A 119,036-nucleotide genomic window follows, 5' to 3' on the forward strand; every position below is an offset into this window, starting at 1 on the left:
TCATGCAAAAGCACAAGATCCATGCGTAGGAATAATCTAACAATAAGTAGAGGCTGGTAATGACTTTGTAGGCAGCTTTTCTGCAGAATAGCATCTAGGAGATACACTAGATGGAAAACTGAATAGAAGCCAACAATGTCAAACTGCTGTGAAAAAAAGCAAAATTCACAAAAGCACAGAAGAGTCATATGTGAAACACATGGAATAGTGTTTTCTCTGTGTAGCACTGTTAAGTCCTCAGCTGGAGTGCTGTGTTTAATTTTGGTTATTTCAAGAAAGATGTGGATGATAGGAATTGTGGAAGAAAGCGAAATTGAAGGGGTATAAAAGACACGACCTCTGAGGAAAGGCAGATGGAATTGGGTTTGGTGCAGTGGAAAACATGCAATTCATTTTAGAAAAATATGAGAGACTGTTGCAAAATGTAATCCAGTGTCTGCCATATCTACTGTGGCACTGAATTACAGTAAGAAAGATGAAAAATAGATATTAGGAAAATGGCATTAACTCTATGGAAAGTTAAGCACTGGGACAGATTACTGATGGAGTTGTTGGCATCTAGATTGTTGATTTTTTTCATCTTTTTTTTTCTTTTCTTTTTTTTTTTTTTTTTTTTTTTTCAGGTTAAATCAAGCAATTGCCTACAAGGCAAATTTGGTATAGATGATCTTGCCTCGAGGATTGCAGAAAGATGAAATTGTCTTCTGAGATCCTCATTGGCTCTATTTTTTCTGTTGTGCTGGTAAACATAACGTAAGGCAAAATGGAACAAAAGTGGTACATCTTGTATTTTGATTAAAGACTTGAGGTTAGGTATAAACTGAGTCTGTGGAACAGCTGGCAACAGTTTTGACAAAGGTTTCTGCTGGTGAGAGAGAGGAAATTGGACAAATGGCAGAGTGACTTCACTACCTATTCCATATCCTGGGGTGGGTCATTGACATGACCCATGTATTAACTTTCATATTTCTTTTTGGAGTGAATCAATTAGTTCACTTTCAGATGAAAGTGGAGTATGGTTTTGAGAATAGTTTATTCCTGAGTTTGCTCCCAAGAACTAATTTCTATAGGGTAGTTTTGGGTCTTCCCATCTTCTGCAGACCTGGAACATGATCCTTGTGCTCCCATTTCTGTATACTGTCATATATCCTGGAGCGTGCAATGCATATCCTTTGGACTATAAAAATCTCTCTGTGTTTTTGCTTTCTGTGTAACATCACTGTGACACAGCTCAGCACTCATACACAGCACTATGGACTGTTAAAAGACAAGAAGTAATCAGTATGTCTTAGTGGTTTGGGTGCACCACATGAAATGCAAAGGAAACTTAGATTAAGTGGTAGGCCATAGAAATGTGTCCAGTCCACTCCAGAGGGGCTATTTCTGAGCAAGATGGATAAAAGCTGTTGAAACCTTGAAGGCAATGGACCTCATGGACCTTAACTACTGGTACAGTGTGTTCACTGTTAGGATTTCACAGCATTTTACTAACATAACCCTGAGATGAAAGAAGTTGTGTGGGTAGAAACTGCATACTCTGTTTCTGAAAGATCTTATTCAAGGACTTAGTCCCATCTCACATCAAAACGTTAGGTGGTAGTGAATTATCAACAGTTCACATATGAAAATGTGAAGAATATCATATGTCTCTATTACAAGGGTAGCACCAGCCAAGCCCCTTTCTTTGACCTGAACAACATTTTGGCTGTGCTGTGCAGTGCTGGACAGGGTGTGGGCAGCACAGAGAATTTGAGTTCATTTATTCTTTAGTCCTAGACTCTCGGAGGGAATTACCAAATTACTTTCCTTTAAATATTTGTATTTTTCAACACAGTGCCAAATCTTGAGGGCAAGGACCTCTCTTCCTCTAGCATCTCTCCCTCTGATAATCTAGCATTTTGTACATGTATGTAATTTAAATAACATGACTGAATCAAACAGGTGTTATTCATACAAGTAGCACATGTTTACTACTGAATGATATTCTGATTAAATGTTTATATGCTCCCAAGGGTCAGTGAATATGGTCCTTTTCATCTAAAGGAATCAGTGTAAACATCCCTGCTCACCAAGCATGCACTTCATGACTCTTAGGAGCACATCACTGAGTGTTTTCCTTGGCAGGACAGACCATGGTTAAAATGGAGTTGTTTTTTTTTTTTTTTTTGTGAAGATGTGTGTGGACAGTGACCTTCCACTGATACTATTTAATCTAGGAAAAGGAAAGTTTAAAAAGCAGGGGCAGAAGATAAATGTTTGAAGATACATGTAAAGCATTTAACCCTAACTAAAATAAAACTCTAAAAATAAAATGGTCTTCCTATTTAAATAAGATGGCAAGGGTGGCTGTATCAGGACTGAGCTGGAGCTGATGCCATGTGGTTCAGGAGCAGAGTTTTTCCTAAATCACCTGCTCCCCCCACCAGCTCCACACCATGGTTGTCCCCTCTTCTGAGAGTTGCAGCACCTACCTGTGCAGCTGGTATCACCACTTCCCTCACTCCAAACCCACATTTTTCCTTTGCTTAAAAGCTCCTAGTCCTTCTTCCATGCCTTGGGTGCCAAAAATTCTAGCTATCCCCTAACATTACACCTTACAGTCGCTTCCAAGTTATATAGTCCCTGAGGGCACAAATGGAAAAAGACATCCTAGGTTTAAAGAGGAATTATCTTGGAACAGAGGAAATAGGGCCAATTTCTGAAGGCAGTTGCCTTGTACTACTTGTGCACAAACTACAATTGACCACCAGAATAAATTACCCTAATTATAAACCTGTCTTAAATCTCTTGGGTTGGAGAAAATGTTACTCCTGTTTATGAAGTTCCATTATGGTCACAATATTGTTTTCCCTTGGAGTGGCTGGGTTTTTCCATGACAGCCCATTCACGTGTAATTTGCCATATTCTCTTCTGAAGAAAAATATTTTGGCACTTCTGACAAATGCAGTAGGATTTCTGCCAACCAGTGGCTCCTGTATTTCAGACTACTTGTCTGTGGTGGCTAGTCCTGATGCTGGCTACCATGGCACTGAGTTCTGGTTCAGAGGGAGCAAGACTGACTGACAGGGATGAAGGGAGAAACAAAGTATTACACCTGTCTGCTGCACAGATAGCTTGTGGTGACAGGCAGAGCAAGAATTCCATTTCCTAAGGCTGACTTAGTCAAACCCTGGTGCTTAAAAGGAAGATGCTGGCATCTTAAAAAGCCTCCCCTTTTGAGTACCATGTGGTAGACTCTGTTAGCACCTCAATCTCCTTTTTCTACTTCTTCTTCCTTCCACCTGAGAAGTAACAGTATTCACTGACCTTAGTTATCTACATACTCTGGCAGATTGGGATCTAAAACTACCTCCTTTTCCCATAAATTCATGATCCAGTCCTTCAGGTGACAGGAACAGAGTTTAGGAGCATGTTTTGTCTAGTGTAATCTTTAACAATTTACACTCACAAGAGTGAAGGATACCCTTCACATAGACCAGGGAGTGCTCAGGCAACTAAGGGGGCTAGTGAGATACAAATCCTGGTTTTTGTCCTGTTGATGTAAACTCTAGATCAGGACTGTCTGTACTGTTTTCATGCAGTGCTGAACTTTTAGCTCTAACTGTGTTTGCAGTATTAAACTAGTTATGTAAGTTTACATTTCTCTATGCATCACTGCACAGTCATGCTTAGGCTTTCATCAAACTCTCCTTCTGTTGTACTGTTGTCCCTCAAGTGGGGTTGTTCACCCGGTGTGCATTACGCCAATATATACACAGAGCACATTTATTTATTCCATGTTTGTGCAAAGAGGGGTGCTAGGTGGTAATTCCACAAAGCTAGCACACTGCACAAAAGAACTTCAATGTATTTATACACTTCAAACTACATGAATACACATTTACTGTAATAACTATTGGTTAGTTTCTTATTGCTTTTTCCCTCATTGGTTAGTTATATTTAAATTAGCCTCGCTTGCTATGTAAATTAGCACTCATGCACCTTACAGGCGTGGAGGGGCAAGTCTTTTTGGTCTTGAATTGAGTCGGTGGTCATGATCTCCCTCTGCCACCTTTACCTTTTCCCCAGTGACCACAGATTTTAGCTGACTTCATGCTTCTCAATCTTCCAGCCATTGGTGCCTTCTGGGGCAGGATGTTCCCCTCTTACTAGTCTTTTAGCTACTCTTCAAAGGTATAGTCGTTAGCAAGACATCCATTGTTCATGCAAAGTTGGAGTAACACTCCCTTATCTCCTGGTTCCTTCTTTTGACTGAAACAGTCTTAAATCAGTAACAGACCCTGCCATTATTCTATTCACAAGTTAAGAATGAGGAGAGTAGAAAATTTCCTAGAGACATCAGTACTACTTTCTAAACAGATTTCAAGAATTCTAATGAACTTCTGGTTGGACCTAAATTAACATGGGCATCAAAAAGGTCTGATGAAGGATATTTCCTTTTAAGGAGCAGTTGGTGCTTCCAAAGTCTGCACAAAAGCATACCTGAATAGCTCTTAAAGATTCAGAAAACGATTAGGCTTTTCTAGTAAGCAACAACCTGCCAGAAAAGATGAGACTATCAGAGACTAGCTTTTGAAGTATATTGATCTTCCTTTATGTGCCTGTGATTATGAGAGAAAGGGTAGGAACACTGAAAAATAACTATAACTGTTACCATGTATTTTTTAATTCTTCTTTATTCTTTTCAAAAGGATGTCAAATTATCTCTGCTATATTACCAAAATCTATTTGAGGCTCCTGAATGGTCTCATAATTGTCTAATGAATGACTTAGTACAGGAATAAATTCAGGTAGCACATCAGTGATTTAACTGGCCATTAGGTTCAGAGAAGCAGTACTTCATTTTAAGGGATCTTTAGCTGATAGTAAAATAGATATTCTAAGTAACTATTTGGGATCAGTTTCACCAAACATAAACTAAAAGAAAAAGAAGAAATTCAGTTTTAAAATGGTTGCTATTAAAATATTATTTTGATTTATTAATGGATACAAATTCATTTAGGTCAGTGAAAAAGAAAAAAACCCACGATTTTTTCTTCCTGTTCCTGCTTATAATAGTCTATGTCATTCACTAGGACCCAGTTGTACTATTCTGATGAACTGATACTTATGGAAATAATTAGAAGATCCCAGCTGCACTACTCATTACTAAATACCCTTGAAGTCAATATGCACTGTGTGTTTCCCTTTTTGATGTAATTCAAAAAGCTTTTAATGAATTACCAGTAAATTCATACCATATGTTCAAGACAGCAATCAGGAGTAGCTTGCAGACAGTATCACTGTGAATGCATTGGATTCTTTTTTTACTCTGTTTATATTGGATGATATCCTATAACCAATAAGAAGACACAATTGGAACATTTATCATTCACTTTTACAACTCCAAGCCATTCATATTGTAATGCAGTTGAATACAACATTCTGCAACATTCCCCTACCTATAAACCTGGTAAAAATTAATCTAGGCTCAGAATCCAACTATTTCTCCTGAGAGCTTGGAGATTTATTTGTTTTTTAATCAAGAAAGATATTACTGTCTCTTTTTCAGCCCCAGACCCCAGTGTGAGCTTATGATAGCTTTAACCGGAGTCTAACAGGGAACACTCCCTCCCTCGCCAAAAGCACATAAAAGTCCAGTCATGGAACAAGACAAAGCCAAGATTTACTGCAGTGCTAAAAATGAACAAGGGGGAGGGTGAGAAGCCCTTCTCCACCAGCAGCTCAGAACACTGTGAGACACACAACATTTAAATTCCTGCTCTGAGTCGCAGGTCGGGGGTCTGGCTCTGAGTCTCCCAGAGGAAAATGGTGTCCCAGTGTCAGGACACAAGCCCTGCTGCAGCAAGAGAGAGGAGATGCAGTTGTGCTGGTGAGAAGTCCCGTAGCTGTCAGGGCACTTTGAGCCCTGCTTTTGGTCCAATTAATGCTGAGTTATATACACAGCGTGAAGTGGTTTTACAGGCCAGATTAGACACCTGGTGATTAGCAAATTCTCCTTGCTAGTAAGGGAGGATTAAAGTTCTCTTTGGAAAATTACGGGTCTGCACTTGGCTCTTCTACAGCCTACACTGGAAATGGGATTCAGCTCACAGATTCAGGTATCTACATTTATGTGACTACATGTCAATGCCTGCATATTAACTGTATGTCCCAGTTCCCATTATTGCCAACTGGTGTCTGGTCAATAATGTAGATATCTACTTTAAGGTGAACTGACCAGTTTTCTGCACTCTGGATACAGAATCACAGAATCATCTAGGTTGGAAAGGACCTTGAAGATCACCTAGTCCAACCATTAACCTGACACTGCCAGTTCCCATCTACACCATATCTCTCAGCGCTATGTCAACCCTACCCTTAAACACCTCCAGGGATGGGGACTCCACCACCTCCCTGGGCAATCCATTCCACTGCCTAATAACCCATTCTGTAAAGAAATACTTCCTGAAAATACCTCACTCTATAGACTAGATCTTCACTGACAGTAATGGGAGCTGGACACCTTCTTCACAAGCAGACATCTAAAATGATGTGTCTGAATGTGGGAACTGCATCCCACCTTGAATATTAGGGGGTACATCATGGCATTTTTGCAAATGTCAACCCATTTTTTCCCAGGTGAAATCCTGTACAGAAGATGGTTCAGGATGGTCAAAACTTTCAGTAAACATGCTATTTGTTTAAATAAACCAAATCCAGAATCCATGCAGCTCTAGCATCCTCTTGAAATGTTGCACTGGAGGAATCACAGTAGTCTTAGTTGACATTCTCATGGAGACCAAAAAATTGGGTTGAGTTTAGGATAACTGTGCTTCTTGCTGTCTAAGAGTCAGTACATAAGGCTCTTTCAAAAAACAGCATCTAACTTGGTTAAACCTTGCATTACAGAAAGCTGTGCTTGTGGTTGTTTCCTTCTGATGATTTTAATTTCAAATGCCAACATGTGTTTTGAAAATATTATGAGTTTAAAGTAACCAACAACACTGAAGAAAAGTGGTGACTTTGGTAAATATTATGGACTTGCATTTAGTGATTTGAGTATTTAAATGCAGAAGAATCATGTGGCTTGTTGTGCCAGTGGTCACAGACATGAAAAGAGACTAGCTAAAATCCACAGTTTTTAAACCATATGTATTAATTTCTCCTGCTTTGATGGTCTATTTTATATAAAGCCAGGAATGTTACAGTGTTGGATAAAATTTGCTGTTACTGATGTCTTCATTAAAATGTCTTCACTGAAGAAGAAAGACTGCAGTGTCTTGGGCAAGACTTATCCCACCCATTAAGGTACATTTAATACAAGATAATAAAATAATGAAATTTATCTACACAAAGGTAGCGTAATATTACCACTGTAACTGGCAAAAAAGAGTTACAAGTTGAGTAGAGAGTCAAGGAGAGAGGTATATCTTGTTTTCCTTTGCTTTATTTTCTAAGTATCACAGTGACAGTGTAAAGCATATCTTATAACTTTAAAATTTCATATAGATGAATAGTAGGAGTGAAAACCATGCAGTATTCTAAAACCCTGCTGTCATGACAGCCTAAATACTTCTATGGCATTGAATAGAGTTCAGGTTATTTCCTGATGGTTGTCGCCTTGTGAAGAAGGAATCTCTTTCCATTGATTTCAGTAGGAAGAGCACCTTGCACTAAACGCACAATTCAGGGAAGTTTTCAAAATGTATTTAAAATTATTTTGTGGGCAAATTAATTTTTATATAGCTACAAAAAGGCAATGGCTTTTCATATGTAGTTTTATTAAATAATACTCTCAAAATAACTAGATTATTTTTTATACTCTTCAAAATACTACACTGCAAAAGCTTTCCTAAAAATATTGCAAAATGAAGGTTCAAAGTAACTTTCTTAAGATAGTATTTTAAACTTTGAGTACAGAGGGCATATGAACACGGAAATTAGGGAGTGTTACTGTATTACCAGCAGGTGCTTTTATGTGCATATCCTGAATTAAACTAAGTAGAAGTTCTTTCACCAGAAGCTAGAGGGTTCACAGGAGAGGCAAATCAGACACTGAAGTGGCTGATTCAACCCTGGTTCAAGGAAGTGAATATGGGGAATTAAACTGATACTCCATGCAAAACTTTCCTTACGTTATATCCCCTATGTTGAACGATTTATTTAAAAGAGAGGAAAAAGATCTCAGTAGCTGAAGCAAGCACTGTTTCTTAGCTCAGTAACAACCCTGCCATGACAATAAACCAGTAAGGATACACCAGTGGAAATACTGTAAGAAAAAGCTGAACAAGTTGGTGAATTACCAGTATGCGGGGACACGCACATGTACGAACACGCTCAGCCTGACTTTGCAGCAGCCAGCATTTGCAGTCTGGGCTCTAGCTGAAACATGTGATAAAAATGTGAAGGGCAATCTAATTAAAAAACTTGAAACACTGTGCTGGGGTCATTCCTGTTTACCTCCCACTATAAAAGACGTGCCCTCTGTTGAGTGCTATATAGTAATAAACAACCCTATAGAAAGGCACTGTGGCAACCAGAATACCTTCTGCTCTAATTCCCAGGGCTATTCTTTCTCCTCTCTGTCCTCAACCTCAGATAACTTCTCCTTTCTGCCACCACTGGCTGCACCAGCCTTCTTGGGCAGCTACTGGCAAGCCTCAGCTGTGCTTGTCCCTGCCTCGTGCCTCTCAAAGGTCACAGAAGACAGGAGCTCTTGATGCTGCTCTGTGTGCCACCAGCAAGAAAAGGCAGTCGGAGGCCCAGTCTTGGCTCTTTAAGAACTTGCAGAATAAACAGAAAAACCCCTGGGCATCAAAAGAAAATCCAGATGGTTCCCTTCCCTCTCTGATCATGCTTGGCCATTACACCCTCACAGCGGGAACAATTTTGTTCTTGGAGCTGTTATTACTTAACACCCCTAAATTAGTAATATCTTGAGTTTTGATAATAACTGACATCTGAGACTAAAGATGTTTTGCAAGCATTACATTATTGACTGGGTTTCAGCTTCCTAGTAAAGCAGCAAAACCTTTTACCTCCCTTATTTTATATCAAGAAACCGGGGGACGGTATCTGAGTAGACAATCAGTTAAGTCAATCATAATAAAGCAAACCTAGCCAAGATATGCCAAGCGCTAGCATTGAGCTCCAGCTACAAAACCAGGCATTAAAATCTGGAAAGTTGTGGTAAAAATGTGATTTGAAATAGGCAAGTGAAATTTTGGGATATGGTGTCCCTCTCACCGCAAGGCCTTTGAGGGTTATGGGCTGGTGTGGGATATACAGATGAGATATATTTGGTGACTGGTTTGACCAATGTTTAGATTGAACTTTGCTACTAAATCTCATCTCCATTTAATGTGACAGTTAACAGAATCAAATTACACTTAAAACTTTTGATAACGAGTTACTAGCAGATAGATCGGAAGTTTATACAGTGCCAGGCAGGTAATGATATAATCACTAACAGAGAGAGAGATAAAGTGCCTTTGTCCACCAGAGGGACCACAAATAGGTAAGGGAACCACTACTGATTTGTTGGAGGAGTCAGAAAATGCTAAAAAACAAACAAAAAAATAATTCCTGTTTCTTCTTATCACTTCGAATTTGCAATTATTATGCAAGAGGCCTAGTACCCTCACACCTTCATTCGATTACTGTTGTTCTCTCCCCTGTAGACTGATTTTGTGTGCATGGAGCAGGAATGTCCCTTGAGCTAGAGCGAAAACTTTAAGCCAGGTTTCTTAACTGCCTTATTTGTTTTACAACGCCCTTACGAAATGCACTATCACTGCTTATGACAGGGTGATTTATGTTTAATATTTTCAAGAGGTTATGAACCAGGAACCTGCCCTTGACATTCATACAAGGTGATAGAAACAGGGAGTGGGGTTTATTTCAGCTTACTTTTCAGTATAGAAAAATCTGCCTTTTGCCATGCACAGACATTGTGATGCATAGGACATATCCATTTCTAATGTTAACTAGTTAATCCAAACAAATATCACTGGCAGAGGGGCTGGGCAAGCAGCACACCTGCTTAGCTGTGAAGTAGATAAGAGTTGCCCTGCTGCACAAGACCAATATTTAGAAGCAAATCATTACTGGGTACAGCTCAGCAGATCTTGCATTTTACCCAATTGATGTATACCACCAGTCAGAAAAGTCAAAGAACTGTCTTCACATTGCATTGGGTTTTGCTGTATTGTAAGTCAGCCTAGGGGAAGTACGATTACAGCCTTGTAAGCAGAACAGTCTATAACATTACAAGGTGATGTAAAGATATAAAAGGTGACAAAAGGATGTAAAAAAATTAGAGATATAAGTTTGTCTATTGCCTCAGTTATTTTCTTTCTAAAAAGAAATTTTAGAAACTGTTAAAAATTTGTGTCCATCATAGACCATAGTTTTGCCTGACACAAGCATGCTGTTGTCCTGGAACAAGCACAGGTACATGCTTTGGGAGGTGGGGAGATCAACATTTCAGTTTTAAATTTTGGAAATTTGCATAATTTCTCAAAAACAAAAACCAGTGAAAAAATGATGTTTTTCTTCTTACCAAAATCATATTGCTTTCAGGGGGGTCATATGTAATATTGGTAAGTTGCCACCTATTTCATACCAAAAAATTAATTTTCCATGCAATATGGAGCATTTCCAGCCTTAGTGACAGTGTGTGAATGTTTGTTGGGTAGAAATGTAATGAAAAATATAAATTACTTTCTGATAAAATGACCTGCCGCTAAAGTTAAGTCTTCGTCATATGATTTAATAACTATAAGGATAAGGATTATTATTTACTTCTTCATTATCAAATCTTCTACATATTCTGACATGTCTGTGCTTGAGAAATTGGAGTCTGAAATACACAGTAAAAATGATTTTTCTATAATTTCCTCCAGCACCTGGGAGAACCATGCCCAGGAAAGTTGGAGTTGTCTCATGTTTCCCTGGAAAGGATCCACAAAGTTGTGTCTTCCCCTCCTTAACAAAAGTATCAGTTCCCAGTTGTCCTTCTGAACTGTCTTCACTGAACCAGATTCCAGTCAAATTTGACATCTACTGTATAACACTTGAAACATTTTTCTTATCAGTGTGGCATTTCAGCTGGAGTTTTCCAAAAGACATTAACATTTTTTTCATTCCTTTCTCAAATTATCCCAGTGGCTAATTTCCTTGTTATTTCCCATATCTGGGTTGGCAGGATCTTACCTGTAAGACAGTAAGGTAGACCTTAGTGTCAAAACAACTTCAAAATGACAGGGTTTCTAGACAAAGGATTTCTGAAATGTATGACACTTCCTGAAAAATCAAATATCAACAGAGGTAAATTTATTATTTTTACCTGACAGACTTTAGATGTTTTCAAAAAACTTCTATGAGCGACCAAGATCTCCTTTATTCCATTTTATATATATTTCAATTATTCCATTATTTATATTTCAGTTCTCTCTTCAGAGGCATGCAAGACTCAGTCCTTTAATATTTGCTTTTTATAGAATGTGTAATGATGAAAGGCCTAAAGAAGAGGAGACAACTGAAGGCTGTGACAGGTTTTACACAGGTCTTGCAGCCAAACATTTGTTAGAACCAATCTTTACTCTGGGGTTACATGAACTTTGAATACAGCAAATCCTTTGGCAAAGGGAAAGCAGAATAAAATACAATGAGATCTTTCTAAAATTAATGACTTTTCTTGATAAGTCCACTGATTTCTTATGTGAGGAAGATGTGTTAATTCTAGAGTACCTGCCATTCCTTAATATATTTGCACACTGCATGGACAAATGCAAGTCAAACAGGAGCAGGTGCAGATTTGCACAAATATTGTGAAGCAGTAACTGTCCAAGCAAAGGGGATCAGTATGAAACTTTTTTTTGAAGAAAAAAAGTTTAATGTGAAGTGAAAATTTTTTCTAGGATCTGTTTTGTTCTGTGGAGGAAGCTGTTCCCCAAAACTATTATCCTGCCCTATACATGGCTGGATTGCAAGTTGACTTTATGTAAAGTTGACTGTACATCATGCAAAGTTTGGGTGAATATTTTCCTGCTGGTCAGAAACTTTTTCATGCTTCAAGATTCTTTTCCAGGTGGATCTTTAGGCTCCAAAGCCAAATCCTTATGGATGACTATGGCTTTAGCTATAACTTGTATAACTGTAGTTATTGGAGGCACTGTGACAGATCTAAACACAAGTGCTACTTAGAAATTCAATCACCTGCTGATTCATGTTACTGGATTAATGGAGGTGGCCTGGTATGTAAATGAAACAGAATAGTCTGTCTTTTTAGCTAAGCTTGAAACTCATGTATTTCATAGAATCATAGAATGGTTTGGGTTGGAAGGGACCTTAAAGATCGCCTAGTTCCAACCTCCCTGCCATGGGCAAGGGACACCTTCCACTAGACCAGGTTGCTCAAAGCCACGTCCAACCTGGCCTTGAACACTGCCAGGGAGGGGGCAGCCACAGCTTCCCTGGGCAACCTGTTCCAGTGTCTCACCACCCTCACAGGAAAGAATTTCTTCCTTATATCTAATCTAAATCTGCCCTCTTTCAGTTTAAAAACATTACCCTTTGTCCTATCACTACACTTCCTGATATCACTACACTCCCCATCTTTCCTGTAGGCCTCCTTTTAGTACTGGAAGACTACTAAAATGTATCCCCGGAACCTCCTCTTCTTCAGGCTGAACAACGCCAACTCTCTCAGCCTGTCCTCATAAGGGAGGTGCTCCAGCCCCCTGATCATCTTTGTGGCCCTCCTCTGGACCTGCTTCAACAGGTCCATGTGCTTCTTATGTTGGGGGCCCCAGAGCTGAACACAGGACTCCAGGTGCGGTCTCACAAGAGCAGAGTAGAGGGGGAGAATCATCTTCCTTGACCTGCTGGTCACGTGTCTTTTGATGCAGCCCAGGATACAGTTGGATTTCTGAGCTGCGAGTGCACATTGCTGGCTCATAGTCAGTTTTCCATCCACTAATACTCCCAAGTCCTTCTCTGCGGGTCTGCTCTCAATCCACTCATTGCCCAGCCTGTATTTGTGCATGGGATTGCCTTGACCCATGTGCAGGACCTTGCACTTGGCCTTGTTGAACTTCATGAGGTTCACACAGGCCCACCTCTCCAGCCTGTCCAGGTCCCTCTGGATGGCACATCCCTTCCCTCCAGCGTGTCGACCGCACCACACAGCTTGGTGTTGTCAGCAAACTTGCTGAGGGTGCACTCAATCCCACTGCCCATGTCACCAACAAAGATGTTAAACAGCACTGGTCCCAACACCAGTCCCTGAGGAATGCCACTCATTCCTCATATAGTTCCATATAGTCCTTGTATGCTCCCAATAGTCACTCTGACTTCAAGCAGGACTGTATGCCTTTTTCTCTCCCACACATGTAGTTTGCTTAATTTTTGTCCATAAGCTGTTATCAGTAATTGGCATTAGTGTATTTGTCAGTTTCAGTATATCAACCAAAACCAATAAAATATTCATTTACCCTTTGGAAAACAAAGCTGAACCATATAAAGCATTAAAACATGGTTTGCTCCATTTACTGTGTGCAGTTCCTGTCTCATGGAACATTTGCTTCTTAGCATTTCATGGCCTACTCAGCAGGTTAATCACATGAGACCTCACTGGCACTGCAAAAATCACAGGGCTTTCTAACTTTGTATTTATTATATGTTCAATACCTGAAAGAAGATAAAATCTGTGGAAAACAGAGTCCACTGTGTAAGTCATGTGAAGGGGAGATGGCCAATTCAGAGAACTTGCAGATACACTGCATACTTTCAGAAGACTAATGAAAAAACCTTCATAGCCAAGGGAGGAAAAAAAAAAACCAACCCCAAACAAATCAAAACCAATGGCCCAGAAATGTTAAAGTAGATAGTGTTTTTCCTGAAAGTTAACTATTTACTGCTGTTACCTTCACTGAAATGCTGATTTGTTTCTGATGCACCATTCAAATGTTAGATAATGGAACTGGATGACATAAAAGAATTTATTTGGGCTTATCCCAAACTCAGTATCCGGCAGTTTTGGAGGTTTGCTCAAGTCGGCTCTCTTCTTAGCAAAGTTTATTTTTCATATCTGCTAATCTCAAAATTGAAGGACCCAGCTGGGACTGCAAGTAGAAAAGCCAAAATGCTGACGGAAAAAATTATGCTTATAGTATTTCTAAATCACACTGCACAGTTAAATCTCTCTCTAAAGGAAGATTGCTTCAGAAAAGTATAGCCTCCATTTGCAACCTGAAGATGTCCAGTTAAAAGTGCTTTCCAGCTTGCACCACAGTTCATGGTACAATTCCGTAATTATATTATTTGGGAAAGATTTTTCTTTATGCTGACAGTAGTTGAAGGGGAAAAGAAAAATATAGAATATTCTTAAAAAAAAAAAGAGTCTTCCTTCATAATTCAAGTGATCCAAGCTCGTATAGTCACAGTTGGCCTCCTACTTATGTATTTCTGAGAGGAAGAGAAAGCCAACCCTGAAAAGGCTGATCTGGGAATCACTTCACTAAAAGCACCAGGGTAGCTCAGTCTAGCAATCCTGCCACTGAAGTTACAGCTGAAGAAACACCTGCATCCAAATCACCATACAAGCAATTTTTAAACTGCTTCATAGTAACAAATTTCATGGCATAGTACATTTCAGCCAAATACCAATGTTTCCTACCTTACTGGAGAAAAAATTGTTGAACCTACTTGCACCTGCAGCTGGGTCCAGCTGACAGCAGTAGGGTATTAAATGATAGTGTGGTCTATGTTATTAATGAAAAAGGCTGAGTTATTAATACTGTGGAAAATATTCTGTTAGGTGATGAGCATATACGAAAATTTCTTAAGTACTTTTTCATATCTGAATTGATGTTTCTGTAAATGATTTTTTTTGCTTTTTTTTTTTCTGAAGGGAGACCACATAATGCAACAAGCATGTAGGGAGCTAATACCAGGAAGCAGTGGGCATTACAGCTGAAGGGAGGAGGAGAGGAGGGCTGCTGGTGTGCAGAGAGGAGAGCTGTGTAGCTTCAAGAGGGGTGGCAGCTGGCTGATGCAGCAGCTGTGTTGGGGCTGCCTTTTGATACAAGTAGTCTTGTCAGGTGATGCATTTCTCATTGCCAGCAGAGGATGCTTGGGATGCTTTACCTTGATTTGAGTAGCCTGAGCTGTTCCAAATATGCACTTCATAGATTTTTCATTACATTTCTGAAATCTCATTAAATTGACAAAAAAATTAGAAAATACTATGATCTGATGGCTTTTATACCTTGCTCAACTTGAGATAATATTTATGCCATGCTATCTGATCTGATACAGTACTTAATGAGGAAACAAAAGTACAGGCTGCTTTGAACTAGTCATTAAAGTATGGACAAATTTAAAGAAAGAAGATATCATTTGGTCAAATCATTTTGTCTCGTACCAACTGGAAGGCTTCTGAGGGATCCCCAGAAATAAAGAGGGAAAGAGGTTTGCCATAATAGAAGGCTTATCTTTTCATGTTGAGTTAAGAACTCCAGATATGCAGATTAAGTATTACGTGAAAACCAGAATTAACTAGTTTTTCATTGATTTGATGAACTAATTAACCAAAAAAGCATACAGCGTATATGCAGAAATAGCCAGGCTGCCTCGCTTTTGTTTGAAGAGTAAAATGGAGGGAAAAAAAAAAAAAAAAAAAAAAAAAGGAAGCTCTAAGAGGGGAAAATTGCCCAGCCCACATATTGGGGTAAATTTAGAAAACAAACACATCTTCAGCCAGAATTTCTAGTGCTATATGAATAAGCCTACTGCACTAACTAGAAACTGTGACTTGGAAATATGAATGGGACTACATTTGAAAAGGAACAACACAAAATCAAATTAAACTTGTCACCCATTCTGGTCATTTGTTTTTTTGTACTGAACAATATCCATGGCATTTGAAGCCTAGAGTTTTCCCAAAGTCTTCCAGTGCCTCCAAACCACGACAGGACTCGTTCCCTTTGATGAAATTGGTTAGAAAGCAAATTGCGCAGCCAAGCAGTGAGAGGACTAAGCCTTGAGCTGTCTCTCTCAGGTTTGGATGCTTGCTGGGTGGCTCTGTGGTCCTGGAGGCCCATCACTGCTTCGGGCTCTTCATCTGCTGATTGAACTTAAAATACAAATGCAGAAGCTGAAAGCAAAGGATAGTCTCTAGGACTCTGCCTGCCTGTACTGATAGCCTGAGGGTACAGCTGGAGATACCAGTACTGGAGAGGAGTGTAGCTCATGTGTTCCTCAGCTCCTGCAACTGAGAGTGGATCCATATTGAAAACAACCCTTCTTTTACATAGAAAAATGCAGCTTCCTGCTGGTCAAAACAGTTTGTAAGCTTTTACCAAATCCTACATGTACTTCTGGGAAAAAAAAAGGAAAAAATAAAAATTGGCACTTCAAAAGTAGGATATTTTGATTTTCTTCAGTTTTGAATTATGACTTACATTTTTTCCTCTGACTTTTTAGAAACAGATTTGTCCTTTCCTTTTTGTCCTCAAATATAGCACTCTAACACTTTTTTCTGGGGAAAAAAGTCCAAACATTTCTTCTCGCCCAGAAAAATATTTTTTCATCTTCTGGGTTGTTTTGATAAGAGAACATAAATTTCTTTTGGCCCCAAACCCCAATTATTTCCCCAAACCTGTTATTGTACTTTATCCAAATAGAAAGAAGGAAAATAATTCCATCATTGGGGTTCTTTCCAAAATAACTTATTAACAACTTATTTACTAATTGTGGAGATCAAGTCTGGGAGTCAATTCATTCTTGAATAAGGCACTGGGTGAGGAAAAAGAAATCTTCATGAAAACAGTTTTATTTTTCAAGTGCTCATTGACTCACATCTTCTGGGTGGTGAATATATGAAAACGTCACCTTATACTTGGGAGCAGACATATTTGTCAACATTATCACTAGTACCTACAAGCACATTTTGTACAGGAACTGCAGACTACTGTCCAGTACAAATTACGTTCAACTCTGGAAATATCTGCAATAAGAAGCAGCAATGCTGTGGGAATAAGCTCCGCATCTGCCTGCACTCAGCATTTAATCCACCCTGAGGCAGGCAGGCGCATATCTACTCACTGCCAGCAAAGCCACATCCCTGCAACTGACCTTAGACGAGTGCTTGTTCTTGAGTATCCCCTGTCACAACTTCATTGCTGCGTTGCCCTAATTTCCTTATTTTCTCTCCCTAAAATTAAGCACTTCCTTTCCCTACCCTGTGTTAACAGATTTATTTAAGACATACAGCTCCATGTATTGCATCTGACATGAAAAGGCTGGAGGCGTTTTTGTGCCACTTTAACAGAAATAAAGAAAATACAGTAACACAATTCCATTGTCCCCAGCAAAAGGCAACTGGACAGCAGCATTTGATCTGGTGCCGCCACTTCCCAGATCCTGCCAGCAAACACTCAGCAAAAGCCTTTGTTCTAGTTTTTAGAAAGAAATTAAGGCAGCCTGTTAAATAATAAAAAAGTAAATGAATAACCAATTAAATCACCACAAGATCCTAAGTCTGTGATTTTATCTTAGAAAAAGCTGGCAATGGTTCTGTACCCACTGTATTTTACAAAAGGAATTTGGAATTAAAAACTCCCTTAGAACTTGCACAGTCAGTTTTTGCAGGGAGCAAACTTTCAGCCAAATTTTGTTCAACCTCTTTTTGCACATGCATTTTGTGCCAGTGACATGACAACAGCTCCAAGAGATCACAGGCAAACTAAGCCCATAATGCTACTCTGCCCTTCAGCTTTGCTCTCCCATCCCAATGCTGGCCTGATGGTCAGGTCTAGCAAATTGCCTGTGAACAACTTTAATTTACAGGATCAGGGTGAAATGTCTATCTGGGCAGAGGAGTTCCCAATGATTTGGAAGGGAATTACAAGAGAAAGGACTGCATAACTGTGTAATTGCAGGAGATGTTTACTCTTATTCTATATTTAATTACTTTTATCTTAATTTACTTTTGATTCACCTAGGAAAAATGAATTCACCTAAGAATTCCTACAGTAAGGTGAGCTAAAATTTGTATTAACCTTGATCTTTTGTGTCTTGTTTCTCTTTTTACTCTGCTGACTTCATCTCAGAAAAACTTAATCTTTTTGCCCTTCATCTTTACATTGTATCATTCATGGTGATGAATTTTCTCCATGCTGGTACTCCAGTATTTTGGACTAACCCAAATTAAAGCACTTTGGTGACTTAAAGTGTACCTACAGAAAAAGGCCTGGTTTCCACATCGCTGTGCCCCTGACCTGACACAGCCTTAGCCCTGTGACGTTTCTGTACGTGGTGTGACAGTCTCCGTGGGATGTGGGGCCTCCCTTTCCCACTGGTGATCCAGCTTGCACAGCTGCCACCTGACTCCACATTTGGTGGTGTGTGCCAGTGCACATCTGCCCTGAAACTGGGCTCTTCCTGGATGACCCCAGAAGCCCTGCTTGCACTTTGCTCATCGCAGCATGGGGACCTTATGGAGTGTCATCCACAAATGGAACAAAGGTATTTCCATAAAGCTCTCCCATAAAAGCTGTACGAAGTTGTAGCAAACTTCCTAAGAACAAAAGAAAAATCAAATCCACCAAAATCAATAGTTATTTATCAAATCAACCACAATCTGTCAGAAATGAAATCTGGGAGCTTTCAACAGGAGAAGTTTTTCTAGAAGCCATGAAAGCTACAGCAGTGCTGGAGCTACTTTGATCTGTAAATTACACCATCTGCTGTTGTTATTAACACTGACTGAGGATAATCTCTTCCAATTAGAATTTATGCCTCTTGTAACCATTTATAATCAGTTACCTTATTAGTAACTCCACCTGTAACCAGACAATGTGCGTTTATGACCATCACAGTTACATACATGCAAAAGACAGACCCTGAGCCAACACTTACGCACCAGAGGTTGCCAGGGGCCGAGGAATAGTTTTGAGGAAACCACTTTAAAATCTCCTTCCCATGTCATAAGAAGGGCAATGACAGATGTGGTGGGCAGAAGCCTGTACCTTTCAACACTATCAATGTCTTAATAGTCCACAGCTTGTCTACTTAATTGTTCTGCTTCTCCCTCAAAGGTTAGTGATGCTGCAGCTGTGGAAGAAGACAATGGGTAAATGTGAATTTCTGGAAGAAGCTTCATGAAAGATTAAGTTCAGGTGGCCTCTTACAAATGGACTATCCTGCAGGTAGTCTGCTTCTCTTCACCATTATATTGCATGATAAACCAGCAATCACAGCAACAGAAATAATTCTAGGAGAACTGGAATGTTAGAAAGAAGTTGGAGATCTGTTGCATCTGTGAGACTGCATACCAGTACTGAAAGCAGGCAGTAACTGTTGACTGGGTCCTGAGTCTTTGATGCAACATATTACTGAAGACTTTTAAAGTAAAACCATAATTTCTCTAAAAATGCACATGAATTCCTAAGACAAAAGAATATTAGACATGAAAATTTTCCACTGGAAAACAACAGCAGGAAAGTGATATGTGGGACAACAGTACTAAAAAGGAGGAAAAAGTGTGTTTACCGTAACCTTGGATGGTGAGAAAAGATGAATGAACATAGGTTACCAGGTAGCCGTAGATCTGGATGTGAACACCAAACAGTGCAGCCAAAAGTAAACTTGTTGCTGAGTTCTGGTAGTTTATTCCTGATGCTGCCTCCTTGTCTGAAGTTTTAGGAATCAGAGTTGCAATTTGTACACATGCTCAGTATTTGTGACTAATGAGTCAGCATAAAAAGGGGTTTGTCATCCTCCCTTGGGTGGTGACCACTCAGGCTGTGAGAGAAATTAATTATTTAGAGCAATTTGTGTCAGGGTAGCTCACAAATACTACTGCTGCAGAAGAATTTGTAGCTGGAAGAAGACAGACACTCTTCTCTGATGATTGCTTTTGACAAAGTTCTTCTTACAAACTTGGTATCATGGCAATTGCTTTTTACAATAAATGAAAACTACCATGTAACACTGTGCTAGTAAATGTGTCCTAAGAAGAGGTGAGACCTGGCTGTTATCTTCTGCTATAGATAAACCGTAGATGGGACAAATACACAGTCCTAAAAAACATGAGCCTGAGTCATTATTGTGTTTCTGCTCTTATGAAGACAACCCTGGAAGATGGCCAGGATATATCAAAACTATCAGAGATTAGCTTTAACTTCAACAGGAGTCTGTGGTGCAGAGCCAAGAGCTTCCTGAGGAGAAGGGACATGGGCAAGCAGGCTTAGGAAGGCAAAAATGAGCAGGAAAGGAGTGGAGCAACTTAATTAGGGAACCATGAAAACCCAGCACACGGGAATCTGAATGCATTGGGATAACTGAAGTCACACACTCCAGTGGGCTGAAAGCAATGCCTAGTGACTGCCGTATCGTTTGCATGTCCAGCCTAGCTCTAACTTTGCACCAACAGGGCAGGTTTACCAGGTGGAGGGCATTTAGCATGCCTTTTTCCTCTCCCACCTCCTTGTCACCAGGCACATGATCCATCTGCTAATGACACAGAGCCACGAGTGACCATGCCAGCTCAGGGCCCCAGTCCCAGCTCAGAGCCCACATCCTTAATGCCAGCAACCCCTTAACACTCACGCTGGTGCCAGCCTTCAGTGGAGGGGTCTCTCAGCTTAGGAAGCTGAGGCACTGTCAGGAGCAGAGGGCATGCATGTTTTTCATCTGAACTGACAGCTACTGTGGATGCAGGTGGCTCAAGCCTCCTCAAAGGCTGCAGTGTGGCAGGACATATTGGGGTCATGTGGTGAAAAGCACGGGGTTTCTGGAGTGCAGGTGGCATGTTCCTGTGAAATATAGCAAAAGTCTCACTATAGCTGCTTTGAAATCCCTGGGGCTTCACCACAGTTAACTTAGATGAATGAGCTGCTCCAGGATGGAGGAGTAAGGTTTTGAAAACCACCAAGTATCACTGTGGGCCCAGCTTTGAGTTTCTTCTGGTTAACAGAGACCCTGGGGAAGTTTTGAAAACTCCAAACCCCCTTATATGCCTTTGAAATATCTCCCCCACCAAGTCTAATGCTCAGGAGTTCATGCAAATTGGAAAGCTACTGTAACAGCCTCTCTGAGGGAGACTTACTCTTGCTAATGATCATAGCCTTATCTCCTTCCTACCCAGATTTGACTCAAAAAGCTGTGCCAACACTTCTAGCAATATGGTGGAAAAATATTCCTACCAGCAATTCTCTTCCTCTGGTTCACTATTAACTACATAGTCAGGGTATTAGCCATGTTAAAGCACTAAGACTGTTTTCTTCTCTTGGTGCTAAATGTGAGGACTGCAGTTTACTATAAACTCATAAAATAGTCATTTAGGCTGTAAGAAAGCGTTAAGCTTTCCCAGACCACATTAGGTCATCCATCCAGTAAAAATTCTTCAGTAAAAATTCAATAATGTCTCTTCAAGAGGGCTCAGACTGAATTTTTTTCTCCTTTGATATGAACAATGATCATCGCAGCAACGCTGATCTCAGCCACAAATCTGTATCCACACCTGGCCCCAACTTCAGCTGGATTTGATCAATGGGATCCACGCAGGAGGGGCAGCAGAGGTCTGCCTGGCAGACACACGCTCAGTGGGAGTGAAATAGTGACAAATGTCAGCACTTTCTTTCTTCAAAGGGCTCCAGAACAGTGAATTCTTCATCTGCTTTGGGAGGCTGGGTCTTGATCTTGGGGAGGATTTTTTCACAATTTTTTTCACAAATATTCGAAATTGTCGTTTGGTCTCTTTAGAGTTTCACAACTGAGGAGGTGAGAAAAATTTGGCTTGGGAAGCTCTTGCTTTTTCATCCTTCCTGACCTCTTAATGCTGGACTTTGTGTTTTGTTTTGGTTTTTTTGAAATGCATTTGTTTTTTTTAACAATTTAGAAAAGAAAAAGAACAACTAGCAGAGAACTTCTGCGTTTAGCTGGTATTAATCTCTTTTCTGAGAACAGATTTGTATATCATAAATAATACAATATAATATATATTATATAATATAACATAGCATAACATAATACAAATAATCTATATATAATAAAATAGATTATATATAATCGCTCTCTTATTTATGAAGAACTGGTGAGATCTAAAATAAAACCAATAGTATGAATGTTCTTTCCAGGTGTGGAGGCATGTGTGAACAAACACTGTTTTGTAAATGTGATCTGTGTGCATCAGGAACAAAGTATCTGAAACAACATTCTCAAAAGTGACCAGTGATTTTGCTGCCTTATTTTTAAGAAGCCTTGAAAATGCTGGATTCTTGCCAGGTGAAAAGTCCCTCTTAGATTGGCCCTCTAGAAATCAAGACACTCTCTAAATCTGTAGCCACCTTCTAAACTTCAGGCAGAGATACAATTTTGTTTAGATCAAAGAGTTTCCTTGTGGGAGAGCCTTCCTGTGTCTCTGTAGCAGAAGGATTATCAGCGTGTTAACCAGTCTCTCATATCACAGCTTGGCGGAGCACATAAGGCACCGATGTGCAGTGATTCATGTCCCCAAAAGGCAAGACAGCATTACGCAGAGATTTCCCTGGAAGTCCTTCTTGGCTTTGGGGTAGTTGCTGCTTGTGTTCAACAAAATACGTAATCCTTGAGGAATCACATTGAGATAAAGTGAGTCACACCTATGTTGGAAATGTAGTGGAGAAAGGAGACAGGGAGGACATGCCAGAATGGGGACTGGATCGGCTGCCATACCAGGAGTAGGGTACTTTGTGGGGGGTCACAATGAGTGTTTATGCCACTCCTGGAAGGATTCCACAGCTGGACTGCATGCAGAGCCCAAGAAGCTGAAAAGCTGCAATTAAACCCAAGTGAAAATAAATGGCCGTCTATCTGTTAAGAGAGAGGCAGCTGGACATTCCCCTCTCCTTTGCTGCCAGGGTCACGAGAGCACAGGGCTCTTGTATGAGAACCAGGATGTAACTGTATTCCGGGACTGTGAGATTTCCCTTCATGAGCTGTACCCACAGCATGAGGCCCCCACTCTATTTTAACGATGCTCTTTTTCTCCAGGTGACAGTCCCTGGGATGTGCAACTTTGTCTGCACAAGGTTATTGTTTCAGGGCAATGGATGATCTCAAAACACGGGAGTAGGAAAAGGAGCCAGAATAGTTCATCAGAACCCATTTCCCTGCTTCAGCGCTGTAGCCACTGTGTAGCATTATACATGTTTGAGCCTCTTCCCTTGCACTTCCCCTCCACTGAGCACCTTCTGCTTTTTTCTTTCCCATGTGTTGCTTTTGTCCAAATTGGAGACTTCACATGGATGCCAGAAAGTTAATCTGTGCAATGAGGCTTTCCCCCAAAAGAGGCATGTAGTTCACCAACAAAACGTTGCAATCAGGAAGGTCCTTCTTCCTCAGAAACGATCATAGTAGACTTTGGTTTGGAAATGAGGAGACTTTTCGAGTTGTGACTCATGGCCACATTTTCCATTCTACTCAGCACAGACTCAGGCAATAAAGACCAGATCTCACCTTGTGCTTCAGAGAATTGCTTTAGAAATTATGGTGGTGAAATGAGTGAGAATGATCATATAAAAATGTAATTATAGTGTAGGAATTTTTTGTCATATCTTCTGCCTCCTCTGACACTTTAAACAGTCACAGAGTTGTTTCACAAACCAATTTATAAACTCAATTACGGTTGTTATTACTTATCAAAGGTTCTGCTGTGGTACATGGACACAGTAGACAAGCTGAGTCAAGAGCTATGTTTTTATTGGCTCACTGTTGTCCATGATCAATGGCATTTGATGATATGATGTGTAGCAACCTGTAACTTATCTCTAACTGATCTAGAAGGATATATGACACATCTTTCTTCTGTTTTGGGCCTTCGAGTTTGAGTAGGATATTAGGAAAAAAGTGTGAATAGAGTTGAAGTTTTTATTACATATATTAATGGGATGAAACAATGGAATGAACATTGTACATGACAATAATTACATATTTTTTGAATAAGAAACAAATACCAAACAATCATGTGGAAGGAGAAGAAATGAGTTAACCTAGCTAGCCACTGGATGGCACAATTGCTCTATTTAACTATTGCAAAACTGGGTTGTTTTTTCTTCAGATGCAAGTGAATAAACAAATCAACCCAGATGCAAGGTAGTTATTTACAAACTAGAAAACCAAAGTCATACACCAAGTAGGAAGTACAGTTTGTCATTGCGCAATTTATGATGTCCTGCAGAAATTACTATTTAATAGATCAACCAAAACAACTGTTTGAGCAACTGTCACGACACTGAACTTTGCTTTCCCTCCTGTTTATGGAGCTCCGCTGTCTTCAAATCAATGAAAAAAAGGAAAAAAGTAAAATGGCTGAAAATGTAGAATTATAAGGGTCTAACAAAATGAAATTAGGCTTCCTGATCAAATACTTATTGTTTTAAAAATAAATTACAATTAATGGGCCTAAACATTGAAATTATGGAAGTGTCCCTAATTTCCTAGTTGAGTTTTTGGAACCTCATTGCCTATTTTGTTTCCAGGCTTCTGTTTCACACTGTCGAGTGTAGTATAACTACTTGATTTTTTTCTTGCTAATATTCTTTGTATCCACACCTTTTTTCCTCCCTTGAGGAAATGTGGGGAAGATTTGTATAAGTCAGCACAGAATGCTATGTATTGTGTTTGCCTCCAGTGAGATAGCTTACTAGTTACCCAAGTGGTATTTCAAGAAAAAAGAAGTCATATAAGGCTGATATTCAACCTTGGTAGTACAATAATAATACACAGCAACAGCAGCAGTGTCCTGCTTTACTGGCAGCCTGTGCACATATGGGACTTTTCCTCCCCAACTCCATTTTCAGCTGTGATTTTGACTGTTTTTTCATGACAAGATATAAACCCAGTGACAACTGCAAAGTGGGTGGGCACCATTGTTTGCCCAAACCAACCACAGAAAAAAGCTTAAGAACTGCTGATTTAATTTTATTGTGGTTTTCTGAAAAATAATAAAAAAAGCACAAGAAAGAGAGCTTTGCATGGTCACATAGTTTTTCAGTTGGCCACTTGCCTTTAATAACTTTTGAAAGATGACAGCAGCCTACAGTTCTTAAATATAGAAATTTTTCGCAGTTTGTGGTGGAATAAAATGGTACCTGGGGACACAAAACATGGAAACGGCAGTGCCCCTTTACCCTTTCTGAAAGCTGGCTGTTGCTGGCTTGTCAGCACACCAGCCTGCCGATTGGCGAATGCATTGCTTCAACCTCTGGTCCGCCATCCAAATAAACAGGGACATGAGAGAGGGTTCTGGGGTTATCAGGGAAAGATGGGGAGGCTTCTGGTGGATGGAGAGCAACCAGACTTAATCAATCCACAACTCACGCTTTTTTTATTTGTTTTAAAGTCTGAAAGGCACAATCAGATGCCTAGTTTCAGATGCATATCAAAAAAAGAGGAAATAAATAAGTAGCGATACCCATGAAGGCTGTAAAAGCACAAAGCCACAATGGAAAAGCTGAGAGTAGCTCCAAGGGTTTGCATGTGGAAATGGTGGCATGTTGCCAGTTCCAAATCCCAGGGACACCGCTCTCACAGCTAAGCAAATTCTTTAGCAGGCACAATTCAAAAACAGAAGAATAAACAGTATCTATGTTAATAGCTGACCAGTTCATGTGTGGAGGAGGGATCCCCTTGATGGGGAAAAGGAGTAGTACTCCTGAGACCTAAAACCACTGGATGAAACTGAAGAAAAGCCTGTACTTAATATTACCAAAGACTCCTACACAAACCTGGGGCATGAGCGTGAAGGAAGAGCTCACTTCCCTGTAAGGAGAAGTCCTTATGTACCACCAGTCTCTAGTGAACAAGCCAGTTCTCCTATAGAAGGCATATGAGTTAGGGATCCTAGTTCTTTCTCATCAGCGCATTTAAAATGCAGGAAGAGAGGTGAAGAGGAGTATGATAGAGAGGGCAGCAGCTGACTTGTGTGGTCACTGCTGCTGCTGAGCAGAGGGGCCACGATGATGTGGCACTGGTTGCAGTGCCCAAATCCTGAGCTGGGGCTCGGATTCCCCCATGGGGCTCCTCCTGAACTGGCTCTCTCTGGTCCCGGCCCCCCAGCACTGCTATGCTGCTCACATACCCCTCCTCATTTATAAACCATCTGCTATAGAAAGTGGGGAGGAAAGCATGATAGGTCAGAGAGGTTCAACTGGGGGATTTTTTGGGTGTGTGGGTCCTACACAGCTCTCTACCCTCCTGCTCCCCCGCTGCTCAATGCACATCTGTGCCCATCTGTGTGGCGCTACCCAAATGATGGAGAGGAGGTTCCCTCTCTGTCACTCTGGGGTGCCCACCAAATGCACCCAAACCAATGCTTCTCCTGTCCACAGCATCCCAAATGGATCATCCTGACTTTGATGGACATCCAGGGCAGGGACTGTCTTTCTGTTTACGGCTGGTGTTCCCCACGGCACAACAGGTGAGTAACCAGGATCTTGGCTGCTCCTGCAGTATAACTAATAACCTCACTTTGAACAGGGTTAAAGGTACACATGGAGTTATTTGGACCTACTGAATCCACAGGCAAAATCAGCAGTATTTTGGTGTCTCTGAAATTAAAGCTTTGTGAATAAAAGCCTTCCATTCTCTACTTTCAGTGCTTATTTCTCACAAAGATTTTAAAGCAATTGTCAGAAGAATAGACCCCATAGAATATGTATACTGTAGGCCACTAATTTATTCTCAGAGCAACCCACATACAGCAACAGATCCCTTCATTTGAATTAAAGCTTATATTTGGTTACAACCATCTGTTTACAGTGCACAGCTTTGAGGCCTGATTCATTATGGCATAACTCCAGTTTTGTAAATGGCATTTAGAGTAACATTAGAACGATGCTTGAATGAATTTGACTTTTTAATGTTTTAATAGTTTGTTTTTCCTTAACTGTCAGAGTTATTACCTGTTGAAAAAGTAATAGTTGAATATAGCTTTCATGGCCATGAGTCTACTAGAAGAAATCCACCACAGGTCTCCTACAGCTGCCTAAGAAAAGGACTGTGACTGAATAAGAATTGGAATATGTTATAAAACAGAAGTGTTGGGCAATATATTTGTGATAGTTAATAGTTTTTGTGGTGTGCTAATCTGTCATGTGAAGACTTAAATGTGTGATAGCTTTGTGGGATGTAAATAGGGCATCCACAGGAATTTTACTGGTGCATCTGTACGGGCAAGCTGGTGTCTTTCATATTTTGCTCTGAACCTATGTTCTCCTGGTCACCCAAATGGCACATGTCTGCCTGAAACAAGCCAAGCGGCTCTCCAGGAGGGGAGACAGGCTTACTCATGGCACTCTGCTGTTGCCTTTCCTGCAATGCTAAAATGACAGATCTGTGCTACACAGGTTACGTGAACAGCCCATACGTCCTGGCTGGAGGCACAAAGGGCTCCTCTGACACTGGTGACAAAATAGTGTAAAGGAGACCAGTATGAGCTGTCCTTAAGAGGTTATCTTCCTGAGTTGCAACATTGAGTTTCTCGTAAACCTGATGAAAGCACAGTGTTTTTGACATGAGAGATCTGCTATTGATTTAAGTCCTGCCAGATTTCGACCTTCCCTTTTACTATCCTAATGCAAAGTGAACAACTCAAACATCAGAACCTGCACCTTGCCAATATGGAGAATATTGGTTTCAGGAGTGGTTTCTGTCCGTTGTTCTCAGGTTAGTACATAACCTATTGCAGGTTAAGTTGTAAGGAAAAAAAGTTAAAAGTGTTTGGTTTTTTTAAGAAATACCATCTCACCTTCAGGTATCTTCTGGGATCTTAGACTTCCTCAGATTCATTAAAGAAAGGAAATATGGACTGCAACCATGTGGTTTACCATCATCATGACCTGCTCATAAAGATCTGGCCATTGGTCTCCGCTCTAAGTGTCACCCTTGTAGACCCTGCCCAAGGAAGTATGTATTGACCCATTAGCTGGGAGTGCTTGCAAAGAGACCAACTTTTGTCAGATGTAGCCGTTGCATTCATGCTTGAAAATGGGGGAAAATATAAGACAATAAGCTGATGACATGTGTTTCTATAAATATATATAGCCCATAAAGTAACTGAAAGTAGGTCCGGTTTATTCTAACTTTAAACATTGCAAAGTTAATTGCAACTCTATTTTTTGTTAATTCCAATTTCTACAGGTAAATACTGTATTATATCTTGAATTTTAATGAAGATTAAATGAAAGTGCATTGGTTTTGAATTTATTTTAAAGAATATTTTATTATAGCTATAGAAATACAGCCTTTACAAATCAAGCTAAAAATGCATATTTTTGGAAAATGTTCAGTTGGTATCTTAATCTAGGATTTCTACCTTTCTTCTTGTTTGTTAAACAAGCTAAAAAGCAATCTCAAAACATCGGAAAATGCACAGATGCAAAAGTTAAATTCAGTACCACTTTTCTTTAGCCTCATTCTTGACATTTTTATTATATAAAATGGGAAATTAACACCAGATTGAGGAATCTAATTTATTTTTTCTTTGAAATATCAACATTACTGCAGTTTCACTTTAGACTGTCAATCAGGTTTTTTTTGACAAGAAAACCATTAATAAAAATGTACATATATCTAACGTCCTTTCCTTTTTCTTCCCTATGAAATCAATCTACCTTCACTGCTGTAGTATCCGAGTGCCTTCCTAAAGTTATCATGAGTGGCATTACATTCTGCCCTGTTTATAGAATCTCTCTGTTATATTCTTCTGTTTAATATTTAAAATAGCCTGGAGCCTGCAATTTGATTCTGAAATGCAATAAAATATTTGACAGTGGCTTAAGCTTTCTCATCATCATACTTTTCCCTGCCAAACTTTATTTTTTTATAAACTATCAGTCAGCAGTTAAGGGCTTAAGTCTCTCCCTCAGTTATAGCTATCCCTGCAGTTGTTTTCACCTCAAAAATTTATGAGAAGAGTTTTCCCCTTAGGATCCAAATTTAATAAGAAAAATGTTACTGCTGCATCCCAATAGTTTAGGCAATATTATAGATGTCCAGAGGGGGAAAAACAAACATACAAAGAAGAAACACTTCTGTATGACCTTGAGCAACATGCATACCCATTTTATGGTTTCTGTTGTATCGGTTCAAGGTGGAAAACTCAACTGTTTTTTTCTAGTCTGTTCAGTGTGTGTTAGTAATGACTTGTGGCCATACAACCCTGGGCTACAATCTCCTCATCTCTTAATAAGGTCGTGCCTGCTTGACTAGTGAGAAACCTCAAGAAAAGTGAGGATTTGGGAGTAGGTGGCCCTGGGGTCCCCATCCCTGGCAGAGTAGTGGGGACAGTGCTGAGGAGACATGAACCAGGCACATGCCGCTATCACCAAGGTGCCTTGCTCTTTGCTCAGCTGTCGGATTGTTAAAGCTGGTGTGTTACTGATATTTCATCTTGTGGCATTACAACCTCTCTAGTTAAATTCTTGCAGCAATTCAGTCAGCAGAGCCTTTCTTTATACCCTCCCCTCCTCATGCACAGCAGTGTCAAGCTGCGTTAGGTGGCTGTGGTGTTTCAAGATGAACATGGCTGAGCTCAGCCCATGGAGACAGTCACATCTTGGGACAAGCCTGACACAAGCTTTGCTGTCATTATTCTTCTGAAGACAGAATATGGCTTAACAGTAAGTTAGGGTAAATTTTAACTTAGAGTTTGTAAATACATTTCAGGATCTTCTGGGCTGAAAATGTTGCAATTGCAAACAAGAAGTTGCTGTAGTGTAAAAGCAGTCCGAGCTGCGTTGCCTTCTGCACTGCAAAGCAGTAGCACTTGCTTGTTGGGCGTGAGGAAAGTGATGAGCTGCTAGAAGATGGGATACAATTTCTCCCCCCACTCCCCAGCACACTTTGTGAGGGCCCACCTGAGTAAGGCATGGGCATGTGCGTGTGTAATCTTAACCCCTCCTCTCTCTTCCCTCTGGCCCTGCCTTCAAAGGCAAATCGACATGATTTCACACCCACTGTAAACCCCATGGCACATGGACAAGGCCAGGACTGGTTCAGAATGGCTGTAAGGTTCAATTTTCAAGTTTTTATAGTCATATGTAAATAATTCTGCATAATCTCTTATGCATGTCTAGAAAAAGGGCAGAGATGCCAGCTGTGTTTATTTTATAATATTGTATCTTGCTAGCTCTACAGATGCAGTCTGTACCTGGTGTTGGATGCTGCAGTTGGAAAAAATCTTGTGTAGACATGAGGCTTTCCTTGGGAAAGTCACAGGAGCTATCCTGTCTGTGGAGCTGGCCCCGGTGAGGTAAGGCCTAAGTGCATTTTGTCCTGTGTTGTCCTTTTCTTATACTTTGTGGCAGTCTCCACTTCTGGCCGCTGTTGACACTGTGCAGAAAATTTTCTATGTTGGTAGTCCATGCTTTGCTGACATATGGTGGATGTCAGTCTGTTGTGAAGTTTCTCATACACATGCAATATATCCCCTTTAAATTCCCTATAAATTAACAATACCCTTCACAGTATTTCTAAATTCAGTGAACCAAGTTATATTTTGCAACTTCATGGACATGGATGATGTTACCCTTGTGTAATGGACAAACTTCAGCCTAATGTGGGAAGGGGAAGATTGTGAGAAGGGACATTTTCCATAGGAAATGTGAGAATGGACTATATGAGGAACATTTGGCACTTCTCTGATATGTCATATATATTCCACAAGCTTTTCAAACACAACTCATAAGTGGGAAGAGAATTACAGAACAATTGCATAATATTTGGTCTAATATTGCTGTGTGACACTTCTGGCCTGAAGCAATCTTGCGAATTTGTATTTCAGATTACCCATGGTCTTTCTCAAGAAATCTAATTAGACTTCAAAGATGTTCCCACTAAATTGAACTCCATAACTGTGGCAACAGGAATGACATCAGAACCTTTGGAAAGGAAAAAGATGAATACTGCAAGAAAGAAAAATGTAGGAAAAAAAGCTTTTAGGAGACTACTGACCATAGGCCAAACCATGCCCTCAGCTATGTATATGCTCTTCCCATTGAAGCTAAGGGGATTTATATATTCCTCAGAGCAGAATATGGTCCCTTGCTTTAGATGGCAAAATTCTTCCATAGCCAGATAAGAAATACACATTCAAAAATCAACACACACTATAAATTTCACTGTATTGAGTTTCCTTATATAGCTATTTCTTCAGTGAGGAAGATCTGTCTGCTTTGTAAAGGACTTTGAAAATTGCAGTTTTTGTTTACCAGCAGATCCTTAGTAAACTGTTGCTAGCAGTACCACTTACTACTTGCATATAGCAAGCCTCCTGAAGTAAGTGCAGGTAACACAGAAGGGAACAACAATGTCTTCTTCGGAGTTAACCAGGCTCCATATTTATCACAGACTCACAGCCCTATTCAGGTTGGAAGGGACCTTATGAGGTCTCTAGTCCAACGTCCTCAAAGGAGAGTGAACACTGCATCAGACTGGTTTGCTCAGGATTTTGTCCAGCTGGGTTTTGAAAACACTGAAGGACAGAGACCCCATGGCATCTCTGAGCAACATCTTCCAATGTTTAATTACCCTCAGAATTAACAGTTTTCCTTATATGCCGTCTCAATCTCCTGTTTCAATGTATGTCCATTATCTCATGATGGACCTTGGTAAAGAGGCTGGCTCCATCTTCTTGATAACATCCCCATAGGCTCTGATAGGCTGCTTTTCGGTCCCCTGAAGCCATCTCTTTCGAGGCTGAACAAGCCTTCTTCCCTTGGCCTCTTCTCACTGGGCAAGTGCTGCAACCCCAACCATCTTGGTGGCCCTCAGCTGAATTTTCTCAAGGTTTTCAATGTCTTGTTTGTACTGAAGCCCCAGAAGTGGATGCTATATCTAGATGTGGTCTAATGAGTGCTAAGCAAAGGAGGACGATTGCTTCCATCATTTTACTCACTACACCCCTGTTAATACAGAGCAGGATGCTGTTGGCTTGCTTTGGTGCCAGGGCTCCCTGCTGTCTCACATTCAGCTTGTGTCCACCAGAACTCCCAAGTCCTTTCCAGCAGAGCTGCTCCCCCGCCAGGCAGACCCTGGCCTGGATCAGTGCAAGGGGTTAGCCTGCCCCAGGTGCAGGACTTGGCATTTGCCCTTGTTGAATACCATGAGTCTCCTGTCAGCCCATTCCTCCAGCCTGTCAAGATGTCTACCATAATCCAAATACTCACCCCGTGGGAAAAAGCCTTAGAGATTCATACTGTGGAAAATATCTTAATAGATTTCTGCCATGCTGACGCTTACTTTCAGAGTTATCCCAGTAGTCTTTTCTTGTTTTTTAATTTTCCACTTCTTGGGATTCAACAAACGTAGGAGTGCATTTGGGCCTGTGCTGTGCCAAAATCTGGAGGAATCTCTGCCAAAATTTTTAAGTTCAGAACTTTAGACTTTGAACAAAGCCTAGGAGTGAAATAATGATTTCCCAATTCCAAAAGACCATTTTTAAGGTGATAGTCATTATAGTAGAGGACATGATAATCCTTGTGTTAACTGTTTTCAGATGCACCCTTGTTTCCGTCTCATTTAAATTTTTGTATTAGAAACAATCCTTCCCATTGTCATAGTCGTGTCTAATTAAAAATTCAGTTTATAATTCAGGGAACCTCACTTACTAAATGATCTGGTTATCAGTTGATATCATTTACAGCAGGACAGTTTAGTGCCCATATATAAAAACTTCATCTTCTATGCGACTCAGGCATAATCCCTTAACTCTGGCCCCCAAACCTTGAAACCTCATCAGATTTTTAGGCCCTTTCTCTAAAATCTACTGAGCTTGAAACTGTTACCCAACCACAGATTAAAGTCATTTTTCCCCTCCTCCCCCAAAAATACTTTTGCAGAAGTTCTGAAGATAGGAAGGGACAGATCCCAAAGGCTGCAGAGTCAATGCAGAGGAAACCAGGCTTAGACACTGAAGGAGCTGTGCTATGAAGCATGGCAAATGGACAGAGAAATTTAGCCAGGAGGTAGCAGATTTGCTGGGTAATTGTTGTGATGTTATAGGTACCTTTCCCATTGTAGGAAGCTGTGGGCTGGCTAGTAGGTAGAAAAGCTTAAAAGGAATAATAGGCTGAGCCAGGAGCTAAAGAACTTAGTTCTGTTGCAGGGAAAGTATTGCAATCCTTTCAGTTGTAAATCTTATCATCTCCTTAAATAAAATTTATTTTCACATCCCTCTTACAAGTCTGCAAGTTGTAGGACTAATTCAATATCACATTTAAGAAATTTTCCATTTCAAGAACCCTCTGTATGGAGCAAGGTGTTAATTAGCCAATCAAGTAGCCAACCAAGGGCATTCAAGAACAGCAAGACAGTCTGGGAAGAGTCTGAAGGGGGGTGAGAGGGAGGAGACCAGCCAGCCACAGGTATAAAGTCAGAGGCAAGGTGAAGATGCCTTCCTCTCTTAAGCCCAGCTCTAGCATGAAGTGAGTAGAAGTCTAGAAGTAAGTGGCTAGAGGAGATTTTTTGCCCTTGTAGAGAGAAGCAGAAAAGGTCAGTGGTTCTCTGGGTTTTGTGCTATGGGAGGTTAATGGAAGAAGGAGCAGCTGGCAAAAGAGACTGCTTTAGGAATTGCTCTTGCACCTACTCGGAAAGGTGAAAGGAAGGAAGAACACTAGAAGTACTTTTCCTGCAGGGAGAAAGGGAGACTTATAGGAGTGCTTCTCCGTGGGGAAGCCAGCAGGTGTGTGTATGGATGTATATACACATCCGTATGTCCTTATGTAAATAGAGTACAATAATCCTTAGAATTAGCAAGATTTCAGGTATGTTATACTGATGACTTCAGGAGTAGCTGTGTATAAACTAACTATAAATTTTATATCCAATAAACCAGCAATAATCCAGGTGGTGTAATCATAGCAAAATTATAATACTGTCTTCTTTGTCAAAGCTTGCTCAAGAATAACAATTCCCTTATCTCTCTGGTTCAAAGGATGCTGCAGACTTCACTTTGTTGGCAAGCACTTGCATTGGCCTAGAGAAGCAGTAGTAAGTAGGCACTGATCAAGTAGGGAGTAAAATTTGGCAAGGTAAAAGCACTTGATTTCCGTATAAACTAGGTCACCAAATGTATCAAATAGCTTAAATGATAGCAGTAACTCACTTTCCTTCAAGACAGTTCAAGTGATGTTGATTTGTTTCCCTGGGTTATACAGAAATTTACAGTGAATTATACGTTGCATTATTTTCAGGCAGTTCAAATCCAAACTATTTTTTTCAGTGAGTGAAAAGGGGATAAATAGGAAATGTAAGAATATTCTACAATATTTGCTTGCATAAATTCTTTGTGATCCAAGAGGGAGCATCAGCTGAGACAATAAATAAAGCTTCTTATGTTTTGGCTTGCCAAACAGGTTCTGTAAGACTGTTTTTTTCGAAGAATGAATATAACATGTTACATTAACATTCTTAATCTGTTATAGATCTGATCTCAAAGGGGACCTTATGGACTTGATATTCAGAGATGCTAAGCATGTTCACTGTTAACATAGTCTTCAGCTGAATCACAATGGCCCAGCAATTTTACAGAATTGAACCTTGGACAAAATTGTTGAAACCAAAGGTTTTGTTTGTTTGTTTGTTTTTTTTCCCCCTGGAAATTAATCTACTTGGTTTTCATTTTAGGCAGCATGTAACACTCTCAGTCTGTCGTATGACAATAAATCTTCCTTCTGAGAATGCCACTTTTTATGGTTTGCAAAATAATCATTCTGATACATTCTTTTCTTTTGACCTAATGATTCTTTCCTTTTTAAAAAGCAAGGCCTCACTTTCAAAGGCATGAGGAATAAATTGGCTAAAGAAATATTAATTTATTACTTTTAACATCATGATTAGAACCTATTTGTGAACCAAGAATCTCTCTGTAAGGTGCCGCCTGTCTTCCATGCTGTAGGTTTAATGTGCAAGGCCAAATGTGCAGCCAAAAAAGATAGAAGCGCAAAGACTCAAGGAGGTGAACACTGGGGAACACTTCAAGTCATGGTTTCAACATGATAGCAGCCTTGCCATTAGCAGAAACTGGGATATGTATAGGAATTTTTAAACGAATATCCTGCTATGCATGAGAAATTAGGGGAGGAATCCCATTTTACATATATACAAAAAAGGTATGTGAGACTATATCTGTATATATAGTACATGTATTTATATAATTTGGTCTGCCAGGCTATTTAGCAATCAGAGATGGACTTCTTGATGCTGAGGAGGAAATGTTAATTTGGATGGAACATGCAGACACACAGGTATACATGAAGAAATATTTACAAATCATAAAATTGCCATAAAAATGGTGGTACTGGAAGGGAAATGTGTCTGGGTTTTGTATGTTGCATACACCTTGTGGAAGCTGTAAGGGTATCAGATTTAAAGCTTACAGCAGGAGAATCCCTGTGGGTATCTGAGGACTGGCCAGTTGACTTCTTAGCACTGGAAAGGAGCAGAGGAATGTGACTGCATCTGACCAGGTTCAGAGATGCTCTGTTGAGCACTATGGACTTTAACTTGTTCTTGTTTGTGCTCCACCCCGCCCCCCCCCCCCCCCGCCCCCCCCGCCAGATGTCTCCTCATCAGCTGTTCACTGATGAAGCCCTCTGATTCAGGGTCTTCAATTTTCAAAGTAGGCACAGTGAGGAAAATTTTCTCCAATAGTTCAATTTAGATACAGAGAGATGCACAAGAAGCTGAGAAAGATGGGTACTATTTATTTTAGCTAGCTTTTTTGATTTGCGCAGGAGCCTGGGTACAGCTGCAGAATGATTCAAGGACAGACACCAACCTTAAACACTTCTGAAGACAAGGATAATCTAGAGACCACCATGTTTTAAGTTGTAGAAGTCTTTGAAATTCCTGCTTTGTCCAGAGCAAAGTGAAGGTGTATCTAAAAATTCTGTGGAAAACCCATTCACTGACATGTTCCCTCTCTCCTCAGCAGTTCAGCCATGTATTTTAGAATCTCGATGATGCTTTCAGAATGGATGTGTAAAGTTTTGAGAGCTGAGGAACCCTACTCAGGAACAGGTCCTGGGCTCTCCAGATTGCTGAGGCATAAGCAAGAGGCTTAGGTTGTTGTGTAGGGCCCCAAAGAGGGGACTTGGCAAGCTGCAAAGCTGAAATACATGCATCACATGCACTGACTTCAATAAGTATATGTGACATAACTTGGCAATATTATGCTTTTGTGGTTAATCATTTAGTTTTATCAGCTTGGACACACATCATCTTCATTAAACAGTAACTGTCCTTGATGAATCATGCGGTTCAAGGCCAAGAAAATAATCAGAGGCCATATTATGCTCTGGGCTGAGTAGATGATAGAATTGTTTGCAACGAGGAAGACACTGCTTTCTGTCACCCACCACAGTTTCCCTAGGATGAGGGGCCAGGAGATGATAACGTTGGGGCCTCTTTAGTGCTAATAAATCACCGACAGGCTCTGTCTAGGTAACATGAACTCTGTAGTCCAAACCAACTTGGATCACTCCAAGACTCGCAAGCAGAAGATGAGCAGCCAGAAGCCCCTGTACCACCCTAACAGTACTTGTGCTCTAAACACAGCTTCAGACCATTTGGGTTTCTGTAAAACTAGATTTTTTTATTTAATTCATACAATACATTTAAACTGTTTGGTTTTAAACCCAGGGTAGCAGGAATGTATTTCCAAGGTTCTTGTCTTTGTTGTAGACCTGAAAGCAGAAGAAACCACCCAGTTTTCAGACTAACTGCTTACTAGTTAAAATCAGTCTGTTAACAAAGTTTTTATTCTTAATTCTAATCATTGTCTTTTGGCTGTCATCATGCATATGCAGATCTTCACTCAAACCAATTGTCCCTAATGTCATCCTCTCTGTATATTGGATCAAATTCTACACCTACCACAAGGGGAACCATGCAGGGAGAGAAATTCTGTAATAGCGTGCACCTACATGACTGGTGTCAAAAAAGTGGCTGAAATCAGGATTTCTTTCCTCCTCCGGCTTTAGAGGCTGTAACTTAGGTTTCTTTCCTCTTTGGAGAGATTGAGCTGCAAGCCTTTTTCTTGTCAATGGTATCTGCAACAAAATAGCAGTTGTGTTACAGTAGAGTCAAACTAGGGCACCATTGTGCCCTCACTGTCAACTTCATGGATGTGAATAAAAATTGGCTAAATACAATGCCACTAGTGTCAAAAACCCTATTCATCATTATCTGGACATTTTAAGGCATGTAGGCATGACTTAATTGCTGGATTTCAGAACATAGGAAGAAGGACACTTCATACAGTCACTTACCATCATTCCACAACATACAGGATATGGAAGACAGCTTGGTGCCAGGATCACTGTTTATAGGAGACTTCAGTGTTAACACTAACCTTAGTTTCAAGATTACTACCAAATGGCAAAATGAAGCCCTGCGTCTGTAGCTCAAATTATAGGCTTAAACTTTTATGTCTGAAATTCAGATCTAGGTTTATGTTTACTCTGAGTTGGTGACAACATTGATGTTCCCTCAATAGAGAGCCTTCAAGGAAAATGTGTATTTCTGCTTGTAGGACTGGTTGCATGTGCTTGCTCTGTGTCAGTGAAGGCTGATGACTCCTGCCTCCGTGAAAGGACATTTCTCAGCCTCAATCTCATCAGGCATATATTGGGATTATGTTCCCTGCTTTGATAGAGGAAGCAACAAAGATGAACAGATTGTCCTCATGATATTTACTTGTTTTTCTTTCTAGTTTTGCTGTACACCTTTTCCCAGGTTTTTCTATTGTATTGTTAAGTTCTGGACTCTAATTGACGTACGGACTGAGCATGTATCAGTTGTTACTTGATTCTAGCTCTCTCAGCCTCAGAGCAAAAACTGGATCATATTAGAATCATGAACATCTTAGTTTTACCAGTGATGTCTGAGTGCCACAGCTGTCTCTTACTGAGGCATCATGGTCTTACAGTACAAATTTTGAGTATCCTTACACACAGCACGTGTGAAGTCCTTTTCATGAGAAATTTTGTGGCATTGTGCAAAGCAAATGCTATTACTGATTCTGCTCAAGAGCAGAACCTGTGTCACCTTCCCAATCTAGTGATGTGTTTTCACCAGTACTCATAAAGCAACCTGAGCCTGCAGTGAGTGGCATAGTTGAGGCATCTGTGGAAAGATTTACCCATTCCCAGAAAACCAGCTCCTCTACCACCCAACAGAGCAAAACAGAAGAAAGGCCATTGTAAGCACCTATCAATCTATAGATTATATTTCTACAAGAAGTATCTTCTTGTCCCCTACAAAGTGCTAACACCTCCTGGTGCATTCATGTTTCAGTTGCTTTGGGCAAGGTAAACCACCTGTACCTCCAAACTGCTAACTCCTATTGTGTTCCTTCCCACTTTCCAAAAGTTCATCCTGAAATTCATGTTTGCCTACATCTGATAAACATGGTATTTTATCTCTCTTGACACAGTATTATTCCATTTAAAAACAACTGTAATCATATGCTTCCCTTTGCAGACATTCGTGGACCTTAATGAAAGGGCTTTATATTTTTAAAAATAGGTATCTCTTCCTTAACTTACCACAGACATATTAAACATTAAAAATATGAAAAATCCATATGGATTAAATATTGATTTTATTTTTTAGAGAGCAAGTACAATGATGTTGCATTAAAATAATGCTATGTCATAGTTGTTACAGCTCTGATGATAGAAAAATAAACATCTCAATATACTACAGTGTCAACTCATTAATAAATATCAAAATAGAAGTTAGTAGTCAACTGAAATTAACAGCTATAAAAGTATACTATTTTAAATAATAAAATATTCAGTATATTTTTAGACAAACAAAAGTAGTGATTTAAAAGTATCATTTAAAATGTAAAATGAACAGTAAGAAGTTATAAATTTATTAAAAACCTTTTCCCTTACTAACATTCTCTATGCATAAAATCTAGAGAAACATTATTTATCTGTATATAATTTTTTTTACAAAAGGTAGTATATGTTAAATAGAAAGTTAAAAACTGTAGTATTATTAATAGCTGTCACACCATTGCTAAATAAGTCACTTTAAAGTAGCTTTATTTTTTGAAGCAGTAGTAGGTAAAAGTGAAGAAGATATTAGCACAGTGAATTCATCCAACACTAACGCCTTCCCAAAAGAATCTTTCAACTTTCATCCCTTCAAACTGTAACTGAAACAGCCCAAATACAGTGTAGGTATCAGGACAAAATGTTAGGATTTGGGTGGAAGCCATTATTTTAACAAATGCTAGACATTTTTTTTTAATAAGTAGGTACCTTCTTTTCTAAGGGTGTGTGCAGAAAACGAAACAAAGAGGACATGCAATCCAGAGCAGCATTTCTAAAGCTTAAGAATCTACTAATTTTAGGTTTTTAATTTTTCTTCCCCCTGCACCCCCACTTCCCGCCAAAAGGCCAATCATTCTGAGCTGACTTGCACTCAGTGAAACCCCACTGATTTGGCTGGCTATAGAAATGTATTCACGCTGGCTAATTTTAACCTTTTTTCTCTCTCCATGAATTTCAATTCCCTGTAAGATCCATGAGATGTCTGTGCACTGGAGCACTGTCAAGATCATAATTAAAAAGTAGTGTTCTTCTTAACTACTGCTCCATTTCTGCTTAGCAAATAAATCTTTCCCCTCTCTTGCAAACGAACTGCCAGAACACTGGCACACTATACTTCACTCACTGTCAGAGCAGAGTGAAAACTCAGCACTGACTCAGCACGAATACCTCTATGAGAAGTGCCCTTTTCCATGGACAGCTTACAGTCCTTAAGGCTGGCTGGTGGAGATCCTGGGCTGGTGGGAAGTCAATGGGCTGTTAGTGGAGGTCTGCAGCATCCAGGTCTACAGTATGTACCAGCACAGGCAGTCCCTTGCTAGGTTACAGGCAAGCATTTTTTGATGAGTAAAGATGCGAAAAGCCTGTATCGCTGAGGGCTGGGGCCAGGCGCCTAGGACACAAACCGTACAACCTCTGCCAAGCCACCTTCTCTGAAAAGGCTTCCTGCCCTGACAAATGGAGAAGCATGGTCTCAGAGCGCCATCTCTGTAGGGATGCTGTCAGGAATTACAGGACACATTGCACCTGCTGAGGATGCTGTCCCTTTTCAAGTCCCAGCTCAGGCAGCAGTGCCCCTGCATCTCTCTGCCTTGGGCATCACTAGGCCTTATGGCCACTTTAGGACTAAGTGTTGCTTGAAGCTGCTTCACATGTTCACTCCCACGGTTTGCAACACAGATACATTTAGGTATGCACACTAAGCAGGAAACAAGTATTATATATGATCAGACTGGGAAAACAATTTTTTTCACTGCAGTCTGAAGAATACTTTACATAGCAGGTTATCATGACACCATAGAGAGGAAAAAATAAATCCAGTTGAAAATAATGGATAAAATGTAAACTATGCCTATACAAATGTCCTTCCTTTTGAAGGTTCACTTTCAACATTCCTTGTGAACGTAAGGGAATTTCAGTTGGTCACAATGAAAATTCCTCGCATACCACGTGCACATTTTCAGGATGAAACAGCTATTTTCCCACACACTTCTGTAGCAATGTTATTAAGGTACTCATGACACTTGGAAAAAATCAATTCATAGTATTTCTTCATTTTAGAGTTTTTTAAAAAAATCTGGAGTAAAATGCATGCTTTTTAATTGCATAAACATGTCATCGCTGAAATGTTAGACAAATAACCAGTTAAAGGTAAAAAAAGTGGGATTAGAACTTCAAAGTTATACATATGGATTTTAACATTAACAAATGTGCTGTGAAAAGTCATGCACATGCTCTGTTTGTGGGAGCAAATCTAAAAACAACTCCCAAAGCCAATGATGAGATGCAACAGTATCTACCATTATATTTTTGGGTATAGGCATGCAGTCAAATTATTTGACTTTTTTTTCATTTTTTGAAGAAGTGCAGTATAAGAAGTTTTATTTAAGAAGTTTGGAATGTTCTATTCTGAGGCTAGATATTTTTTCCCCTATTTTTACAAGCATCTCTGGTGCACAATACATTGAAAACTAACATGAACTAATTTGTCTTTAATATCTCCCATATTAAGCACTATAGGAAGCAGAGTCCTTCTGCAATCACTGAGGAAATTCCTTGTGAATTACAGGCTGCTTTCTCATTTAAGGTCATGTGCTGAGGGAACACAGCTCCCTAAATAGTGAGGCTTTTGTTGGGCTATTCATCTCCTGCAGCAGCTCTTCTGAAAAACATGGTCAAAGGCAGAGGGAAACAAGTACCAAGCAAAGCCAGAGTTTCTCATGGATAGATTCCATCCCTAGAAACAAAGCCTCCTCCCAAGGATCCTGCTCTGCATAAGCTCCCCATGGGCCTTCTAAAAGCCTTGACCTGTCACATTAGCAGCAGCTTATTCTTTTTCACTAGCCTCCTCCACAATACAGCAAAGCCATGAGGGAGATGCAAGAAAAGCTTTTTTTTCTTACTTTTTTTTTTTTCTTAAAAAACTTTTTTTTTTAAATATACTTTTTTTTAACCTCAGGACAGCAAGCAGCTCACAGTGCAATTTGTCCTGTGAGCCTGCTCTATTTGACCAGAGCATTTTAAACATTCAGGCAGGTGTCTGATAAGGAAATACTGGCCGTGCCCCTTCACAGGCAGCACTGCAATGCCAACTAAGTGCTAGAGAAGAAAAGTAGTAGCAGTGTGATGTGTCTGGAAGATGGGTGTTACAGCTCAAATCTTTCTTCTGCAAAGAATCCTGCTCCATTGTCCCCTACCCACATAATTTAACTCCCTCTAACAGTGAAAAGTAATTTCTAAAGAAAAAATATTAGCTATCACTTCAGCAAATGCTTTAAAGGTGATTACAGGAAATACATTCTGAGGAATCTTTTTGTTAAAAAAAAATTACCACACTGTTCAAAGAACATAATCACATATTTTGTTATATACTCAGATATTCTCTGCTGAGCTTTTATTTTTTTTTGTTGTTTTGTTAAGTGAAACAGATAACCAGAGACTTTGTTTCCTACTCACTTAAAAATATGTATGAATTGTGACAAGGGTGATAGCAGGTAAATCTTTACCAATCTTTTCTCTTTATCCCACTGAAACCAATTGTTTAGAATCTGTCAATTCACACAGGAGGAAAACGGATCTATATGTTTTAAAAGAAACTGGAAGTTTAAGGGATACTTGATAGATTACAGAATTAATCTGTAATTAAGATATTTCAATTAAGCTATCACTAAAATCAGGGTCAGTGTAAGGAAACCCCTTTTTCTTTAGATGAGACACTTCTACCTGTATAGCAGAAAGCTCAGGGACTACTTTTAAGACTGATTTAGAAACATTTAATAGTCCCGTTTACATTGTTTTTTAAAACAGTCCCTAAAATCTAAAGCTTTTTTGACAATTTAATGGAAGGCGCATTGTCTCTATATTATTTTTCTCAGTCTCACTTGATCCATGACCCAAGAAACTGTGAACACTCACATAACACATTATTTTGTTCTGCATCCTGCCTTCCTTTCACATGTATACTTCTCAGATTTCAGTGGGAATTTACGGAAGAAATACAGAATAGGAAATATGAATATATAATAATTTCTAAAAACTGCATATAAAGAGGTCCTGCTTTGTTTCTGTAACTCTTATCTATGACTAGTACAGACCAATATTTAGTATCAGTAATTAACGTTCCTAAAATGATACACTGCATACAGTCTTCTGAGATGATTTTTCTTTTTGTCAGCAAGATTTTAGTGCATTACAGGTTGATCAGATTTTCATAAGGTTTTGGCAGCATAAAGTTAGTAAATCAGACTGTTAGCTGACTCTTCCAACTAGCATATAACAATAACATGTCTTCTACCACAATAGCTGGTTTCAAGGGTAAGAAAATGCTTGTGCTTGACCTTGTAGCTCAAATTCTACACTCAGATAAACTTATATTGGTCCCACTGTGTTTAGAAGCATTTTGCCCATTTCTGAAGGCAGAATTTGATCCCACATTTATGAAGTCAATTAATGTGTTCTCTTGAGAAAAAGATTCCTGTTTTCCTCACCTTCTTTCAAACTGCAGGTTCTTTTTCACATCACACTGGACACAGTTCTCAATGCATGGTCACAAAAATTGGAAGTGGTTACGTATGAATTCACAGAATCTAATCCCGTCAACTAATTTACATAGAAAAAAGAGCACGTGTGTAAAATCAGACTTATGTCTGACATCATACAAAAAGAACAAAGCCCTTATTTGGCAAAACACTGACATGTAGCTAGCAAACCAAACATAGCTCTGGTGTAATTCATCTACTTGCAATGGAGTTGATGCTGCTGACTCCAAAGGTGAAGTCAGCCAGCAGTGATCATCATGCAGACTATGCTGTTGGACAGAGGAACTCTCTTGTTTTCTGTAGCCACTCAGTTTCCAAATACCTTAAAATTTGTATAAAAGTTTTTATGTTGAAACAAGTAAAAAAAGCTAAAAATTACTCTTTATCAGATATAAATTATCTTTAAGTGACATCATACATATAAAAAACTATACATATAATTTACCTGTGTGTGTGTGCATGCATGTGTGTGTGTATACACACACAACTATACACTCACAGCAGTAACTAAGCACTCATTTAATCCAGTCATTTTTTTTAAGTAATGAGGAAAAGCTAAGAGGCTAAAGCAGACAAATTTGTCAATTGAGAGAACTAAAAAAGTACCACTTACTCTATTTAAGAGCGTCTGAATAGTTTCATCTCTTGCTATAATATACAGCAATGTTAATATTTCAGTCACAGCTTTTGTCCATTCCCACAGAGCACATCAGTACTAGCTACATGTAGAGTGAGATCAGTGCTTTGTCAGATCGGTTCATATCTACATTCTAGGCCATAACTAAATAAATTAGAATACGCTAAAGTGCTACATCAACACTAATGTTCCTGAACAGTAGTAACGCACATTTCTCTTTCAAAAAAAAAAAAAAAATACAGCAGCTATATTTTCAAACATAGTCACAGTATGTGAATATGCTTACATGTCACTCTGTTACAGTATTCAACAAAATGCACGACACAAAACCATACGGCAACAGTCAAGACTCCGACAGAGTACAAAACATAACTTTAAAAAAGTTGAACGTGATGGAAATAGACATTTGCAGAAAACACACTGTCTTCAGAATTCACACTTGAAAGTTTCGTTTAATCGTAACTTGCTGATGTCGATATTTATTTCCTCTGGTTTGTCACGTCTGTATGTTACTGTTCTTGTACAAACAGTAGGCAAAAACATCTTATCCTTGAAGGAGAAGATACAATTTTTATCAACAATTAGCTAACTTTTATATGCAAGAAAAAGATTACTGAATATGATGGCTCTGAAGTCAATTACCTTCTTTGTTGCAGATACTCTGTAATCAGCTGAAGATTTAACTTTATTGCTACTCCCCTGCAGAATTATCTGCCTGATGATAAGGACAACAAGCAACCCGATCAGAAAGGTAACTATAAAGATTATGGAAAAGACTCTAAAGTAGCTTCGTCCAGAGAAACATTCTGCAATGAAAGGAAAACACAAGTGTAAAGCCTAATGTATGGAATAGGCACATCCCTCAAACACAGTTATATATCTACCACTGCACAGTAGTGTCACATAAATGTAACATGAGTCTCATAAGAGTTAAGTGAAAATAACTTAAGGGAACTTTAAAGGAAAAGGTGCCATATGCCAGCTTTTAAAGTGGGGCATATCACAAAAGGCAATTCCGATTAAGATCCACTGTAGAAAAATGGTGAAAATATTATTCCTTCAATCTACAGAACTAAGACTCAACCTTCATTGTGCTGGCCACTGTATATTCTCTGTAAGCTGGAGGGTGAGTTTATAGCTGAAATATAGAGGATGAATAGTTAGAGACGTATGGGGTCAAGACAGTTTAATCTTCACAAGATTACAGTGCAGATCATTGGTAAAATATAAAAGAAAATGTGGTTTCTTGAATCTTTGTCTAGTGCTCTCCTCCCTGGTAGACCTCTCTCACACAGCAAGCTTTCTTTTAATTAATACTAAAGTTATGAGAAAAGTATTCACAGTTACTTTTCTCATTTATGAACAACTATAAGATAGGAAGATGTACAAAAATGTGAAGTGACAAAAGGTAACCATTTACCTGCATTTTTGTTGCAGCGTGGACTGATTAAGCTTTATGAGATTTTATTAAAAAAGTTTTATTCTTCCACAGCCCTCATAACTGTGCAGTTTTTTATACTTGAAAGGAGTTACATTACTGAACGTGAGGTAAGCATTCTACTTCATTCTTCCTCATTTCTGGTAATGTTAAATAATGTAAGCATAGCCAAAGTAATAAAGCATACAGATGCCATAACAGATTTTTATAAATATTTCTTTAAGCATTGCTCAGCAGGATCCATTATTATTAGATGTGACTTCTCAAGGAGCTGGGAAATCTGATTTAGCAATGCTTGCCAATCACATTTCCTGTTATTATTTATCTTTTACTTTCCCTGAAGCTATGAGTGATTTTTTTCTTCTTCCTGCTTTCGTTGTTATTGTAATATGACACACTTTTGAAAGACATTGTAATAGTGGTGAATTCAATTATTAAATCCAACAGATTTTCACCTCTTATTAAAACTACTTAGAAAATGTCACATACCTGAAGTTTGGTCAATATAATGCAGCAGGTAAGAGCATGAGGTTGTGCACTGGTCAAGTTTTGCTTGAGAGGCATTGTTAGAATGATGGCACTGAACACAATTCCTGTAAAATAAAAATGTAATTAAAAACCTATGTCTTTCTCTGCACTCCCCTTAAAGAGATTGTATCAACAGGCTGACATACTGCTTGCACACAATGCTTTCCTGTTGTTACTAAAAACATTGCGACATTTATTTTTTTTTCCTGAAATGTGATGCCTCTCTCAGCATTTTATTCCTGTGATGCTTTTCAGAACCAACTAGTCAGAAGTCATAAAGTAAAACATGTCTTTGGCTTTGAGCCACCTTCATCTGGCCCCTGCTCTGCATTTTGTGATGTGAGTTTTTCAGGGGGTGTAGCTAAGGGCCCAGCACCCTTTCTTCAGCTATCAGTCTCCAGTTCAGTTCTATCCTTTCCTTATCTATCAGTCTCATTGGGATGCATGCTGGAACTGAAGGGTAGACATAGGTGTAGGAAACACAGCTTTGCTAATAATTTGTTAACAATGTTTTGGATGCTGTGTTAAGAGAAAGCCACACAAGTTCCCACTGCTGGGCAGTTCAGCAGGTCAGCAGCACACTGGGAGGCAGCGCTGTCAGTCTTACCATCTTCACTGTAGAGCCTTGCAGAAGATGGACATCACAAGTGATCCTGAAAAAGCCCTGACAGAATTTTTAATGAAGCTATGCCATCTTCTGAATCTACTAAAGACACGCATTTCACAGCGTCTTTGAACAAGTGTAAGTCAGCAAGGCTAGCTGCGTTTTATCTAGTGAAGTCTTAGCAGTCACCTTTTCAGAAGTGGCCCAGCTTGGTTCTCCACCATATTCACCAGAAGAGCTATAGTTCAAGTGAATACAAATGAACAACAGTTCTTTTTTGATCACAATTCCCTTTCCAATGAAAGGCTGATCTCTCACCCTCTCGGCCACAGTGGGACGCAGAACATTACACGGGCTGACAGGAGGGCATAGAAGAGCCATGCCCAAGGACAGGGCTTCATTGTCTCTAAGGCAGCACCACTCAGTGTGATACTGAGAGCTTAGTCTAGCTTCTCTCCTCCTTGGTCTACTCATTTCAACCTGCACACTCTTACTTCCTTTACATGGGCAAGGAAAAATGACATGCTTTAAAACTAATACGGCAAAGACTAAGTGGTTTAAAACTGAGTAATGGAGAATGTTGTTCTCTGGGTAAGACTGGCTCTGCTCTGCTGATCAACGGCAGTGATAATGTGCAGGTACCGCTCTTGTTCCACACCTCCTTTCAGCTGAGAAACACATGGAGTGCACAAAAACAAATTTGAAGAATATTATTGGACTTGGTGGCATTCAAGAGTAGGATCTACCGTTTATTTTTAAAACTCCAAAATTGTGGGCTTTATTTCCTACCCAGAAGATTTCGTATGAAGAACAATCTTTTAATAAATACATGAAAAAAACCCCATACTCATAGGGCACACCTTCTTTGACTTCAGAAAGCTGGAAGTTGGACACAGACACAGACATGCAATTCTCTTAGTTGCCAGTGTGAACCCCTCAGCTACATAGAGAAAAGTCTCAAGTATAACTGTTTCAATATCCTACAGTCTAAATATTTAAGAAATATAGCACACATCTAGCCAAGCAGAAATATTTCTCCTGGTTTCAACAGTACAGAGTTAAAAAGTCGAGTCTAGCACAAGAAACATACCAGTTTTCTTCACAGGCTTTGTTACAGGTAGGGCAGTATTCACACAAACGGCCAAAGCTTCTTGGATCTGTGCACTCACACTTTCCACATACACATTTTCCTCTTCCACTGCAAATCTGGCCCTTTGAATTCAGGCAGTGCTTTGCTGATTGTAATGAGCACTGGCAACGGTCACCTTCCCAGCCAGCAAAGCATTTGCATTTACCAGCTTCACATTCACCATTACCTACAACATCAGATAGCCTTGAGTCATATGCTTTTATGAAAACATAGAAAGTCAATTTTTATATGCATAGGTTTTGTATTGATGGTGCTTTACATTAAACAGAGCTAATTTAGACCTTGGCTTGCTAATTAGTTTTTAAGTTAACAATTTGGGCTGCAATTACCAGCATGGTGCATATTTATGGCTGCTGTTTGTTGTTAAGTTGATCAAAAGCTTCTATCTTGATGTCATCCTAAAACCTTTTACTAGAATTTTTCCCTGTTGCCTTTGATCAAAGCAGTGGGGATTAAAAATTACACAACAATCGAGAAAACAGTCTTCTGGCAAACTAAATGAACTTCTCTTTAGCAAGAAAGCATTCAATCCAAATAAACAGCAAGATTCAGTGGAGAAAGGAGTATCAAGTTCATGTGCACATGCTGGGTTGTTTTTTTCTTTTTCCTTTCAGAAGCACACATGACAGCATTACTTTTCTGTCTTTGTAAAGGACAGATAAGTGAGCTGGACAGGTGGGTATGCTGTGTGTATGAGCTGTAGGTTGTTCAGTAAGAACTTAAAACGCACAGCCTCAAGGATTCAAAGGCTCTGGTGGCCTTTACAATTCGCCAGGCAAAGCAGTGGGAGCTTTAGGGCAAAATCTGTATGTTTTCCATGTTGTAGCACATGTAGCAGGTGTACAACTGGTATGCTGATAAAGTTTTTTATTTTTACAGCATGTGAGAGCACCTTTAGGCAATACAGAAATAGAAAGCGCGTAAAGCACAGGCAGGTCTAGCAAATCTCATGAGGTATCCTCAACTCTGCCTTGGCAGTGCCTAAGTTTCACACAAACTGCAGTGGCCCTTCTTGTGCTCCATGGACCCACAGAGCAGCTGCAGGGAGACAGTCCCATGTGACAGATGGGATCCCCTAAATGGGAGTGATGCCAAGGTATAGGCTGCCCCATTTTTTGCCCGGGCTGGGCAAGATGGAGGAGGGAAGGAGATCATAGGACATATCAGAGCAAGGCTCTGCACTGGAAAACATCCCACGAAGAGGCACACTGTTCAGCCATGGCCCTGGGTGGCAGGTTCTCCTTATGGTACCCTAAGGCAGGACTCCGTCACAGGCGACAGTCTCTAACACCTCTTAGACAAAGACCTGTCTCGGCTGCCGACAAGGGCACCACATCTCAGGCTTTAGGAGCTTTTAAGTTTGAAAGGTCTGCTTATGGTTAAGAAGTAGTAAATTTGCAGAGTGGGTTGGGAAGAAGAGTGAGAAGATGAACCATAATTCTTTGTGTTGGAATGTATTTAAAGGATTAGGTAACATTATTTATCTTCATTTTAGGTAAAGTTCACAGTCACCAGCAGAGCAAAACCAAAATAACTTTACTAAGTCCATAGTATTATTCTCAATTTATCCAACTGTGGTCAAAAAAATCAGTCCCTCAATTCACTCATTGGTCAGTATACAGTGCAATGAACGGATGCAGGATGGCAGTATGGATTTTAAAATATTTAATCACTTCTGAGGGGAAAAGAAAAATTCTGGTAGAGATACAGTAATAATACTGATTCAGTCCCATTTTTCCTTAATAACACTAAGTTAAAAGTACATGTTTTGTATTTTGTTCATAAGCAATTTTCATTTGCATGCTTTCTTTAAAAAACATAAAGTAGGCCACAAAAAGAGTAAGCATTTCTAACAACTCTCCCTGTTTATGTTTCAATTACACTCTCTTTTTGAAGCAGGTGTTCCAAACAGCATTAGTACATATATCACTATTTGAAATCAATGTCACTGTATCTCTCACAAGGCTGATTTAGGGTGTTAGAAAATCAGAACCTCATCTGGAAGTTGTAATTCCTCCTGTTCTCTTAGTATTTCATAATCCCATTAGACTGAAATGTGTCAACTTACTTTCTGGAATAATGTTACTGTTTTATCTGAGATATTAGTATCATTACTTCTGAAGAAGTTTGAGATTGAAATCTTAAAATAGCTAAACTTAGAAAAACCCAATAAATGCCCTAAAAGGCACTGATGAAGTTCAGAAGACAGTGTATACCTTTGTGTTGAAGAAAGGCTAGGAGCATGAATTCCTACCAGGCTGTTCAGGACATTTCACAGACTAATTCTGCATGTGCAATTCTTGTACTTGACAGCCTTATAGCATTGTTTTCAGCTGCACCATTTACATCAGCTTCAGAAAACAAAACAAAAACCGAAAACCAAAATACAGACATAAACTCTGCAGCTTACCAGAACATAAGTTGCCCTGGTGATACGGGCAGGAAAAATCATCCATTTCACAGTACTTCCCATACACCGTGCCTAGCTTGTTTTTGTAGCAGAAACATTTTCCATCTATGCAATTTCCTTGACCACTGCAGATGGGCTGGTCCCGGTGTCGTCTGCACCTCTCAGAAGGAAACGTATCTCTGTTAGAGCTACAGTTATTGTCACTGCAATGGGACTGTTTGCCATCAGAAAAAGTTTCATCAGCCCATACTCTTTTGTGCCTTGCACTGTCTCCATACTGACAGGCACAGCTTTTCTGCACGTTAACAATGACGGTTTCATTGAAACCAATAGGCTTAAGTATTGCATATTTTCTTCCTCCAGTTGTATCACATCCCTTCATTGTAACTGATACATTGAAAAGTACCTAAGAAGAAATAAAGACAGATTTTACATCACTATTATGTCCTATAAATTGCTTAAAATTTTTAACACATAAATAAAGCAGATTCTTACACTGTATATGAATGTGCACTAGCTGACAATAAGAAAAGAAACAGTGGCCATTTGTCAAATATGATATATTAATAATGATAGGCATCACAAATACACTTAAAGTCCTAACAATAGAAGATTGACAGCAGTCTACTTTTCATGTTAAGAAAGCACAGTTGCAAAATACAAGTTTAATACAAGTTAAATAGTAATAGAATTACCATCATCATCCTTCTGTTATTTAATATATACATTCTGTTGTATTATATAAATACTCAGATGAGAATTGGGACTAGATTGAGCAATACTCAAACAGAAACAGAGATACTCTTCATAAAAAGAACTTATAAAGAATGTTCTTGCTGCAGAAACGGTCTGTGCAAAGAGCAACCACACAGGTTTTTTGGATGGCCCTGTCTACTTCTACTAAAATACAGAAATGGCTCACACCTTGGTAGCAGCTTATTTTTCCCAATTCCTACAATGGGGATGGAGCAAGAGAGCCTTGCTGCTGTTGCCATGGTCCTGGGCAGACCAAGTGCTGCTTCAGAGTGGACCCAGTGCCTAGCTCCTGGCCGTGTCATGGCCATCACCACCACACCCCAGGTCCTCACCACAGTAGTGCCCACTGCAGCAGTAGCCCCCGTGGCTTTCCAGAGTCCTGGCACAGGACCCTGGATCATTTTGGTGATTAGGTGACTGCCATAGAGTTTGCATGGATCATTACCAAAACTCTTTGATAGCCCCAACATCTGTGAAACTTTCACTGGATAGCAGTCTTGTATTTCATTATTGGTTTTTGGGGTTTTTTTGACTGGTAGGCTTCTGACAGAGTATTCTCTATTTAGCCTGCTGACAGAAAACAACTCTTCCTCACCTCCTCACAGAGAAATATAACCAAAAGGAAAAGGTGAGCAAAGAGCCCAAGAGAAGCAAATACCTTTACTCTTTACCACCAAAGAACAAAGATTTCCAAATAAAAAAACGAGAAAACCTAAGAAACTGATTACAAATGAGGTTGAAACTACCCGCAAAGACTAAGGCCATTCATTTCTCATCACTGTCTCCCCCTCCCATTGCGCCCCCACACAAGAACAGCCGAGCCCTTGGGGACAATGGTGGCTTTGTGGCAAGCGGGGCTGTAGCTGCCTACACGGACAACAGGAGAAGAATGTTGGTCAGAAGCATGCGCTTAATGTCATATCGAGAGCGCGCACAGGCTTTGTCTTGCCCTTTGCTTTTCTTCTTCTTGTTTCTCAAATGCGCCACTGCCCACATAACCCTTCAGTTGCCTACACTCTCCATGTATGAGACTTCTTCCCTTCAGTTACGGGGTAAAAGTGTGGCTATGCAGTAATTAATTCATACGGCAGGTGCGTATCATGCAGGGAGGACAGGCTGCAGCTAGAGACTGTGCTTTTACTCAACAGAGTCCTGCTAGAAAACACTATGTACAACACAGTACTGGAGAAATGGCAGGGATATGGGAGGGAAGGGAAAATCATGTCTTGCATATGAGTCATGACATTTGATGGGTCTGAACACAGCAGCAGAAAGATTAAACGTATTGCGCCTAAATAATTACAACACCGTGAACACTGACACTTGCTAACAGCCAAAGTTAGTTTTGCACTCTGAAGAGGTTGTAGGATTCTTCCAGAATATAATACCCTTTGTGTTTTGGTAAGAAAAGGAAGGAAGAAGCATTAGACAATGAAAGGAATGTGAGAATTAAGGAAAAGCATTTTGCCTGTAAACAAATGCTGAAAGGAGGATTTATGGTTAAAATAAATTAATCTCTTGAGGATGGCTCATTTTCAACAGCAGTAGAGGTTTAGGACCACATGCAATCTTTTACAATCAACTGGCTTGGGTTTTTATTAAAAAGAAACAGATATAAATATTTTTCTTTTCATTAAACAGAACAAATTCCAGCCCTATTTCTTATGACATGCACAGGGAACACACTGGAGAAAAGATGAGTTAAGAAGAAAAACACAGCAAGTCTCCCTTAAACCGTAGAAACTAATCAGCAGCAAGTCATGCAGACAAAATTCAGAAGAGCATAAAATACATCTAAATGAATGTATTTAAAATTCACATATTTAATCTACTGATTTGTTTTGCTATTTCTACACACACACACAAGTAAGATCACACCAGCTGTGATGTATGTACATGTCAAGAAGGAAAGAACTCCTTGACCCTGCTCTCCAGAAACACAGACCTCTTCCTGGCAAGCTAAATGAATTACTCTACTAGTCCAAGCGATTAAATAAATATATCAAGGCACAGAGAAGTTGTTCTGGGAAGAAAACCCTGTTCTTTATATTAGCCAGACGCCTTCCCCTGCATTTTCATTGTGCATGATGCTCCAGTTTTACAATCCGTTTCATTCAGTAGGTGGCACCGATTCAAATGGGGATAAATAATTTTATTAATTTGTTTTATAAAATAAACTAATTATCCACAACCCTGATTGTGCATGAAGACTACTAGAGCAAGGAGAAGGAAAGATGGCATCTAGTATAGACCCAAGGAACACTTATTCCAGTGATTCTTTTCCACTGGGTGATCACCTTTCAACCTCTTTTCATACAGATTTCATCACAATGAACATGGCCATTGTGTCCAGTGGAGGACAAAGGAGGAGAGGCAAATGGACGTTAGCTTTCAGGAAAAGCTTTGAGCCTTAGTTCCATGAGATTAGTGAGAGTTAAAATAAGATTCAGGCAAAATAAAACCAGAGAATAATAGAGAGTCTGTGACCATTAATCACATAAAATCAATTTTCAGTTAACGTAAATCCCTAGAAGATTTCACATCATTGAAACCCAACCAAAAAGAAAAATAAGTATTCCAGTTCCTTGAAGAATGAGAACTATCAACATACTTCTTCATTATATCCCACATTTTTACATCCTTCCATGCCAGTTTTTTTACTTCCATCAGGACAGATTGCAGTGATATTGAAATGAAGACCTTGGATCTGGTTATCCACTTGCATTTTCACTTCAGAGATTAGTTTCTGTAACCAGAACACAAGTTTTAGTCGCATTGCATCTCAACATATAATGTGCGTTAGTGGCTAACACCAAGTATGGCTACTACGTCTCACTAAAAATGAAGAAAGCTTGTCTGTGTGAATAAAGGAATGAATTAAAGCATTGTTTCCCATATAAAGACCCGATTACATTCCAAATATACACAAGGAGTGAACTGGTAATTCTGATAAAGAGGATTACGTTTTCCTGATAAAAACGTTTTCAGCTTTTCTAAAATGGTTTTGAGACTGTATTTTTCACAATTTGAAAATCTATTCTAACAACTGTGCACAACAAAACCTGCTTATTGTTTGAGAGACTACACAGCCTTTTAGCCACACATTTAAAATAAAACAGTAAACATACATACAACTACTGTTACCCAGCAGAAAAGGTTCCTAATTGACTTGACACTTTATAAACTTCTGATACTTTGCATCTGTCTTGGAAAAGTTTTCTCTGAGCAAACTTTTGGGAGATCTAAAGGCTATTGGGATTATTCTTACTGATTTATTTGGGTCAGCTAGGACTATATATGTCAACAACTGGTTGATTCCCATTAGGGCTTTTTGCAATATAAAATAATGAAAAAGCTAGCTACTTTGTAATTTGTATTTACTGCATGCTCTAAAATCCTACTTTCTTCCAAGAAGGAATATTGCTTCTTGACCTTTTAAAAATTTATTAAATCTCTGCACAAACCTATGAGCTGAAAATTGCACAAAGAGATTATTAAAATTCCTGGCATATTACTATATAAAAAATTAGTTTAGTGGGATATTTTTATTGCTACAAATGGAAATGTGGCTACATGAATCTGAACACATGTTTATCTTAGTAACTTTTTGAAAATTAGTGACTCATCTTTGGTTTTTTAGCCAGGGATTTTCAGCTAGGGTTTTCCACAAGTAAGCCTAAGGTTTCCCTGCCTACAACAAGAGTGCAAGAGGCCCACTGTCATAGAACATCAACATTAAATTTATTTTCTTATCTAAGTACTTTTGCTTTTAAGGAAGCAAAACATTCAAGCCCTGTTCACCGTGTGTTTGTATATTACAAGCCCCTAAAACTATGATAAAAATCTCAAAGTATCAAATCCAATGAAGTTTAGGATGGGAATGAAGATACTGTCTGAAAAATGAAAATAGGGCAAGAGCAAACTGGGGGTGGCTGGAGCAGGAAAGTCCCACAGAATCTTGAACTAAATCATTATTTTGTAAATTTTCATTTCCTTTCCTTGAATGTTTGCCCTGCACTGTGCTCTAAAAATAAGGATACAATTTAGGATGGACAGTGTAAAAGTGTCATACAAAAGGACTACAATCTTCGAACTTTTTGCCAGCAATTTCCTGCAAACCTCCATATCCAAAATGAGATTTCTTGATAAGAGAAAGCACAATATCAGTGAGAACTCTGCAACTTGATTACACCTAACCTCCTCTGCTTTTGAATGTCTTTGCATTCTGCACAATGTTTGCAACATGCCAGTGAGAAAAATGTGCACAAACCAACTCTATTGACCAGGAACAGACATGGGACTTGGCTCTTCAATATAGCCAATTTGCTGAAAGCAAATAGACTGATTTAGATGGTTAACCTAGTAAAATGGATAATTTCAGCCTCCCATGTCCAACTGATACATGTTGATACCTTGCATACAGCTTTGCAACTGATTTTTCAACTTTCAGAACTTGAATGTATGTGTAACTTGCAGACTTTAACAGCATTCAACCATCAAAGCCATCACATTCATTCCAATACTGCTCTATGGGCTCCCTGTGCTCCAGTATATCAAATGTATACTACTTGGCTTCATTTTCAAAGCCATTTATGCCCCCTCTTACCAGGCTATCTTTCATTCACTATCAAGATGCCAATTTCCACTTTCAACCTGCCATTCCCTGTCAATCATTTGTGGAAAACAACTTTATGCTCTTTCCCATACTATTACTTTCTCTTTCCCATACTATTACTTTCAGTTAAGAACTCCAGACAAGAGTTCACAAAACCAGTTCTCTCCTATCAAAACTCTGAGGCACGGCAGTGAGGAAGGAACTCTGAATCTTTACACTGCTTTGTACAGTGTAAATTCTGCTTTCCACAATATCCACTGTTGTCAAACTAACTCCTTGTAAATTCTCATCTATTGTTTATTTTCTAAGCATTAGGCTGTAAAACTCTCTAGATATTGCACTATTCTTTTTGCTCTGAATTTATATGGTACCTAGACAGTGGTGTCTGGTCTGCAACCAAGAGAGGCCAAAATTCAAATAAGTCAGACATTTCTTTTGAAGTTAGATGGCAACAGGTGCAGAGAAACAAACAGCATATTTAGAAGCATCCTTAGAAAGGAAAAGTGCTAGTTCTTGGCTTTAAGACCCCGACAGCCTGGGAATTTGAAAGCTATTGTGGGATAGTGACACCCACCAACCTGGACATTCAGAAAAGTACACAACTTATCCTTGTGGAATTCAAATAGAAGCCAGGATCCTGGAAATTCCAACTTTAGGCTACGAAAGGTAAAAAATCCCAGTACAAATACAGCATACAACATTGTCACTCTCATCATACCTGATACGCTTCTACCACCAAATCATTGAGATTTGCTGCTTGTGATTCTATCTGTCTTGCAACAGTACCAGGCAACAGAGGTAACAGATCCTACGAAAAATACAATCATTTATGCACAGTTTTAATTTATAAGATAAATATTGTGCTTTCAAAATTGGAAAAAGAAATCAGGTTTCTAACCTACTTTATACCAATGGAACTGGCTTCCTTGAACTGCAAAAATAACATTGATGTTATTGTCAATCAATTTTTCAGAAAGCTGCCCAAGAGATGGATGCTCCTGCAAAATACAACAGAAAAGACGACTGCAGATTAGTAGGGAGAAGCCTTATATTTCACATAGGACACAATACAGGATTCCAAAACCACTCTAATCCTTATTTCTAAATGTACAGAGAAATGCTAGGCCTACAACAAAAAGAAGGTGGGACCAACCAAATAAACAGATCATGACAAAAAAAATCATCAGGGCATGAGCCAGACTATGACAGGCTTATCTGTTGCAGCAGGGGTGCTGCACAGTGGAAGGACTAACTCATACAGTACTATTTTGTTGGTCTGAGTCTGATGCTTAAGAAATATGGATATAATGTTGTCCATGGTCCATCTTGAAGAACAACAAGATTCCTGAGAATGATAGGTAGGTTCTTGTGCAAAAGTCAGGGAGAAGAATTACAACATCAGGGCACTGAGATGAGGTGTGCTTTTGAGAACAGCAAGGTGAGTAATTAAAAGTTTGTTTCTCAGAAATGTATTTTGGCACCCAGGATCAGACACATCAGCTAAATGCAGCCACTGTGTCAGGTTCTAGCAATGTCAACATTCTGTACATATCTTACTTATGGTTGACAGCTTTCTCCTTCTCTATATGTCCAAGACCTGTCTTAGGAATGATGCCTCCAGTCCTCACCATGACGACCTGCTACATTTTCTTAACCATGCTTGTGTGTGAAGAAGGTAGCATGAGTTTCACGTCTCTCCCCAGTAATGACATTGCTCTATTTGGTGAAGTACCTAAGACAGGTCCTGTGCCAGTGACCTGACCTTCTACATTTCTCATTCAGAGATCTGACATGGATTTGAGAGCAAGGGGTGAGTTGCTAATCCTTCATCCAAGATCTGTGGAAGCACAAGTGTCTGTGTGGTGCCAGTGGGCTTTGTACATCTGCGCTATGTGAGATCCCTCCAGCTCCAGTACTCTAAACCAAACTGTATCTGAAAGTTACTGTTTATTTACCATATATCTGTGAATACTTCTCAAGAAGTAAATTCAACATTTAAAATTCATGACTAAACATAGAGAAGTGACTGGGGCCTTGGCCTGTGTTTCCCCTTACAGAGATTTCACCTGGTCACCCCCACTTACGTCAGGTCCTTCAACCTCTTTCCCCCATATGCTTCTGCTGCCTTCCTCTTCCTGGTATTTTTTACCATCCGCACCATATTGTCTCTCTCTTGCACACACCCTCTGTTTCTCTGCACAATTCATTTCTTCTCAGAGTACCACTTGTTACTCAAGACACCCTGCAAGTCAATTGCTCTCCTAACAGTAATCTGAATGCCAAGACAGCTGAGACAAAGTTATGCAAGGGGGCAAAATCCATTTTCTATCATATTGCACCATTATAAAGAGCCTTGTATAGAAAGAACAAAAGGAGTTTCTTGCTTGCAGTTTGATCTTAGCCAGGGTCCACGCCTCTCTGAACTTTTCTGCCCTTCAGTATGAGATTATATTCCTTAAGATAAGTGATGAAAGATAGGTAACACAGCAATAAATGGGCTTTCTTACAGCTCCAGCTGGGGAGTGTGCCATACACAGGGGTCCATAAGCATGCATTCCCACTACACAACAGTTGTGGGTGAACTTCAACAGTTGTGAGTGAACTGCCACAGTTGTGGGTGAACTGCAGCAGCAGTGGCTTTGTTGCCAATTCTCAGTAACCTACAACACTGTACTAAACCCTCCTTCCTCCTCCATGACCACAGAGCACAGTGGTGGGGCCTCTGTTGTGCTGTACAGCTCTACAGGCCACATGCAACTGTCTGGCAGATCACAGACACACAAAGTGTTTCCAGGGCAAGTGAAGCCAGATGTTCTGCAAATACCTCCTGCACTCTAAATGTGTGAACGACAGGGGCAGTATTGAGGGATCATGAGATGGTGGTCAAATAAGTCAGTCTTCCTGCTTAACATGTGACACTAGACATGTCCAAATTACAGTAGAGTGTCCCCTCAACACCTCTGCAACTAACAGCAGAACTCTGGGATCAGTGGTATCAGAAATGGGTTTTCCAAACCCTCATGAAACAAAAACTTATTCAGATGGAGCTTACTGAAGTCAAGAGATGACATGCATAGATGTGCAAGGGTTGCAGGGACTGGATCCCCGAACTACCTACTTAGCCTGCTTGTAAGTAAAGCTGAACCTTCATCTACTTGTCAGCTCTAACTCACTAGACTGTCCAGCCTGGTTAGTAGTACATTAAAGTCTCACTTCAGATTAGAAACAAAATTTTTCCTTTTATTAGAAGGGAGTTTAAAAAAAAAAAAGCATCAACAGACCCACACTGTCTTTTTCATTTTAAACATGTAAAGAGATGACGTAAGGAACTGTTGGTCACTCATGCAGCTTCATGTTGCTTGCCGTGAAAACCTTGCTGTCCTTATGTATTTTTATCTTATCTCTTCCCACTACTGCTCCGGCAAATCTACTTTCATTTTAGATCCATCTTTCTTGTTCCAATTACATCATTCATTTTATTATTTTAACCTACTCTGTTAAGCTGAGAAGATAACTAATACAGATGTTAAGTATTTCACAAAGGGAGTCAACCAAGCACAGATCTAATTAAAATGGACTAGATTTCTTTCCTGTCTTACACTTTTTTGCTGACCTCTGTGTGACTGCTTAGCAAAAGTTAGAAAGAAACAGGCAGAAAAGTGATTAATTAACTGGAAACATTTCTGATGTAAAGGCTAAGCTTATGCAAATAAATAAAGCAAAGTCCTCTTAACTGGCACAAGGAGGAAATAAAAATATGCTAAAATGCAAGCTTCTCAAGACTACCAGAAGCTAAGAATCAAAGTAGGAAAACAATGTGATTACAGATGGCTCTTTAATTTAGCATAGCACAACAAAACTGCATTGATAGGAAAAAAAAGGAAAAATATGTTTCATATGACATATTTTTTAAAAAGCTGACAGCCTTTCATGACATTTCATTTAAATATCAAAAAGTCTTTTTTCCCTCCCTGATTTTTCTTGTTCATCTGAAGCTTCTTTATGGATCTCCATGACTAAAATAATCACATATACCACTGAGAAGAAAAAGCAGGAAACCAGTACACCTACCCTTATAGACACTATTGTGTTATCATGTCAAATCTACTCCAGAAAATATCTAATACTGAGAAAGATTTCCCATCTACCCCTTTTCTATTACTAAGAGTATGCCTACTGTTACATGCGGGCATGCAAGAATTAGCCCTGGTTGAAAAAAAATATGGGGGGCCAAAGTGTGCTACCACAGATCTAAGCATCTTTCAAGGTCATTTCATTTGGGTGGCGAAAAAGACTACCTCATTTCATAAAAGGCATCAATAGCAATAATGATGGAGATTTTTTATTCTATATGGGCAGTAAAATCATGATCTTTCAGACCAGAATCCAGAGTATCAGTTAAAATACTTTCTTCAGTCAGCCATCAATCTATCATAATTGCTTAGAAAGAGATTAATTAATTTTTTCTGTATTTTATATTGGTGAGGTTTTCCAGCTGCAACAGAAATTAATTTCTCAAGTTGGACAGAAAATAAATATAGTTTTTTTTTTTTGTGAAACAGACAATATCTTTATTAACAAAGGAACCCTGAACACCAGAAAAAAATTTGTACCTTCAGAAATTGTTTAATAAGCTGAGCAAAATTCCTCTCATTTATAGCACTGCAACTAGGGGAAAAAAAAAAAACAACCAAAAATAGAGATAGGGACACCATAACCTGTAAGTATGCTCTGCTTTGGGAAAGGAGAGTTTTGAGATTATTTGCTTTAAGTAGAATAAAGGAAGGGGTTGTTTTTATCCAAGGGACACTGTAGAAATACTGAAACTGAACAGACTGGCTAGAGGGAAATAAATAATCCTGACATCTGTGAGGGAATATCCAAGAGGTGACAGAGGGAGTAAGTATATGAATGCAAGAACATCAGATAATCAGAAATCCAAACAACCTTCCTGTTAGCACACTCTCAGCTCCCTCCTCCGCTCAGCAAGGTCCCGAACACCCACTGATTCCCAGAAACCTCCCGTATTTCATGATCACACACCATATGGCGGCCTCTTCCTGCTGCCTCACCATCCTTGTAAACACCAGTTGCTGGGATTAAATTCAGGTCTAGCCAAACTTACATGTAGCCCTGACTGACTTCACTAACACATTGCTGGCTTGGGCTGAACACAGTCTATATACTTTAACTAAGTGCAGCTAGCACTGAGAATAAAGCTGTAATGTGCTCCAATGATACCACAGTTCAGATTTCTGTTTTCTGGTGATTACACGGTAATTAAGTAGTGATTCATGTTTCTTAAATAAATGATTCATATTTATTTAAGAAAATAGCCAAAGCAATTAAAAACTAAAAATCATAGAAAAAAATTACTTTCTTCAGTCACTCAGGACTACGTTATACACTCTTGAAATTATTTTGAAAGCTAAAAATATCTACTGAAGGCGTATTATTTGCTATTGCGGATTTGATGCACTTTTTGCACAGGTATGTATTACCACACATTGGCTTTATACTGTGAGATTCAAATGCTACATTACTACAGCAAAGCTTTGTGGCACAAGAATATTTTCTAGTCCATCATGGTTGAATTAGCTCACTGCTGTTGCACGTCTTCTGCTTTATTCTTACCAAGCCACTTCAATCAGTGCAACTATGAGTCTTCTGACCATAAACCATGACCATTACCTTCATCTTATTAGCAGGATTGTGCAATTCTTACGAATTACCAGCTTCTTCTTGTGCAAAATATCACACCAGACGCTTCCTACTTGTATTTAATACAAAATGTGTGTGATTTTTATGAGATGGTAATAAAAAACCACACCCAAACCAGTAACATATCGTCCTCTGTTGTGTACTGTTGTCTCAGACTCCAAAATACTTTATCCCAGACAAAAATAATGTCAGTATTTCCAGGTGATTGGTTCTTCATTTCATAACTGGCCTACCTGGAAAAATACTAGTCTAATAACTGAAATAAAAGCAATGCTCTGACAGCAATTTAAAAACCTCCTTTACACAGCTTTAAACTGCTTCTCTGAACGCAGAATCTATGACATATACCTTACCATACTCGTAGCTTTGATGTACACATTATCTTTCAAATGACAGTTTCCATCATGGGGAATTACAATCCCTGCTAATTTACTATCAAGGGCCAGATGGGAAGTTTGATCTGTCATCACAAGAAGCAGTCGCTTTGCTTCTTTACGCCATCCAATATGGCTCTAAAAAGAAAACAAAATTAAGCATAAGAAAGCAGTAACTACCTATTTTCTAAAATAATAAAAAAATGAAAAATGAATGTGAAAATCTACTTTCAGATATCACATTGCTTAGCAGTACTGAGTTTATACAAGGCTATTTAACGCATTTTATGGGGAAATATATATCATGTCCTATGTCAGAAAACTAACACTGTGAATCAGAGATCCACTTACCACTTTACTTGCTTTTTAAAGAAAGATCTCTCAAAATATATAGAAGCTATGCATTATATAGTGGGCTTGGGTAACAGATGCCACATTGTGTGTGTCACTACTACATGCAAATGCAAATGCACAGCCTTTGTAAAGTTCTCTGAGATCCAAAAAGCATTACAAGCAATAAATATGCATTAATTCATGTTGGTATTTGGTGCTCTCTTCTATTTTTGCTTTGTATTTACTTATATTCTCATAATTCTATAATTTCCTCTTCCTACACAGCTTTCCAGAAAGGACATTAGCATATGATCAACAAATCAATAAACTAAAGTTTGAGTGTCTTCATGCACCTACAAATTGAGAAACTTCTCATGGAGCAAAATACTACATCTATCCACCATCTTAAGTAACCAATAGCAAAGTGGCATCCGCAAGGGTGAATTTAATGTGTTTTAGGAATTTAGTGATGTGAAGGAGGTAGAAGGACAAACTTGTATCTAGACTGGGTTAGGTGCCAATTTGTATTTCCATAACATTTATTTCCCTACAAGGAATAAACAGCTGCTTTAAATCAAACTTTACAGGCACACATGAATCACCTCATACTCTTTTTCATTATTTCCCCTCCCACTATTCCATCTTCTTCTTCACTAATTTCACATTTCCTCCTTCTGCTTCTCCTTCCTACCACACTGTCTCATCTCTGCCATTTCTCTTAACACTGCCAGATATCCTTCATCTCAAGTGAAACGTGCATCTGCAATACAGTCCATGTACTCAGCCACGCTTCATGACTTATTCTCTACCTTCCTTTCTTTGCTTTGCAGAGAGGGATTTATCTCGTTTCTCAGGTTCATTCCCTGCTAGTTCTGAATGGGGATTAAGTATCTCATAACAGTATGGTTAATAAGTACAGAAGGGTGTGATGTCTTTTCCAGCTTACATGTTAGGCATCAGCCTCCCTCAGTCAGTCCTAAACAGCATTCCCCTAAAGAAGGGGTATTTTAAGTTTTATGTATAAACAGGTTATATTTTAAATAATCCCAAATTCTCCTCCAGCACTGTAGAAACTTGTTGCTCCCAAGACTCCATCATTTCACTTTGTCACCTCAAGACTCCTACCTACATACGTCACAGCAACCAAAATTTTAAAGTAGCTTCATGTCCTAACCTGCTACTGCTTGCAACAGGAATGTATTGGTTAAAGCAAGATGGAGCAAGTTATAAAGCTCTACTGTAGGCAAAATGAGTGCACATTAATATAAATTATAGTTCATGATGGTCATTATGAATTGCATATTGTTCTCATCCACTTTGGTTCATAATTCAGTTAGCAGGAAAGCCTCCCCATTCTCATGAATGTTTCCATTCTATTGTTTTTGGAAGTGTATATTCTTCTAGAGCTCATGTCATAAGTGTGGAATGTGTCCAATGAGAAACACTGAATTTTAAGGAATTTTTCCAAAGCTCCTGAATAATTTTTTGTAACAGCTGTGATCACAATGTCTATGAAGAGTGGCTTTTATTTACCTGTTTTAAAGCTCATCAAAATTTGAAAATAAAATTGGGCCAAGCTATTAATTTTTAGCATAGTTTGGATTACTTTTTGTCCTTGACTCATTCTACTGCTCCAAAAAAGAAGAATGCAAAGATGGATGAGATAAAAGAATTGTCCTGACATCATCCCAAGAGATAACACACCAAGCCTTTGATTTGGACAGGAGCCAAATTACTTTCTTTAAGGGGACTAGAAAAAGTATCTTATAGAGCATTAACAAACCCATGAATCAGCCAACTTTCAAAATTTCTATTGCAGTACTATGAATAGAAGAAAAACAACATGCAAAATGGCCCTTTAGAGCAAACAAATTCTTATTATTTAATATGCTTCTAGCTTGGGAACTACTGATGCAGATATGAAATTTTATCAATATACAAAAGTTAATTTTTAGTTAATTTCCATTGGTTTAAAATATAAATTCTTTAAAAGCTGAGGTAACATTGAAGTGAATTTGTTTTCCTTACCTACACAAGCAGATATGTAACTGATCCTTCAGTTTTCAAATACATTCTTAGGTAGAAGAAATGTTTTCACTTAGTATGTTTTCACTTAGGAACACAAGAAGGGCTTTAAAGATTTTTGAAACTAATTTTGTAATTGACTGAAAGTAATACATGTGCCTATTCAAGCAAGAAGAAGTTGCTTCCATCGTCCATCCTATATTGGTTAGGCTTGTTAAAGCCAGAATTTGAAGAACATCATTAATCAATACTGAAAAATATTTCCTTATACCCTCCTTTTTCAGTTTCAACAACAAACAGAAATGTATAGCTAAGGGAAAAATAATGGAAAAGGAGGAAGAAATCTTACTATTATCAAGCCTAGAACTGACATTTTGAATTCAGGAACACTGAGCACTGTGGTACCAATAAATATATATCTCCATGTCTGAACTACCATTTAGTCTTTTGTTAATAATCTCCTTACCTGGCACACGGCTGCTTGGAGCATCGCATCAAAACCCCCTTCAGGTGTATCAATATTCCCAGAAATTTTTTGTTTATTCACTGCATTTCTGAATTCTGCTATATTGTCAGTCAGCGACAGCACATGAATATAACCATGAGGAGGCATACAATCTAAATTATAATCACTGTAGAAAAACAAAACAAAACAAAAGTCTAACACATTCTGCATTTTCCATTTGAAGAATACGTAAATACTGCATCCCCATTAACCCATAAAATCCTGTTACTAATGAAGATTTATATATGCACAGTAGAAGAAATACCTAAAGAAAGAAGAACAACTCCACGTGATACTGAGTGAGAATAATTTCTAGTTTACTATGAAAAACTTTTTTTTCTTTTGTATTTTATGGAAATGTATATAATGTAACTTAGTTAATACGGTAACAGTACATATGTAGTATTTCTGCACAGAACAAAAAGAAACACAATGTGAGCGATGGTATGATCTCAGAGAGTGTATGATCCCTTTTGGAACATCTGTGGAGTGGTACAGCTTTGCTTTTCATTATCCTGAGAAAAGACTATCACATCGCAACCTTAAGATCCTTTAATAGCTTGATACACAGGCCACTGGATCAAAACTAAAATAAAATTTAAGTTCCTATATCCACTAGTAGTAAGTAAAGGTACATAAAATTAATGTTGAGATTAGTGACAGTTTCCTCATTAAAGGGATGGGAAACTCCATTTTCAGTAACATCTTAGTTGTAAATTATAATTTTTGAAATTATGTATGAGGGAAAAAGTATGAAGTTTGACATAAGTAAGCTAATGCCACAGCACTTATACAGGTCATTGCTCTGCAAGCCATTTATGGCAGTGGAATTTATGGCACAAACTGAAGTGCTCATCTGATTCAGAGATGCTGAGCAGGTTTCAACTCACTTAACTTCTGTTGCATACAGTGTAGGCATCCAGACTATAACCTGCCCGCCCCCAACTCAATTTACAGTCACGGAAGAGAAACTGGCACTGTAAGTATTAATACATCTGCAAAAGTCTACTTTTAGCAAAATGAATCACGTCCTAGAAGTTCTAATTGATTCCACTCACTATATAGACAGTCTAGATAACTGCTTTATACATAGACATTTATATCTATCTAATGAATTCCACTGCTAGTGCCCAATTCAAAAACCACTGAAATAAAAAAAGATACTTATGGACTTCACAGAAATTTGGACCATGCCTTCCCAGGAAAGACAATAATGAGCAAGAAGGTATGAACAGTTAATATTCACTTTTCCAAGTATTATGGTTTATACAGATTTGAATTTGTTGTGAATAATCTTGTTCTCCAGAGCGTTTTGGAAGTGATCCCTCACTTTATATAACTGTTGAAAGCAAGGTATAAAAGAGATGGCATGAAAAAGAAATGCAAGCCAGAACACCTTTCTTATTTAAAATGGGAGTTCATTCATATTACAACCGTGGGATTAGATCAGAGGATTGCTTTTGTTCATTAAATGAGCTGAAAGAAACTGCATCGCATTGACAAAAGTAGAGTTTTAAGAAAAGAGTTAATGAATACACAACCATACACCAGAAGAGAAGTCTTAGGTCAGAAAGTACAAAAGTTTGTGATTAATCTAGGCAACGTATATCCAAAATAACTAAGAACACAACAGTTGACTATAAAATTAAATGCAAAACATATTCAAATATACCAAAGCAGCATGTTGTTTGGCTTGTTTTGCTAAAGAAAATACAGCACATTTTTTCCAAAATCATTCACCAGATATTTCATAAGTAATCACTGTATAATATTTTTCAGCATTTTCTTAGGAACTTTGCTGGAGAACCAAGGTATAATGAAACAAAGACAGATTCTGAAGAGCTTTAAAAATAAATATGCATATTGCATATTTGTGTAATTAAGTAATTTCTCAGTGGTACAGTAAATATATAAAGACTACATACCTGCATTGGTTATGGATTCTACCTGGATGAATGCTAATATAGGGTGACACAGTTTTATCCACATAGGATCCAAATCCAAGTCGAAAATCAAGAGAAATATTTGCCATCTTTTTAGATAAAGCAAATCCAACGGAATTTAGTTTTTCTATATTGTTGTGCATAGAGGCTGAGACATCAACTAAATAATAAAGATCCACAGGGTATTTCTCTAGAGGATGAACTTTTAACATAAAGTTTGCTTCACTTCCTGATTCAAAGGAAACAAATAAGTTTATTTACTATTTTTGAATGGAGACTCTTAAAAATACATTTATTTTTGCAGCAACCTCAGCACAAAGTTGTTTGTGTCAGCAAACAGAAAAACAAACAAACAAGAAAACCTCCCAAGAGTAAATGAAACCTTGAAGCATCATTCAAAAATAAGCCATAAAGGGGCTCTTTGTAGACATCTTGCTTTTTTTTTTATTTGTAGGAGCACTGTGCAATTTATTGTAAAAATTAGACCTCTCCCCATTTTCTTTTAAACTCCTGGTTATGCAATCCCTTTGGCATTATATCAAAAAGCAGTTATGACTCACAAAGGACACAGATCTGCATATAAATTGTGGTCAGTCACTTCAAGGTTGACACTTCTAAGTATGTAAGTGTATCCTGCAAATAGTTTGTCATATGAATCTAAAACTATATGTGTACCATAAACACAGCACAGCCTGAAAAACTCAAATTATGTTTCAAGTTTATACCAATCTACTTCCAAAGATTCTATGAGAAAACTCAGTAAGATCAAAATACTTTAAAAAAAGAGGTTTTAATATGAAAAAAATCCATCTTTTGGTGTATACAAACAGAACTCTACTTTTATTTCAGGATGACAAATGTCTGTCTCTCCTGCAGAACCACATCGCATTCTTGCATGTAATAAAACTGTTAATGTTTTGGAAGCCACTAAAAATAGTCCACACATTTTTGCTTGCCTAATATTCTGTAATGTCAGCAAAAAGAGTAAAGTGACTGGAGTATGGGCAGCATAGGTACAGTAATGCCTGACTTCAAATGGTTTATTATTTTGTCACCGAAAGTGTGAGCTCACAGAAGAAATGAGGGAGTAGGATATTCTTGTGATAAGTGCAGAATGTAATGCAGTATTATACAATGAAGATACAGCAAAGGACAGGAGAAAGGGAGACATTATAGAATAATTATGCAGGTTTTCAATAAAAGCTATCTAAACACATTTAGAAAAAGATTCACTAAAAAATCCCATCTGAAATGTGACTTATCTGTTCATGACATATACTAGTACATACGACATATAGATAGCATAATTAAAGTACATGTAACAAAGATCTCAACCAGAAAAGTTAAACTTTCTTCCAATGGTCTTTGAACATAAGTAACCTGGAAATACCATGATTTTTCTGTATCGGGTCTTGCATGAAGAAAATAGAATTTTAATGTGCCGTAACTTATGTGTTTCCTCTTTGCCACTGTAAATCAAATTACTTTTTGTAAAAGTGACCTTTGCAGGTCTCCAGTTTGCGTATAGCGAGCTGCTGAGTGCAGCTTTTATTTTTTCCCATGTAAATCCTGACAGTTGGGTATATATAAACAATGACAAAAAACCCAGTATCAAAACAAAAACATCTTTGTCTGCATGATTATACTGTATCAAATTTCTGTTCTGAGGCACAACTATAGCTGTATATGTGTATTTCCCTGGGGAATAAAATACAGGCAAGATGTCTATATATCAAAAGTTACTCTTCTGGAGCACTCAGAATTTCAGTCTTCTGCCTCCCTGATGCAAGAACTTCCACAAAGTATGCAGAACCCCAAACTTAACTACACTATTTACTGGCAAAAGTTTCATTAAACCAAAGTTTAGAAAGCTAAGTTTTTTCTATGAATCCAGTATACCTTTGGAAGTAAATGTGATTAGAGACACTTCTAGAGCTAGCTCATTTCCTGAGACCATTTCTCAGTACAAAGCAGAGTACCCATCATTTCTTTGGAAGGAGCGTGGGGAAAGGAGAGGAAGTGCTGATGTTACTTTCTCAGTTTATTATTATAAAGATGGAAAACCAGAGTTGCTTTGTGTTTTACACTCATGCAGGTCCTTCCTTTTTCCCTTGTAACTGACAGAAAATTATCTTTTTATACAGTGAAGATCAGCAAGATACCTTTCCTATTCATGTAATGTTTTTCTACCAAAGATTGATCCCTCTTAAATGACATATTTCCTTTCCCAACTATAGTTTGCAAAAGAAAGAAATAAATTAAATTTTATCATATGAAACATACCCTGCATCTCTTTACATCACCTTCCACTTCTGCTGTTGGCTACAGCTATTTTAGAGAACATACATTGATTTAACTTGAGTTCAGCTGAGGTCAAATAGAGATATACCAGAAAATCTCATATCCATAAAAGGGCTTGTAGATTTTATTAGGGTCAGGTGTTTCATATTTTATAAATGAAATGTTAGGCAGTGAATATCTAAGTCTCCTTTAGTAGGAATCCGGTCCTTTCTTATACACTGGCTTTGGTGTCTTCCTAGTTGTCTAGTCAATGGACTTAAAAGTAACCAAATAATCAAGAAGCTTATCAAATGATGAATTTAGGAATTCTAGCCCAATTTACTTTCAGTAAGGAGTACAGTTTATATGCATGTAAGGGAAAACTATTCTAGTGTAAGTAGCTAAAGAAAAAGAATCAAGAAACCACAACAGAAAACAGAAAAGACTACCTAAAATCCCTTTTCCACGTATTACTGGCATTATTCTAACTTTCAGCTGTGTTTGACAGAAACACTTCTTGCTGAAGACTGCACTTGGATATGGGAGCAACACCATCATAGTCCTGCAATATAATGTTATGGCATCATTCTTCAAAATAATTATCCCAGTCGCTTCTTCACAAAATATCTGTACCTAGTAGTATTGTATTTAGTTTAAATTGATTATAATATCAATGTGTTAAGAGATAACCCAACCTGGACGCAGTTGGACTGAAACTTTTCCTGGTGTCACTTGTGTATTTGTTTCATGGTCGCTGGGTATTGTGACATGAACTGTGGGATTTTCTACAAAATCTGATTGGCAGCCTCTTTTCATTAAGTTGAAAACAGTGTCACAGCGTCCCTTCTGTGTTGCGTCGGCCATGAAATCCTGTTTTATAAGAGACAAAAAGTACAAAACAATTTGAGCTGAAAAAACCAACTGTAATATCTTCAAAGGAAAGAGAAAAACAAAATAACAGTCTTTGAAGCAACAAAATGTGCTACTATAATTGCATAAATTGTAGAATGAGTTCATGGAAGTCATATGTTTTTAATAAGGGCAATGACAGAATATTTAAATTAGAAGTTAAACATAATTGCTACAATGACTTTCTTCTACAAAACACAAAACTTTTGTATGAGAAAGAGGATCTTGCACAATCAGAAAAAACTGACTTTGGAGAAAAAGGAAACTATGTACTGTCACTATGTCACTAAAAAAAGCTCTGCTCTGCTATGAGTTAGTTACACCAAGAAAGTGTCATTCACATGACATTGAAACAGGTTAGTTTTCAGAGGAATCCACTGGTAATGTTACTTAGGCTAATATTTAAAAGTAGCAGCAGAAGTCATCTTTAGATTTATCTAACCTGAATTTGTCTATCACAGATGTTTAAGTTTTACCCCACACCAAATCCAAAGACCAGCTGGACTATATCACTTCAATCCCCAGAAGGAGGAAACTACGTAGTACAAGACTGGACAGTTTAAGATGCCACCAAAAAAAAAAAAGCCACTATGACAACAGAAAAGTGATTAGTAGTAGGATGACCTCAGAAGCAGCACATCCTTTGTTGCAGCGAAAGGGCAAAGTCGCCAAAATTGTGCCAACATGATCCAGTGCAAAATTCCTTCCTGACCACAAAACTGATGATTAACAGGATCCTGATCATGCAAAGAAAAAAAGACAAGATCCTTTGTATTCTTTCAAAGCATTGGTCCATCCCAGCCACAGCTGGAGACCAAACAATGGACAATCTCTGATATTTCAGAGGCGGATGGGGAAAATAAACAATCAAAAAGTGCATACAGCCAGCTGTGTATTAAAGAGCAGTCATCCAGACCCTGAAAAAAACAGAGAAAGCCCCTGAAGAATGAGACTCAACAGTCATTTATCTTGTTTTCCAAGTTCCAACTCATTTTTGTAGTCTGATATATTTTTTCCATAACCTTCTTTAACATAGACAACTGAGACAACTTTTTTAGGTTACTGCTATTTATATACCCTTTTTGATGTATATACATTTCAAAAAGGTAGATTTTTAAGTATAAAGAACTTTGCTACTCTCATTGTTCTCACTAACGACTGATAGATATGTATCATTTTCTGAAGTTACTTACTCGAAATCATGTAATTAACTGTTTTTTCTGTCAAACAAAAACAGAAATTCCCATATTCTTACAGTTCACAAATCACTAACAATTTCAGAATAATTCTTGCTACCTAAGATCTATCTTCTGTGATAAGTCTGAGAACTGATAGCTTCAAGTGTCAAAATAAGAAGAGTATAATTTTTTCCATTTGTGACAGGGTCATGATATATGGTGATGTCAAAGTTAACTCCATTGCTAGTAAAACCTTTTGTTAAATGAAATAGGCATATATGTATAGACTTGCTCTGATATATAATGAGGACTTAATATAAATTACTGATAAGTAATTTTGCTTTTGAAGCCAAAAAATGTTGAACTCTCAAAGTTACTATAAGTCTGCCAAAGCTGTCTACAAAGCAGATGGAACGCATTAAAAAGTTCTCACTTTATTTAAAATTACCGCAATTTTCCAAATAAAAGATTGTATTTTATCCTTTGGAAACAAAATATATTTCACATGATTTCTCAGGTTCTGTCTCCAGAGGTCATTTAAAGATTTTCCTGCTATTTCTCACTATAATTTTCATGGTTTCAAAGTCTTTTATCTTTATAAAGATCAGAAGCAGCTAAAATATAAAGTCAAAAGTAAATAAGCAAAATGCCATACCTCTTGAGCACACCATCCACACTCTGGACCCAACGCAAGACACTTTGTGCATGTTACTGCATTTGAAGTGGCACATCTGTTTTCCGCTGCAATGAAATATAAAACCAAACATTCATGATTTATGATGATATGTGGGAATTGTAAAATACCTAATTTTAAACCAAGATTTCAAAAATTACTTCACCGGATTAAGAGTGATGACAACCTATCCAAACAGAAGTAAAACAGAACAAAGGCACCTCGGCGAGGGAATCTTGCTGTATTTTTTTTTATCTACAGTCTAGAACTGTATGTACAGATGGAATAAACTCCATTCTCAAGGCCAAATTTTTAAGATCCTGATTTAGAATAATTTTGAAGTGAAAGTTTATCTTTGGCATATACCCTGTTGATTTACTGCGTAAGTGAAAAAATTTACTAGGTAGCTTATCTCTTCATAGACATTTTCCTTTTAAGTCATTTACACTTGATTGAGTTATTCGTTATTCACTTTGCATGGAACCCAAAATATTTTCTCACCTTCTATAAATATTCCCTCTCTGCATTTTCTGGAATGAATAGTTTCCCAGAAGAGGCAGATTTTTTTTTTTTTCAGAAGTGAATACAAATTTATCCAACATTACGTGTGACACAGATTGAAGACACATTCTGTACTAACAACTGCAAAAATTGTGCCTACTAACAGGTCTATCAGCAAAGCCCTTTATACCCTTTTCACAGCTTTGTTTTATAGGTCATTGCTTAAGTTACTACTCTTTGCTATGAAACTTTGGCAGTTAGAATTGAGAAGAGATAGCCTTTTCAAGGACTTGGTCAGCTTAACTTGAATGTCAGCACTAGCATATCCTTTCAGCACGTTCAGCACAACTTCTTGCAGACCAGTGTGCCTCTACACGAGACAGAATTTGCCTGCCAAGAGCTATGAGGAAGGCACATAATATGACTCTTCAGTGCACAGCACAGTAGTAGTGCTGTTTAACAACACTGCTTTGTGGCATATCCAGCATGGCATATTATAAAATATACTGGAAACAAAATAAAATTAATTACTGCATACTGGAAAGGCTACATCTGTTAACTGGTCCATCATGATAACGTGCATATCATCATATCAAAACAGTTTGGAGAAAGGTTTCCTTTTCATCCAAAGTTTTGGCTACATGGACTCTCAGATTATTTCTTTCCAATCTGCAATAATGCAAACCATCACTCTTTTTAGAGTAATGCGAGTAATTTATTACAGTGAAAAGCTGTATTAGGAAAACATGTACTAAAATATCTTTTTAATCTTTATTTAACTGTATCAGCTATGGATTCAAAGGTGAGATCCCATATCACATGAACTCTAGTCCTCAGTAGGTCACTCTGAATAACTGATGATCCAAGGAACTAATCACAGCTTGCAAGTTATTAGTATCAACAACATATATACAATTATCAGTACTAACAAGATAGAAAAGCCTAGTACAGCACAATTGCAGCATTATACTGATGACATATAGGTTAGTGGCAATTTCATTAATTTCAAAAGTGAGACCTATATTTCTATTTTGTATAAACGGCTGTTGACAATTTTTGCCATGCAGGCAATGTGAGAAAAGAAATGTATATGAAAGGGAGAGAAACTCTTACAGATATGATAGAAACAATAAGCTGAAAAGCAGCCCAGGAAGATGCTGGACCAGACAGAAAACTGACTAAAGGGTGGGAGAGGTGGGCAGGAATAAATAAAGGAGGAGTTGCTAAGGAGAGAGAAAAGAACAAGACAAAATCCAAAAGGTTATAAAAACAAACACAGCAAGTTTGACTTGGATGTGCAGTGAGAGCAAGCTCATTCCGCACCAGCACAATAAAACTTCTTTGCATTTATAAGAAGATGGCAACAGCACTTCATATTCTGCAGTCTGAAAGAGCAGACCTGGAGGTCACAGAAAAGGTTACTGCAAACTGCAGGAGAGGAGAACGAGGATGAGGATTCCAGGTAGGTACCGACATGCACAGGACTGTAGAACTTGCCACAGATCCCTTTCTAGACAGTATCGGTAAAGTGCAAAGACACAGGATGAAAAGTTGTTGAAGGAATAAAAAGAAAAAGAATGTAATTGTTCTTGGCACAGAAACATCACTCCCATCTTCAACTGGTTACCAAAAACAACAGAGATGAAAGGCATTGCAAGAAAAAGAGAGTAAAGTGATGGATTCAGTAAAAGTGTCAAAGGACAAGGAAAGATACGAATTGCTGATCTGCAACATAAGAGCGGCTAAAGACCACCATGGGGCAAAATAGGGAGGAGATGACATGAAATCAAGTTAACATCCACTGTAAGAGATAGAGCTGTTCTGATAAGAATAAATAGTTGACAGGAAGAAATGAGAGACCTGTGTTTCTAGCTATACAGATAAGGAATAAGGCAAATTAATTCCTGGTCATTGTAATCAGTAAACTGAAGTAAACCAAATAATGAGTTTGGCCTAATTAATTTCCCACAGCAATGTCTGAGACTCCTTTCTTAAAACATATAGGTATATCTGCATAACACACATTTCCCAAAATTAAATGCCAGTGACCATGTAACAGAATATTACTATCTTATTGTAATATGCACTTGCTAAAAAAAAATAAATAGTATGTGTCTATGGCTGGAACAACTGTACCATATTTCCAGATGCACTGGAAAAGTGACTGAAAAATAATTGTCCCAATTTTTTTGTTTTTTTTCTGTATGGTTAATTTACTGAATCTATTGAGGATTGATTTGGTTTATTAATACAGTCTGCCTGGTAAAATATAGGGGGGAGTGTCCTTCTAAACTGCTAAGGCAGAAAAAAAAGATCATAAAAACCAGTTTGTGTTCTCAATGTGATCATGGCAGATGAAATCCTTTAACAAATGAGATATACAGTACTGCTGGATGCAAATCTCTTTGCTGATAATTCTCCACTCTCAAGAGCTCCATTTTCGCAACATGAAGTCACAGATTGGCAATTGACAAGCTTGGTACCATTGGCTCAAAAAGTTGATTTTTTTGGAATAAAGAGAAACTTGAAAAAGGTTTATTAATGCCCAAGAGACATTCTGGCTACATCACCACCATAGTTCCCAAGTACATAGTCCCTTATAGCGGTAACATTTATGGACATGCTTTCATTCATCAAATATTTATTACTCAGTTATAAGCCTACTCGAAAACCATAACTGATTTAGTATAAACTTCTCAGTTTCTTTTACAAGTCATATGCTAAAGCAAGAAACATTTTTTTTATGAGTTGGCTCAAAAAAGAACAGATTTTTCCTGCCACTTCACCAAAAACAGAGTCCAGACAAGACTGAGTTACGGTTTAGCCAAAGCTATGGGCAAGTTTCTACTGGCTTGGTTATAACTAATGTATGCCAAAAGGTATTTTCAACAAGGGCCAAATTTTGTGCTGGGAACATAGGCATATGCATATAATAAAAAGTGAGTGCAGCAGGTTAAACTGCACTTTTCCAGCCTCCTCCACAAAATACAACCATGCTCCAACGACTGCAGCTATTTACAGTGATCACAGGTGTGGCAAGCCTAAACTCTCAGCAACAAGAAGGATCAAGGCAAGACAAATATCATATATGTTATAATCATATCCTGCCTCCCTATTATGAAAAAAACTTTATCATGATCAGGGTATTTATCTCAGAGATGAAATAACGCACACTGGTGTTTGAGAGGGGATGTTAAACAGGTTTTCAAACAGAGAGCACTTTGTTCAAGTACAGCCAAGAATTCGGATTTATATCAACTTCACTGTTGGTACACGTTTGTGCTGTTTTTGGAGGGTGTACCATTTGCTTTCTTAAAAGAGAAAGCCAAAATATAACTAGCAGCTTATACTCCCTGATCATGGTTCTCAGACTGTTGAACACTAGTTAAGGCAAGAACATACAAAATTATTTATCCTCTAGAGAGCTTTTTTTCCTTAAATTCTGCATCCAGTCTTGTTCTAGGACAGCAATCAGCCTCTCCACAGATAATGTGGCCTTCAATAATGTAGCATCACTTTGGAGGAAAGTCATAGCTTTTATGCAGTATATTGCAGTTATCTTCACCTTTTTGTCTTTCTTCAGGAGCTAAACATGACTCCTGCAAAGGGGACAGGCAGTAACTGCCCCAGCTAACACACAGTTTCTCAATTCACTTTGGCTGAATGTGCAGATACAATGAAAAGCATTGTAAAAGTGATACGGGGGTGTGGGGGGGAATTTTTTCCATTATTATTGTGTCTGACACTTACTTGCTCAGATTACAAGGAAAAAATGAGTGCCTGTGCTTTAACTGCCAATCCTAAAACCTAATCCTGGAATTAGGGTTTTTTCCCCCCTTTTCCCAAACAAGCAATAATTCTCTCTACCCTTCGTGCACAATGCCATGCTTTAAGAACATGCTTTGTCACCACCAAGAGGGTTACAAGGTACGCCTCAGAATCAGCTTTAGGAGGTCCTCACCCTTGCCCAGAAAAGGAGATTTCAACTTAAAAACTGTATAGCTATTATGCTTTATAAAAAATTCCCAAGATTATTTGAGCAAAAATACCAGAAAACTTTTCTTCCCTCTCCCTTTTTTCTACTACACACTGGATTTGTTAATTGGTTTCACTTCTCTATTAATGGTTGTCCACTTTAGTTTCACTATTCAGACAGGAGCTAAACTGCACACTGATTTGAAAATATCCTTTACCAGCAAGAGAAGCAGCAGTAAACTAAAACTCATCTTGTAATAGACAAGTGTGCTTGCTAAGAAAATAAGATGTGTAAAAGAAAGGTGCAAAACATGACTGGCACTGTTAAATCTCAAGCTCTGGAAAAATACTTCTGTAAATTTGGCAAGTGAGTAAAAGGGAAAATACTTCTGTAAACATGGAGAGTAAAACCACCTTTGCATTAAAACAAACAAGCAAACAAAAAAAAACCAAACAAAAAACCACCCTAGACTCTCTTTTTCTACTAGTCAATAAAAAAAAAAAAAGAAAATAATCAAGTGTTACAGTGTTCCTAAAAAGACAAACTGGAGTATACTGGAAGAGATAAACCGTAATGTGGTTATAGAGAAGAGATATAAATGAGACATAAATAAGAAGTATACCTGCACATCTGGATAAATGCAGTGAAAAACATCACTAGCGAACAAGTCCTGTTGACTGATACAGGCTCCCATTCCTAACTCTGCCAATATCTCCCTGATACTTTTGGGATTCCCCAATTAATCTGCATTGCCATATGAACACAGTACCCTATGAACATGAGGGGCATTACTGAGAGCAACAGGAATGATACAAAAAAAAAAGCCATCAAAATGCAAAGTGACGCAGCAGTATGCCTCACTGTATAAGAGTTCATCATGTTTTTGCAAGCTATGCAGTAAAATAACCAAGATCTTCCCTTTTTGGAGATTGTGCAAACTCTGAATGATGTCACTCAAGAGAACAGATGCTGGATATCAGCTGAACAATGCAAAGAGGGAGGAGGAAAAGGGGGAGACCTCTGTCAACACAGCATTAGAAAAGCTCTGGCAGAAAAGGACAGTCGTAGCTGATGCTGGAGGACAGCAAATGACAGAAGTCTGCTGTGTAATGGCATGTGGAGATGGAGTTCCCAAGCAGTGTTGGGAACTTCAATAATTAGGGAATGATATAGACACTAGGCTTCAAGGAGGTACTCCTGATACCTCTCTGAGCCTACACGTGTGTTAGCCTCATCTCTCTGAAAAGTTTAATTACATATAAATGTTGCACATGATTCAAGAGGAGAACTTGGAGAACAGAAGCCTCACACAGATGCATATAAGCTCAAGTTTTTCATGTATACACATCAGTTTAGAGGATTTTTTTATTTTGTCAGAAAGATGAATACAGCAGCATTTTGGAAAAGGTACTACCCAAAATAGCTACTGGTTACACATAGAACTCACAAACACAACATTCAAACCACAGCCTCAAACATGACCTTGACGGTGGGAGACAGAGCTATTGACTGCTCCAGACTGACTTTGTTCCCAAGCCGCAATACAGAATGAAAACAAGCAATGTAACCTTGAAATTTTTCACAACACACAATTTTTGTATCTTGGCCAACTTTATTTGTAGCCTCTCCTTTCTATGGAACTTCCTGCTTTTAGGGGAGATGGTTAAATTTTGTTGATGCAATCCATGCCTGCAAACAATGAGTCAAACACTATTTGGCTTCTGAAATCAACCTATTCTGTCTCTTGCAAATAAACACACACAGGACAATTTACTCTGATTATATCATTAGAAGAGACTCATTTCCCACAGCCATTTGCTTTTATGGCACAGGTTTGATTGGCCTGTTTGCACAGCTTTGCACCAATAAAAATGCAAAGCATATGGAACCAGAGAGCTTAAATCTTTTTTTATTAAATCCCTTGATTTAAAGGGAACTTCAGGATGTGTGGAGCTGTGTTAATTCCCTTGTTTCCTAGGATGGAACATGGGCATAGGAATCATTACACGCTAGTCATTTCAGCTGCTAGAATCTCCCTTGGAGTTGGCCAGCTTGGACACAGTCATGCTGTTTGAGTGAAGCCTGGAACGGCTACTGCCATATTTCATTGCTAATTTAATTTATTGTGTATTAGTAAGCACTGCTAGCAAGTAGCACATCAAGAACCTAGAATGGTCAGTATATTCCTGTGTATACTATAAAGTCTTTACCTAAATATGAGGTCATGATGAATATAAACGTCGACACAAATGACTATTTTTTGACTGCTTCAACCTTGAATAAAAGACGAGCCCAAACTGTATCTCCCACCATCTTCTATAGCTCGACCTCCTCAAACCAGGCCCTCAACCTCCAATCGCCTCCCTAATCTACCTTTCTATTGCATATCTAGTCTTCAGATTGCTGCTTTCTGCCCCATAAAAGCACTACCTCTTCCTGGCACTGTGTCTTCATTCACAAGCCCAGACACAGTGCAGAGGATGGGCAACAGCTCAGGGCTATTTCTTCCCAAGGAGTGTCACCATAGACTACCCGATCCACGGGTTCTTAGTCCACAGCAATGCAAACAGCTCACTTCACTTTTATCTGCATACATTGTGAGTTGGAACAAACTTACTCTGCATTTCAGACTGTAACTCTCAAAGCTGAAAACCTAATGGAACCCGTCTCTCAATTCTGAACACAAAATAATAACCAAGTTGTGCTTCTGCACAAGTTTTTCCTGAAACAAACCAAAAGCCCCAAACCAAACACTGTGCACCTGTGTATATTAGGATGACATGTCAGGGTTAAAGCAAAACACTGAATGCATAATACTTAGTTTACACTCACAATGAGGAAACCTCAAAAAAATTAAATACAAGCTAAGACTGGTATCAGAGAGGACAACCACCACTCCCCTTAAGGACTTGTAGTATGTAGTCCACAAGTTTGGGAGAAGTATTTATTCATCAGGGCTATTTTAAAAATGCTATTGCCTTCTGGACTACAAAGTGTTTGGTGTTTGTTATTTCAGTAATTTGCTTTTAAATAAGGTCTTCAATCTTCAAACATGGTTACTGGCCCCAAGACAAATGGAATATGGTAAAACCTCTCTGGAATTTTCTTCTAAATTATTTTGGTTACTTTTATGCTCTTTGAATGCAGAAACAGTTAGATGTCATATTTTAATTAACTGTGTGATAACAGCACAGAAAACTCTTTAAGATCCCATTTGATGATTAACAGCTGAATTACAAGTTCTTCATAGGTGAGTTAAACTACAGTGCTTTCTGAATATATACATCAAAAATGGATGAACACAAAGATCTCCTAAGGGAATAATGAGAAATTAGTTTCTCAAAAAGGAGATATGTGCATTGTTCACAAACATTCTAAAAAAACCCAACCCCAAAACCCAACCATACCTGTCTAGGAACAGACACTGGCCAACCTCCTTTTTAAGTTTATATAAACCTGTTAGGTTTTTATAATCTGGAGGAAAAGATTACACAAAATATGACTGCAGGCTATAAAATATGCAGACTCGCATACAAACTGTAACTATTGGTGCACATACACTGTTTAAATGCAAGCTTCTGCTTGTGCTTCTACAAGTAAGTATTTACATATGCATATGGTCTGCAGGTGCAGTTTAAATGCTCTGTAAGGGACAGCCTTCAAACACGCAAATTCTAGACTTTAAACAGGTAGTGGTTTATTTAATGTTCTGAAGTAATGCCACAACATTTTTGACAGCAAAATGCAATCCAACAGTTTTGCTTAGATTGGAAGAGCATGCTTGGTGATGACATCAGTTTTATTTAGGTAATTTTGCATCATTTATGCCAGAGCGTAAGTTGAATCAAGTTTCCTTAATTCTTGGGAGTCTTGTTTGTGTAAGAAGATGAGACCTCAGTTCAGCTTTCCAGCAAGAAGCTCTCATCTCAGAGAAGCAAGTTGTCCTCAGGACAGTACTAACCCCTGTCACACTGCAGACATGAAATGGAAATAAATCGTACTCTTAAGCACAGGAGAACAAGTGGAATTCACTTAGCCTAATTCCCCTGAAGACCAGGAAGGAACAGAATTTATTTTGGAAAGGGCAGTTGCTGGTTTAATCAGACTTGGACTACTTTAGTGATGCCACCATACATCATGCAGCTGTATTCATAACACAGCTACAACAACAGCAAAATACCAAAAATACTTAAGTTTTCAAGATTTGAACCCAATGAAATACTGCTGCTAACAACTTAACTCCCAAGTCAGCAGGCAGAGAAGGGGCCTGAAGAAAAAATAAAAATCCAGCATCCAGGAACATCAGTCCACCTGCCTGAAGCTACAGAATTTTCCTCCTCCAATAATTACAGTTAAAATCTCTGCCTTAGTATCTTTTGCTAATTATAAATACTTCAGACTCATTACTGTCACCATGGGTAATAGCAGGCAGAAATCGCTGCAGGCATATGACAATGAAGTCATGGGAAGCATAGAAACATATGAAGAAAAAAGTCAATTATGAGCTTTTCAAACTTCTGAATTTAGGCAAATATAGCCTCAGCTAGAAGTTGCCTTTTTGGCAGCTTTCTAATGCTGTAAATTCCGATCATCCTGAAACACTTACATTTTGCTCAAGGGGTTATTCTTGTTCTGCCACCAGAACAAGGGGGAATCCTGAATGGCTGGCAAGAAGTTTTCTTTTCTTCTTGAAGAAAGGTTCCATTACAGTGGACAGTGAACTAATTCATTAGAGCTCCACTTCCTTCCCAAAAGCTAAACTAAATAGCCCAAGTCCATTTATGTAAACTGCCAAAAGAAAAAAACTGAATCTTTTAATAAAATTCAAGTGCTTAGAGAAGAATAACAGACCATATCCTACTTTGTCCATCATAAAGTATGCCTATTTAAGCAGATCAGAAAGAAGTATTACATCTTTCCTCTGGTTAGACAGAAGTCAGCAATTAGTAATGGACACATACAGGAACTTTGAAGACAGATTTTGCTGAAAACGGGGACGTAAGTAGAAACAGAAACACTGAGGCCTTAAGAATTTGATTAAAAAAACCCGAAAAGTTTATTAACAGAAAGGAATCAATATTCTTCTCCAGAATTTTGTTTTCAGTACATTCAACTTGAGAAGCCAGATTTACACCAAGATGTCTGCACTACCAGTTACAGTAAAAGCATAGGATGGTTCACGTATATGATTCTTGAAAACATAACATATGATTTTAGTGTCATTAATGTATTTTAAGAACACTGAGCACACTTTACACCTCAGGACACGAAGCCATTCTGCTTGTCCCTCCTACCCCCGACAGAACTCATTAAATCCCAATCACTGCCTAAGATACACCTATCCCAATACTAAAAAAGTATGGTATTGCTATATGTAGTTTTTAAAATGTACATTGATGAGAAATCAAATAATTCATGTATATAGTGTAGATTTTATTTGTACAATATGGCTAACGTTTCTTACATCAGGCCTATTCTAAAGAAGTGAGATCCCTAGCTTCTGAGGACTTACTCCCCAAAATAATGATGAATCTGACTTTCTCGAACAGCCTGGATAAATTATCAGCAGCCCATGTCAATTTACACAATTTGTAAATATACTATCTTATGTTTCTCTTCTCATACCTCCTACTGTAGATTAGTAACTAATACAAATTGTCTCAAGTTCAAGACACAATTAACATGGACATGTCATCACGAGTTCCTTCTAGGGACTTGAAAAATATTACCAGCATTTATGCATTTTGTGAAGTATAAGGAAGATTATAATCTGGCGTTTTAATGTCCTGTTGTTGAATATATAACCAGATGACAGTTTATTCGATGAAGATTTTCTTAAGCTTCCATAAAGCTCACAATCTGACATCTTTCTGATGCTCTGTGGAGGTAAATTAAACTTAGATTGTACTTTAATGCAAAATCAAATTTATTTATTCAGGTCTCTTGACTAATGGGGTATAATTCCTGTTCGCTCAGTTGTTGCAGTTCCAGCCCTTGAAAGTTTAAGGACCAGAAAAGAAGCTACTGCCTCTTCAAACTGCTATGCAGAGTATTCCTGCTTCATGCAATCTTCAGGCTGACTTCACGGTTTCCTTCAGCAGCAGCATGTTCTAAATGACAAGGAGACAACCTTCCCAGAGCACCAGGAGTATGGTTATTGCTCTTCTTGTTGGCAAACTGCCCATCTCCTCTTTTCCCAGTCTCACCCCATCCCAAATATCTGTAGCATGGAAACACTGTGAATACTATAAATGCTACCACCAGTATCATTCAACTTGCAAAAACCATAAAATAAAAAATCCCACCACATAAAACCCCTGAAGAGACATGAAATTGCAACAGATTATGAGAAGTGTACAATCTGCAAAGCAAATTTATGCATACCATTGGCATAATATGCTCCTTGGGCAATGTGCAGACAAGCAAACCTCCCCCTCGCTGTTCCTCAGAACTGCAACTTACAGCCCTCTCAAACACCCAGGTTGGCTTTCACAAAGATGGTCCAATACCCCTAGGGAGCAGATCACCCACGCAGACTCAGGAAATTAAAAATGGGTTTTCTCTTCTTCTTGGATTGTTTTAAGCCTTAGGAAAAGCAGAGTTGTTTCAGTGCTGAGTATCCCATACAACACAGCTTCTTCCACTGAGCCCCAAAAGGGGCCAGCACAGAAGAGAAATCAACAGACAAACACCAGTTAAAACTATCATGATGTTTCATTTATTTCAGAGCTTTTTTTGTGTGCAGGGACATTTCCTGACCACCTCTCTTCAAAAACAGTTCTTCCATGGGTGGTTTGAATGACTTTTCCTATTCCTTTGAGAAGTAACACAGTAATGATTTATGAAACTTTCTAACTAGAGGGAACACACATGAGAATCTGACGTGACAAGACTGGCAAAACATCAAAGACCCAGATGAGGGAACATTAATGAATCTGTTTGGCATCAGAAGTTGTGCTATTGGGATAAATCAATTAACAGTTGTCCCTGCCATGATCACAGATCTTCTACTTTCCCAGATCCCCTAACTATCTTTCCAAATGACACTCTAAAGAAGACTGAAAATACCAACTTTTAAAGGGTCAAGAGATTTGTCAACCATGACTATGTAACAGAATTCTGTGACTGTTCTCCAACTCTTAAATCAGGGATAAAGATTTTCATGCCATCCCATCCCTATGCATCATGTTTACTTCAGCTTCATACAGGAATGACTACCCAGATATTTCTAAGAGCACCAAATACCTTAGTTTTCAAATTTTAATATATGTAAAAACTGGTGTTGAGACACTGCTGAGATTTGAACCAATGTCCTCTGTTAACCTTGACCAATCAGTCATTCCTCAGTATTTAAATTTACATATTCCATGAGCTTATACAGCAGATAAAAACCAAAGGGTTTCAACAGTTTAGTTTCTGAACAAGGAAAGGGAACTGACTGTCTCCACTGAAGGGAGCACTTACACAACTGGTTAACACAATGCATACACGTGCTCTCACTGCAGAATTCAGCTTTTATTCAGTTTACTGGTTTACATCTTCAGGAGTCTGTCAGATTTTAGTGTTCAAATACAACCTTGGGATCTGCAGAAACCACTACGCAACTAGCTTCATTCTTATGTCAGGTATTTGTTTTAGTTGGCTTCATGAACTGCAAAGTTCCTTTGGTGAGACTTACTGAACAAGGAACCCTTTGTAGGAGGCGGCAACACTAACCTTTTTATCTGAGCTTACAGAACCTTTAATTTGGGACTTGCAACTTTACAGCATTGTGAGACTTCCTTTCGCACTCCTTGTAACTCCAAACCCAGGGCCAAATTCTACCTTTTACTTATCCCCAAGTGGTAACTTGCATCTCAAACTGCAGTCTGCAGAACAAATACCTCAGGTAGCATCAAACCATCCATTTTTCAACTAGAAGAGCCACAAATGCTCCAACAAGAACAAATAAACTTGAGTTCCATGTACATTTCATATTAATTCTCTTTTAGAAATGGAGATTCAATGCAACAGATACGCAGGTTCTGCCAACTCTGTACATAAATAAACTGAACTTGCTTATGGCACAGGATCGGCACGATGCTCTTCTCCATGCCCAGCCCTGTCAAGGAAGAAGCAAAGAGGAGTGGCTGCTTCAACAAAGCTGTGCTGCCAAATAGCTGTACGCGGAGCTGCTGCCCAGTCTCTCTCAGAGCAGACTGAAGAAGTTCAAAGAATCCAGGTGGTGCTGCACTGGCTGATAGAGCTATCAACCAAAAGTAAGAAGCACACAACAACAACAACAACAATAGTAATAATTATCATGAAAAAATTAATGTGTTCATTCACAGAGAAACAAAACAAAACACTCTTCTTGCTTCAACTGTGGCTCTAGCCTGTAAAGTGATTATGTATGAAGGAAAGAATTCAGTGTGACTTTCAGCTTTCATGAATTAGCAGAGGTTTCAAATGAAGAGGAAAAAACAAGGTCTATCTGAGCTACAGTCTGCCCAATCTGGGAGCTGTTGTCACAATAAACACGTAACCCATGACGTATCACTCATGTATATTTTCACTATCAAGCACAACAAAGAGAGCAAGTGCCCTTTGGTGCAAAAGCCCCATGCACGATCCTCCCTTATGGCATTCTGTTCTGAAAGATTATTTGCACTAGTGTGTACCCAAGAGCTGCACTCATGAGCAAGCACAGCACTGCACTCAGGCACAGAACTATCCTCTGCATAAAGTTTCAATTAGCTTTTCAACTCAATTACACTGCATAAAAAAGAATCTGGGATACTAAACACAAGATGTCATGTTTCATAAGAAATTTAATAATATTATATTTTATTTTTCCTATTGACATTTAGTTTGGTTTTGAATTCAAAATATGAAGCCAAAAAAGCAAAATAAATTATCCTATGAAAGTTAACAAATTATTCCATTGTTTTTAATAGCACTGGGCAAATCCCACTGAATTAGGCATGAATTTGTCACATATGCAATAAAGAACTTAAGACTAATACATTGTTAATCTTATTTTTAAGAAACCCATTGTAAATCTTATTTTTAGAGGTTACATGTTAACGTTTTAAATTAACTCCAGGCCTAAACTTGGAATATGCAACTATTCCACAAGGGGGAAAAAAAACCCAAAATAGGAGAGGTGACTGACAACTTGATCTGCTTTTCTGACCACCAAGTAAGATCCTTTATGAAATACTTGACTAACCTGATAGCTCTGTCTGATCAAGGGCTATATGATCTAAGCTACATTTGCACAAACTCCTCTCAGCCTGCATGCCTCAAAACCGATGCCCGGGGTTTCGGGAAGCACTTCCACAATTTGAGGGGTTACCCACATTTACCAGAGCCTTTGCCACCACCGGTACCGTAGCTCCCGGTGAACTGTCAGCACACCAGCTACCCCAAGGTAAAGAGAAGACGGTCTGCCCGTAACTCTATCCATTTTAAACCCTGCCACTAAATGCCATACAAACGATGAGAAAACGAGTGTTTCCATTCCTAAGAACTGTCCGTCCGCAGTCTGTGACCCCCGGGGGGGGGTCTGTGTGCCGTTCCCGGAGGCTTGCAGAGGGTGCCGGGGAAAAGCAGGACACGCAGCACGCCGGAGCGCGACGCTCGCCGCCGGCTCCCCACGCTGCCGGGGAGCTGCCACGGCTCCCAAAAGGCTGGACGCCCCCGGGACGGGCGATGAAACCGCGGGCGGCTCTCCGGCGGTGTGAAGCTGGGGCAGGGGCCAGCCGCCCCAGCAGGTACCCCCCGCCCGTGTGCCCGCGGCGCCGGGCGGCCCCAGCTGCCAGGGCTGTGCCCCGGGGGCAGCCGCCGATCCCGGGCCTGCCCTCCACCGCCGCCCGGCCCCCGCGCCAACCCCGACCCCGACCCCGACCCCGGCCCGGCAAGGGCGCGGCGAGCAGCCCGAGGGGCTCGGCAACTTACGGCGCTGGCAGAGTCCCGGCACGGCCGCCAGCAGCCGGGCCGCCCCCAGGAGGGGTCCAGGGCCGCGCTGGCACTTGGGCACGGAGACGATCCCCGCGGTGAGGCACGCCAGCAGCGGCACCCACATCATGCGCCGCGGCCGGCACCGCTCCCGCTCCCTCGCCCTCTCCTCGGGGCCGCGTCTCGGCGCCGCGGCACGCTCAGTCCCGGCCCCCGCGGGGGCGGCGGCGGCGGCGGCGGGGCCAGGGGAGGGGCGGCGGCGGGCCCGGCACAGGTAGGGCGCGCGGCGGCGGCGGCGGCGGGGCGGGCGGAGGCCGCCGCATCTCAGGGGCAGCGCCCGCCGCGCCCCCGCGCCCCGCGAGGGGCGGCCCCCCGGCAGCGGCGGCGCGGCCCCGGCTGAGCGCGGAGAGCGGCTCCCTCCATCCGCCTCCAGCCCGGCGCGCAAGGGGCGCCCGGCCGCGGGGAGGCACTTCGCACCGCGCGGGGAGCGGCGGCGGCTCCGCACCTCCCTCAGGGAAACAACCGCCCGGCGGCTGTCCCCGCCCCCTCCGCCTGCCGCCCCCGCCGCGCACCCCCGCCGGGGCGCCGCCGCTGCCAGGTGGGCGCTGCCCGCCGCCGTCCCGAGCCGCCGCCGGGGCCGCTTCTCCGCGCTGCGGGGCCGCGGTTTGGCGGGGGCTGGCGGGCAGGGGAGCGCGGCCGGCGGCGCTGCGCCGCCGCTGCCGCCCGGGCCTCCCTCAGAGCCGTCGGGCCCCGCCGCGGTCGGTGCGCGCCGGGCCGGCGGGTCCCCGCGGTTGCTAGGAGACGGCAGCGGGGCCGGTTCCGCGGGCGGGGGCGGGGCCGGGCTCGGCGGTGAAGTCACTTGCGCCCGCCCGCGCCTCTTTGTTCGGCGGCGGCTGGCGGCGCCCATTGTTCCCTCCGCCACTGCCCCCCGCCCGCGCCAACGGCGGCCGCGGGGAGGCGGGCGAAGGCCGCGGCCGCGGGCACGGCACGACACGGCACGGCGCTGCACTGCGCCGCCCGCCCCTGGCCCACCGCCGCCTCGGCCCTCTCTCCCCGCGAAGCCGGCCGCCGTACCCAGGCGCTCGGGCGACCCTCACCCCCGGCTTCGCACCCCCCGTCGCTGCGCCCGGACCTCAGAAGCGCCTCCGGTGTCCGTCCCCCCCCCCCCCCCCCCCCCGGGGCGTCCGTCCGCCCCCCGCCTCGTACGGGCCAGCAAACCGCCTCCCCCTCCCCCCCCGCCGTCGCCGGTAACTTCACGTTACCTCAAAGTACCTCCCCTCCTTTTATCGCTCGTATCGCCCTCCCCGAGTAATTTCTGCTCGGAGTTTCCACCCCTTCGGGCGAAGTGGGAGTAAACGCAAAGGTTAACCGTACCCTGGGCCGGGGCGGAAAGTACCTCGCCGTGCGGGCCCGGAAAGCCCCGCCGGGCCTAGGTGCGCCCTCCGGCCCGCCCGCACCGCCCGGCCCGGCCCCGCGCCCCGGCTCTCCTGGCGTTCACCTCCCTGCCTTCCCGGCGAGGGCTCTGCTCCCGGCGGAGGCGGTGGGTGGCCTGGTCCTGGGTGACACCCACCTGGGCCCCGCCAGGTCCCGGGCCCCGCCGCGGGGGTAGGTGAGCCGGCCGCCGGCCTGGGGGCCTCAGGGCTGAGCACTGCGCCAGCCATGGCCATCCCTGTGTGTCATCACCTCATTTCTGTTCCTACCGAACAGATGTCAGTGCGTGCAGGAGCCCAAAATAGTATCTCGATGTGGCGTCCAAGTCTGCCTGTGCAGGGTACAACGTTAATAAATCATGCAAATGCGAGCAGTGTAAATACTGTGCTGTTTCACAGTCTTGGCAAATGAAAGGCCGCCGAAGCATGTTCAGATCCTGTGCTAAGCCTCCCGAAGCAGAGATAAGGATGGTTTATCATCTGCATGTCAAAGGTCAGAAATTGAACGCACACATGGGTTTGTTCAAGGTCGCTGAGGAGGAGACGGCAATGGAGCAGTCTTGGGAGTTTTTAAATGCCGTATCATCTTTCTGCTTCATCTTTGGAGAAATCCCCCGTTTGAGACGTTTGAGTGTCATTCCTCAAGCGGCCATGGCCCAAATGGGGATATGGGATGTGAGAAAGCCATATGCGGTGATGGTAACATAAAAGGGAGGCATCTATGTGACTTCACATATTGTCGCATTCTTGACCTAAAAGCTCTGTGATTTCAGAGGTCACAATTTCAAACTACGTAGGTGGTGAGCTGCGTGTCCCATGAGAGCTCAGTTGGTGCTATTCTTTGAAATGAGATGCACTTGTGACAGGTGAACTAAACTCAGTTTAGTCCTATTTGACACTACAATGTCTAACCCCTGAGTCATGATGTTGAAATTCATGGTGATTCAAATATATCTGGAAAAAAGGGTTCAGGGTGAGACATAAAGAATTTCAAGCAAATATCTTTAAACAAAATCCCAGCAGAAGCGAAAGTTGCTGAAAGTGAGAGCTCTCTACTTTGGGATTGTCACCTGCATAGTCCTAAGTAGTGCTGATGGGAGGAACAATACAGCTAATACTCTCCATATGGATGTATTCTGTATGAATCTCTTTATCAGATCAGAACTTAAATTCTCATAAACGTGGTAAAGAAGATGGCTCTGTCCTCAACAGCATGAATTATCTTGTGAATTTCTAAGCATAGGCTGTTCACCATACAAAGAGGAAACAGAGTCCTTACGTGCACTACTCGTGATGAGAATGACATCCAAGGATTTGGCATTCTGGGCAGAAAGACAATACGTACAGTCTAACGTGGAAGAAAAAAGTGATAATTTTGAATATAAAATCTAAGAATAAGGTTACCAAAATGAATATACTCTATTCATTGTTTTAAACACTGAGGAAAAGGATGCCAATATTGGGTGAGAACTATGCACCCCGAATAGTAAAAGTCACTGGTATCAGCAGTAACAAGCCAAGAGCTGAAGGTGCCAATAGTTGAGGACTCTATCAGTTGAGGCCGCTGTAACTCTTCAAAGTATTCTGCTGGTTTATGTAACATGCAGCTTCTCCCTATTTCTTTAGCTTCATTCCTCCCATGGTGAGAGCCAAAGACTTAAAGATATTTACAGCAATAGCATCTTTGAATATATTGTTGTTTAGACAGTGCTTATAATGCAATAAGCCATATCGCAAAGAACATTATGCAGGAGATCTGAATAATAATTCGAGTTTCACAAACGAAGAAACTGAATAAGGTCACATAAAAGACTTTTAACAAGGAGTTTAAGACCACTGGAACTGAATTTAAGTGTCAATCTGTTGTCCTACCTACAGGGCCATGAATGCTTGAAGTAGTGTGGTTGTGGGATCTCTGTCCTTGGAGATATTTGAAACTCAACTGAACAAGTCCCTGAGCAGCCTCATCTATTGGACCTGTTTTGAGCAGAGGGCTAGTTGGGCCTCTGGGGGCTTTTTCCAACCTAAGTTGTTCTATGTATTTTTATGGTGGAAAGTGTGTTCTTATATTACATGTATACCCAGTTTCTTGAAGTGTTACAACTGTACGTTCTTTCCAACATTTACATTTGCTTTATTGAAAACAAAATATAATTGTCTATCACAGAGCTGGCAAATAGCCTCTCTTTTCAGGAAACAGTTTTGAAAATGTTCACTAGGGCTGGTCAAAAAACCCAAAGCATTTCTTACAAAAACCACGTTCCTTTTTTGGTTGAATATTTCCAACCATCTTTGATGTGCCGTTTCATGGGGGAGAGTCCAAACCAAGATTGCAAAGGGAAGAGTAATGGTGTTTTACAACTTCTAATATCAAAACTTTTTTAAAATGAAAAATGCATTATGTGTTCATTAGCCTGTCATGTGATTTCTTACATTATCATGGCATCTTAGACACGATTAAAATCCCCATAGAAAGCATTTTGGTATACTTAAATTAATTTCAGTTCCTCCAACTTGCCTATTTTAATAATTTTAAATCTTGCTGGAGTACAGTAATTGTTTTGGATTTGGTGGCTTCACTTGGTCCCACTGACATGCAAATTGTATTTCTTTGCTATGTAACTAAATAAAAGGATCTCATGCTTGTCTATCAGATACAATTGCATTTGGTATAGCTTGGGTTCTTTTTTCTACACAACATTTGAATCTAAACTGCATCTGTTTCATATAAAGAAGTCAGTGTATTTTGCAAATCTTTCATAACCCATCAATTTAAAATGATGGAACAGTTCAAATTCAATAGCTGTTCCCAAGAAGCAGATTGCCAAGGAATCATAGACCTCTCCCTCAGCAGTGCAGACTACGAACAATCCACCTATGCTGTTTTTTATATCCAATAAAATTCTATATAAAATTCCAACTGCCCTGTGCAATACACAGAATTTTTAACAAAATGTAATTTTGTCATTTTGACAAAGTTGTGATGTATTTCCATATCATATATTAAAACAATGCACATTGCTTCTCATGTTGACTTTTAAAATAGAGTATTTACTCCCCCAAATGATATTTCTCATGATTTTTTTTCATTAATGCCTACCTTAATTACCAGTCCATGCTACTGAACCTTGTGATGCATGTGGCACAAAGAGAAAATGGTGCATTTTAAGGAAAAGCAATAATCCAAAATTACTGATACTCTGTTCAGAGTTTTTCATGAAGGCCTCCATTGATTGCACATGGGCATTTCATGCCTGTTTACAAAAACTTGAGTTTGCAACTTCAGTGGCTTCAGCAGGCCTGCATGAAACAGTCTGGCAACATCTGAAGCATTATCTTTTTGCATTTATCTTCTTGACCCTAACAGTTTGATTGATGTTATGCAGAGACAGGTGGAATAACACCTCTATTTTCAATACATTCAGCCTGATGACTCGTGTGTACTGTGTCTAACTGTTGCTCTTCATCATTTATTTGTATGGGTTTAAGTATAAGATGATATTTTTTTCTGGTCTAAGTGCCAGCAATATTCCCTCCTTTCTGCTTTTCTGTAGATAATTACTTGCAAAACTCCAGTGGTACACTTCTCTTCCTTTCTTACATAACCAATTGAATTCTAAAATTTGTATATTAAAAATAGAGTAGGTAGTCCTCTAGAAATCCCAGATCTTGACCTCGTGTGCTTCAGTGCTTGCCAGAAGCCCACTGAAGAACTTCGCATTATAAGACAATAAGCCTGAGATATTTCATACCACTGTGAGAAAAAAAATTGTGATTCAGATGGATTCTCAACCAAAATGGTCATCTGGCAGTTGTGATCTCATCTTACACTGAGACAGAGACAGCAGTGGCTTCTCGGGTGAGAAGGTATCAGTCTGTTTAGGGGTTACTAGGTCAAAACCAATGCTTTAAGCTCTGTACAGGCACTCCTGTCCTAGGACATCTGTAGTACAGACAGCTGACCTGTAAATTAGCATTGAGGGGGGCCTCAGTGGAGATGCCCTCATCCTCTGTTTGAGAAAGAGTAGGATGATTTTTCTAGAAATGAGCAAGCAGAAAAGATTATCAATATAGTCCAACTATAATGCTCAAAAGCATAAAACCCTGTATTGTAACAAGTAGTCAAAGCTTAGGGTTGTTTATTGAAATGCTCTAATAATCTCTTTCTGGAAGTATTTACTGAAAAAACCCCAGCAGTATATTCAGTTGAACAGATGTATGCTGAAAGAAGAACATTTTAATTGTTGTCACATGCAGAGTTTTAAAGAACACTGTTACACTAAGATTTTTCGGTACTTCCACTATGCTTTTTTATGTGACGGAACTGGTATTTCAGATAGAAGTGTTTTCTTCCCTTTGTCAAATAAACATGTGGGTGCGCTTTGAGAGCCTTTCTGACTTCAGACAGAAGAGCTCCCTTGTGGCCTGTCTTTAAAGTATAAAATTTACCTGGGGTTCTAAATGCTGTCTTTAATATTTTCCAGATATTACATCATAGATTTACAGGCACTGTGGCTTGATTTCTGGGAGGAATAGGATAGAGGGACAGTAAGCCAGTTAAGTTACTGCATTAACCTTATTTCAGTGGGACTTTTGCCTGAAGACCAGACCCCATGTTACTAATCTTTCCACCATTTTCCTGTTTTCCTTCATTGACTAACAGAGAATGAAGAACATATTGTTTTACTTAGTTTTATATTCACAAAGGACTGAAGCCCACCCCAATTTTGATGCTAAATGTATGGTTTTCCAGCTCCACAGAGGATGGGTGAAGGCCAGGTTTCCTCTTGATAGGTGTAGCTATAGACCCACAGACACTAAGGCTGCTGAACTCCTCTGAAAAAACACATTTCAGAGGACAGTTTGTGACAAACAAATAGCATTTTCATTTCTATAGAGGGGCAATAGCCACTGTGAAGTTCAGCAACAGTCACACACTTTTATCAGGTATTTTTTGTATTATTGCAAGCTGAAACTATCCACAGTACACTGGCACACCTTGTGTTTTTCTTTCATTTTCCTCCACCTATTTCCTTTTGTTCTTGTTGCTTGTCTCCTACCTTTCACTCTGGTTCTTGAAAAAGGTATGTAATCTCCACTTACTGCTGGGAGCCAATTTAGGTGCTAATCAAATGACTGTGTTACACCTCATGTTTTTTTATTTTCTTCTTCCTCAAAATTTAGTTTGCCCTCTTTTTTTCATTGAAGACTGTTACTCCCATTCTGCCTTCCTCCTCACCTGTATTAAAATGATTTTTTTAGTCTTTCTTCTCATGTTTGTGTGGGTTTTTTTTTCCCCCCAGTCACTTTGGATGGATCATCAGCTCCTTTACAGGCCTCTTGCTTTCCCCATCTTCCCCCTCTCTGCTTCTCTCACTTCCCTAATGGAGTCCTAAGGTCACAACTGCTGCTGCTGCTGCAGCTATCTCAAGCAGCACTGCAATTTCTCCCTCATCCTCCTTCCATGATGATTTCCCCCCTTCTCTGTCCTTAGGATCTAAGCTATTGGGTTACCAAAGGGCAAGAGAAAATATTCCATAATATTACAGCAGACTTGACAACATTTTGGAAAGTTTTCAGAGAAAATTCCCAGGTAAGCCCCTGTCACCATTAGCTCACTTGTATTTCCCAGAGGTTTCCTGTGTAATGTTTTACAAGGAACTGGTAGAAAGAAAAAGGTAGAATATAGCGGAGAAATAGCAGGAAATATTTCTCGGGACTTCTGAAAGATTAAAGTTCCTCCTGAGAAACTATTGAGGAAATTAAGTGTTAGAGGTTGAAAGGGAAAGTTAAGTTGTGGTTTAGAAACAGCACTATTATTGTTTAACAGAAATTAAAGTTAATTTTTATCACAGCGTAGCCTCTATAAATCTGATTCAAAAGTATCCTGCAGTTAGAATGCAGAAATTTGTAACTGGGTACAAATAATTTCTCCTGTCCATAGCTAAACTGCTCATTCTGGTGCATTGAGCAGTGGCCAGTGAGTGGAAAAATCCCACAGGCAAACTCTGTATGTGCGTGGCAGAGGGGGGAAGTGGGAGGGGTGGGGAACAGGGACAGGGAGTGTGCATGTTTTCCAGAATTATCAAAGGTTTTGAGCCTCTCTGATAGGATTTCATCTGCTGTTGTCCTCAGTCTTGAAGTGTGGTGTGCACATTACAGCCAGGATGCTTTCTGTGGGGTATTTATCTGCATATCCCCTCCCCTCTCTCACCAGATTGGTGCTCAAGACTCACTGCTGATGTGACAACTAAAATAAATCAAGGAGTGTTTAATGGCAAAATCAAGAAAGAATGAAGGCAGATGGGGACATTTAGAAATACTAAAAAAACCCGTTACTTACTGATTTTTGTAATTGTTTCAAATATGTGTCTGTATATATGTCTCCTCACCTCTCACATCCTGCTTATCTTTAGATTGTTATCATTTTGGCATAGGAGCATGCATGTTTGGGCAGCACCTCATACAAGTTCATCCCTACTTCTGAAAGATATCCCTACTTCTGAAATGTTTTTATTCATATAAATAAATCTTCGCTTGTCTAATTCCAGGATCCAGTAGAGTTGTAGTTATTGGTTTTACTGTTTTTCCTTTATGCTATAATAAAGCTAAAATTCTTTTAAAAATAATGTATAATTAACTTCTGGAATTCATTGGCTCCACATAAGAACTTTGTAGGATTTAAAAATAAATGAGATATTTATATGAATTTTATGTGACAGGATTTTACTAGCCAGGATAAAAGTTCATAACGGAGGTAAGCTTTCATGCTTCAGAGCAAGAACCAACCACTGTCTGGGGCTGCAGAGAAATTTCCCCTGCAGCCGTATAAGTGATGTGGTCCTTTAAAGATGATTTCTACCTTTGCTGAAGCATCTGGTACTGACTGTTACTGAAGTCAGGAAAAGGCATGAGAGGGACTATGGGATTCATGTATTGCTAAGGAACAGACACCGCTTTGTTTGGGACAGACACTTCTAGCCTGAATTGAGGCAGTCTAGGAGTAATTGAATTGTTCAACAATGTTTAAAGAGTCATTATAAACTGAGGATCAAAATTAAGGTCTTGCTGTTAGCATATACTTGATAAAAGGACACAGCTACCTTAGGATTTGTCAGAGCTTACCTTTTTATCTCAAATGGAAAATATTTTACATAATTAAGTTGTAGCCAAAGTAGTAATTTGTTCCTTTAGAATTTAGTTAAGGTGATGCTATACCAGCAAATAATCCTCATGTGACATGAAACTAATGAACACTGGAAAGTGAGGGGAAATAAAGGTTGTAGAATAATTTAGTAAGCCTAACTGTTTGAAGAAAAATGTTTCTGATTAGACTTCTTTGGCACCATTTTCCATCATGGGTGGTCTTTAATTCAAGACCCAATGGTTGTATAGGAGACAGACTGTAGATCAAACAGAAATGTTAAGGTTAATTGAGAAATTGCTAGATGAAGCTGTATAGCCTATATAACGTGGGAGGTCAGAAAATATGATCATTGTAATTCTTTCTCGATTTAAATTCTATCAGTCTTCTAATTGTTTTCTACAGGTAATTAACAAAATTGCATGACTTGGACTTGAAAGAAAATGGAACGCAAAATGTTAACTTAAAGGAGATATGTCCTGACTGACTCTGAAACAAGTAAGGATTACATTACATCAAACTAAACTAAAATTTCACCACACTCAACAGAAAAATACAGGTGCAAAACTGAAATAAAAACCAGCCAGCACCACAAGCAGGCAAATACCAGTGACATGCAGCTTACCTATGCACAAACCATCATCATAATAACTGCCATGTAAGGTTATGATCTCAAGAGATGTGGTCAAGGTAGTAAACTCAAATATAACTGTGTGTGCCACAGAAGACATAGACACATGGACCACTCAAAAGGGCAAAAGAAAATGACTAGAACTTTTGCTTTTAACCATTAACTATCTCCCAGGGAATACACTATGATCACAGCTCAAAAATGTAGCTATGAATTTGCTGATTACTTGTGGGTTTTCATTTTTATAATGGGGGCCAAAATGATGCCGTCACTAAGCTTCTTCCCACGTGTGGGTGGAAACCACTAGTTCTCTGTAGACTCCTGGTTTATTTTTTAGTGCATCATTGTCAGTTGGTCGGTCCACTTCCCTATAAGAACATGAGAGGTGTCATTCCTGTAGGAGGAGAGCGTAGATGGAAAATAAAACAGACCAGATCCTGTGGGGAGTCAAAATGGAGTTGGATGTGTAAATCAGGATTAAACTTCAAAATGAAAACTGGCAGAAATACAGTTTTTTGTTGACCAGAAATTCTTTGAGCCTATGATAGTATAGTGGTTTTTTTTTTTTCTCTTGAAATATCTCCTACTTAATTTATTCTTTTGTTTGCTGTTTGTGCTCCAGGATGTAAGACACATATGATGAACAAATCACAGAAATTATAAAAATAATGTGCATTAGTATTACTCTAACACTAAAAAGTTGAGTACAACTTCATTTCAAACTATAGGTTGATTCTCTGGTAATTTTACATTTATACTACGTGGCCACATACTTCAGACCCCTCTTTCTCCTTATTGAGATCCTCTATATTTTGCATTCTAACAAAAAGTTTTGATGAGATCCACTTACATAAGGAGCAAAACATAGCATTCACTGTATAGTGTTATGAATTCTAGATACATAGATACATTAGAAAAAGGTTTCCCAACATATGATTTTATTATGTAAAATTGATAGTTCACTGAAAATTTTATAACCGATTCAAAGTATCTGTGAAGCAAGTCAGCATTGCCCACCTAGTACAGACGCTGTGGCTAAGAAACAATGATTTTCAGTTAACTGATGAAAATTATAGATAGTTGTGGCTAGATAGAGAGTTGAGGCAGAGTTCTGCCAGTTGGTCCAAAAAGGACTCAGTGGCCAGTGTTTTCTTTTCCACCTGAGCTTCTGCTATTTTCAAGTAGCTTGAATTTCTAAAGGCTACCTAGAGAGAGCAATTTTTCCTCTGTGGAGAGCATAAGACCTACACAACCTGCCTGCTGCCCCCGTTGCGGTACCCAAATGGTGGCTAGGCACACTACTCCCTTTTGCTCTTGAGACATCTGTTGCTCAGTAGTTTATGCTTTCTTTTATATTGTTTCTTTGTTCTGGCTTTCTTCTTTTACCAAAACCAAATAATGTATACTACTTTTTCCCCCTAATTTTTAGATTGGCTTTCAAATCCAAAGAAGAAGAAATCATGCAGAGAGAAGAAATCATTCTTTCTGGAGCACTGTTGGACTGACCTTTTTTCTTGCTTTGGTGGGTTTTGTTTGTTTGTTTGTTTTTCTTTTTTTCTTCCAGAGTAATTTTTTTCCCCTTTAATCTCTTTCAGCAATAGCGACTGTAGAGACTGCCTGTAACAATAATAGTCAAGCATTTTTCCATTCCAAACACAGGAATGGAATCTGATGGTATCCCTCTAAAGGAGTATATGAAACCTTTAGGTGGCAGCCAAGGGCTACAGTTTGAATCCCTAGATTTATTAGTTGTGTTGTTTATGGTCTCTGCTTCAGGTGGCAAAGAGGATATGATAAAGAATGAATTTCTAATCCATCCAAAAATAAAGCAGAAGAAATTTCACAGAGGTGAAACAGTTTTCAAAAAGCTGGATATGTCTGCATATACAGGAACGCACCTGGGACTTCCCTCTGTGGTCTATTGCCCTTCCGCCAGCCTCTGTCTCCTTCAAAATGTTCTTAAAAGCACACCCTAAAGACTAACATCTTACTGCTATTGTTAAGCTTGTTATAAAAATGGCATTCAATATAGTGCTTTCGTGTTGTATTCAGAACGTGAATTATAACATGTGTCTGGACCTGGGAGGAGGTTGGAAACACTTGGTGGTCCCCTGGCATGCGGCTCCTCCGCCCCATGGCCCACCACAGCAGGGCGGTAGGGTCTGCCGGTCCCCTTGTCTCTCTGGCACAGTAATGGCTCTGCAAGTCTCTTGGGCAATCTGGGGCATGCCTTGGGAGATGTCATCTCCAAAGGCGGTCATTCAAATGGTTCCTTTTATAATTCAGGCTTATTATCCCCATGCACTCTAAAACAGAGCTTTGTGAAAATGTTTGTTTTCTCTTCATAAAATGGACTTGTCAAAATCCTGAGGTTAGTTTGCTGCAGTTATGCAGTCAATGTGTTGAAATTCTGCTGAAATATATTCTTACAATATGTTATTAAGTCATTTAGAGATGTCAAAATGTTAATGAAGATAAAACTTTTTGAAAGAAACTGTAGACTCCAGAGACTTTCTCTCAGGGAAGAAAATGCATCTTTGTTTTTACAGATAACTGCCCAGTGATATCTTTTGATACAGAACTTATGGTTTTTTAACTTACTCTCATTGTCATGAAAGAAAACATGGCCACATTTGTATTATGTATTTTGAGAGTTAAAACCCCCAAACAGAAACTGTTTCCAACAGAAAATGAGAGATTTACAAATAACTTCATCTGTTGTACTGTTCCCAGAGTTTTTCTTTGTGTAATTAACAGTCACAAGCAGCTACAAATCATGTTGTTTATCTCTGCAGTCTAATGCAGCACACATATCTTACCATCCCACCGACAGGCTGAAGTATTCAACATTGCAGTGCCAGAAACCTATATACGTGCAGAACAAATATCCAAATTCAGCAGTGAGACAAGTAATTGTACCCTGATTGCAAAGCAGATGTTAAAAACCAAGTAGTTTAACTTAGATGACTAGTGATTCAATGACTACTAACAAGATTGGTTTACATCAAGATTTGCATTAGAATATATAACTTTCTTTTAAACAGTCTGTGAATGTGTAAGGTCTGTCTGAGTATGCAGATATTTATTAGGTAAGAAGATTTGTTTTTTCTCCCCTTTCCCTTCTCTCTTTTCTTTTTTTTCCCCCCACATTCTCTATTTTGTGTGAACCCATATGAATGACTGGGGACATTTTAAAGCCTCATTTCCAGTATTTTTGAATATTCAGGTACAAACAAGGGTCTCTAAAACTTACACCTGTTTTAGCACACACCTGAACTGGGGCTAATACATCTGCTTCCCTGCAGAGCCTGTTTACTGGTTTCTGTTTAGTTAGCTCTGAGTGGAACCAGAGTGGAAGGAAAGAGGCAAGCGAGCCTGGCTTTTCCCACCTCTGTAGAGGCACCATGCTTTTCTTATTATGGCTGTTATGCCCTTACTCCCCTGTGTCGCTGCATACTACTTCACCTCCCATTGCATAAAAAGGGCAGGCATCAAACTTTACAAATTCTTTGCATTTTAATTGTTCGCTCCCATTATCTGGCCAAAACTTCCCCTCATTCAAGTCCCTGCTTGACTGGCTACAAGATGTCTGCATTCACATCCACGAAGCAAAGAATAAGGTGTCTAATTCACATGGCTGAAATTATGTAGTAAACAGAATGGTCTGAGCTGATGTGGAATACAGCCAAGATACTATAAAAGATGCCCTTGTCATTCAAGAGGCACCAATAGATGTTTACATGATAAAAAAATGTACAGACAAAAGTTTTCCACCCAGAAGACACCCACTCCTCTTGTGTGTATATTGCTTATTACTGGCATTTTATTTGTTCATATAACAAAACATTGGAGGCTGACTTACTAGAATGAGAATTACTAAACGGTCCACTTTTAAGTTAAATAATTTATTGCTGCATAAAAATTTTCTTCAATTAAAAAATGCCCATCCACCTCCTATTCAGCCATGCAGTCTCTCTTGGCATAAAATTTATTTGGAGGCTCTGCCTCATAATAATGGTTTTCTAAGTGACAGTGTGACCAGCTGGGCATTTATGCTCTGTCTTGTGTTGAGCTACACTACGACGTTTTGTGACACATTTGTCTGCCCAGGTAATATTGGATTATGGGGGTGGTTTAAAATGTTTGTTTGTATGAGATGGGAAATGATCTCACAAGTCACCGAAAAGAAGAGGCTTGGTGCAATGGGAGGTAAGAGAGGACGTGTCCAGTATGGTGAAGAAGGAATTACACATTAGCTCATATAAATAATAATAGCAGGTGTGGGTAATTGCACTTCAGTAAAACTGAATTTGAAAGCAGTTAGGTTGTAGTTTCTTAGCAACTGCTGCTGACAGCCACATTTTAAGTGGCCAAGGCTTTCAAATTAGGCAACACCCATAGCCTGCTATACAATAGCATTAAATGGAGAGAAACACTAGTGTAGAAGTGTTTCTACTCTCTAAACAGAAATACAACAGAGGGCCAGAGCCACAGAGGAGGTGACAAAATAGAAAAAGCAGAAATTACGTCTACATTTCTAGGTAAGCCTTTTCAGGAAGAATTTCTTTGGAAGAACTGATACAGAAAAAGGCATGATCCATAGCCTACTCAAGGCAGTAGGTAGACTTTAGGGAATGTTGGCAGGGGCATAATTTGTATTTAGGTAACTTTGTTATTTTGTTAACACATTTTGTTATGTCTTTTTATGTATTTCTCATGTAAAATCTGTGTGTGCATATATAAGGGTGCATATAAAGGACTGTATTTTATGTGAATGAGTGTATCTGTTTAGTGTGAAATGTAACTGTTGTAAGTAGTGTTCATCACTTAAGCCCATGCTGCCAACAAGATGATTTTGGATGTTGGATAAGAACATTTCATGGAAGATGACCATGCTAAAGCCAACCAAGAAGAGATGAAGGAACATTAAAGAGAAGAAGTCAGAAAGGTTAATCTTTTTAGCTAGTTGATGCAAATTTACTTTTGGCTAATTCATCCTGTAGTGTCTGAGCTGTTTTCAACTCCTTATGGATGCTCCATAGAAAGCACTATTTTTGATGGTTAATATTATTCCGAGTTAGCTAGGTCCTATCCTAGCAGTCAATAACATGATCTTAATTCATTATCTGTAGAGCCAGCAAAAAGTTCTTAACTATAATTATTTTTTCTTCTTTTGAAACCAGAATATTTTCTGGTAATATATAGGCCTGGATACATTGTCCTGGGGAAAAGTTCTCCAACCCAAGATGGAAAAGCTAATGTATTAGTTAAGGCACTCCCTGGATTAACAAGCTTCAAATTCTGGGCAAGTGCCCTAACTTCTGGTTTACTAGTTTGGTGAGTGGGAATGTCAATCTGTTTCTTACATGAATATATTATGCCCTTATTCTAGCTCTGTAAAACTTTTCTTACTTTTTAAAAGTAAAAATTATGTATGCAAAGGAACAGTGAAATTGCTTCTACAGGTTTTAAACCACCTCAGATGTTTCCATATTTTCTTCCAAGTGCAAAGCATATTTCTCTGGCCTGGCTTTCTTTAACATAGATATATTGAAAAGACGTTTGTGAAAAGAACCTGTTCTAACATGACATGCCACTGTGATCTTCATGAGAACAATGTACTGTTCATTTAGAACAAGATGAGGCTATACAAAATATAGACAGTACCAAAGATTGATAAATAGTACTATGGTTCATTTTGTTCAGTTCACTAACTGTTTAACTTCTATCCTATGTATCCTCATACAACCTCTATTGTGACACAGATTCCAGTATAACCACAGTTAAAAGTCATTTAGTTGTTATGTGATCCAAAACACATACAGTATTCCCAGGGGCTTCCTATGATGTCTCCACACATTTAAAGACAGTCCTTGGATTTGAAGAGAAGAATTTATTTATCCGTGACTGTTTGCTATTAGATGGTGAAGTCTCCAAATATTCCTTTGTCAGGAAAAGGCTTTTAGCCTTTTAATAACATCTTATTGAAGTATCTACCCACCAGCTTTTAAAAAACTGCACGCGAGACTTTCTGATAATTTTAATTTATTGAAATGAGTCCCATGGTCTTTTTTCTTCTCATATTTCAGTGTTTTATTCCTGACAGCTTGTTAATTCTCCTATTTCTTCATGAGACATAAAAATCATCTTTCAGTACTTCACTGTCTTGTTTTTTTAATTTATATTCCACAGAGTTGATGAATGCCCATGATTTTCACTGTGGGATGGTACGCAGATGTTACACTGCAGGGTATATTTATCAACTTGAATTTTAGGACAGAAAACACTAAAACTGCAGGAACCTAAGTAATAATTTGTCTTCAGTACCTTTAATTCTGATGAACATGGTCCTCTTTCTTTCTGCAGGTGTTCATAGATTTTTCAAGCAGAAGTACTGAATTACAAATGTGAGTGGACTTTGCAAGTGAATATAGTCTGCTACACACTGAATCCAAATTTTAAAAAATGGCCTGGTATTCAAAGTACCTTAGAACTGAGCAACACAATTTGGATATGTGATTTAGGCAGGAGCTGATTTTCCCTCCAGTTCCCACTGAAATCAAGTGGATTGCCATTTGAAGTCTGAAGATGTTGACTAGTTCAGTGTACAAATTGCAATAATAAAAGCCACATGTGCCACATGGGACTTTTTCTTACAGAAATCCAATCTTGGTTCCAAACAAAGCTGCCACCCTTTTCTATGTTCCTTTTTTTCCTAGCTGAAGTAGGAAAGGTTGTCTTAAATGATTATCAGCAAGTCATCACAGATACTGCCTATTTTTTTTTTTACTTTGTGTAATAGGAATGTATTTCTTTCAATACTTTTATTCAAAATGAATGATACCATCTTTCTTTACTCAGTAGCTCTTTCTCAGTTATTTTTGTATCATTCAAGTATATTGTTCTATGTGATATTCAGAAACCACTTCCATAATTGTTATGTCCTGTTTACTTACACCATGTAGATTTTTAAAGCTGTCTTCATTGGTTGATAGCAGGGCACCTATCCTGTAAATGAACATGTTTTTGTAGTTTAAAAGAGAGAATGCTGTCTCTATACAGCCTTTATCTACTACTGCCAATTAAACCATTGACACTTCATTTCTCTTTTATTGTCTGTAGTCTATGATTGAAATGCAGCAGTGACTCACTATTATATAAAACAGGTCCATATTTTGCTTCTTAACTTTATGCTTCTTTTCAAAGTATGGGTGTGCCAGCTCTAATGTGTATGTGGCATCATTGGGAAAGAATTTGGAGGCAGAATAAAAGTATTCATTCCTTTCACCAGAATATTCCACCTATTTAAAGATCTTAAAGCAGGCAGATGGGAAATGCCTAAAAAAATACAAACCCAGGGGAAGCAGAAAAAGAACAGGTTGGAATGAACCATCTGTGAAAACTTTTTGAGTATCAGATACAAGACTTGAATAGCTGGCATGGAGAATGAAAACCTCATTACCTCCAGATGATGCAGATGCTGGGTCAGCCTTAAAGTATTGCAGAATTGTTCAAACTTCACAGCAATAATTATGGTAAGTTGGATGAATGGCACTATCTGAGCTGGATTCAATAGGCTGACACCACCTAAGCAATTAAACAAAACAAGGCTCCTTCCTTTTATGCCAGTTTATACACAGGATTTTCAGTCCTGCTATATTGTGCAACGCAGGAAAGCTGACTTTGGTCAGACAAATTTGGCAATTCCATGAGAATTCCTGAAATTATTTGAGTGAAAATCTATCTGGATCATTTTACTATTAGACTTAAAAGACCTACCAGTCTATGAAAATTCATCATAAAAAATGTACTATATAATTAGGGATAATTTTTTCTTATTTTTTTTCCACTGTTTTTTTAAGAATTTATTTTATTTTCCAGTAGGTTCTGATGGAAATATCATCCTTTTTTTTTTTAGATTTCTCTGGGTGCATACATTTGAAGAAATGAAGAAACAATCATTTCATTAGCATTAAGGCTAAAGAACAATAATTTTTTTCTTAAAACTATTTTTTAACACTATTATCATTTAGCAATAAATAGTTCTCAGCCATAGAATCTGCCTGAGATGAGAGAGAATAGCTACAAATATGAGTAGGAATTGATACTGACTATAATTTAAAGACCACCTCTAAAATGACCTATATTATTTTGAAAGTAATTTTAAAGTCATCTTGTCCTGTTCTCTTCGCCTCCCTCCTCATGAGATTTTTGTTTGTTGGGGGTTTTTTAAGTGAAGATCTCAGTTTCTGAGTAAAAACTTGGAATGTGTGTATATAACAACATAATTAGTGAATACAGTAAGTGAGCCATTCAAATTGGAATGAAAAATTCCCCACCAGATTTTCTAACAGCTGCTGAAGTCATGTGGATAAGCCTGCTCGCAGTCTGAACATCACGGGAAAGAAAGATCAAAGGATTGTTCAGAGCCAACCATGTCTAGAATAGGGTAAAAGAAACAAGGGCAAAATTATGTTTATTTTTTGAGGTTTTTTAAAATCGCTTTTGTCCATAATTATTTTATAGAGAACAGAAACCTCGTTTTAAAAATTTCAGGCTCAATTTGAAATTATTCACCCTGATTCTTCATAGGAACAAACATGTTGCTATGGAGATGGACCAGAGCAGAGACAAAATATAGATACAGATAGATTCCCCAGGGGAATGTAATTTGAGGCATAAGTACACTGCTTAAACAGTATAAACACTGTCCTGGTATGCCTTGTTTTCTCCATCAGAAGTACAATAAAATATCCCTAATCCTAAATGATCTGTTGTTGTTTTAGGAATAGCTTTTAAAAGATTAGTCACTCTTCTAATATTCTTATTTTTTTTTTTTTTCCATAAAGGACAATACAGAAACTTTTTTGTTATTGCCTAAGTGCTATTGAAAGAAAAGGGGAAATCAGCAATAAAATGGATAAAACTTTGCAGAAAAAGCAGTGGTGAGGACTTTGCTGATGTAAAGAGATCTTGCTTGCTGTGAGTTCAATATTCATAACAAACGTGTAAAAATGTATTCCTTCTTCTTCATTGCTATAAAATATGCTGAGCCCATGTAGAACTGAGAGAGAAAGGATGAGTGATTCTGCTCTGAAACCCATGCATCTGCCACTTGGCATAAGCAAAAAAAATTTCATTAAGTTTCTGGATAAGAGGACCTCCAAACAGTAATTCACCAAAGGATCTCTAACCAGTAACTCACCAAAGTGAAAATGCATGCCAAGGTCAGCACTACATTTATTGAAGTGCACTATTTTACCTGCATGTGCTGTCTAAAATCATAGCTTCTATTTCAGATTAAAAATCTCATTGTATTATCACTTTCTTCTAGCTCTCCGTGAAAATAGTAAGAATCCTAGCACATCATATCAAAAAGGAGAGGTTAAAACCGCTCTTGTATTTTCTTCTCATAAGCATTATTTTCATAGGTCTCTCATTTTCTGCAAGTAACTTGTGGAATTCAATATACATGGCCTTTTATAGCATTGCATCACTGTGTAGTGCCACAGCATGAAGAAGCAAATATTCAAGCTATAAATTATATAGACCTCCTTCATGGATACCCCATTCTTAACATTACATCTGGAAGCTATTAAAGCAAGTGAACTTCTCTTCAGTCATATTTTAGGGACAATAAAGCACAGATTTTTAAATATTTCTCTACAGCTGTGACCACCAGCCAGGTTTTTGAGTGAACGTGACTGTGTTTTATTATAAGTCCTCTATATCATATGTATTACCTAATATAGCTGTGTATCTATGCTCAGAATTAATCTCATTAGAGAACTAAAATATTTGGAAGCCCTTCCAAATAACTGCTAGATCAAATGGGAAGTAGGGACCAAATTCTCTCCTCCAGAGTGCTTCTGTGTATGTGAATACCTCTTTTTTAATGAGTTCTAGTTCCTTGAAAACTTAATAGTTGAATGTGAGTTTTCTGGATCTCTTGCATTTTCATCTCTAAAAATACATTTTTGGAACACACATATTTTTTTTCAAAAATGGTCACTAATGTTTGATTAAGATGGACTGTCACTTTCTCATTCAGTTCTGGAGGTAGTTTGTTAAAATAATGCTCTTAGAAGTTCAGAGATATTATTTGAGACTATTCTTTACCTAAACACTAGCTGTGCTATTATGGGCTCACTCTTAGTAATTGTCTCACTAGTAAGGTCAGGTTTAAAAGAAATATATGTATGCTTCTGCATGTTAGCTATAGGGAAAGCTTAATTTCCAAGAACTACAAGTGAAAGCTTAATTTCTAAGAACTTCCCAGTGCTGTCTGAAATAGGATAATTTATGTGTGAAATAAATGGTTTGGTCCTTGGAAACAGAGGAGGAATTGACTGAAGTTTTGGTGAAGTTTAAAGGGCAACCAAGTTTCTGTAACCAGGGTATAACTAAGAGCTTAAACAGGAAGGGAAAACGTGTAAAAGATAATTGGTTTGAAAGTTCTGCTTTTATTGAAAAAGATATATATATATATATGCCACAGACAGACAGGAATAACAGGGATCAAAAAGAAACATGGCAAATCTAACCTCTGGAAACTAGTAAGAGTCACAGCTATATTAAAATCCCATCAAGCAAAGAATGCATGCTCCACAGTACATAGATAACAAATCAGTGGACAGTAGCAAGGTTCTTTGGGCAGAAGCAATGCATTAAAATGATTACACTCAGGCAAGCTGAGCTACTGTATTCAGAACAAATGCACTTTCAGTGTGAGCAAGAGAGACATTAAAACCAGATGCTTATTTCTAAATCAGCTGTGGCACCACCATGTATTCTGGATCATGTCAAATTTTTTGGTGGTGGTAGAGAAGTGCACGGAAGTGAGATATTTGGGTACTGACAACATAGATTAGTATAACTGGAAGCCCAAGAGCCAGGAATGGGGAGGTAAGAGGTGATGCTGGAACTTCTCTTGCATCCCACGGAGTGAGCTCCTCTTTTGGTTACTCTGCTGTCACTGGTGGCACTGGTCTCCCACTCAGAGGTGAAGTCTTCAGGGCTGATCCTGGGTGCTGCCAGGGTGCATGAAGAGCCTGCCAGGTGTTTGTATAATGGCACAGCTAGAATTCTTGGGCTGTTTCAGCAGGGCCCAGGATAGTTCCTTACCTTCCCTGGGCAGCCTCAAGGTAGAGGCTTTTTGGAATATATAGCCCTCTGTCTCTCTTAGGCAGAGTGTAGAGACAACTGTAAGCTGGCTTACTGCCTTCAAAGCAGACTTCAGGACCCAATCTGGCTTTTGTTGAAAACCAGAACATGAGAAGCATGGGGATGGCTGCCTTCCTGCTCTTGCATATTCATTTTCTGCTGCCTCTAAAAAGTTTCAGCAAAATACGTAGTTTGGTACATATGAGACCTAAAAAAAGTTTCCCGGAAAGGCAGGTATGAATAGTCTCTTTACATATTCTCAACGGAGAGAGTTTTTAGTACTTTAATTTAAAAAAGCACTTTAAGCTACCATAAATGGAGGTTCTTATGTTACTTGGAGTATGTGAAAACAGAATACTTTATAAAACCAAACTGACAAGAAGGTTTTACCTGCCCCCACCCACAGTTACACGCAATGACCAGAAAATCTCCCCCGCACTGAAGCATACAGCACAATGGTTTGCACACAACGTAGGTGATAAGCAAAGCAACTGTAGAAGATGAAGTCCTATCTGTAGATGAAATCTGAACTAATTAAATAGAAATATCTTACCAAATGGAAAACAATTAAGGAGAATCTTTGAAAAGGAAATGACGGTTTAGTGACATCTAGTGATATTCATGCTTGTCTAGATTTTTCCGTCAAATTATGACATCAAATATTGGTTTGGGGGAATCCATATTATACTTTAAAGAAAAAGTCATTTTGTGCAGTTGTTCATATTTCTACTGGGAAAATCCAAATAATATATATAATTTTGGGTCTGGCAGTTTAAAACTTACTTAAAATTAGAAGAGAACTACAAGCAAATTTTGGTTCAGCTTGGAATAATGGAAGTGAATAAAACTGAGTGAAGCAAGATGTAGGCAAATATAAAAAATGAAAAATGTAACTGGAGCATGATTTTACCATGAAATAAATCCCAAGGGGAACTTTCTACTCTTAAGCTTCTCGAAATTTGATTACTTTAGATGTTCAAATATTTTCAAAGGCAAATACACATGCTCTCTATTTCCTAGATGTAAATACTGAAGCCCTGAACTGACTATGGCACATTTTTATGTTAGCAACCGTCATGAAGCAAATGTATTTTTATTCTCTGTCTCCAGAGCCCCAAGGACTAAAGGCTATAATGAAAATTCTGAAGAAATTAAGTGGTATCACTTTTCTTTAAGACTAAGCTTTTGTTAGAGTGATAAAAATAATACAAGATGATTTAATCAAATTTAAAAAACCCAGAATATTTTAAAAATATTGCTAAATAATTAAAATAGAAGACATTGTTTTCCTACAACTGCACTTTCACTTGCATGGTTTTCCTACAACTGCACTTTCTTTTGCATGGGAGCACTAGTGAAAAAAAACCCACAGTAAAATATATGAAGCCATATAATGAAGTATTATTTCAAGGCAGAGGTCCAGTGTCAGAACAGATTTGACTCAAATCAAGCAGTATAATTTCCTATGTCATAAAAAGGGCATGAGTCTGAAGCCACTGAGAATATTGTTCCAGCCATATCACTGCTAATCAGACAAAGGACAATAAATGTATTAACATGTATTTCACAATTAGATGTCCTATATGCAAATGTCAGATTGGAGGGTAAAAATATAAGAATTAGGAGCAATAAAGTAGACTCTTTTCACATTATGCATACTTCTGACAGCAGATGACTACTGATGAATAACCAGCTGGTCTCCTTAGAACTTTCATATCTCTCCCCCATTTTTGTATTGAGTTTTTTGATTCCCTGTCTACCTCAGTTATAACCCTTCCTTCTTGTCTCTTTTAGGTTTTAATGGTTTGATAAGTTACGGTTTCTTTATCAACCAAGTTCAGTACCATCTTGAAACTTTGACATCAACAAAAATCTTTTATTTTTTGCTAAACCAAGGGGAAAAACACAGTTCTTTAATACGAGGCCATAACTTCTCTATTCCAAGAGGAGACTCATCATTCTACTGCTGAGGAACAAACATATGATAACTACACAAGAAAACTGAACAGCTCTTTTCTAGTTCTTAAACTGCACTTTTTATTTGGTGTGGGGGGGTATTTGTTGGGTTTTTTTGTCTTTCATTTTATCTAATGCAAAGCTGTCACCAAGTACCACTGGCCATGATACCCTTTGCTGTGATATATAACATGAGCTAATGATGTCCTGCGCAAAGAATTTCTTGGGAACAGCAAGCTGTCAGTGTGATTACTGAATGACTGCTTCACAATGTTTTGACAGGGAAAAGCTCATGTTTTCTTACATTAGCACAAAACCCAAAGCATCCAGATCAAGGACTATTGCAGAAATTGCAAGGGTTCACATGTGCTACAATAAAATAGACTTCCAAACTGTCTAGAAAGGGAAATGCAGATTTGGCATTGGGAAGAGGCCAGTGTATGATCAGTGAAGTTGGAAGCTGGAGCCATGATGAAATGCTGTATTTGGTATGTACAGGCCCATTGTGCAGAAATGCAAATAAGGTGAGAATGACAGCTGAACATTTTCTGATGTGAAGTTTTTCCATTGGATAAAACTAATTTGCTGAAAATGGAAATATTCTGGGGGATATTGATCTCTGTAGACACTTGTTTGGCTTTTTTACAAAGTGGGTTTTATACCTTGGCAGCTCACTTAGGCACGAGGATCACAGAGTTTTCATCAGCTGGTTCTTCAGAACCTTGCTGGTTCCTGACTCCCAAGAGCTCAGTCCTTCCAGGCCACTGCAGTGCAGCCTCTGAAAGGACTGGGAAGCTCAGAGCCCCTGGGAACTTGCTGCCCAAACACTCACCCACTAAGGAGCCCAGGCAGCATAGCTGGCTTCAGAAACATGGACGCAGCCCTTAGAATGTTTTGATTTTTTAAAAACCATAGATTCTAGACTCCCATTAAAACAAAAATGCTTTCAGAATTTCATCTTGATTTGTGATTCTTAATAAGTAATATTTTTTTTTTTTTTTTGTGGAAGCAGAACCATGCTTCCTGATCAGTTTCAAAGAGAAATGTTGCCTTAAAAATGACCGGAGATGAATGATGGAAACATAAAATGAAAAAAAAAAAAGCCCAAATATATGAAGCAATATCTAAGAGAAAAGATGGGAAAGCTAAGTGGAGATGGAAGAGCTGGAAATTATTATTATTACAATTGATCAGCTGTATATTAAATGTAAGAAAATGTATTAGTACTAGCATGACAATGCAACACTTTTAAAATACTCATAATAGCAGGTGAAATGGAGCAATTTTATATCTGTGTTTTCTTTTTGTCTTTTCCCTTTGTATCATCATCTGTTGTATTTGGCCTAGAGCTGCATGTTCACATAGCATTTATTAGTATAACACCAAGGGCAGGACTACTCACAAAAAGTCCTCCTAGAGTGCATCTCAAGATTATCAGCTTTTTGGAACAAAACTCAGGGGTGAAATTATGGCTTGATTTATATCAGTAACTATTATTTTTAATGAGACTATTATTGCATTCTATTTTCTTTTTTCCAAGTGTTATGAGGATCTATGAAATTAACTAGTCTTATTATCCTGTTTTTGGAGTCAGCAGATCTCATTCATTACCTTCAAGCTGACCACAGGTTCTTTCTGTTCTTCCCTGTATTTCTTTAAACTTTTATAAATTGGGTTCTTTTTGGCCATGATGCAATTTTTCATTCCACACAGATTTTCTGTAAGAGGGGTTCCCTAGACTGTGATTATAATTTCTCTGCACATCTGCCCTTTTACGCAGAACTCTCCCAAGAAATCCCATTTTCATTCTATGCCATAGTCATTCTTCTGCCCTCCTTGCTGGCCACCACTTTGACATGTGCTTTGTGACTTTCTTAATCATTGTCTAGTTCACTTGACATTGAACTTTATTTAGCATATTCCTGCTGCGGGGATTTTCCAACTTCTCATTCTATTAATCCTGACCACTAACACTTAAAGTAACATTGTAATCTTTATATATCAGCTGAGACATCTGAATGCTTGTATGATCTTTATATAATTGAATTTCGTTGGACTTTTTTTGTTTGTCTCATCATAAGATATAATTCTTTTTCTGCCAATCAATTTTTAAATAATTTTCTTCTCATGTTGATTTCTGTCAGTCTAAATAATGTTTCAGTTATTTACTTTCACAGTATAATATAATCATAGATTCACAGAAAATTCTGCTGGAAAGAAACCTCAGGAGGCATCTAGTCCAACTTCCTTCTCACAGCAGCTATGAGGGCAGACCAGATTGCTCTGGGCTTTATTGTTGTCTTGAAAACAAAGGATGAAGACAGCACACCCTCCTCATAACCAGGCAACCTGTTTCAACTGTCCATCTGTCCTCGTGGTGAAAGTTTTTCCTTATATCTTGTCTGAACTTTTCTTGTTTCAATTTACACCCATTGTCTCTCATCTTCCCCCCACACATTGCTATGAACAATCTGGCTCCACCTTCTCAATTACACTATCTTCTTGTAGGTAGTCTCTTTGCAATCCTCTCAGCAGGATACTGTCCTTCTTTTATTTGGCCACAAATGGCCACTGAACTGAAACTTTTGTGTTGTTTGGTCATCGACCATATTCTTAAAAACCTAAACTAATGCCAGCATGTGTGATTTTTCTAGTGTTTTACCCTTTGCTGAAGTCACATTATGTCCTTTGCTAGCCTTTTCACACAGAAGTTGATTAATTTATTCCAGTCAGCTCTCACAGGATTGCTTTGCCATCTTTTAGACTATTTTATCTTATCAGGAGGTAGTTAGATTGGGAAATGATGGCACTGTTGCATTTAATTAAGTGATCACCTCCACCTTTCCAGTGTGTATTTTGTCAGTAATCAGGTGCTGGACCCTGACTGACTTTCTCTGGGCAGCCTCCTTTCTGGTTCTGAAGCCAAGACATTCACTACAGACCTTGCTATGTTTTCCTGGGCAGCCAATTGAGATCTATCATCAGGCTCTGAACCTCTGGGATTTTATCAATCTTTTAGTCAGCTCTGTCTTCAATTCTTCCTCTTTCTTTTCAATATTACATATTTTTGGCATTTTGTTTTGATTTTTCCCCCCAAATAACTGCAGATAAAGATTGAGTTACCATGTGTAATATGAACTTCATCAACTAACCAAGCATAATATTTTTGTTTGGAAATCATAGTTCTTCTCTTAGGTAGATGATGTGCTGTACCTGATGTGTCACAGCTGCCCAAATTTGGTAATAGAGCACCACATTTTTATACCTTCACCTTAGTTTAGAACACGTCCCATAACATGGAAAGTCATAGAAATGCAGTTTCTATATGCAGTTTGCAACATTTTCTAGACATTAAATTATATCTTGAACTTCCTTAGGCCAGCTTTGTGAGGCATTTCTAAGACACTAAATAGCTAAGAAAACTTAAAGCAATTTATAAAATTAATCTTCTCTGATGTGCCCAGCCAACACAAAAGTCTGCCTTTCTTGGCCTGTGCTGTGAATCTCCCCACTTTAGGAATCCTGGAGTCAGCATTAGTGGAGTGGTAGGTGTGCACATTTAAAACATACTGCTTGGAAAATTTTGATCCATCTCATCCACTGACTATTCATAGTTATACTGTGAACCACAGAAAATTCCTTCAGGATGTTCAGGAGGACTCAGAATATTTTGTCATTGACTTTGATATGTGTAGGTGTAAGACCTTGTCAAGAGCTGATGGACAGTTCTTTCTTTTCCTTTGTGTATAAAGACAATGGTATTGCACCTTAGAATCAAACCCTAAGATCTGTGAGAGATTTAGCAAGCAGGTAGGTTCTGCATGCTGGCTGTTGAAAAGCTTCATTACACATAAAGAGGCCAAGTTATGATCAGCTCTACAGATTTTTGACCAGCATGCCAGAATAGGATTACTAAAAGCAGCAGCAAACTGGTCATGAAACTGTAGGGGAGCTACTTTAAGTGCAATTTGTCCTTCTCACTGAGTCTGATTAGTCGTTCCATTAATTTTAGGCCCTTGCTGTGTTTTTGCTCTGTACAAATTCCTGTTACAATTATCTTAAATCATAAACTAATGACTTAATTTCAAAAGGTCACCCAGTAGGTGGCACTGCCCATCTGACTTAAAACTGAACCAGGAGCCAAGAAGGGACAACCTATGGCAGATACAGCACAGGGCAGACCTGTCAAGCCTCACATCCTGGCTGATACACCAGTGCATTCATCTCCGTCCCTACTTTCCCACACAGCACAACATAAAGGCATCTTTAGTGCCCTTTCTGTTACCGCACTTGCAGAGGAACCTTTCCAGACTTCACATCCCTCTCTAGCAGCTTTATGCTGTTGTTTCTTCCCTATTGTATGGCCTGCTGTGTAGTCTAGAAAAAGGCTGAAAAGTCAGACTGGCGCAAAGGAAACTGGAAGTAGCAATGACCAGAAAAGAGCTGGAGAACTTAGCTGAAGGGTGACGTGGAAGTCTGTAAAGTGCTTGCCTGAAGAAGGCTAAAATAAGCTTGGCATTTGAGTGAATACGGACAGATTGGCTTGCATACATGTCTGTCCCAAGATGTATAATTTACATTTCACTCTTCTGTAGGTTTTTGTGACCTTTTCAATATTTCAAGTTTTGCATAATTAACATATTTCTTCTGGTTAGAGAGGTTGAAAGGTTACAAAGGTTTAAATGAGAGATAAATGGATCTCTCCATTGAGTCAACTGATTAAAAAGGCACAGTGTGACACAAATTAAAATTATAATTAATGGAAAATATGAGACAGAAAAAAGCATCAAATATGAAACAAAATGTCAAGTACGTAGAAAAGTTGACTCTGAGGTGGCTTCTGCTTAGCCCCAGAGTTTCTCTGTATTTTGGTGACTTTCATCCTTCCGCCTCTCATTTTTCTTATTGGGAAACACCTAAAAATGTCTTTTACATTCTTCCTCTCACCACAAGTTCTATTCTCTCTGCATCTCCAATAGCTTTACTATTCCCAGGTTCCCAAATAAATTGTTGTGATGGAAGAATATGATGTCTGACCAAGGTGACAAAAAGTTGTCTGCCATGTGGGAAAATGAAGTTCTGGATTTTGGGAGACAGTAGCATGCAGTATACAATTAATATAATATAAAATTTCTTTGTCAAGGCATATTTGAAGAAGCAAGAAGTGGTGCTTTAGTACAAGCTCTCATGTCTTCACAGCAAAACCCATCCAATAAGCTTGTCTTCAGCTCCCATGTACATGTTGTCCAAAGCCTCAGCTGCTCTTTTCTTGCTTAATCTTACTGCCCTACTTCATCCCACTTATGTACCGTTCTGTAGTCATTTGCAAATGACCCCTGGACAAATCATACTGGAGTTTTAAATTTAAGCTAGACTTTTAGATATTTATCTTGTACATCAGAACACATTAGAGGAAATTCTCTTTGATATACTGGAGTGAATATTTCTTACAGCCTAAATAGAAATACTATTTTGTTTTTCTAATTGAAGATATACTTCAGAATAAAAGGATACTATTCTTCATTCTTGAATACGTATTTTAAACTCTGATGACTAATTATGCAACTGAATGTTCATATCATGATAGGTCGTTCTACTACTGTTTTTATTTTGTGGATTGTTCTAGATAGTCTTCTTCCTCACCTGCATCTGTCCAATAAATTGGTGCCTGCCATTATATTTTGCAGTTTATTTCATGAATAGAAAACCAGGCTTATGAAATACAGAAATCCTCTGTTTTATAAAGATGCATCAGAGATTGCCATATTAGAGACTTAAAACCACTGTCTAGAGTTAAAGGATTGACAATTTGATGGGTAAAACAGGATTTTATTTTCTTGTATGATGCTGGTGAAGTGCTGAAGTAGTGTGTGTATATGTAAGAGTATGTGTGTTGTGTTACTAGAATCAGAAATCCTTATTTTTACCCTTTTGTCATTCAGGGGTGGGCTTTTAGAGCAAGACCATGTGTGTCCTTTATCACAGTCACGAAGAAAAATGAATAAACAATCTGCATTATGGATCACAGCTATGAAGTGGGAGATATTGCAGCACATCTTCCAGTTGCTAAGTATTACATACATACATATGTCATATGTTTGTGCATATGTACTGGCCCTGTTCTTTCAGTATGTAAACTCTAAATGAATTCTAAATTTATGCTAAATAAAAATGAGAAAATGCTGCCACAACTGTGGATTCCAGAATTATTCTGTCCTAGGCAATATTCAAAGAAACAAGGAACTACTGATGTTATTTCTATTACAGAGTCATTACTGTCAAACTCAAACCCTCAGAATAATAAGCTATAGCTCATTTTCCCAGAATTGTGAAATTATATCTTTTTAATTTGCCTGTCATTTTTTAATCTTTTACAGTTTTTTTTTTTTTTTTAAATTTTTTTATCTTTTCTCAATCTATATAAGCTGGATACACATACCTACATGTACTTTTCTATATTCACATGTAAGTATGTGAAAGTCTGTGCATAGTTCTTACTTTTCCATGTGTATATTAATTCCAGAGGAAAATCACTCAGAGTTGCACACACCCAAAATGTCTGTTTTCCATAGCCTGTCTGGCAGAAAGACTTTGTTCTGTTGGGACCATGATAACAGGGAACTACATGAACTCTTTCATGTCTGCATGTATATTCTCTACCTTCCATTTACAATGACCTGTATTGTATTTTAGATCTTTCAAAATGATCTGATTAAACAGGTTTGTCGTGACAATTAGAAGTAGCCTAATTTTTAATGGTTATCATATATTAAATTCCAAGTTAGTATCTTAACTCAATTTATGGGCAGTGTCTTGCTTTCAAAGAGAGACAGACAAGTCTGTAATTATAGTTTGTATAATTTCATCATTTTTTCCCAGCAAGAACAAATATGCAGACTACATGTATAATGCTTCATTAACAGTCTTATTAAAAACCCCTTCAGTATCTGAGTGCATTAAAATTTTTACTTTATTTTTTCTTATGGTCTGTAAGATAGAGAAGTCTTGTTATTTCCACTTTACTTTGCAAAAAATGGTAGAGAAGATAGAGAAGAGAGATTAAGGTTTGACCTTCAAAAGTTTTAGTTTCTTAAAAAAAAAATTAAAAAAATCTGACTTGTTCAAAGTCATATGGGAAATCTGGAGAAAAGTAAGTAAGGTCTCAGATTCCAGGCTAGTGTCCTCCACACATTGTATAATATGCTAGGTAATAACTGCTAGAAGAGATTACTGAAATCCCCTTAGGGAAAGGGAAAAAAAAGAAAAAGGAATCATATCCTTTAGAAAAAAGTTATTAGTTGTATAAAGGTTCAAACATGCATTCAGTTCCCGCTAATTTTTTTGAGAATTGAAAGCAGACAGTTTTTGCAGGACTGTTCACCTACAAGTGTACTTCAATGTTTCACTCCTTGTGCTGGTCCTCAGAAATGTGTGAGTGCTTTTTGTTCTGCCAAATAAATGCATGCTGCAGGGTGCAATCACTCTTCCAAGCATTCTTTATTGTAGGTGTCACTCATGTTTTTGAATTGCACCTTTTCCTCTGAATAAACTGAGTTGTCTACCCAGATTTTTTCTAACCCCTTTCTGAGAATTTGACAAGTCAATTAAGATCAGTTTTTCAAAGCATCCCCATCCCAAAGCTTCGTCAGGTCTTAGACCCACCTTTTTTCATATGTATGGGTTTGAATCTGTTCCCAACAAAGAAAAACAGGCTTTGCATTTTTTTTCTTTCTTAAATTCAAATCAAACATGGGAAACAACAAATACAAATGCTGAATTCAAGGTTTTGCAAATGCAAAAGATTAAACCTAAAACTACACTAGAAGAAATTTTACAATAATCTTATGAACTGTTCAGAAGGTTGTATTATTCCAGGGAATACAGATCATCAAAACAAAAATTGAGTGTGTAAATCCTGTGCGTTCTTACTAGGAGGCTGGCTAAATGAGAAATATGCAGAACTACCACCAGACATTTATTTGACAAAGTTTCCTTCTCAGGACCACGACAACACCATTATTTGCTATCTTTGTTTTTCTCTACCTGTTAAGAGAAATCAAAGCTTTCCATAACCCAAAATGGAAAAAAATAAAAAGGAGTCTATCATTCCATTTCTTGCATGAGATGCTGATATACTGACGATGGGCCAAAGTACAAAATTTAATGTGCAGATAGCCTGTAGTCTCTTGATTGTTACTATTTCTAGGGATAAAAATTACACAACAGAGTGATATTCTGCACATTACCTATATGGCAAACATTAATTCACCAGGTGAATAGCACATTCACTTTCTATTCTGCTCTAACCTACTAAAATTCCCAATATACAAGATTACATTTCTAAGTGTATAGCTGTGATTTTGTTATAAAACATGCTCCTTTAAATCCTGTGAGAGATTATTATCACTTTTGAACCTGCTGAGCTAAGGGAGTAGTAGTGGTTGTACAATGTGCTCTGCAGTGTACAAATGACTGTGGCAGCTTTCACTTTCATTTTCTAGCTAGGCGGCTCTTTGGAGAGGCAGCCTGTGAATTATACATTGCATTGACAGACACACATTAGGTAGGCATGACTGTAAACTATTACTCATATGTGTTATGATTATAATCCAGTTTTCTCCTTGTCCCGTGTTGCAGGCTGAGTAGCCAGCCAGGTGGCTGGGAATGGCTGGTCCTCTATGCCAGGGAGCATGAGCAGCAAAAACTTATTCCCAAGGTAAAGCAGCTCTGGATTATTTTGCACCCCTATGACATAAGTAAGATGGAATTTAATTTATTTTTAAAAACACCTTTTATATATTACTTTGATGCAGTCTTGAAAAAGAAACTTATTCAAAGTGGTTTTATAGAAAGTTTACTTTATCCATGGTATGATCCTTAAACAGTAAGGAGTATAACAAAGAGTCCCTCTCATACAAAACAGTAGCAGTATACTTCAATGAGAGATCTGCCTTCAAAACTTGTAGCAACTCTGACTGACAACTGTGCCTTTTTTTGGCATTGAGACCTCGAAAAAATGTGAGACAGTAGGATGAAAGACTGCGAAAGAAGACTAGGAGTGAAATCATTTTCCTGTGAATGGAGAAGTTTCCAAGTGCTAATCATGCTGAAAAAGGGACATTTTAATGGAAAACCTAACTTGTTACAATCAGCTCTCAACACCAATACTTCCTATTTCTAAGTGACAAACTGTCCCTACTAAGCACACAGTAACGCCTTTTTTTTTTTTAAAAACAGATGCATTTTTTTTACTGCCAATAATGATTAGAGGCATTCCAAGGCTTTACAGCTCGTTTAATTTAGCCAATATTTTAAAGCACAGATTCTAGAACTGTGGTCTGCAGACCACTGGTGGTCAGTGACCAGTCATACTGAACACTGAAGTATATACAGGAGTCAAATTTTGGTGCTAAGAGTGCTGGTTTTCCATGAGAAACTTGGAAGATTGATAATGGACACTTGTTCTGAGCATCACTAGAGAGTCTTAGTCACCCAGAGTTACTGGATAACCAGGAAGCAAACAGGCATAAGGCCACCCTAAGTATTTTCCTGAGCATTTACTTGTAGCCTGAAAGTAATAATCTCCTCCCAACAGTCATTAGCACAAGGAAAAGGTGCTACAATTAACATTCCACAGAGGCCTGGCAAATATCTCATTAACCATGAGAAAATTGTGTTCTCTCCACAGTTCTCTCCCACACAGTGGGTCTGCGTGCCCACTCCTCTACCATTCCCTGCACCATTGAAAATGTATGTTGCAGAATCAAGGGCCCAGAAGTTAGGAAATATTGCAGCTAAGATTCTTTCTGTGCACAGTTATATGATTTCAGAGTATTTTTACCTCTGTTCCAGAAGACCATTTCTTTCCAGATCTTGATGACCCATGAGATTAACAGGTCTCAAATTCCTTCAAGATTCTGTTACCACTCCTCCCGTGAGGGGCATTTCAGGCAATCCCAAAAGTGTCTTAATTCTACCCCTTTTTTCTGTGGGTTTCTTCTGGAGTATTATTATTAGTAGACGATAGAGCAGAAGCAGATCTGAAACAGGAATCCCCCAAGTATTTGTAGGCTTTCTGGAACAACAATAGCACCTTTTTGCAGTGTATCTGGCAATGATCAAGTATGAACCCTTGAATTTTATCTCCAGTCAGTATTACAAAAAGAAAACACAGAAAAGCTGCTCTGGAACAAGAAGAAAGATTTTTTCTCCCTTAAGAAAACATGTGCAGTCTGAACATCAAAGATGACGACTGAAAAAGAAGAAAAAGGATGCACAAACTCTGCTAACTTAAAAATGTTTAGCAACGTTTCAGTTGGATAATTAGGCAATGTCATTTACGAAACCCACAGATCATTTCCATTTAATGGGAAGGGGGTACCATGGCAACAGAGACTTTGCTCTTGTCATCTTTGGCTCCTGAAGCTGGTGAGGTTACTTCAGCCAGCCAGCGCTGCTGCAAGCCCCTGGAGCATGCCGCTTTGCCCATGGCAATGTCACAACCTGTGCAGAAAGCTTCTTGTGTGCTTTCTGCGTTCACCCTGTTTGGTAAAGAACGATACTGTAGGGTAGCTAGTGATAAATTATGCTCAACATGATACTGATGCAAAAAAATCACCCTTAAAGTATTTGCAAGAATTGTGTATTGTTCTCTTCAGCCCGATGGGATTTAAAGTGGGTCCTGAGGTCTTAAAAAAGAAAAAAATAATTTAAAAAACTGCCTTACTGTTAATCGTAGCATGAAAAGCGTGTTGTCAAGAGAAGTCTCCATAACAAGCATTTTCTTGATGCATCTCACTCAAAGTTATCACACGGCCCTACCAAGCCATTAGACATCTTTTATCCCATTAAAAATTCCTGAGTATTTATTTCAGCCCTTTCCCCAAACCCTTCAGCTGTGCTAGCACAGTGTTCTCTGTACAAACCTTCCCTGCCTGCTCTTTGTTGCTGTAGTGTATTAGACTAGTCTTGGCTCTATAAATTCTCTTCTTTACAGGCTTGGCTGTATCTTTGTCTCAAATATACTCTCCTAGAATTTATTGGATCCTTCATTTTTCATAGATCATAAAGGTAGAAGGGACTGTT

At 38.9% G+C, this 119,036-nt stretch overlaps 1 protein-coding gene and 1 long non-coding RNA gene across 7 annotated transcripts; one reads left to right on the forward strand and one right to left on the reverse strand.

Moving 5' to 3' along the window:
* Nucleotides 1–36,604: 36,604 nt before the first annotated feature.
* ITGB8 (integrin subunit beta 8) lies at nucleotides 36,605–85,871 on the reverse strand. 6 transcript variants are annotated; one of them, XM_074863096.1, is made up of 15 exons: nucleotides 85,628–85,871; nucleotides 71,194–71,279; nucleotides 69,147–69,321; nucleotides 66,154–66,400; nucleotides 64,190–64,355; nucleotides 61,345–61,503; nucleotides 56,173–56,268; nucleotides 55,989–56,078; nucleotides 53,267–53,401; nucleotides 49,900–50,305; nucleotides 47,430–47,655; nucleotides 45,697–45,800; nucleotides 44,412–44,575; nucleotides 36,957–37,082; nucleotides 36,605–36,716 (listed from the first exon to the last, which is right to left on the reverse strand). In XM_074863096.1, the coding sequence occupies exons 1-15, from the start codon at nucleotides 85,755–85,757 to the stop codon at nucleotides 36,663–36,665; spliced, it is 2,364 nt and encodes a 787-aa protein (XP_074719197.1). In that variant the 5' UTR covers nucleotides 85,758–85,871; the 3' UTR covers nucleotides 36,605–36,662. The 6 variants fall into 6 exon arrangements, 5 of the variants coding, with proteins under 5 accessions (XP_074719197.1, XP_074719230.1, XP_074719227.1 ...); XM_074863126.1 differs by lacking the exon at nucleotides 36,605–36,716 and adding an exon at nucleotides 43,082–43,193 and having other exon boundaries at nucleotides 36,955–37,082; XR_012628194.1 differs by lacking the exon at nucleotides 36,605–36,716 and adding an exon at nucleotides 43,082–44,318 and having other exon boundaries at nucleotides 36,965–37,082; nucleotides 85,628–85,870.
* An 8,732-nt stretch (nucleotides 85,872–94,603) lies between these two features.
* LOC141953453 (uncharacterized) lies at nucleotides 94,604–96,713 on the forward strand. Its single transcript, XR_012631919.1, has 3 exons — nucleotides 94,604–94,699; nucleotides 96,262–96,354; nucleotides 96,609–96,713. It is a non-coding gene; the product is annotated as an uncharacterized LOC141953453 (long non-coding RNA).
* The last annotated feature ends 22,323 nt before the right edge of the window (nucleotides 96,714–119,036 follow it).

Source organism: Strix uralensis, chromosome 1 (assembly GCF_047716275.1).
Source record: "Strix uralensis isolate ZFMK-TIS-50842 chromosome 1, bStrUra1, whole genome shotgun sequence".
In the NCBI taxonomy this organism is placed as follows: Eukaryota; Metazoa; Chordata; class Aves; order Strigiformes; family Strigidae; genus Strix; species Strix uralensis.

Bases quoted from the DNA above. Each gene is read 5' to 3' on its own strand.
- ITGB8 (XM_074863096.1), bottom strand. From the start codon at position 85,757: ATGATGTGGGTGCCGCTGCTGGCGTGCCTCACCGCGGGGATCGTCTCC. The intron at 47,656-49,899 runs GTAAGCTGCAGA...CTGATGTTGTAG, and splicing joins CCAGGGCAACTTATGTTCTG to GTAATGGTGAATGTGAAGCT. The intron at 44,576-45,696 runs GTATGTGACATT...CTTTCATTGCAG, and splicing joins TTATATTGACCAAACTTCAG to AATGTTTCTCTGGACGAAGC.